Raw genomic sequence first — 144179 nt, 5'->3', positions numbered from 1 at the left:
AAAAATAATCCCCTCTGGATAAATCCAGCTTTCTGGAAAAGGGTTTAAACTTAACACTTCCATTTTAGTGGTGTTTTGCTTTCCAGAGGAGATAAAAGATAATGATTGACTGAATGGCATGAAATCTCCACGCTTATCCACGCCTCTGGAAAATATGCTGGGCTCCACTTCCTTCCCTTCCCACATTTTCACCCTGACATAATCTTTCCCATGTGTTAAAAAAAAAATCCTGAAGGTTTCTTTGTGTCTGGAGGGTAACCAAGCGCTCACATGCCCTGGTGATGTAAAAACCAATTTATGTCCAAGGGAGTTCTACTGGAATTTAGGAGCAAAACCCTGGCAGGCCTGATGAAACACCCCAGAAGTCACCAGAAATCCTGAAATCATCGCAAACCTGGGTTTTACCTGAGCTCCTCAGGCTCTCCTCTCAGGTGTGTCACCTGGGGCTCACCAAGCACCCAGGGGGCAGGAGCAGGTCCTGGCAGCCCAAAAAGTGTGAGGGACTCACCTCACCTTGCCATCCTTGTCACCTTCTCACCCTGTAGGCAGAGATGATGCAGAAAAGTCAGGGGAAGGCTGGGAAAAAAAGAATCTTGGTGAGACCACCAAAGTCAGCAGCATTTGGCGTCTTTTGGGGAAGAGCCTGGACTTGAGGCCTTGTTTGGTGTGATCCTGATGCCTAAAGGTTTTAGCTTTTATATTTTTCAAGTCCTGTGCTGCATTAGTGCATGACTCCAATCCAAGCTCCATATGGAGTGGTAGTTATTGTCCTCACATTTTGGTCAGACAACACAGTCCTTCCAGGCCTCAGAACCAAGGTCATCATCGCAGCCTCAGGTCCCAAAAGGTACAAATAAAAGGGAGTTGTGGGGGAAGCAAACTGGGGGTAGATCATTTCCTTACCCAAAGCTGGAATTGGAGGATTTGATGCCTTGTGAAGGCAGGCCTAGAACAGAGGCCAGACAGAATTATAGAATAGAGCAGGGATTTATTGAAAGGATCTCCTCCATGGATGCACCTTGGGCAGCACCAGAGCCCAGCCAGGGCTGCACCCAAATGAACCAAAATGGCCCCAAAATGCACGGCCGGGCACGGGCTCTGTCCCTGTGATCAGCTCTGCTCCATTTGCACCTTGCAGTTCATTGTCCCATTCCAGCTTTAGCCCAGGCAGTCCCACCCTGCTTGTTTTTCCCTCTCCAGCCCATGGTGTTTGTGCTCTTGGGCTGAGATTGGGATCATTTGTTCCCAAACTGGAGCAGGAATTGTTTTGTCTCTCTGCTCTGTGCACAGAGCTCACCATCCTATAATGTCAACCCAGACCCACACACTAAAGCAGCACATAACATGAAAAATATCAAAGCTAAAACCTGAGATTAACCCCTGAAATGCAAATGGACCAAACTTATAATTGTGTGAAAGCCTCTTGTCCATTGTCCATTTTTGGTGTAGCCTCTGGAAGGCCTCTGACTGCCCAAGCTGCACCTTTTGAAGGCCTTTAATAAACACCAACTTTATTCTTTTAAAACTCTGTCCACCCTCTATTCCAAGCAGCCCCTCCAAGGCCTCAGTGTCCCACCCCTGGCAGCCCCAGGATGATGCTGGGGCTGGGTTCTGTGTTATGCAGGAGGAGAAATGAGAGAAGCCAAGCATCAGGAGCGCTCCAGGACAGCTGAGGCTCCCACAGCCCCCAGCCCCTGCTGCCCTCAGCTCCTGAGAAAGCAGCCCCCAGCCTGGCTGGAAATGGAGCTGGTGACAAATGAGATCCTGGGACAGGAAATGTAAGGGCAGGGCTGGTGCCTCTGCGAGCTCCTTTGAACTGTGGAGACATTCAGTTCGCATTTCAGGCACCATTTATTTCACTGGGATGTGTGGTTTTGTCTTCATTTGCTTTTCCTCGCTGAGCATTGCCCTTGTAGTTAAACTATCAGTTTCTGGGGGATTTAGAATCAGAGGAAATGCAAGCATCTTTAAAAAATATATGCTAAAACTTGTGTATTTTTGCACTGGGCTCAGTATTGTAGCAATGCTCCTCTTTCTCTGCTCTCTGAAATGCAGGAGGAGGAAAGGCAAAGAGGAAACTGCCTCACATCCCTGGGAGTGGGATAAATCTATCACAACAAAGGGTCATGGTCACCACTTTCACTGCCTGAAGAAGAATTTCATTGCCTTTCCTGTGCAAGCCAGCGTTCCTCATGTCTGTATTGATGAAAAAACCTTGCCCTCAGGCTGCAGGAGCGCTGCTATTCCCCCTGGGGGAACATGGGATGCTGAAATGGTGTGGTTTAATCCTAATTTAGAGGATGTGAAATGCAAGAAGGAGTGTTCACAGCACAGGAAAACAATCCAGTGCTCTTTGTTTCTGTTTTCCCCAGACTCCTTGCTCAGAGCTGTACACGTGGGGCAGATTTCTGAACGTCTCTGTCTGCAGCCATCTTAGAAACCTCCATTTGTGACAAAACCCTTTAAAGGAAACAGCCGAGGCCACAGCGTGGGGGAAGGTTGGCACCACCCAGTGCGGCTCCATCCACTGAACCTTCCCAAAAATCTGAATCCAATTTCCAGGACGCTCATAGGCGACAATGTACCAGCAGCTTCACAAGCTTTTTTTATTTTTGTTTTCCATCAAGAAGCCGGGCTGGCTTTTGGGATTTTGGATGGGAATTAAAACAACCCAGCTCCCTCTTGCTGCTTGCTCATTGTTCAGGGGCTGCTCCCCATTTGCCCAGCCCATTGTTCCACTGCAAACTCCGCGAGCACAAACTCAAACCACACTGCAAGCAGCACATGGCTTTGTTTAAGCCACAGCAAAGCCCCAGCAGCACAGCACAGGGAGAGTGACCTGCCCTGTTCATTCTGCCTTTACACATTGCCCGCTCTTTTCCACTACCAGGACGTTGTGTGCCCTGTTTTTAATTTATTTACAAGGAAGATGCGTGTTATATGTGTTGATATGTGTTATATGTGTTGCTTCAATTAAAAAAAAATACAACAAAGTTATTAGAAATGGTGCGTCCTCAAAAACAATGCCAGCATAGTTGAGCATTTATAGAAATAGGTATTACCAGCACTGCACCCACAATTACGTGATGCAATCCCTGGTGTATTTTGTAACTGGATGTTACTGAGCCCTGCCAACACAGACGCTAAGTTTGTGTTTTTACTGTGGTTTCAACAGAGTGCTGTTTTTCTACAGCACCTTGGGCAGCACAGAGACCCAACAGGTGTACCGAGTAACATGAGAAGGGTACCCCTAAAATGCTAATAATGGAATTATTTAAATTATTATTTATTAGGAACATTAGGTCAGCCTTAATTATGGGTTTTTAATACTTTTTTTTATTTTATATTTTTTATATTTACATATTTTTCATGCTCCTCAGTGCTGACTCTGTCAGGGTTGTGATGCCTTGCAAAGGCTGCCCTAAAACAGAGACCAGGTAGAGTTAAAGAATAAATCAAGGATTTATTAAAAGGCCTCCATGGATGCACCTTGGGCAGCACCAGAGCCCAGCCAGGGCTGCACCCAAGATGAACCAAAATGGCCCCAAAATGCACGGCCGGGCACGGGCTCTGTCCCTGGGATCAGTTCTGCTCCATTTGCACCTTGCAGTTCATTGTCCCATTCCAGCTTTAGCCCAGGCAGTCCCACCCTGCTTGTTTTTCCCTCTCCAGCCCACGGTGTTTGTGCTCCTGGGCTGAGATTGGGATCATTTGTTCCCCAGCTAGAGCAGGAATTGTTTTGTCTCCCTGCTCTGCGCACAGAGCTCACCATGCCCTGATATGAAGCTCACACACTAAAGCAGCACAGAACCTGAAAAATATCAAAGCTAAAACCTGAGGCATCAGTTTCAGGGTGCTCTGAGGTTTTCCATGCACTGGTTAAGGAAGCATTGTCCTGCTGAGCACTCCCCTCATTCCAGCCTCCAAACGCAGGCTGTGGATGCCCTCTGCTGCTCCACCAGCGCCAGTTTAGGGGGTTTTTCCTGCCGTTTCTGGAGATGTCCTGCTGTTCCTGCAAAGATTAACCTGCTAGGTATCATTTTCATTCCTAATAAATGCATGCGTGTTGTCAACAGGCTTCTGCAAGGATTGTGCAGCTCAGAAATCTATTAACAGGCAGCAGAACAGAGTGCTGATCGCAGTTTAAGTTGTAGGTTTTCTGCTTTGAAAAGCAAAACTTTTGAAAAGGCAATGTGCTTGGTACTTCAGCAGTCCCTACAGTACCATGGAAAAGGAGAGGGGGGCATTATAATAAAAATACCACTTGTTAAAAGCTGTAATTCCACCAGCTTTTACACACACCACGCTGGTGTGGGAGCAGTGAGGAACCAGGTCAGTGCTCTGACAGTGAGGGGGAAACCACAGCAGCCAGGGGAGCAACTTGGTCTGGTCCAGCAATGGGGAGAGAGTGTTAAAAAGTTAATTTCTGTCTTTTCTGTGGATGAGCATGAGGAGAGCATCCCTGTGCAGCAGCAGCAGCAGCAGGGGGAGGCTGGCTCTCTGGGGTGACCCCACAGCTCTGTCACCCTTCCAGCAGCCAGCCAGAACTCAGGGCCAGGCATGCTGTTCCCATTAGAGGAAGTAATTGATGAAGAAATCAGATACTTGCCCAATGCGCTCCTATTTTTCTCCTTTTCCCTTCCCCCATTGTGTTTGAACAGCAGGAGAGATGAGACTTTTCCATTCAAAACTCCAGCACTTTTTACAGCTAGGACCCTTCCTGAGGATTGCTTCTTACCCTTTCCCATATGGAAAGCGGGTTTGAAAACATGGCTTTGGCTGGCTGTGCCCCCTCTGTCCCTGGCTTTCCCACCCTCACTGCTCTGGCTGCTCTGCCCCACACATTTTGGTGGGATAATTCCAATTTTTGCCCTTCTGCATCTGCCTGGCTCCTGACCAGCCCCACACCTGGCCTGCACCTTGTTTCCACCAGCTGGATGGGAAAGAGCTCCCTCAGGGGCCTGGTTTTTTCCCTTTTTTCCCCCAAACAAAGGATGTGTCTCCCCCTCCTCGGTGTGAGATCTCACTTCAGCTGGAGGCCTGAAGAGGCATTCTCTGTCAGTGCTTGGTGCTGGAAATACAGATTCCCTCCTGTTAGCAGGTACTAAATTAAAAGGCAATAACCAGGTGGAGAAAGCAGCATGGGGAGATGATTTCTCCCTCCAGGGGTAAAGAAATCTTCCGCCGCAGGGGAAAAAAAAAAGGGGGGGAGAAAAAAGTATAAAACAAATCTTACAAGCAAGCAGGATAAATAAACCTTCCCTCCCTCGTGCACACTACACACAGCTGTAACTTCAGTGCTTTCTGGAGGAGGTCAGGGAGTCCATCTGCTAATGGGTTTCCTGCCTGAGGGTATTTACAGGGAGAGCAGGTTGGGTGGACAACGGTGAGAAAAAATCAGGATGAGAGCAGAGAGTGACCAGAGCAGCTGAGATCAGCGTCCTTGAAGGTCACAAACACCTCTGGGACACTGCACCCTCCTGGAAGAGGCTTTTGGGCAAAGAAGGATGCCTAAGAAATGCATTTGACAAGTCAGAAGCGAGAAGTGCAGCTCGGAGCAGAAATCAGGGAGGCACAGAGGGAGGGAGAAGGGAGCAGCACACACTGGGTCATGCCTGTGCCATGGGGAGGAATTCAGCTCAGGAGACGGTTTTCAGGGAAATGAAAAGCAGATATGCAAGGAAACTGGGAAAATATGCTAAGATTATGGAAAGCAATAAGGAATTGATGGAGCTTTTATCGATAAAGACATGATAAAACTCAGTTTTATTATCACCCTTCATATTGCAAAGGGCTCAGAGTTAGAACTCTGAACTTTTTTCACATGGAAAAAGTGCACCAAGATTTTTGTCTGTCAAAGCACAGGAGCTGCACACTGTGACCATCACTGGCCCTTGATACTCACGTTATCAACCTCTTCAGCTGCCACTCACCTGAAATTACTCTGATCACTCCCCTCTGTCCTGTGCCCCTGCACCTCAAGGATCTTACCCAGAATAATTCTGCTTTTGAACCCCATTAAACTGCCAGCCAGTTGTGGAGCTTGCCTGCCTGAGTCTGCCTCCATGCAAACCTCTAGCTGGGCAAAATCCAGCTCTTGGCTTTGCTCCTGCAGCCCCAGCCCAGTGGGAAGCAGTGAAATCCTTGTTGTCCAAGGAGATGTCACTGTCACTCTCCACTTGGCACATACTTCCAGTCTTTTTCTGTCATTGTTTGCAAAATGGTTTGGTTTGGGTTTTTTTTTTTTTTCCCCTGGCAATAAACTCCTGCAGCTGGCAGTTTATTTGCCTTTCTCATGTTTCCCCCCATAGTACAGGCATTGTTCCTGCCTCCTTCTCAGGCCACTCTGTTTCTCATTAGTCTATGTTTGTCTCCTGCTCCCTACGTGACAACCAAGCTCCATTATTATTACACTTTCAGCTTTCATCATCAATTCTTTCCTGCTCTGCTGCTGCACAGAGGGACAGTGTGAAGACTGCATCACCAGCTCCACACCCTGGTTTTTGGTTTTGCTTTGGGGGTTTTTTTGGGTTCTGCCTTTTGCAGCTTTCCCAAAACCCTCCTGTCGAATTTTTGGGGTCCCCAGGATGAAGGAGGAATGATGAATCTGACTCCAGAAGGCTAATTTATTATATATTATATTATATTATATTATATTATATTATATTATATTATATTATATTATATTATATTATATTATATTATATTATATTATATTATATTATATTATATTATATTATATTATATTATATTATATTATATTATATTATATTATATTATATTATATTATATTATATTATATTATATTATATTATATTATATTATGCTATACTAAGCTGCACTAAAGAATACACAAAGGATACAGACAGAAGGCTACAAAGATACTAAATTAATCTCATGACTTGACAATCAATACAGCACAGCTTGACTTTGGTTGGTCATTAACTAAAAACAATTCACATGAAACAAATGAAACAATCACCTGTGGGCAAATAATCTTCAAACCACGTTCCAAAGCAGCAAAACACAGGAGAAGCAAATGACATACTATTGTTTTCCTTTTCCTCTGAAGCTTCTCAGCCTCCCAGGAGAAAAATCCTGGGCAAAGGGATTTTTCAGAAAATGTGGCAGAGGGTGACACCCTCTGACCCTAAGGATTCCCACACATCACCTCCCAAATGACAGGGACCAGGAGCAGTGTCTGAACCAAGGTGTTTGGTGTTTCTTCAGGGTCTCTGGCCCTGTGTGAGGGCACAGGAGGGTGCTGAGCTCTGGGAGCCTGCAGCAGTTTGGGTTCTGTGATTGTGTCGCATTTTCTGCAGAATGAAAGGGCCCCTAAACTTAGGGGTGTCTCAGGGGACAGGCGGCAAGTTGGAGTGGTGGAACCATGGGGAAAAAATAACTGAGACAACCTGTGTGGAAGTGAAAGGGCAAGTTTGGACTCAGATTAATGACTCTAGCACTGGACCCAGGGCTGGGCAAGCCCGCACTAGGCTCAAACAATCTCTGCTGTGCTGGTGATGCACAGAGCAGCTCCCAGGCGCTGCACCTGGGCTGCAAACTGGGTTCCCAGGCAAGGGAAGAGGCTGGTAACACTCAAGGTGGGCTGATTTTATCATGGCAGAGCCCTCCCTTACGGTCTGACTGCAGAATCTCCGCTCTGAAGCACGGGTAGGATGAAGGGCCTCACCTCTGATGGGCCATGATGGGCTCAGGTACACCTGAGCCTGACCTGGGGGACACCTGCAACCCCTCAGAAGCTGCCAAGGACTCAGGGAACATCCCTCATCCTCCATCCATCACCCAGGTGTCCCATGGCCAACGATACTCCAGTGTCTAGTGTGAAACTCCCCAGCCTGTGGGGATCCCTGGGTGTTGCCCCCCAAACCTGGATGAACACAAACTCAGGTTTGTGGTGGTGTTTTATTTATTTTTTTTATTATTGTGTATTTTTTAAAATTTTTTATTGTTTTTTTTAATTGTTTTTTTAATTTATTTGAGCAGAGCTTCTGGGAGAATTATTGTATTGTATTGTATTGTATTGTATTGTATTGTATTGTATTGTATTGTATTGCATTGTATTTTATTTTATTTTTTGAAATTTTTTATTATTGTGGTTTTTTAATTTTTTATTGGTTTTTATTGGTTTTTTTATTTATTTGAGCAGAGCTTCTGGGAGAATTTTTTATTTTATTTAATTTTAATTATTTTATTTTATTTTATTTTATTTTAATTTTTGAATTTTTTTATTGGGTTTTCTTTAATTTATTTGAGCAGAGCTTGTGCTCCCTGGATTCTCCCCTCCACCTCTCAAGGGATGCAGTCTGCAGCCACCAGGAGCACTAGAGGAATCAGATCAACAGGACTTCATCAGAATCCACACAGTGGTGATATTTTTTCTGCTTGGTCTGTTTCTCTGTCATTTTCCTTCTCTTCTACCCCCTCCCCTCCCCTTTTTCTTATCTCCCTCTCCCCTTCACATTTACTGCTAAATAATAATGCAAATAGTATTGACGTCAACATATGGTCTGGTTTGCACCTTATTTGGGGCAGAGGCATCTCTCTAATAATTTTAATAGCCAGATCTTAACAGTGAGGGGCCAGGTGAAATGCCCAGCAGAAGATTTATCAGTGCCCCAGCAGAGGAGAGGTCTTTTCCCTCTTTTATTTTTCAGGCCACCCTGAACCCAGAGGAGCCAAGAGCCCTTTCCCTGTGCTGATTCAGCCTGACAGGAATTTCACCCGAGCATCTTCTCCTCATCACCAAAATCACCCTGAAGAATGGGGCTCCAGGCAGGTGTCCACACTTGCTCTGCCACACAAATGTCTCAGGTTAAACAATATTGATGGATTTTGAGTGTTTTCCATTAGCACAGGCTGCTACTGGGCAATGGCATCAATTTTCACAGGAAAAAATAATTTTTTGGGGGGAGTATAAAGGTTATGTGCAATTTATTACATCTGTGTGGTCATTTATGTGCTTTAAAAAAAAAAGCAGTCTGCTGCAATCTCCCACAGCTGTTCTTGGTATCCCAGGCTCAAATGAGACTCTGACCCCTGAGACAAAATCTGTCCAAAGGACAGTGACTCTGCAGGTATTTTCCATGGAAAATCTCATTTGTGTAGTGAATAATTACATAATATTCTATAATATCATTATATAACACATATATATTTTTAATATAAAAATTTATATTTTATAATATAATAATTATATAATAATTATATAATATATATAATCATTTTGAATTTCTTCCCTGTCTATTCCTCTTCACAAAAGAAAGCAACTCCTGCTTGATTTGGAAATTGAAATCATTCAAATTTTAGAAAATTTAAATCCCTCATATTTCAGGATGTTTTTGAGATGGGGCAAAAAGATGTGAGAGGGATTAATTAGAAAAAAAAAAACCCACACAAACAAAACAAAAAAAAAAAAGAAAGAAAGAAAGAAAGCACGTGAAATAGATGGGGTTTGGTTTTTCTTTGTAAACACATGTCGCCATATTTACAGAGTCACAGAATCACCAAGGCTGGAAGAGACTTTCAGGACCACCCAATCCCCCTGTCGGCCCAGGACCACCATAACCACCCCAAAAACGCAAGTGCCGCATCTGCAGATAATGACCCCACTCTCGGGTCTCTGGTGTTGAGATGACCCCCAGGTGTCAGAAAGTCTCTTTTTCCCTGCCCAGCGACCGAAGAAGAAGCTGAGATGCGTCAGTTCTGCTTTCCAAGGTTGTTTATTGTATCTCATTTATAACATTCTTTCTCTGACTTGCCCAGGTCTGTCTGGCAGGTCGGATTGTGGCACACTGACCGCCCTCAGGGCAGTGTTATCTTTTTATACTAAAAACTACGTGTACTTTATTTACCATAACTTCCCAATACCTATCACCAATGTTAGACAGTGAGTTTCTACCCAAAACCAATCCAAAAGTGCCACCATCCCAGCAGAAGATGGAGGCCATGAAGAAACAGGAGGAAGGACAGGACAGGCCCAGATTCCTCCATCTTGCCTACCAAACCCTCATTCTAAAAACCTCAAAATTCTCCATTTTCACCCTGTGACAAAGTCACTAACATTCTACTCAAACCTCTGTGGCTTGTAAATCTTCACACAAAGTTGGTAATTGTTGTTTCCATGGGTTACAATCGAAGGCACGGGTGTCTATGACTCCGTGCCCAGGCCTCTGAGGCCCTGCCATGCTCTGAGGGCAGCCAGAGCCGTGTCCTGGGTTCCGACACCCCACCACCTCCCCAGGCACCTGATTCCAATGCCTGATCACTCTTTCACTAAAAACCAAATTCCCAATATCTACTCTGAACCTCTCATGCTGAACCTGAGCCTCACCTGACAAAAGAGGAATGTCCTCATGAAACTCTGCAGCTCTGGTCCCATGGGATGTCAGATCCTGAGAGAGCTAAAAATTCAAAGGGACGCCATGAACTTCAGCTGCCTAGAGGACAGGAAAACCCTCAGACTTCTAAATCAAATGCAAAAAGAGATATCCAGTGCTTGGTCCTTGACATACAGATTTCCTCTTGTTAGCAGGCACTAAATTAAAGGGCAAAACCCGGTGGAGAAAGCAGCCTGGGGAGATGATTTCCCCCTCCAGATGTAAAGACATCTTCTGCTGCACGAATAAAAAAAATTAAAAACTCTTACAACAAAGTTGATTAAATAAACCTTCCCTCAGTTCTGCACACAGCTGTAAGGTCAGTGTTTTCTGGAGAAGGTCCTGGAGTCCATCTGCCAATGGATAACACCACCACAGGCTGAGGAGCGAACCTCCCAAAGCACCAGCAGATGCTGGATGCACTTCAGCTCAGGTCCCTAAGCTCTTCGGTGGGAAAGAAATGGGAATAGTTGTGATTTAGGATCCATGAGGCTTGTGGAGTTCTGCTGTGGGAATGTGCTTACCAACTTCTTGAAATACAAATGTTTAGAGTGGTCATGAGAGGAATGGTGGATTTGTCTTTCCAAACAAGCTGTGGGTCTGCTGGTGGATAAAACCAGCACTGGGAGAGAAAAAAACAATGGGGAGGATTCCACTGATTGATGAATGGAAAAAGACATTTGCTTTTACAAATAAGCTTTAGGTTTGCTGATAAATAAAATTGGACACTGAAAGGTGAAAGAAACAATGAGGAAGAAAAGCCCCTAAATTCCATAAGAATCAAAAATTAAAAGGCAGTGTTGTGCATTAGAGAGAAATCTTTAGCATCAGGTGTTCTGGGAAGTCTGAACCTCTCAAATGCCTCAGAAATGGGGAAAGAGAGAAGGGAAATGTGGCTGGGAAATTGGGATAAAAAGGAGGCTGAGTCCTCCAAAAATGTAGAGAGACCCCAGGGGATGCCCCATGGCCTCTCACTTTATTGGAATAAAGTCAAAGGGCTCCTGTGTCTCCTTTTTGGACATAAACCTCTGCTGTTTGTGGATTAATTTTCCTAACAGTCTCAATTTTCCAACTATACATTCAGCTGAATTTGCAGTTACCACCTGGGCCCTCCTCCTCAAGGGTGCCTCCCATCACCCTAAAACATCCTCTAATATTTGGTGGCTTTTCTTTAACAGTATTGGTCTGCTGATAAATTTTTTTGACCAGAAGGTTAGAAAGGGCTGCTTGGTCTTCACCCAGGCTCTGCTCTGATCCACAATCCACTCACTAATTTTTAAAACTTTTTTCTTTCCAGGACCAACCAGAAGCACCATTTGCAGGTAAGAAGAAGAGGAGGTGACTGTGCCACTGTCATGAGCAGTCCTTCAGCCTGGTGGCCTGTGGGAATCCACAAAAATCAGAGGGTTTTGGGAAAGCTGCAAAAGGCAGGCCTCAGAGACAGCAGAACTGTGATGGGAGCCAAGCAGCAGCCATGAGATTGGTCAGCAGAAAAATTATTTAAACTGTAGAAAAGCAAGGGCAAATAGAGCAATGGTCTGTGTATTAATGCTTGTCTAGAATAACTCCCTAAGCTGCAGAAAAGTTTATCTAGCAAGATATTAGGAAGGTTGAAGCTTAATAATGGAGCTGTGTGCATTGTGTTTGAAGGCTCACAAGCAGGTATTGCATTTGAAATAAGCAAGCATTGCTCAACCAAAGGTTAAACAATGCTTATAGTGGTTGGATGGAACTACTGTCAATGTGCTTTTGCTTTGTGTGATTGGTCAAAAAACTTTAAAAGTAAGTTGTGACATTAATTCTGGGATGTGAGCTGCTGGCATCTTCCATTGCCATAGCCATGGACTGAGAGTGATGCTGGAAAATCAAACAGCTCAAGGCAGTTCCCCAGCAGTCCTGTCCTGTTTGGGATTTGTACAAAGACCCCCAGCCAGCAATAGTGGTCCAAGCACATCCCCAGTGGCCACCATGGGCAGTGAGCAACCCCCCCAAACTATGCTGGGCTTCCGTGGCTGGAGAAAAAACTTTCTTGTGGCGAGTCCTAGGTGGCCACAGTCATTTCTGTCTGGGGGCAGGCTCCTAATGAAATGCTCAGTGAGGAAAGAGCCACGCTGGCCACGCTGTGCCACGTGCAGCTTGGTCTTGGAAAGAGTTTATGGCTCAGAACCCAAAAATAGCTCCAGCTGAATGATTCCTTTGTACCTCGTGGAGTTAATAACTGCAAGTTAATAAAGGCTAACTCAATTTTCCTTCAAACAAGAGCGTCAGGTCTGGTTTTAATCAGGGCTGCAGTCTAGACCAGGAATATTGTCTAATTAGAACCCGGATGCAGACAGCGCCGGGGTCGCGCTCGCAGGTGAACTTGGAACCACAATTTCCTCTCCTCCTCTTTCCCCCCCCTGCTCCCCAGCTTTTAACCAGCCTGAGATGAAGGTCTCATTGTAAAAATCACAAACCCTTCAGCCATCCCATGCCAAAATTAAGACAGCAAGAATGGTTTACAGCTTTCTGATCACGGTCCTTTTCACTTGCCCGTGCAGCCAGAGAGGGGCTGCACCAGGGGCTGAGCTGAAAGTGCCAGGATTTTGGTCCTGAGCCAGTGACCAGCCTTGTTTTCACTGAGTTTCCCTGAATCAAACACTCAAAGGCCTTTTTAAGAAGGACAGAATTACCCAGGATGGAGAGAAGGGTTGCGTTAGCAATGTGGGTGTGCATATAAACCAAATAATTGGTTTATAAAAATGTGTTGCCTTCACTTGGGTGCAAATCCCTGCCCAGCACAATGCTTGGAACACAAACCTTCCTTTAACTTGAGTGGAGTTCAACTAAGTGCAGATTTAAACCCAAAAAGCATACTGGTTTTTAGCCCACCACCATTTCTGCTTCATGAAATCACCAGTGGAAGTAGAGGGTCAGCACCTGTCCACTCCTTCATGGTAACAAATGTGTGAAATCATCAATAATTTCCCCACCTTATTGCTCCTTTTATTATAAAATATACAATCAGATTATACATCTGCAATTACATATATCAAAAAGGGGAAACTTTTGTAAGTGTGAGAAAATGAAGGGGATCTTGTGTTTTGTTGAATATTTTTCTTGCAAATCAATTTACTGCTTTTCCAATGCTCATCACACAATCCTAAATTTTAAAAAAGAAAAGAAAAGAAAAATAAAGATCAAAAAGTGAGCTTTAAATAGAGCTAGCATTAAATTAAAAGCATGACTTAGAAGAACTCAGAAGAGATAATGTGTCCTGCTTGACCTGGTTCACTTGTCAGATCTTATACTTCATCAAAAGTGATTTTCATGCAGGCTTTACCTAGAATCCTTTCTGGCTTTTTTGGTTGATTTTTGTCATTTGGTTGTTTTTTGGGGTTTGTTTTTTTGTTTTTGTTTTGGTTTTGGTTTTGGTTTTGGTTTTTTTGTTTGATGGGTGGGGAGCGAATTGGCTTTTTGAAGGGGTTTTGTTAGGTTTTTTGCTTTGGGGCTGTTTGCTTCATTTTGTGGTGTTGCTGTGGTTGTTGTTGAATAAATACAATCCAGAATTCTTAGTCTGAGAAAAATACTAATTTTAACAACATCTTTTTTTTTTTTTTTTTTTTTTTTTTTTTTTTGCTTCCCTATATGCATATAACAATAGCTTCTTTCTCTCTAGCAGAACATAAAATAAAGCAAATACTTCTGTCAACGTGGTAGGACTAGAACCCAGAACTGGGATATATTTATGTTTTCCTCAATGCATCGCTGTCACTAGTGAACAAAAAGAAAAAGGTGAATCTGCTGATGAATCTGCCCAAAGTTTTCCTTCACCAGTTGCGCAAATAACACAGACAAAAACAAGAAAGCAAACCACACCTGTGACTGGAACCAGGTAAACATTCAGGGTATTCCAGAGTGAAGTGAAAAATATGATACCGAGTTTGCGTGTTGAATTATGTCTATTTTAGCCAAATATTCTCCTCTCATGGAGCCCTTGGGCTTTGAATCTGCTGGTGGAACTCACTGATGCAAAGGGGCAACCAGATTATGAAATTGGTGCAGCTGGTCATGCAATATAGTGATTTAAGCTCTGAGTTTATGTTTCTGTTTCTATGAAATTACACTTGTCCCTTTGAAATTCCTGAAATTTCATTGGGCATGGGTGTACATGAGGAAAAGAGGAAGAGGAAAAGGGGAAAGGGGGAAAGGGCAAAGGAGAAAGGAGAAAGGGAAAAGGGGGAAAGGAGAAAAGGGAGAAAAGGGAGAAAAGGAGAAAAGGAGAAAAGGAAAAGGAGAAGGAGAAGGAAAAGGAGAAGGAAAAGGAAAAGGAAAAGGAAAAGGAAAAGGAAAAGGAAAAGGAAAAGGAAAAGGAAAAGGAAAAGGAAAAGGAAAAGGAAAAGGAAAAGGAAAAGGAAAAGGAAAAGGAAAAGGAAAAGGAAAAGGAAAAGGAAAAGGAAAAGGAAAAGGAAAAGGAAAAGGACTCTTCTAGAGAAAAATTAGAGTGACAATCTTTCCAGTGCAAAGAATAATCCCTCTCCATTCAGATTTCAGCGCCTGTGTGTTGTTCAAACATGGCAACATTCATCCTCCACATCCTCATCCTCCTCCTGCCTTGGTCACTGGGCTGTGCTTTGTCACCTCCCCTGCACTCTGACACAAAATTCTCCCACCTGTGGCCACATCTATTTAACTCTTAAATTCACCGCATAAAGTTCTGCCCTTGAACTTGTCCCACTCATTTTTTTTTCTCATGGTTCCTTTGGTTTCTATAGTTTAAGCAAAGAGGCTTTATTTCTGCCAACATTAACACCACCCTAGTTTAATCAATACTGACACTGTACATTCATTTGGACTTAAAATTATTGCAGGCTCCTTTAAATTCCTCCTTAACCTCTGCTTTCCCTGTGTTTCTTCACAAAGGGAGCATTTGCCCAGGGAGATCTCAACTCTTTCCTTGCAAGTACTCACCTTTTGCAGGGATGGGAGCTCTGCACTGGGCAGCAGAGATTTAAACTGGGGTTAAATCTCCAGAATGTCCTCAGTTCGAGTTCTCCACTTCATCCCCTCACCTCTGAGTGCCTCACAGCTCCCAGTGCTTGAAACTTCAAATCCTTCTACAGCACCCAATTTCTGTCAAAGGAGAATTCACATCCAGACCCAGGCACTGGAAAAATTTCTCCGCTTCCCACAGGACTTGAACTACACTGCCTGTGAAAAATGTGTATTTTATGATGGGCTTTTCACAAATTTTAGGATGAATATTATATGTGTTATGTTAGAAAGTTATGCTGTATTAATTCTCTTAAGTAGTGTGCTAAATACAGTTTTAAGTTATAAGATAAGGTTAAAATAGAAACTATGCTATGTAGGATACTTTTTTAAAGAAAGGACTCACAGTGAGATGGCAGCCACAGGACACCTGAATCTTTCAGAGAAACAGAATTTATTGCCCCATTATCCAAAAAAACGAACTTCCCGCCTCGCTCAGCCCGAAGACAATGTCAGGATTAAGAGGAAGCAGCTGACACTGCCCAGACAGAATCCTGTGTTTGAATGGAATTTATGCATCATGGATGAGGTGTATGAATATGCAACAGGCTGTTGCTTTTAAGGGTTGATCCTCTGTTAATTTGGGGCCTTTTTTGGGCTTATTTTGCCAAGAAAGAGGCACCCAGACTGTCTGTAACTCTTTGTTTTTATTGTCTCGTATTGTCCTAATCCAAATTGTCCAAATTATTATTACTATAATTATATTGCTATTTTTGTAACCATTTTATTACTATTAAACTTTCAAAATTTTAAAAACAAGTGATTGGCATTTTTCACAACCCCTCCAACAATTATTTGGGCAACCTCATCTGTACACCCTTGTGGTGGTGTTCGCAGGGGTGCCAGGACGAGGGAAGAGATGAGAATCTTGATTCCATGTTTCAGAAGGCTGATTTATTATTTTATTATATATATATCATATTAAAAGAAAATGAAAATATTAAAACTATACTAAAATAATAGAAGAAAGGAGGCTAGCAAGGAATAGAAAGGAATAGAATGATAATAAAATCTTGTGACTGCTCACAGCCTCGACGCAGGTGACTGTCATTGGTCATCAAGTAAAAGCAATTCACATGCTGGGTAAACAATTCTCCAAATCACATTCCAGAGCAGCAAAACATGGAGAAGGTGAAGCTTCCCAGCTTCTCAGGAGAAAGATCCTGGCAAAAGGATTTTTCAGAAAATGTGTCTGTGACAAGGAGGCACCAAGCGGCTCCAGAATGCCACAACTGATTTGCACATTGCACGCCAATAAAACATCTCAACAAAGCTGTGCAGCCACAGCGGGGATGCCTGGCTGGAGCAGGGCAAACACCAGCTGGGGGTCACTTGTTCAGGCATCCCAAAATGTGCCTGTTGCCCTGATGAGCACAGCAGACCCTCCCCACCATCAAAGGCAGGGAAATGCATCCCCTGGCTTAGCAGGGGAGGCGTCCAGGAGGCAGGTAAGCCATTAATGCTCTTTCATTAAACAGGGATGAGCCCTCATCTGGAACAGCCTTTGCTGCTGAGCCAGCTGTGCTCCAAGAGGAGCTGGGAATGGAAGTGAAGCTGGCTGGATAGCTGGCTTGGACAACTGGGGAGGATATGGGAAAGGCTTGCTTAGCATATCAAAGTGAGGGAGCGGGATTGATCTCTAAAAATACACCCGTGGGTAAACCCGGGGCAGGAAGAACAGATCTCAGGATAAATAACAGCCCTGGCAAGGCAACAAAAGGGTGAAGAGCTCATGGGGCTGTACAGCCTCCTCCCAAGGGCAGCACAGGGACAGCTCCCATCTCTGCTCTGGGACAGGGAGAGGAGCAGGGCACGGCTGGGGCTGGGGATTTGGGATGGAGATCAGGAAAGGTTCTGCTCCCCCAGAGGGTAACTGCTGGCACTGCCCAGGATCCCCAGGGAATGGGCACGGCCCCGGGGCTGCCAGAGCTCCAGCAGAGCTTGGACAGTGCTCCAGGGATGCCCAGGGTGGGCTCTGGGCAGGGGTGGCACTGGGTGATCCTTGGGTCCCCTCCAGCTCAAGATATTCTATTCTATTCTATTCTATTCTATTCTATTCTATTCTATTCTATTCTATTCTATTCTATTCTATTCTATTCTATTCTATTCTATTCTATTCTATTCCATTCCATTCCATTCCATTCCATTCCATTCCATTCCATTCTATATTTTACTTCTATCATATTCCATTCCATTCCACTTAAATTCTGATGGCTCACACACTAGAACTGGCAGAGGCAGTGAAAGGCAGAAATTATTGACTTTTAAATAAGCATTTGACAAGTTATTCTTAATTAGACCATGATAATGATCTGGCCTTGACAGGGTAGTCCACCATATCTTCTATTTATTTTTTTTTACGTTGTTGACTCCCATTAACCATGTCATGTTATTTCTAAATCTTTCATTTATTCAGGATTTGTTCAGGCTAAATCTGTAGTGGTGGTTTTGCCTGACTGGTAGTATGGGACATTTTTTTATCACAGTTCTCCAAGTTCCTACATATCAATCATCAGCCTTACATCCCATATAAAACTGAGAAGGCTGAGCAGCAAATTCTGCAAGGCGAAAGTGTATGAAATAGCATTTTCCTTAAAAAGCAAAATAAAAATAATTATTTTTCATCTCAGCTTATTGAATACAGTACCACAAGTGTCTTTATGATTTAGGAAATCCTTAAGTTCATTTAAATGGCATTTTGCTACCAGAGTATTGCTTGACACAAACTTTCAATGTTCCAGTCTGAAAAAACTTAATTATTCATTTTGGAATTTTAAAATTTGCTCTTTGTGGAATTAATCATAAGCTCACAAAATCTTTGGGTCAAGAGAAAATTTGAAGTGTCAAATAATGATGCAAAACATTTCAGTCAATCTAATAATGATATTAGATTACACAAATGAAATACAAACACTTTTACATGACATAGAGCACTCAAAAAAAAAAAAAAGAAAAGAAAAGAACCCACACATGGAATTCATTAAATGGCAGATTTCTAAGTGTAACTATAAACAGGAAACCAAAAAACAAGATGGGCTTTTACTGCAAATTGTAGAAATTATTTATTGCGTCTATACCATACAACGTTTTGTGAATGATCATGGGTAAATATTTAAAAACGTTACTGGCAGATGGCAGAAAGACTGGGGCAGGAACAAACAAGGAGGCAAGAACAGGACATAACTGACTAATTAAGGCATAAAGACTCCTGATGCTGAATGAAGAATAGGAAAATCTTTATGGGCCCTTCTAATCCCAAATTCTGTGATTCTGGGGGGATTTTGGGGGGATTCTGTGGGGATTCTGTGTTACCACCATCCCCACCTGAGGCTCTATCCCATGGCTGGAAGGTGTCTGCTCCCCCCAAACCCAATTTTCACAGCAGGGAGCCAAACCCACTCCCCTGAGCAGCCCCTGAGCTCTCATTGTGCTCCAGGCACAGGAAAAAGGGACAGGACACAGGGAGAACCATTCTGGGACCTTCTGCCAAGCCAGCAGTCTGCTTCCGAGGGGACTTGTTTGTTTGACCATTTCCATTGATTTAGCTCAAAAAAGATACCTCCAAAAAATTTTCTATTCATAATCAGGGTAAGGAATTCATGGAAATAAACATTTTTGGATGAGTTTCTTGTTCATTCTTTTTTATCACTGGCCGGTGGTCTCTGCACAAATCCCAAACAGGACAGGGCTGTTGGGAACTGCCTCGAGCTGTTTGATTTTCCAGCATCACTCTCAGTCCATGGCTATGGCAATGGAAGGTGCCAGCAGCTCACATCCCAGGCAGCAGACACAGAACTCAATGTCACAACTCACTTTATGAGTTTTGTGACCAATCACACAAAGCAAAAGCACACTGACAGCATTTATATCTGTACAGTGTATATTCTATATTGCCAGTAGTTCTGTCCAACCACTATGAGCACAGGTACCTTTGGTTAAAAATTAATTTTAAAAAGAATTAATATGAATTATCTGAGAATTAGTGGTTTAAGATGACCCAACAGTGCAGCTGTTGGTACTTTTTGTCTAATTCAAGAAGATTCAGCTGCTTAGACCTTGGAATTGGTTAAAAAAAAAAGTCTGTTCCAACTTTCTGTTTGATGTGGTCCAAACAGAAGCTGCCTTGAAGAGCAAAGTTCTCCCTGAATCCACAGTAAAAATACAAAAGCCTCTGCAGCTTGTGGCATGGAGAAGGTTGAATGAACTGGAAATGGCCTTGACACAAAGTTTGAGCTCACATCTTTACATCTGCAGCTGAACCTGCTCACCTCCAAAAAAAAGAGTGAGTCTCCACAACCTTGGCACATCACTATTTAAACCAGATTTATTTAGATAAAGGCAAAGTTACCCAGGTAAAAATCAATGGAACTGAAAATAATATAACTAAAAATGAATATAATTCTTATATGTTCATATATATTTATTTATATTTATAAATATTTTATATATCTATATTTATTTATGTATAATTATATAAATTATAGATAATTTTTATAATTCTTAATAATCTTAATTAAGTATAATTTTATAGATAAATTACTTATATAATAGTATATATTTATAATTATTGTATATATTTATATATTATATGTTATATATTTATGTATAATTATATAAATTGTACATATAATTTAAATTTTATTTAATTTTTATATAATATAACTTAGATTTTATATATTCATATATATTATATATTTATAAATATTTCATATATTTATATATATTAATATAAATTAATATAACTACAAATTAAATGCTCTAAAGCAAAACTTCTTTTGTTCAGAAAACTGCAGAAATGCAGTTGCTTTGGTTTTACTAAGCCCATGCAAACAAGCTTGACCCTGGAGACATAACACTGGCTACTTTAGATTCAAGAAAATCCACGAATTAACAGGAAAAATCCATTTTCTGATGTCTAGGTTTGCCCTGAGATCAGCAAGCACCAAAATCATCTGGGCAGTGAGGTGTTAATTAGTGACCTCTTGAGAAATTTAAGAAACATTGATTTGTACCTAAGAGGGAGGCAGAAAGAGAAGAAACAGCAGATGAAGCTGTTGCCTTTCACTGTTACCGCTCTTTTAGCACTGGTGCTGCGGTGATTTAATTTCAAGTAGGCAGCTTCCAACAGGAGCTCCAGTTTGCCAAAGAACCAACAGTTTTTTATTTGCTTTGATGTGGAGGTGGCGTGAGAGCTCTCAGCTGCCTGAAGAGGCAAAAATAAAAATTGTTTAATAATTTAGAAATTAAATATTAAAATTAAATAAATCTAATACAATAAATATTAAAATTAAATACTTTAATTTTTAATTCTTTGATCATTAGATCAGATTTTATTAATTTTATTAATAAATCAGATTTTTATTAATTTTTTTGTTCCATTTTGTCTCTGGACCAAAATAAAGTCTAGAGGTTTATCTGGCACATGCCTGCAGTTTGCCAGAGTTCTTGGTTTCCTAATGTGGACAAAGCTAGCACAAAATTTCTCTGCTCCCACCCTCTGGGAGGAGCTTCTGTGCACTCAGTTTTCCATAAATCTTGTGTGGAATTTCTGTACTCCACAGTGTTTCACAATGATAAAGAAATTTATACGACATTTTGACAAGGGATGCTGCCATCAGTGCACCCTTTGGGGGGACACCTGCGTAATTTTGGGGTTCTCAGAGCTGGTGGTGGGTGCAGGGTCAGCCAGGGAAACTTTAACCAGCCTTTCTCTCCTCAATATTCTCTGGAGTCCTGGAAAAACTCACAGGGGAATGTAAGACACAGAGAGGGAAATTTATGCAAAATATGGCAGATGCAGTAAATTCTGAATTCCAGCCCCTTGTGTCAGCAAGGGCAAGGCTAGTCCACTGCAAAATAATATTTCCAGCTGCAAAATAAAATTATATAATTTTAATTAATATGAAATTATTTATTAAATAATAAAAAGTATTTATTTAGAAATAATAATATAGTAAATATATAAATAAATATAGCTTATAATATAATGCATAAATATAAATATATAAATGTTTTATATTGAAATATATAATATAAATATATAAATATACATAAATACATATTTAATAAATATGAATATATATGTATAAATCATACAAATATGAATACAGATATATAGATATTTTATATGGTTATATAAAATATTTATATATTTATATATAGGCATAATCCATCTCCTGCTGAACACACTGTCTGCCTCTCAGCCACCAGGAGTGGAATCAGAGCTGCAATTTGCAAAATTCTCCATAAAACATCCCTCAGAGCAAAACAGGGTCAGTGCCAGGCACAGACCTCAAGGAGGGAGGCTCCTTCACCCTGCTCCGTGATGGAAAATGCAGCCACATCTCCTGGGATCCTTCTGATCACCCTCTGGATAAATGGTCTGGATTTGCCACTCCCAAGGTGTGTTTTCCCATCCGGTCTGTCTTTTCCCTTGTCTTGGGTTGGAAATTCAAGATTTATTCATTCAAGATGATCCAATCGCACCATCCCACGGGGAGATGCCCCGCCCAGAGGAGGAGCCAAGCATTCCTGCCTGGATCCAATCTGAGCTTTGGGACACCCCAGCAGCCTCTGCCCCCTGCATTGCCAGAGGAGCAGCTTTCTGCTGCCCTGCATGGCCAGAGGGAGCCCAGGCCCATCTGCAGCAGCCCTGGAGCTGCAGAGGAAAACTCCCCCCTTGTGCAGGATCCCTGCTGCAGCAGAGCCACAGCTGGGGCTGCAGGAGGGCTGAGCCCCCGTAGGATGGGGCTGGGACACCCCCTGGCACTCAGGGGCAGGGACTGTGAGCACTCTGGCTGTGGGTTGTGTATTACGGCACTTTTTTTTAATTTATTGTTACTTTTCCCAGTAAACAACTCTTTTTCCTATTCCCGTATCTTTGCCTGAGAGCCCCTTAATTTCAAAATTACAATAATTCAGAGGGAGGATCTCAGGGTCTCTAGCTGGTCAGAGTGACCCTGAGATGTGTTAGAAAGTCTCTTTTTCCCAGCCTGGCTGTTGAAGTAGCAGTCAGAGCTCTTCATTTTCTGGTCTCAAGGTTGCTTGTTATTCCTTGTCTATAAAATTCTTTCTCCTGCCCTGCCCAGGACCACTCAGCAGGACAGTCAGAGGCACTCTGCCTGCCCCAGGGCAGTGTTATCTTTTTATACTAAAAACTACATGTGCAATATTTACAGTTACTGCCCAATACCTATCCCCTGTGTTAGACAGGGAGCTTCTACTCTAAACCAATCCCAAAGTGCCAACATCACCCAGAAGATGGAGGCCAAGAAGAAGAAGGAGAAGGAGAAAGGCTGGACATGCCCAGATCCCTCTATCTTGCCCCCGAACTCCCATTCTAAAAACCCAAAAAAATCGATTTTTAGTGATAAATTCACTATCACTCTAACTTTCATGGCTTGGAATCCTTCATATAAACTTGGTAATTGTTTTTTCCAAGGGCTAAATCAAAGGACCAGGGATCTTGGGCTCTGTGCCAGGGTCTCAGGGGTCCTTGCCAGGGTCTCAGGTTCTCCAGGGCAGCCAGAGGAATTCCCTGGGTTCCCACAAGGGGTGGGGTTTTGCATTTTCCATTTCATGGGAGGCTCCTGCCTTCCTCAGCTGTCACCTGTCTTTTCACACCAGGACATCCCTCCCGTCCCCACATCCTGGAGGACACCTGGCTGCCCCTGTCCCCACGTGCAGGTGACACAGAGCCATCCGTCCTGGCCCAGAGCTGAGCAATCCTGAGCCACTCAGCAGCTCTGGCACCGCAGGCAGGGTGTCAGGAGCCTGGCTTGGCAGGAGCTGCCTTTGATATGTCATCAACCTGCTGGGAAAGGAATCCTGCAGGGATTCAGAGCAGTTTGTGAATCCAGCTCTGTTAAACAAATAATGGTTTTTCCCGTGTTGTGCCCTGGAGGAATGTGATTTGGCAGATCCTAAATGTTTCTGGGTCCTTAGCAAAGCCCAGGGAAGGTGTCCCTGCAGCAGGCTGGGTGTGTTTGCAGGATCTGAGAGCAGGGGAAGGTGCAGGAGTGTGGGTTTGCAGGGGGGGTGGGTCAGGCTCTGAGACAGCTGCTCACTGCCACTGTCACATTTCCTGAAAAATCCCTTCGCCAGGATTTCTTCTCCTTGGGAAGCTGAGAAGCCTCAGAGAAAAATGAAAACAATAATTACCTGATTGCTTCTCCTGTGTTTGCTGCTTTGGAATGTGACTTGGATATTGTTTACCAATAGGTGCATGTTTGATTGGTTTCATGTGAATTGTTTTGACTTAATGACCAATCACCATCGGCTGTGACTGATGAGGAGTCAGCTACAAGGTGATTTTTATTAATCACCAGTTGGTTTTTTTAATTATTATTCAGTTTTTATTAATTCTTGTTAAGCCTTCTGTCCGTATCCTTCTCTTTCTTTAGTGTAGTTTTAGAATAGTATTCTTTTGTATAATATAATAACATACAATAATAAATTAGCCTTCTGAGAACAAGGAGTCAGATTCTCATCTCTTCACCTTGTCATAGGGACCTCACAAACTCAACAACTCACAGGGCTTTTCTTCCAGGGCTGGAGTGCCCATCCCTGGGGTGTCCCAGCAATTCCTGGAGGTGGCACTCAAAGCTCTGGGCTGGGGACAAGGCAGGGATGGGGCACAGCTGGGACTCCATGGCCTGGGAAGGCTTTTCCAACATCAGAGAAATGGTGCATCCCCACCTGCAGAGCCACAGATCCCCTCTTCTGCTCCACCAGCCCACAGAGACAGCTCCCACCAGGGAAAGGAGGAGGAGAACACCTTGTCCTTGTGCTGCACATGAGCACAGCTTGGGCACATCCACGAGGGGCTGAACCCCAGGGCAGCTGGAGGGTCCCAGTTCCTGCAGCTGGAGAATCCCAGTCCCTGCAGCTGGAAGGTCCCAGTTCCTGCAGCTGGAGAATTCCAGTTCCTGCAGCTGGAGGGTCCCAGTTCCTGCAACTGGAGAATCCCATTTCCCAGTTATTTGGGACACACAAGACAGATGATGGACCTTGGACCTCATTAGCACAAGAGATTTAATAAACAGGATGCCTTGGCAAGAGGAAACAGAACTTGGAGGATTAAACCAATACTTAGCTGAAGGTTAAATCAGGACTTAAATCAGGAATTAAATCAGAAAAGAAAATTACATCAAGACTTCTGACAAGCAAGAGGTGTTGTAAAATACGTAAGTTTTTTAATGTGATGATTAGACCAATTATTGCAGTAAAATATTACTAGCCTTCCTCAAATAGTACATAAACATGGGTTGCCCACAATAAATTTGAATTATTTTGACCATCTCACAGTCTGCCTGTCCCTGTCATCATCAGCAACACCAGTTCCTGCAGGTGAGGCCAGGCAGAGGAGCCCCATCCCTCTGCACCCCTGAAGCACACCTGTGCAAGGCACAAATAAATCCAGAGACACAACCCTGCAGAGGGACCCCATCTCCTTAGATTAAAGGGTTTATCTGAGAAAATAATTTTTTTTAAAAAAAAATTTTAAAAAGCTTGTTTGGCTGTTCTGGCGTCTCTGAATAAAATTCTTGGTGCTCTGGTGTTTCCTCCTCCTGTTCAAATTCCCATGGTAAATATTCCTGGTGAATTTAAAGTGCTTGGCAGTTTCCACTGCCACACTCCAGACCCTTTCTGCCACACAACAGCCTCCTTTAAAGTGAGACACAATCATCTGCCACGAGGATGTGAGGAGGAAAATAAACCCATTTCCCACGCCTTTAATTGTGATCAGGCTGGGGCTGTAGTAGAGCTGCCTGCCCCCCAAACATCTGCATTCCTTTATTAAATGTACTGCCTTCCCCAGACTGGCAACGCTCATCACAGCCATGACCTGAGCCTCTCCTGGGAGAGGGAGAAGAGCCTGGGGCTGGTGGCTGCCCCTGTGCCTCGCAGCAGCACCAGGGGAAATCACATCTGACAGCAGGCGAAGCTCAGACCCCAAGGAATAAATAAATAAACCTGCAGGAGGGGAGGCTTGTCAAGGATAAATCCACTCAGAGTTCAGGGGAGGTTGGGAGTGTTAGGAAAATTAACCCACAAACAGCAGAGGTTTATGCCCAAAAAGGAGACACAGGAGTCTTTTGACTTTATTCCAATAAAGGGAGAGGCCATGGGGCATCCCCTGGGGTCTCTCACATTTTTGGAGGACTCAGCCTCCTTTTTATCCCAGTTTCCCAGCCACATTTCCCTTCTCTCTTTCCCCATTTCTGAGGCATTTGAGAGGTTCAGACTTCCCAGAACACCTGATCCCAAAGATTCCCCTCTCATGTACAACCCTCTCTTTTCATTTTTAATTCTTATGGAATTTAGGGGCTTTTCTTCCTCATTGTTTCTTTCACCTTTCAATGTCCAATTTCATTTCTCAGCACACCTAAAGCTTGTTTGTAAAGGCAAATCTCTTTTTCCATTCGTCGATCAGTGGAATCCTTCCCATGGTTTCTTTCCTCTCAGTGCCAGCAGACCCACAGCTTGTTTGGAAAGACAAATCCCCCATTCCACTCAGGTGGAAGAGAAGGGGAGGGAAGAGCAGGAGGAAGAGGAGGGAGAATCCCTTGCTGTGCCCCACAGCTGATGCTGGTGTGTAACGGGTGTGTAACGGGTGTGTAACGGGTGAGCAGCCACGGAGGAGGCCAGGCAGCCTTGTGAAGGCTGAGCTGGAACAGAGACCAGACAGAGCTGAAGAATAAAGGAGGGTTTTATTGAGAGGCCTCAATGGATGCACTTTGGGATGAACAACCCAAAACGGCCACAAAAAAAATGGACAACAGGTCACAGGGTCTTACACTTCTTTTTTGCCAATATTTTTTAATGGAGTTCATTGTCCAAGTCCAGCTTTAGCCCATGCAGTCCCACCCTGCTTGTTTTTCCCTCTCCAGCCCACGGTGTTTGTGCTCCTGGGCTGAGATTGGGATCATTTGTTCCCCAGCTAGAGGAGGAATTGTTTTGTCTCCCTGCTCTGTGCACAGAGCTCACCAGCCCCCAATATGAATCTCAGAATTACACACTAAAGGAGCACAGAACCTGAAAAATACAAAAGCTGAAACCCTAGGCATCAAGGAGTGGCGTGGCAAGGGCAGAAGCAGAAGCCAGCAGAGGGAAGGGTGTCACCAGGCCTGTGTGGCAGCAGGGGACAAGGCCACGGGCAGGGATGCTCCAGGATCAGGGCAGGTGCCAATCTTCCTGGGTGACAGCCAGGAGGGGACATCACAGGGCTGAGATGGGCAGAGGGAACAGAAATGAAGCTTTCCCAGCAAACTCAGGGCCAGGGGCTCCTGTTCCTGCTGGAGGGACCCTTGGAAGGTGGCACACAGTGCTGGGGTCACCACAGCTCCCACCTGGTGTCCCCACTGTCCCCCACACTCTGCTGTGACCCCTCCATGCCAGCCCCAAAGCCCACTGGAGAGATCCCCACTGGCTTTCCCGGTATTTCAGTCAGATTCCTGTGTTTTAAATGTGGCCAGAAGTGGTTGGGATAAATTAGGCAAAGCAGCACAAACAGCATCTCAAATGGTTTGCGCACCAGCTGAGGAGATGAGCATCCTTTTCTCCAATTTTGATAAAGACAACGATACAGTGAAATTTTGCTGCTTGAATGAGCCCTGAACTGTGACTTAGGCTTGTCAAGCAACAGCTGGTGCTGTCCTTAATACATCAGCATTTGACATCTCCTCAAAAAAATTTTTAGCGTTGGAGAGAATATGAGCCAAACGCTTCTAGCACAAAATTTCCTGGGACTCAATGGTATTTGGAGTTGGTTCTACTGGGTTTTGTAAACCTGCAATAAAAAAAACCACACATTTACACTCAAAGATTAACAGAATAAACTGAATTTTATATCTATATAGAGATAGACAGAATAGCATATATCTACATATAGAAAGATATGTGCATATAGATATAGAAATACGTCTATATATCTACATATAGAAAGACAGAATGGCATTTCTGGATGGGTTGAATGACAACAAAAATTATAAACATTTCTCCTTTGTTTCAACAAAGTAAATAAATACATAACTCATTCAGCAGAACAAGGAGTTAATCACAACCCAGCAAAGCTCTGGGTATGTTCTGTTTATGGGGAGGGTTCATTCTCCATAATTTTCATCTTTCAATTATTACCTGCATTTCCTTCAAAATTCCCAGGCATTTCTCCCAGTGTGTCCTGGGGAACAATGAGATTTTACTAAGTCAGGATAATTCAGGCATTATTACAATAATTCAGGCCTCTTAAAGGACCACCAAGAAAAACCCAACAAACCTCTATTAACCCAACAAACCTCTGCAACTTCAGAGTTTGGAAGGATAGAAGAGAAATTTGTGAGGTCCCAGTGTCAAGACTAGATCCTGCACGTCTTGCACATAAAGTGAGAGAGTTCCCCCTAAAATTTGTTCTGTAGAACAAAGGAGAACAAAAAGAAAATGTTGTAAAATATTGCGGCCTAGAAATGTCTTCAGAGGAACAGAACCAAGCATATTCAGGCAACACTGGAGAATGATGCTCCGGCTACTTCCACACAAATTGCCACCAGGGATTTATGTAATTCACTAAGCAGATTTTCAGGAGAACTGGAGATTTCCTGATCACTTTAATGACATGGACAATCTGCCTTTGGAGAGGTTTACACTGTCATTTCCCCTCTGCTGCTGACCCATTAATTTTCCCAAGCCTGCAGCAAGATTATATGTGTAATTCTGCACCTTTTTTTATTTTCCCTGCAGAGATATTTGCAAAATTCCAGAATTTTGCAAAATTCCAGGCACTCCATGGCCTACCCTGGGGACAGCAATCCCAAGGGACCTTGGCAGACCATGACTTTCACTCTAACTGTGTTTGTGCAAACCATTTCAACCCTTAAAAATCCCCAGGTGAAATTCTGCAACAGCCCTGACACAAAAGGGATTTTAAGAATTTTTTTTTCCCCTTGTGCTGCACCTCGAGCCAATTGGAACAGATCTGAAAAGGAAGAACATTAATGCTGAGGATGATCTTATTTGGGAACAGGTTTAGGGATTTCCACCAAGTTAATTTTGCTGATCAGGGGCAGGATTTGTCACGACCCCACTCTCCATTTCACAGGCTGTGTTTGCAGAGTGGTTGAATGTGGGGTTTTTTCAAGAGGCGAAGTTAAAAATGTCCCTTTCTCTCAAGGCTTCACATCTGTGCAGTTATGGAACAACTGGAACAGAGCATTTCAGTCTCTTGAAGAGCCTTGATTGATATTTTGTGACAGAAAGCTGCAGCTGGGAGTGAAAAACCTGCTCATTGTTGGTAAGACAAAATGCTGAAAATTCCTTTTCACTGGAAAGACCAGCTTTAGCTTGAAGAAAACAATGGGAAACAGGAGCTGAAAAAACTCACATTTGGTTTTTAGTGTGTGTGGTTTTGGTTTGGTGCTATTTTATGGGTTTGTGGTTTTTTGGTTTTGGGTTTCTTTTGTTTGGTTTTGTTGGTTGGTTGGTTGGTTGGTTGGTTGGTTGGTTGGTTGGTTGGTTGGTTGGTTGGTTGGTTGGTTGGTTGTTTTTTGGGGTTTTTTGTGTTTTTCTTTTTGTTTTGGTTTGGTTTGGTTTTGGATGCTTATGGTTTTTTGGGTGTTTTTTTTTTTTGCTTGTTTTCTGGGGTTTTTTTTCGTGATAATGAATTCTCTCCACTGCAGACATGTAGAAATGGCTCCAGGACACCTGAGAGGCAGCTCAATGGTGTAAGGGACATCATGGGGCCAAACAAAAAGTGTTGCTTCATTCAGCTGGGAAACCTCCTTTTCCAGCTTCCATCCCAAGTGAAAATTCCTCCATATTCCCAAGCAGTTATATCACAAACCTTCAATTATTTGCAATTACCAGTTCAGATATTGAGGCAGGTAACACAGAGCATGCTGATGCACCAGAACCAAGAAACTCTCCCAGAAAAAGCACTTGGACAGAGCTGCAAAATGTTCAGGAAGGCTGTTCCAAAATTTATAGGAACTGAAACTCTTTATAGTAATAAATTATAATTATGTATATTTATAATAACAAATTATAATAATAATGTGAGTCATGAGCAAATTTACACTACTGACTCAGGAGAAACAAGTTGCAATTTCTGATTTATGATAAGTTATCAGCTTGAAGGGGAAAAAAAGGTGCAAATACATACATACATATATACATATATATATAAATATATAAATATATATATATATATACACATATATACATATATATATATAATTGGTCAATTTCTTCTGATTTCCTACAGGTTTTGCCCTATAACATCAAATTTTGTATTGATTTACTGTATTGTTACAGTGAACAAACTAAGGGGTGACGTGGGAACCATTAAATCAGATTTCAGGCCTGTCACCCACCAGTTAAATGCCATGTCACAAGGCTCCCTGGAGGTGGAGGACACCTCAAAGGGTGTTCAGTAATGGTGAAGAACAGACCCACCCTGAAAATGCCCCCTGAGCTCCTGGGGAAAGTTTCTGAAATGAGAGGTGGCACCCAGCTTTTTGGAAACCCTTGATTTAAAAGGAAAACAGCAGAAATACCAAAGCTCCTGTGACAAGAATCAGTGTTTCAAGGATGAGAGTGAAATGCCACCATTTGAAAACACTGAAGGAAGAAATAAATCTATTTCTCCTGGCTCCCTGGAGCTCAGTGCTGCTTGCCAGCTGGTAGTTCATGGTTTGTCTCCCTTCCTTTACAGAGACAATGGCTCTGATTATTCCTTGTGCATTTTTAATTAATGCTAAGCCAAAACTCCACCACTTCAGCTCGAGCAACAGTGCTTGATGTGCTGCCTGAAAATCCAGTTTCCTGCCGATGTGAAATTGCCAAATATTGGGGTGAGGGGCAATTACACAACATTTTAACTACTGCACATGAAATGTATGAAGAACAAATGCTTCCATTTGTTCAATTCAGCTTTATCACAGTCTGTGAAATTTATCCTGTTTGAGTTAAAGGAAGTGAGACTTTTCCTTTCAGCTCTGAGTGGGAGTGGATGGGTCCCTGAATTTGGAGCATTGAACTGGTTTTAAAAAGATGCTGTAAGGTATTTGTGTGAGTGAACACATACACATTGGAAAGCCCGAGGTGTTCTCATGCAGAAATGGAATTGTGCATGTGGAAAAACCTTGTATTTTATAAACCAGTCTGTTAGTGCCACTGCATCTTATTTCTGTAGCACACAAATAATTTTAGCTTGAATTTTCCTGTTCAAGGACCAAGGCAGTGGAATGTGTCTGTTGTTCCAAAACATGCCTTTGATAAGGATTTTTTGGCTCACATTTACTGGAAATGTAAGAATGCACAATTTTGTGTTTTTCAGCCATAGGTGCTTGCTTTTACACATGGCACCAGGAGACACAAACTACAACCAAGATGATTTTTTGGTGTATTTTCCACCAAAGCATCATTAATTCTTTACAAATATATATATATATATATAAAGGCTCATCCTTCCAGTCCTGTGACCAGCAGTCTATTTCCTGTCTAATTCAATTAGTGTATTTATCCTTTCTAAATCCTTCTGTCATTTGAGTAGAACTGTGATGCCACAGGGGCAGAGGAGAATATTATGTGTGTTCCTTTCCCCAGGACATCCCAGTCATGGCATGGTTTAGAAAAGCTGATAAACTGAAAGAACTTTTTATCCTTGGTATTTTTGGAGTTTTTGGTTTTGGTTTGGGGTTGTTTTTGTGGGGGTTGTTTTTTTGATTTTTTTTTTTTTGTTGTGGTTTTTTTTGTTTGTTTGTTTGGTTGGTTGGGGTTTTTTGGGGTTTTTTTTTGGTTTTTTGGTTTTTTTTTTGATTGGTTGGTTTGGTTTGGGGTTTTTTTTTTTTTTTTTTGTTGGGTTTTTTTAACCTCAGAAGTTTTCCTTTTACGTTATCAGGTACTAATTATTGTCTCTTGTTCAGGAGGGGCTGGGAGGGACACACACACACAAACCCTGAAAATCTGCACCCAAAAATCTGTCCTGGCTCGTGCTGGAGATTTGCACTGCTGAGCATCTCAAGCACTCAGCCAGCAGACATCCACCCTGAAAACCAGGGAAAAGCAAAGGGAGCACAGCTGGGCTGGAAAAGGGGATGAGGAATGAGGGACAGGATCACGGGGATATTCCCTCATTCCCCATCTCACTCTTGTAGAACCTCTCACAAGAAAGGTGTTGATTTGCCCAGTTAAGCCATGCAAGGAAATTTATTATCAGGTCAGATTTATCCTGGCAGCACCATCAGACACCAGCCGGGAGGAGAAATTACCCCTGTGGGAGGAAGAGGCTGCCCTGTGCCTCAAGAACCTCAGGGTTTGGGAAGGGCAGCTCAGCAGGGTGAGGACCTCACACCAGGGACTCACAGTGAATTTGTCAGGCTGCCTCTGAACAGTGCCAGGTTCTATTTCCCCAGCCCCAGGCAGGACAACTGGCTTGGTTTGGAAAGGCAGGAGTCTGCTAAGGAAGGCAGGAGCCTCCCCTGAAATGGAGAATGTAAACCCTCCCCCTGAATTGCTATAAATTTTAAATTAAGGGGCTCTCCGGCAAAAAAATATAGGAGTAGGAATAACAGGTCTTTACTAGGGAAAAAATTTGAAAGGATAAAATGAACAATGCAGTGCACTAGAACAACACTGACAGAGTCAGAACCCAACCTGACACCCTGTGGCTCAGGGTGTTGGTGGCAGTCCCATTGGAAATGTGGCTCAGCCCTCCTGCAGTGCCAGGGGTGGTTCTGCTGGAGCAGGGGGATCTGTAGAGAAGGATGTATTCTTCCTCTGAAGATCCAGTGGGAGAAGAGACAGCTGCTGTTCCTCTGGGGAATCCCGTGCAGAAAGCCGTGCTGGTGTCTCAAAAACCTCTGGATTATATCTGGGTAGCAATGCTTGGCTCCTCCCTCTGGATTATATCTGGGCAGCAATGCTTGGCTCCTCCCCCTGGATTATATCTGGGTAGCAATGCTTGGCTCCTCCCCCTGGATTATATCTGGGTAGCAATGCTTGGCTCCTCCCCCTGGATTATATCTGGGTAGCAATGCTTGGCTCCACCCCCTGGATTATATCTGGGTGTCAATGCTTGGCTCCTCCCCCTGGATTATAATTGGGCAGCAATGCTTGGCTCCTCCCCCTGGATTGTATCCGGGCAGCAATGCTTGGCTCCTCCCTCTGGGCGGAGCATCTCCCAATGGGATGCTGCAGTTCTTATCAGCCATCCAGTGACATTCAATAACTGTTATCAGCAGGTGTCTCCCCAGATGTGGAAGAGATAAGGAAAACTGCCCACTGAACAGGGGACAAATGGCAAATGGCAAACAGAACACAATTTGCTTGGCAATCCAGGACAACAGCCCAGCTCTCCAAAGCACGAGGAACATCTCCTGTGTGGCCCTGGCACCATGGCACCCTGGTGCCCAGCATTATCCAGCTCTGTGTGCAGGACAGGGAATGTGGAAAATGAGAATTTGTGATTGGCTTTTCACAAATATTAAAATGAATATTATGTGTGTTGCGTTAGAAAGTGATGCTGTATTAATTCTCTTAAGTAGTGTGTCAAGTCTAGTTTTAGATTATAAGATAAGGTTAAAATAGAAACTGTGCTATGTAAGGTACTTTTTTCCTAAGGAAAGGACTCACAGTGAGACAGCAGCCACAGGACACCTGAATCTTTCAGAGAAAGAGAATTTATTGCTCCATTATCAGGAGAAATGAACTTTTCCTGCCTTGCTCAGCCCTGAAGATGTCATCAGGATTAAGAGAAAGCAGCTGACACTGCCCAGAGGGAATCCTGTGTTTGAATGGAATTTATGCATCATGGATGAGGTGTATGAATATGCAACAGGCTGTTGCTTTTAAGGGTTAATTCTCTGTTAACGTGGGTCCTTTTTAGGGCTTATTTAGCCCAGAAAGAGGCACCCAGACCATCCGTAACTCTTTGTTTCTATTGTCTCATATTGTCCTAATTCAAATTGTCCAAAACATTATTACCCTAATTGTATTACTACTTGCATAACCATTTTATTACTGTAAAACTTTTTCAGTTTTTTAAAAACAAGTGATTGGCATTTTTCACAGGGGACCAACCTGGGCAGGGTTTAATTTTCACCTTCTCCTGCCAGCCCCACTCAAACATTCCTGCTTTTGCTTGCTCCCTTCATGGAAAAGATAAAAGTTTGGCAGCAGCTGGCCACAGGCAGCCTTGGCAAGTCCTCAAAAGCTTGTCTATTACACCTGGTTATGTGTCAAAGATTTTTTTTTTTTCCCTCTGAAGTGCCTTCCTAGATGAAGTAATCTCTGAGGGCTCCACATCTAGTCTGTGTGTCACCTGTACTAATAAACAGAATACATGTGGACATCTCTCAGGGTGTTTAAAGACCTCTGCAGCACCATTTGCAAAGGCTTCAAACAATAAATTAATCCTGTAATCTAAAATTTGAAAAGCCCTTTGCTTGCAAATGTGGTTTTGATTGATTTTCCATCACGCTGTAGTTCCCATTATTTGTAACATAAAAGCACTACAGCGATGAGAACAGTGCTGTGACTTGCAAGAAATCAGGGCCAAATTATAGCTAATTTGGAATTCCCAAACTTTGCCCCTAACAGAAGAACAGATGAGTGGGGTGGCAGTATCCTAAACTCTCAGAAGCAGCAGTGAAAATCATAGCACAGTATCCTTTTCACTGCTTGCTGGCACCTTCCACCTCTCTGTTTATTTATATTTGTTTGTTTACATTTGTTTGTTTATATTCACCTGTTATTTCTATTTTCCATCTGTCATTCTCCATTCAGGTAGAAGTCCCGAGGGAGACTGATGGGATTTGCTAGAAAATAAATTTACCTGGAATTACAGCACATAATGCTCCTAATCCATCTCCTGGCACAGAGCTGAGCCACGGGGTAAAGCCTCTGTGAGCAGATGTCTGGTGTTTTCCCATCAGATCCTGGGATAAACCTCCAGCTTAAACACAGGAAAGCACCAGGATGCTGCTGCCCTGCAGCCACCATTTAATCTGTGCAGTGGATAGAAACACACCTCAGGTGGCCCTGAAGATTCCAGAGTGGGAAAAGGAGTTTGTGGGGGCAAAAAGGAGGGGGTGTGACTTGGGAAATAAAAAGAAAACACATCCTGAGAAAGAAACTGGTGCTCTTTTGTCAGGACACAGAGTAAATACAGAATGAAGGAAAATTTTGCCTTCTGAAAGAATATGCAAAGAGCTTGGTTTGAGGGGTTTTTTTAACCTTTATTTAATTTCAAAGTGTCCATTACAGATTCTCTCTTCAGGACTTGGTAAGCTGGATGAAGCCTCTATTTTGGCTTTTTGCTACAGGAATAAAGTCCAAACACGAATATCTCTAACTCACAATGGATTATTTTTGTTCTCACCTTCATTCCCAAGGCATCTTCAAGACGATTACCAGTGAATAACTGGCTAAAACAATCTGTTACCTACTTTTCTTTTCATCAGGTGGTAGAAAAATCTGCACAGACTACATACGACAATGCCAGGAGAAGAAAACACCTCTTGTTTCACTGAGACACTGCTAAATGTAGATTTTACCAAACTGCTGGTTCCTGAGTTCATAGGGCTCATTTCCACTGTTTCTCAGGGGCTCCTTCTCATCTCCCATGTCACTGTCCTTCATCTGTGCAAAATAGGCAGGAGGAGCTTTGCACTCGTAGTGCCTGTCCAGGGATTTCAGGTGGATGAGCATGTGCAGAGCATAGGCCAGGACCAGCAGCAGGATCAGGGACATCACCAAGCCCATCAGGATTGCTGGGGAGAAGAAGGATGCACAGTCCCTGGCGTAGGCAAAATGTCCTTCTTGGATGTTAAAACCTTGAATCTACAGAGAGGACAAGAGGGAACATGTTAAATAAAGTACGGGTGTTTCATTAATTTGTTTTTCATTACCTTGTGTTTCATTAATTTGCTCCTGATGGCAGGGAGGATTTCTGACTTGAGACCCGCACAAATTTGTGTCTCCCACTGATAGCTGGAGCTAATGCTCAGAGTTTATCCAGGTCAGTCTCCTCAAACTGCCAGCTCTTCTAATCCCCTCCACTCTGCTGCCCAAAGGATTTGCAGCTGTGTTTCAAACAGAACCTTCCACCAAGACTCACTCCTGGTGTCTCAGCAATATTTAACTGCAGGCATGCTACCTTTCATATTAACTGTGCATCTCCAGCATCACTTGCTGAGAGTCCCCAGAGTTTTTGCTTCAGACTTTTTGCACAAAATCCAACATGACAAACCAGGAAATATTCTCAAATTATTTTCCTATGCCCTACGACAAGATTTTCGCACCGGTCCCACATGGGTGGCACATGGCAGCAAAACTACAGAAACTACAGCGAGCTGCACCCAGCTATGGAAAACACCAACAGATGAATAAAACCTGGCTTCAGTTCTAATATGGATTTTAGCACTCTGCTTCACTAAATCAGTCCATGGACATTTTTCACACAGTGACAAAAGGTTTTACCATTCCTTTTTCAGCTCCTCATGCCCCTGACTCAGGTATATAAAGGGACTCTAGTCCTGCCATCTTAGGCTCCCTCATTGTCAAGCGCAGAAGAATTGGCGCTTTCAGAAGATTATTAATCTCATCCTAAAATAAGGGCTTAAGATGGGTCAGGGGAATTATCCAGTGGCTTTACAGGCAGGCTGGGGTGACTATAATCAGGGCACAAGGTTAAAATTCCTATAGGCACCAAAAGTGAAGTGAGATGAATCTCGTGCCTGGGTGTGTGATGCTGTTATTGGAGCTGAGTGTGAGAGCTCAGCTCAGAACGATGTAATGACAAGAAATCAAATTCACTCACCACTAGAGGGAACACAAGCAGAAAGACTACAAAAACCAGCCTTTAATTTCCTTGGACAGGAAAAGTCTTAGTTTCTATTTTGTGCTCCATGTGATGCCTTGGGATTTTAGCTTTTATAATTTTCATGTATTTGCCATCCTGCAGTTCTTTAGTGTGTAACTCCAAACTCTACATTCAGTGTCAGCTGCTGCTTTCCCATTTTGGGCAGACACAAAAATTCCTCTCCAGGCCTGGCAACCAAGGGCACCTCACTGCCCCAGGGCCCAGAAATGCAAACAAAAGTGAGTTGGGTGGGCAAACTTGGGGTAAATGACTCCATTAGCTGAAATTTGAATCGTTAGATTAGCCCAAATATGCAAACGGACCAAACATAAAAGTTTGAAAACCTGTGACCCGTGGTCCATTCCCGAGTGTAGCCCCTGAGGGAGCTTTGTCTGCCCAAAATGTACATGAAGGCCCTTCAATAAATATAGCAGCTTTTTATTCCTTTAATTCTGTCTGGTCTCTGGTTTTAGGTAGCCCCAAAAAGGCATAAAAGGTAAAAATATTTTGTGGGTCTGACACCAGCCTGTCAGGCCGGGCCCTGGAGCTGAGCTGGGCCTGTGTCCAGAGGCCACGGGGACACAAATGGAGGCCACAGGATCCATTTGCGGGTGTAGCCCCTGAGGGAGGGTTCTGTCTGCCCAAAATGTACCTGAAGACCCTTCAATAAATATAACCACTTTTTATTTTCTTAATTTTGTCTGGCCTCTCTTTTTAGGTAGCCCAAAAAACATCACAAGGTGAGGCACAAGTGTGTAAACTACACATGGAAGGTGATAGCCTTTCCCGAGAAGTCCAAAACCTCCCCTCAACCCATCCATGGCATCCACCTGTCTGAAATCCATGGCCATGGAAGATTGCAATGCAAGATGTTTTAAATTACCAACTGTATGGCAGACCAACTTTGTCAGGTGGGCAGTTTGCCTTATCTCTCTCTTTGAGTGACCACATTCACACCTCCCTCGGGAGGGGACATTGCTGATAACCGACTATTGAATGTCCCTGCATGGCTGATAAGAACTATATTAACTATAACCCATTGTGAGATGCTCCGCCCAGAGGGAGGAGCCAAGCATTGCTAGCCAGATATAATCCAGAGGTTTTAGGTTTTTGAGACACCAGCACGGCTTTCTCCATGGGATTCCCCAGAGGAACAGCAGCTGTCTCTTCTCCCACTGGATCTTCAGAGGAAGAATACATCCTTCTCTACAGATCCCCCTGCTCCAACAGAACCACCCCTGACACTGCAGGAGGGCTGAGCCACATTTCCAATGGGACTGCCACCAACACCCTGAGCCACAGGGTGTCAGGTTGGGTTCTGACTTTGTCAGTGTTGTTCTAGTGTACAGCATTGTTCATTTTATCCTTTTTTTTTATTTTCCTTCCCTATTAAAGAACAGTTATTTCCTGCTCTCATATTTTTGCCTGAGAGCCCCTTAATTTAAAATTTATAGCAATTGGGAGGGGTGGGGAGGGTTTACATTTTCCATTTCAGGGGAGGCTCCTGCCTTCCTTAGCAGACTCCTGCCTTTCCAAACGAAGACAATGGCATCACCTGGAAGTCGATGAAGGTGACCTCCCAGAGGTGTGAGAGGTCGTGCTCGGAGCCGGGCACCAGCAGAGCATCGTGTCTCTGCAGGCTGCTGACGCGCTGGCAGCGGAACGAGTGCGCGGCGGGCGCGCGGATCCCCGAGGCATTGAACGTCGCCTGCACCGAGTGGTTGTACAGCAGCTGCAGCCTCTGCAGGCTGAACCAGCTCTGCACCGACAGCTGGTAGTAGCTGGTGGTCAACAGGAGCCTGGGGAGGCCGTGTTGGAGTGGGGAGAAAGGAGAAAATCAGTCAGAGGGTTGCCGACACTAAATTCGCGCGGTGAGCGACTGCGTCAGAGTCATCGGCGTGATCAGTTTGTATCAGAATTATTGGAATTATGTGTGGTCTTGCTCCTTCCTTGGAGCCTGGAAAGGGAGAGGGTGGCAGAGCCCTGGAACAGCTGCCCAGGAAGGGCCTGGAGTGTCTGGAGACATCCCAGCCTCAGCTTCTCTGCCACTGTTCCAGGGGACCCTGCTTGGGCAGGGAATTGTACCAGATCATCTCCAGAGGTCCCTTCAGCCCCAAATGCCCCCAAATTACCCTGGATTCCAGCCCCAAATACCCAAAATACCCTGGTTTCCAGCCCCAAATACCCCTAAATACCCTGGGTTCCAGCCCCAAATATCCTGGGATTCTGTGGTTTGAGGTTGTTCCCTGTAGCAGCTCAAGGAGTCTGGTTTCTCCCACAAAGCAAGAAGAATATGACAGGATTTTGGCTAAATACTTGGAAAAATATGAATGTGACACTGGTATTGTACCCCCCGCCACCAAGTGTATGGAAAGTCAGTTCTCTTGAAATGCTGTTCTATCACCAAGAAGCAAACATGAAGTGGCTTGATACCCAGACCATAGTGAACTATCAAAGTTCAGCTAAAATCTCAGACACAGGAAGATTCTACACAAAAGAGATGACCCAAACTTTTCCACTAGTAGAAAACTCAATGTAGGAGAAACAAAAAATGCCTTAATAAAACAAGTCAAGTGACAGACATGCTGAATGCAGGTGTTTCAGTTATACAAGTTTTTCTCACATTATTTTTGCTTAAACAAACTCTCTTTAGTTCCCCACACAACTGCACAATAATGTATTTGTGTTATGTTATTATCTGGTAAGGATTTTATTATATAAACTTACCTGATAACAAGTCCCTTTAGATTGCCAATGTCACCAAACTTCAGGGAAAGCCTAGGTCAAAAAGCAAGTAACATCAGGCTAGGAAAAAAATTCAGAGACCTTCAGAGAAAAAAGCACCACAAAAGATTAAGCTCAGTTATACATGGAATTTTTTGCTCAGTCTACTCTTAAAGTCAGTGGGGAAAAAAAAAACCTGAAAGGATTAAATCTTCCTCTAATGAAATGTACTCATTCACCTGCTGATTGGAATGAGGCCCAGACGACCCAGAAAGAATAGAAATCCATGTTTAAGTTCCAACAAAACTCAATCCCACTAGCTTCCCACCCTAGCTGACCATAGGCTCAGTGGATCTGCTCTCCTCCCCCAGCCACCACATCTCAGTCAAGCATCACCCCTGCCTGTCATTAGAAAGTGCAAACAGACACCTTGTCCCCATCCTTTTAAATAACAGAACATGAAAGGAAGCAGAGGTGAGAGCTCAGATTTCCTTCCTCACAAAATACCCCGGCTGTGAGGCAGCTCTGCACCTCCTCGGGCACCTGAAGTTCAATAAGGTGAAAGGCCCTCCCAGGTTAATTAATGCAATACATGATTAGGCTGAATAAATTCTTCTCGCTTAAAAGTAATATTTTGCCTCTTAAAACCTGCATGGAGATTCTCGTTGTTCAAGTAAGCCAGAAAGAAAACATAGTGAAAGCGCACAGGTTCTGAAAGGCCTCAAAAATTAAAGTTGAAGATTAATTGAGAGAACAAAAACAAAACAAAACAAACAAAAATCCAACAAAAATATTTAAAAATTAAAAAATAATTTAAAAAAAGTAAAAAACAGCCCCACAATTTCCTAGGGGATCTAGACTTCTTGAGTTACACAGGTCCCCTAAAACAGGGCACTGAATCGAGACCATCCCTTGTTTTATTATAAATGTAAGTCAGAGATAGTTGAGGATTAGACACAGGTAAATGTGTCATTCAACTAAAAATCAAACAAAAATGCAGCTTGGATTATTACATCTGATACCATTCCCTGTGTTCTGAAACCCTTAATTTTGCCTTAGTTTATTTTCTGTTAGAAAATAAACTCTGTTTATTTCTGTTAAAATATTTACTAATCAGACTAAGATTATTTTCAAATTGTAGGCCAGAGGAGGGGGGGGGGGAATGTTTGTTATCACATTTTTTTTTATCTTTAACATAAGTTCATTCCATTCTCTACCTCTCTGTGTCAAAAGAGTGCTGGATAAGTTCCCGTGCTGATGATGTGATATTCAAACTGCCTTGTTGAACATTGTGATGCTGGGTTCTTTCTCAATTTCACTTTTAGCTTTCTGTTAACCTCACCAAAACGTCTGTGCACCTTGTGCTGTAAAATCACAAAGAGGTAACACCTACTTTGTACAGCACAAGGTGCACAGACATTTTTGGTAACCACAGACAAAGAGGTTACCAGAAAGTTAAAAGTGAAATTGAAAAAGAACCTTGTGCAGCACTGCTGGTGATGCCTTGGGATTTTAGCTTTTATAATTTTCATGTATTTGCCATCCTGCAGTTCTTTAGTGTGTAACTCCAAACTCCACATTCAGTGTCAGCTGCTGCTGTCCCATTTTGGGCAGGCACAATTCCTCTCCAGGCCTGGCAGCCAAGGGCACCTCACTGCCCCAGGGCCCAGAAATGCAAACAAAAGTGAGTTGGGTGGGCAAATTTGGGGTAAATGACTTCATTAGTTGAAGCTGGAATTTTAGATTAACCTCCAATATACAAATGGACCAAACTTATAAAAGTGTGAAAATCTCACGGTCCATTTTGGGTGTAGCCCCTGAGGGGCTGTGTCTGCCCAAAATGCACATGAAGTCCCCTCAATAAATATAACCACTTTTAATAGCCTTCATTCTGTCTGCCCCTATTTTTACGTACTCCCAAAAACTCATCACTGGCACACACCCCTTGAAGGGATAATTAGTCATGCACAGCACCTACGCCCCACATTCAGCACAGGATCCCCTCTCCAACCCCACGAGCAGCTGTGTAAAACAGCTGGAGGTGAGACAGACCAACAGCTCCAGCCCCATGGGCACTGAGAGCAGACCTGGCTGCCCCAGGAGGGGCTGCAGCACTGCAAAAACTGAATATTGAGTGTCCACAACAGGCTGGGTTTAAACTACACAATCTCTGCTGCCCACAGTGGCAGGACATCATCAGAAAAACCTGGGCCTCTTGATGCCCTGGATCGGCTGCCTAGAACAGGGGCTGGATAAGATTAAAAGAATAAAGTGGGTATTTATTAAAGGCCTTCAATAGTTACACCTTGGGCAGTCAGAAGCCTCCCATGGGCTGCACCCTAGATGGATAATGGTCGTGAGTTTTTCACACAATTATAAGTTTGGTCCATTTGCATGTCAGGGGTGAATTCTTCAATTCCATCTTCAGGTAACGAAGTCCTTTAGCCCCAGTTTGCTCCCCCTCAATTCACTTTCATTTATACTTTCAGGGCCTGAGGCTGTAGGGTGTTGTCCTGCATTACCAAGCAAATTTTGTTCTGTTTACCATCTGTATGGCAGCTGTCTTCTGTTCAGTGGCAGCTTTCCTTATCTCTTCCACATCTGGGGAGATACCTGCTGATAACCGACTATTGAATGTCCCTGCATGGCTGATAAGAACTACAGCATCCCACTGGGAGATGCTCCGCCCAGAGGGAGGAGCCAAGCATTCCTACCCAGATATAATCCAGAGGGAGGAGCCAAGCATTGCTGCCCAGATATAATCCAGAGGGAGGAGCCAAGCATTGCCACCCTGATATAATCCAGAGGGAGGAGCCAAGCATTCCTACCCAGATATAACCCAGAGGGAGGAGCCAAGCATTGACACCCAGATATAATCCAGAGGGAGGAGCCAAGCATTCCTACCCAGATATAATCCAGAGGGAGGAGCCAAGCATTGCTGCCCAGATATAATCCAGGGGGAGGAGCCAAGCATTGCTGCCCAGATATAATCCAGAGGGAGGAGCCAAGCATTGCTGCCCAGATATAATCCAGAGGTTTTTGAGACACCAGCACGGCTTTCTGCACGGGATTCCCCAGAGGAACAGCAGCTGTCTCTCCTCCCACTGGATCTTCAGAGGAAGAATACATCCTTCTCTACAGATCCCCCTGCTCCAGCAGAACCACCCCTGGCACTGCAGGAGGGCTGAGCCACATTTCCAATGGGACTGCCACCAACACCCTGAGCCACAGGGTGTCAGGTTGGGTTCTGACTCTGTCAGTGTTGTTCTAGTGCACTGCATTGTTCATTTTATCTTTTTCTTCCCTGTTAAAGTACTGTTATTCCTGCTCTCATATTTTTGCCTGAGAGCCCCTTAATTTAAAATTTATAGAAATTCAAGGTGAGGGGGTTTACATTTTCCATTTCAGGGGAGGCTCCTGCCTTCCTTAGCAGACACCTGTCTGTTCACACCAAGACAGGTGTCCTTGAGTGTTCCAGACAACTTTTATGGAAAATCCTTTCCATAGGATTTTTCCTCAGAGGCCTCAACAACGAAATGTAAACAATTATTATCTGCTGCTGTGGAATGCAACAGGTGCATCTGTGATTGGCCCATGTTGGATGTTTGTAATTAATGGCCAATCACAGTCAGCTGGCTCAGACAGAGAGTCCAAGCCACAAATCTTTATTATCATTCTTTGCTATTCTATTCTTAGCTAGCCTTCTGATGAAATCCTTTCTTCTATTCTTTTAGTATAGTTTTAATGTAATATATATCATAAAATAATAAATCAAGCCTTCTGAAACATGGAGTCAGATCCTCCTCTCTTCTCTCATCCTGGGACGCCTGTGAACACGGTCACACTTCAGTTTCAAAGGGATTGTGTTCTGACCAAAACGTGAAGACAGCAACTAACACTCTATATGGAGATTAGAGTTATACCCTAAAGCAGCACAGGATTTGAAAAATATAACAACTAAAACCTTAAGGCTCCACTCCCATATTCACTGCCCAGAGTAGCTGCCTGCCCCCAGCTCCCCCAGCAGAGCAGAATTCCCCTTACATGGCGCTGTCCTCGCTGCAGTTCGAGTCCCCAACATCCACGGTGGCGTGGGCTCCAAAGGTCCTGTCTGTCAGATCCAGCTGGGAGTGGTTCTCCATCCTGATCAGGATCCTCCTGGCCCAGAACAGGATGCAGGGGGTGCCGTTGATGGTGACGTTCAGGGGGCTGTGGGGGAGCCCAGGGTGGCTCCAGGGTGCTCCTTGCTGTGGGAATCCACAAAATCAGAGGGTTTTGGGAAAGCTGCAAAAGGCAGGCCTCAGAGACAGCAGAACTGTGATGGGAGCCAAGCAGCAGCCATGGGATTGGTCAGCAGAAAAATTATTTAAACTGTAGAAAAGCAAGGGCAAATAGAGCAATGGTCTGTGTATTAATGCTTGTCTAGAATAACTCCCTAAGCTGCAGAAAAGTTTATCTAGCAAGATATTAGGAAGTTTGAAGCTTAATAATGGAGCTGTGTGCATTGTGTTTGAAGGCTCACAAGCAGGTATTGTGGTTTTGAGGTTTGAAATAAGCCAGCACTGTTTAACCAAAGGTACCTGTGCTCACAGTGGTTGGACAGAACTACTGGCAATATAGAATATACACTATACAGATATAAATACTGTCAGTGTGCTTTTGCTTTGTGTGATTGGTCACAAAACTCATAAAGTGAGTTGTGACATTGAGTTCTGTGTCTGCTGCCTGGGATGTGAGCTGCTGGCACCTTCCATTGCCATAGCCATGGACTGAGAGTGATGCTGGAAAATCAAACAGCTCAAGGCAGTTCCACAGCAGCCCTGTTCTGTTTGTGGCCTGTGATTGGCTTTTGACAAATATTAAAATGAATATTGTATGTGTTATTTTGGTATTAATTCTCTTAAGTAGTGTGTTAAATATAGTTTGAGGTTATAACAAAATGTTAAAATAGAAACTATGCTATGTAGGATACTTTTTTAAAGAAAGAACTCACAGTGAGATGGCAGCCACAGGACACCTGAATCTTTCAGAGAAACAGAATTTATTGCTCCATTATCAAAATAAATTAATTTCTTCCTGCCTCACTCAACCCTGAAGATGCTGTCAGGATTCAGAGGAAGAAGCTGACACTGCCCAGACAGAATCCTGTGTTTGAATGGAATTTATGCATCGTCGATGAGGTGTCTGAATATGCAACAGGCTGTTGCTTTTAAGGGTTAATCCTTTGTTCACGTGGGTCCTTTTTCAGGCTTATTTTGCCCAGAAAAGGTACCCAGACCATCCGTAACTCTTTGTTTTTATTATCTCCTATTGTCCTAATAGTCCAAAACATTATTACTCTAATTTTATTACTGTATTTAGAACCATTTTATTACTATTAAACGTTTAAACTTTTAAAAACAAGTGATTGGCATTTTTCACAATGAGTCACCAGAAATCAGAGCCAGCCCTGAGGAAGCAGAGGCATTGGCTGTTTCCCCTTCCCACCATGGGGATGGCACCTCACAGAGCACCCAGCCCCAGCCCAGAAGGTGCAGATTCTCTACAGCGCCTCTAAGAATTGCTTCAGCCCACTGGAAAGGACCCAGGCTGTGCCAAGGACACAGCCCACCGTGCTGGAAGCACTCTGAGCAGCTGCCCAGGTGAGAGAAATATCTGAATTTAACCTACCTGCAGGCAGCTTGGCTCACCGTGGCTTGAAAACAGGGAAACACCTGCTGCAGAATGGGATGGATCAGGCAGGGACCCCTGCCTTTACAAAATCAGGACTGAAACCCAGGGACTGCAGCTTCCGTGTCCTCTGCACACACCATAAAATTGCCACCCCTTGTGAGCCTAATTTCATAGCCAAATTTCAATTTTCAAAAAGACAATTTGGCTGTGAGGCAAGACAATTTGACTCAGGGGTGAGAAAGAACTGCAAAAATTAAAAGCCATTCTCAAGTTTCACCCCCAGATTTCCAGTGACCACCTCTGTCCTATCCAAATAAGATAACACACACAACGTGCATTTTTACCATTTCATATGACTGCAAGTTCACATTAAAACAGAAAAGGTTTCCTGAGTCCCAGTCATAAACAGCATCTCACCAGGCTCCAGAAGGGACACAGTTAAGCCCCAAAGTTTTGTCTTGGCTTAAAGGGAGATGTTTTTGCGTGTGTGCTGTTTAGATCAGCAAATCATAACTCTCAGCTCAGACCCTGAAAGATCCCTTTTGATACTGGACCTTACATATGGCACAAGGATGTTTCAGGATGAAAATTAACAAGCACTGACAGCAACAAGCTGAAAGCAAAGCATGATGATGGCCAGGAAATGTGCTGAGTGGCTATGAGTGTGTTTATATAAATAGCAGGGCTGTCTCCTCAGAAGCCCATATGAGAGAGATTTTTCCAACATGTCCCCAACATTGGAATGCATCACTTTTGGTAAGGAACCCTTTTATGCTCAGTTTTTGACAAGACCTACAGCCTGGTCTCAGGTAAAAAGCTCCCACTAAAAATCTCAAGTTTTGCTCCAGCTTCAGCTCAAGTTTCAGCACCAGCTGAAATGAGAACAAGAAATCCCATTGCACAGAAGGTGGATTTAAGGAATTTGTCCCAAAACATGGCCAGCCAGCACCAGCAACAGCACCCGAGGTGTCACTGCAGAAAAGCAGAGAATATTTGTGCAAGTGGTGAGACAGAACTGTACCACAATGTTTTACACAGTTCTGCTGGGTGTTTCTTGTGAACAAAGTAAATCCCATTTAATTCAGAATTGTAGTTAAATTGGAAGACCTAAATGTGCTGTGAAAAGACTTCACAGATCCAGCCCTCCAGGCATTACCTGTGCAATTGCCTCTTGATTGAGATTAAACTTTGGCTTCACACGACCATTGTAATGCTGACCTGCAGAAGAAGTGTTATTTCATTATTAGCATATTATAAACACCCATTTATAAACACATTTATAAAAACACACATCTATAAAAACACACATTTATAAAAAACACACATCTACAAAATTTTCCACGTTCCTATGCAAACAATAATTATCCCTGCACAAAATGTGTATGTCAGAATTACTGCTTTTGCCATGGAAAATACTTGACTGGCAGCAAAGACTGCCTTCACTACATGTATTTTCTAATTTACCTTTCTTGTTCACCAAAGTTCCTCTTGTTTTCACTGGACACCTTGCCACCCTCACCGGGAGGAACTCCAGTGCCCCAAAATTACAGGATTCAGTCTAAATCTGTATTTATTCATCTCAAACACATTAAAACCTGCTTTTTTTCCTCTGTGCAGCAAATTCATCAAAAGGTGATGAACAGGCTGGCAAAAGTGTGATAACTGTGCTGGGAACTTTCTCCCTGCACTGCCAGGGACAGGGAGCTGTGACAAATTCCCTGACATCCCAACTCCTCCTTGCCAGGAGGGTGAAGTTTCACAAGCACAGGTCATTTCATGGGCACTCTCACAGCCCCATCCTTCAAGCACTTAACTCTGTTTTCATTTGGTTAAAAAAAAATGGTGAAAGATTTTTCCTTCCACGTTCTCGCTGCACCTCAGAGTTGGACAGTGAATTGTTATTTTAACAGGAAAATCCTTTAAAGGGTATTTTTAAAGAGGGTTATGCTTCAACAAAACATGTGACAGAAGAGTCTCCGACATCTGGGGATAAAATCTACCATAACAGAACCAGAATTTTGTGGGGATTCAGCCCCACAAAAGCCTTACCAGCTCTCTGGAGAGAATCTTGATCTGAAAACTCATGTGAACTAGGAGAGAGCAGAAAAACATTTATGGTGCAGCATCTGAATTCAAAGTCTGCAGCGAGTTTATGGGGAAATCTGTGGCTGCTTCACTCCACAGAACATTCCAAAGGCAGCTCGGGTCCTTGGCTGGTGGAGGCCACAGGAACAGGGCAAAATGTCCCAAAGCTGCTGCAGCCTGGCTAAAAACGTCCCATTTTCAGGGGTCATTCAGCTGGACCAGCCCTGACAGGCACTCCCACGTCCTCACCACACTGTCCCCCTATGGAGGGGCTGGACAAAGCCGAGTTAATAGCAGAAATAACAATTGATGATTTTTGAGTGTATCCATAGCAAGGAAGAAGACAAGGCCGTCAGCATGGAAACAGATTAGAAAAGATACATGAAAAGTTTTGTAGGCTGACTACGTGCATAAGTACATGTGTATATGTTATTAAATTTCTGTATTTATTTTTGCATTATTTTGTATTACCTTATTAAATTTCTGTGATTTTTGCCAATTATACTGACATTAATTGCTTTGCACCATTGAATATAAGCAGTTATTGTGATGTAGTTAATGACTTAAGATCACGCTTTGTTAAGAGTATATAAGCTGGAGAACACGCAGAATAAAAAACTTTTTTCTTCTTGGACCCTGACCATGTGTGTGTATCACATCCAACCTAATGGTGACATCTCATCCCATGGGATGTCAGTTTTGGGGTGTGTTGGGAAGGACGGAAATTTGACAAGGAAGTCGCACAGATATGTGTGCCTAGCAGAAAGATTTTTAAATGTAGAGTCTGATGAAGAATAGAGATGGAAGCCAGTTTTGATATGGAAGAAAAGAATTGCTGAGCCAGTCTCACTGGATAACCAAGGAGGCAAAGGGTGTGTTAGTTAGAAGGGGTTTTATGGCTTAGAGCAAAGGATAAACCCACCCCAAACAAGAAGATGATTTCACCAAGCAGAAAGAGAGCACAGGCAAACAAGGCAGCAAATGTGGCAAGTGGGAAAAAGGTCCCAGAATTTCCCACTGCAAGAGAACTGAAAAACAACTTCCAGCTTAAACTGTAATGTACTGACTTTGGTGATTGGAGAACAGCAACATGAATATGGCAATTACAGTAGTTATGAGGGGCTACAGATAATAGTTAAGGTATGGATTGGTTCTGCTGTGTTAAGATGCTCAGCAAAGAAAAGTCTATAATGCATTGTAACAAAAAGAAAAGTCTATAATGCATTGTAACCAAAAGAAAAGTACATAATGCATTGTAACCAAAAGAAAAGTACATAATGCACTGTAACCAAAAGAAAAGTCTATAAGGCACTGTAACCAAACCCAAAGGGTGTCCAGGCTGCCTGCAGCTGGAGCTGACAGCTGTGGGCACAGCTCTGTCACCCACAGCCCTGGGCTGCTGTGACACCTTGGATGGAACAAACTGCATTTTGTATACAATAAACTGCATTTTGGAGAGCCCCTGCAGTCCCACATCCCTCATTCAGGCTCTCACAATTCCAGGCAATAACAAATCCCACAGGAGTCACTGCAAGGCTGGGCTCAGGTGAGGCACATCTCAAGTGACAACCACCAGGCTCGTGCATTTTACAGCATTTGATTTTCTTCTGAGGCCTAAGTCCTCAGCTGGTGTCAGCAGAATCAATGTGGGAACCCACAGAATCAGAGGGGTTGGGAAAGCTGCAAAAGGCAGGCCTCAGAGACATCAGAACTGTGATGGGAGCCAAGTAGCAGCCGTGAGATTGGTCAGCAGAAAAATTATTTAAACTGTAGAAAAGCAAGGGCAAATAGAGCAATGGTCTGGGCATTAATGCTTGTCTAGAATAACTCCCTAAGCTGCAGAAAAGTTTATCTAGCAAGATATTAGGAAAGTTGAAGCTTAATAATGGAGCTGTGTGCACTGTGTTTGAAGGCTCACAAGCAGGTATTGCATTTGAAACTGACAGAACTACTGTCAATATAGAATATACACTGTACAACCACATGAGCCCAATCCCAGATGCACCTGTTGCATCCCACAGCAGCAGATAACCATTGTTTGCATTTTGTTCCTGAGGCCTCTCAGCTTCTCAGGAGGAAAAATCCAGAGGAAAGGATTTTCCATTAAAGATGTCTGTGACATCCAGGTGAGCGCGAGCCCACAGATCCTGCACACACTGCCCTTGGTGTCCTGCCTCACCTTCCAAATGGAAACACACTTCCATCTTCCTCCCTCACCCCATTTATTACCATTTTTCCAAACCACCACAGCAGGAAAAAAAAAAAAAAACAAAAACGTGGAAACATTTACACCAAAATATTAGGAATTAGAGCAGTTTTCAGTGTTTATGTGCAAACTTCACCACGGGTGAATTGTTGGGATGGCAAAGTCAGTCAGAGCTTGGCTCTCCAGGGTGAGTATATATATATATATATATATATATATATATAGTTATGCTTAGCTATACTTGTAGCTCCTCTCCACAATTAAATTAAACACTATTTGGATATATGCATAATTAAGCACTCATATCCATTTACTCCAGCTTGGAAATCACCACCTGGACTACAACATTGGTGTTGGAAGAAGAATTGTTGTAAAACTCTGCAATTCCTTCCGTTGCCTGACAGGTTTTCATGCTGTTTATGGAGGAGGAAATGTTAATTCTGTTTTTTTGTGACTGTCCATTAAGAAAAAGGAATCCTGGCTCCTCCACAGCCGCTGTGGGAGAGATGTCACATCTCTGCTTTCAGCATGAAGGCACTCCAACAGAGATGAATGTGCACAGCTGGTGAAATATTCATGCTTGCATGGGGAATGCAGAGCAGAGAGTGACCCAGGAGCCACCAGGGACCTGTGAACATGCTCAGCCCTGAGAGGAATGGTGGAATTGTCTTCACAGACAAGCTGTGGGTCTGCTGGTAGATAAAACCAGCCCTGGGAGAGAAAAGAAACCATGGGGAGAATCCCACTGATGGATGAATGGAAAAAGAGATTTGCCTTTACAAATAAACTTTAGGTTGGCTGAGAAAGGAAATCGGACATTGAAAGGTGAAAGAAACAATGGGGAAGGAAAACCCCTGAATTCCATAAGAATTAAAAATGAAAAGGGAGGGTTGTGCATTAGAGGGAAATCTTTGGGATCAGGTGTTCTGGGAAGTCTGAACCTCTCAAGTGCCTCAGAAATGGGGAAAGAGAGAAGGGAAAGGTGGCTGGGAAATTGGGATACAGAGGAGGCTGAGCCCTCCAAAAATGTGAGAGACCCCAGGGGATGCCCAATGGCCTCTCCCTTTATTGGAATAAAGTCAAAGGACTGCTGTGTCTCCTTTTTGGGCATAAACCTCTGCTGTTTGTGGGTTAATTTTCCTGACAGCCCCATGCCAGGCACAGTGAGGGAGGTGCCTCCTGCTAATTACTCTGTTAATTAGCAGTCCTGCAGGAAGCAAGCAGGGCCGTCACTCCCCATGGCACAGCCAGGCTGGCACACAGGGACAATCCCTTCCTGGTTTTGGGGATGCCAAAACAGCAGCTTTTCCACCCAAAAAGGCCATCCCCCAAAAAGGGGAATCCGCAGGCAGCAGAGCCCTGCGGCCCTCAGCTGGAGGGTGTCCCCGTGGAAATAAAAGCATTGAAAGTGAGGAAAGAGAAAACAGCTACACACTAAAAAAATATCAATTCCCTTTTGATTATAAAAATGGTAATTACGTGTGTAAGAGAAAATAAACTAGCCAGCACTAGAGCATTCTCCACAGCAAATAATTTCCAGCACTTTGGGTTATAGACCCTTTCATCAGCCTCTCTTGCTATGAAATTTCAGATTCACTTGATCACAAGTGGAGCATGTTTTGATGAGCCACATTTTCCCTTGCCCACTGGTAAACAGCTCTCCCAGGTGCACCCAGGCACGTGTGCTGTACCTTGAATTTACCACACCCAGCATGTTAGGAGCCCACATGAAATCGGATTAGCCCTAATACAAAGCACTGGAATGACTAGTCACTATGTAAAACCCAATTAAAGGGGATTATAAGTAGAAAGAGGTGCAAATTTCCTCTTATCAGATGACATTATCCATCTACATGAGATAACTAAGTCCGGATTGTTTGTCTGCAAAACTGCAGGTCTTGAGGACTAAGCGGCATTTCCTCCACTCAAATAACCACATGGATAATCCTGGCACTCAGTTCTTATCACCCATTAGGTGATAAACTACACCTAATGGGAAAATGCACTCTGCATCTACAGAAAAGTGCTGTGTAGCAAATTACAGAAATTTCAAATTTTCTGTGTTTCCATTACTTCAGGGCCATCTCCCTAAGACTGGCAACCTCCAGCTGCAGAATTCCTCACTGGCTGCTGAACTGGTTACAGCTAATTAATAAAAATCACATGTGACCTCTCAAACGCACTGAAAACTAAATTATGAAAGGTGAGGAGCACCTGGGGGCAATGCACTGTTTGTGGTCCTAGGGACACTCAACATAAGGAATTGCAGTGAAGTTATTAATGCCATAAATGTGTAAGTTTGGAGGGACCAGATTCAAGGAAAGAGCTGTCTCCTTCTAAGAAACATCCTGACCAAAATCATCACTGGCTTTTAAATGCCTCTGTGTAAATTCCATCAATAAGAAATATCTACAAACACCACAACTCCTCTGGTTTTTTTAATGATTTGACACATTTGGCACAGGGAGACAGATTTCCATAAATGTTTCAGAAAGCACTGATTACTGGGGCTGATTTGCAATTTAATGGGTGTCCAACAAGGTCTGGATCAGAGCAAGATAGATAGATAGATGATAGATAGATAGATAGATAGATAGATAGATAGATAGATAGATAGATAGATAGATAGATAGATAGATAGAAGCTTGATAGATCACATCAAGCCTCCATTTTTAACACAAGAGAAACTGAGCTCAGAAAACTTCCAGCAAATTTACGCTGTGCAGACACAATCCCACTCCCAATGAGGCAAAATTCCCATTTGATTCACTGGCATCAGGATCATGACTTCATCTGTTAATATTTATTGCAATACAGTTCAGGAAATGCTCCACTGCTCGTTATCTGTTGGATTTTGGTCTGATTCAAAGACAAAGAAGTGAAATTATTTAAGAAGAGCAGCAAGAAATCAGAGAGCTGGCAGAGCAGAGCAGCAAGCAAGCTATTTAATGAAAACATATTGTAGCATTTATCAGTAACTGGCTACCAGATCTCCTAATACAAGCTTAGGCAAATCACCACATGTCCTTCCTGCCTCAAATTTTGCACAGATTTCACTGGCAGCTGCGACCCTCACCAGCATGTTAGCTCTGTGTTTTTGTCTCTTTTATTTTATTTGGTGGCTTTGGGCATCATTCAGCTCACACAGCTCGGGCTGTTCTCACTTTCTCAGTGCTTGGCTCCACAAAGTCCCCTCTTCCCCGTGCTATGATCTGGGCTCACTGTTTGTGTTTCGTCAGAGAGTGAAACAGCACCACTAATAATAAACCCAGACCTCCAGTAATTTCTTAAGTTTAATACTCACTTGTAATATTGCATTCACACTTCAGATATTCCACGCAAGCAGAATATTTCCGTGCCTGTGCTTCTTGGAGTAGTTTTCACACCCTTGCTGTCATGCTATTTATAACTCCCTTTTCCCAGGGAATATCAGTGTGGGAGTCAATAAAACATAAATTAAACTTAGGGCGGATGCACAGAAAACGCCCAATTTTAAACAACGTTCACAAAATCGTTGCAAAGTTACATCTCCAACACATCGCCTGCTTAAAAATAATTAATATATTAATAAAATATATTTTATTAAATTATATATATGTAATTATAATATATGTTTATAATATATATATTTATGATATATATTTATTTATAATAAAATATATTTTTAAATTAGAAATAATAACACTCTGCAATAGCCCGGGGTGTTTCCAAACCTGGAGGGGAAAGCAGAGCCACGTCCTGGCGTTGTCAACGAAGGGCAGAATTGTTAAAACCCTGCGCCCCGGGTACCGACCTGTTCGCGGCGGGGTTTCGCTCCTCGGAGCGGCCGAGCGCGGTGCTGGCCAGGACCAGCAGGAGCTGCAGGAGCCGCAGGGCAGCGATCCGGTCCATGGGGCGGCCGGGAGCCGCTGCCCGCCCGGCACAGCAGCGCCGGCTCCGGGGGCGGGACAGCGCCGGGGCGGCGGCTGCGGGCGGGGCCGCTGCTGCATCTCCATCCCCGCGGCATCCCGGCTCCATCCCGGCTCCATCCCCGCGGCATCCCGGCTCCATTCCCGGCTCCATCCCGGCTCCATCCCCGGCTCCATCCCGGCTCCATCCCCGGCTCCATCCCCGGCTCCATCCCCGCTCCATCCCCGGCTCCATCCCCGGCTCCATCCCGGCTCCATCCCCGGCTCCATCCCCGGCTCCATCCCCGGCTCCATCCCGGCTCCATCCCCGGCTCCATCCCGGCTCCAACCCCGCGACATCCCGGCTCCATCCCCGGCTCCATCCCGGCTCCATCCCCGGCTCCATCCCGGCTCCATCCCGGCTCCATCCCCGGCTCCATCCCGGCTCCATCCCCGGCTCCATCCCCGGCTCCATCCCCGGCTCCATCCCGGCTCCATCCCGGCTCCATCCCCGCGACATCCCGGCTCCATCCCCGGCTCCATCCCGGCTCCATCCCGGCTCCATCCCGGCTCCATCCCGGCTCCATCCCCGGCTCCATCCCCGCGACATCCCGGCTCCATCCCCGGCTCCAGCCCCGGCTCCATCCCGGCTCCATCCCCGGCTCCAACCCCGGCTCCATCCCCGGCTCCATCCCGGCTCCATCCCGGCTCCAGCCCCGGCTCCATCCCGGCTCCATCCCCGCGACATCCCGGCTCCATCCCCGGCTCCATCCCGGCTCCATCCCGGCTCCATCCCCGCTGCATCCCGGCTCCATCCTGGCTCCATCCCCGGCTCCATCCCGGCTCCATCCCCGCGGCATCCCGGCTCCATCCCCGGCTCCATCCCCGGCTCCATCCCCGGCTCCATCCCCGGCTCCATCCCCGGCTCCAGCCCGGCTCCATCCCCGCGGCATCCCGGCTCCATCCCCGGCTCCATCCTGGCTCCATCCCCGGCTCCAGCCCCGGCTCCATCCCCGCTCCATCCCCGGCTCCATCCCCGGCTCCATCCCCGGCTCCATCCCCGGCTCCATCCCCGGCTCCATCCCGGCTCCATCCCGGCTCCATCCCGGCTCCATCCCGGCTCCATCCCCGGCTCCATCCCCGGCTCCATCCCGGCTCCATCCCCGCGGCATCCCGGCTCCATCCCCGCTGCATCCCGGCTCCATCCTGGCTCCATCCCCGGCTCCATCCCGGCTCCATCCCCGCGGCATCCCGGCTCCATCCCCGGCTCCATCCCCGGCTCCATCCCCGGCTCCATCCCCGGCTCCAGCCCGGCTCCAGCCCGGCTCCATCCCCGCGGCATCCCGGCTCCATCCCCGGCTCCATCCTGGCTCCATCCCCGGCTCCAGCCCCGGCTCCATCCCGGCTCCATCCCCGGCTCCATCCCCGGCTCCATCCCGGCTCCATCCCGGCTCCATCCCGGCTCCATCCCCGGCTCCAACCCCGGCTCCAGCCCCACTCCATCCCGGCTCCATCCTGGCTCCATCCCGGCTCCATCCCGGCTCCATCCCCGGCTCCATCCCCGGCTCCATCCCGGCTCCATCCCCGCGGCATCCCGGCTCCATCCCCGCTGCATCCCGGCTCCATCCCGGCTCCATCCCGGCTCCATCCCGGCTCCATCCCGGCTCCATCCCGGCTCCATCCCCGCTGCATCCCGGCTCCATCCTGGCTCCATCCCCGGCTCCATCCCGGCTCCATCCCCGCTGCATCCCGGCTCCATCCCGGCTCCATCCCCGCGGCATCCCGGCTCCATCCCCGCTGCATCCCGGCTCCATCCTGGCTCCATCCCCGGCTCCATCCCGGCTCCATCCCCGCTGCATCCCGGCTCCATCCCGGCTCCATCCCCGCTGCATCCCGGCTCCATCCTGGCTCCATCCCCGGCTTCATCCCCGGCTCCATCCCGGCTCCATCCCCGCTGCATCCCGGCTCCATCCCCTCTCCATCCCCGGCTCCATCCCTCACTCCATCCCCGCTTCCATCCCGGGCTCCATCTCCTGCCTCACCCTTGCTCCATCCCTGCTCCATCCCCCTGCTCCATTCCCAAAAACATCCCCGCTCCATCCCAGCTCCGTCACGGCTCCATCCCCAGCACCATTCCCGCTCCATCTTCATTCCATCTCCACACCATACCCAATCCATGCCCACTCCATCCCTGGCTCCATTCCTGCTCCCATCCCCACTCCATCCCCGCTCCATTCCCAGTTCCATCCTCGGTCGCATCCTAGCTCCATCCCTACCTCATCCCCACTCCATCCTTGCTCCATCCACCTCTCCACCCCTGGCTCAATCCCCGCTCCATCACCGCTCCATCCCTGCTCAATCCCCGCTCCATCCTCGGTTCCATTCTTGGCCTCATCTCTGCTCCACTCCCACTCCATTCCTGGCTCCATGCCCATTCCATCCCTGGCTCCATCCCCACTCCATCCCCTCTCCATCCCCTCTCCTTCCTTTACCCATCCCCGTTTTATCCCCGCTCCATTCCCACTCCCGCTGCACTGACATTGCCCTCTGTGTGCCCCCGCACCTCCCAGGTATCTCCTGAAGCAATCATCACTCAGTCTGGGGAAACTGCCCCCGGGTGAGAGAGAGAGCTGCTTGCTCAGGGGGAAGAGGGAACAGGATCAGACGGGCTCCAAAATCACACTGAGGGTCACTTCCCATCTGCACTTAACCCTAACCCTAAAGGGAGGCGAGGGTGATGTTTACGAGCAGCTCTGGAATTTCTCCTTCTGTTCACAGAAAGAATTGCCTGTGTTCTTGAGTCTTATAATATCTTATGTCACCTAAAGATAATAGAGATGAGATAGATGTTAATGTTAAATGATAGATGATATGTTAAATATCTCCACCTAACTGATGCGAAAGCAAGGCACTGCAAGCTTTGGAGCCCAAATATTTGGAAGCAGTTTCCTTTCTTCAGCACTAATTAATTTCATGCATGTCCAGCTTCCTGGACCAATTGTTTTGGTGCTTTGAATTCTAAGATTACTGAGTGGTTTGGCTTGGGAAGGATCTTAAAAATCACCCAGTGCCATGGCAGGGACACCTCCCACGGTCCCAGTGTCCAGCCTGGCCTCGGGCAGTGCCAGGGGTGCAGGGGCAGCCCCAGCTGCTCTGGGCACCCTGTGCCAGGGCCTGCCCACCCTGCCAGGGAACAATTCCTCATTGCCAAGATCCCAGCCAGCCCTGCCCTCGGGCAGTGGGAAGCTCAAGGCCAGGCCACAGCTGTGAAGTGCCCACCGAATTGCAGTTTGGTGTTTCAGATCAATGTCGGGGTCTCTGGCTGGTCACAGTGACCCTGAGATGTGTTAGAAAGTCTCTTTTTCCCAGCCCAGTCCTCAAAGAAGGAGTCAGAGCTCTTCATTTCTCAGTCTCAAGGTTGTTTGTTGTTCCTTATCTATAAAATTCTTTCTCCTGCCCTGCCCAGGTCCATCCAGCAGGACAGTCAGACGCACTCTGCCTGCCCCAGGGCAGTGTTATCTTTTTATACCAAAAACTACATGTGCAATATTTACAGTTACTTCCCAATACCTATCCCCTGTGTTAGACAGGGAGCTTCTACTCTAAACCAATCCCAACATCACCCAGAAGATGGAGGCCAAGAAGAAGAAGGAGAAAGGCTGGACATGCCCAGATCCCTCCATCTTGCCCCCTGAACCCCCATTCTAAAAACCCCAAAAATCTGCTTTTCCACCCTGTGATAAATTCACTGTCATTCTACTTAAACTTTCGTGGGTTGCAGCTCTTCATCTGAGGTTGGTAACTTGCTCCACGGGTCATAATCAAACCCAGAGGGGCATTTTGGGCTCTGTGCCAGGGTCTCTGAGCCCCCTGGCAGGGTCTGGGCTGCTCAGGACAGACAGAGAGATGTCCTGGCTCCTGACAGATCAAAACACCAAAGCCCCCACACATCCCTGTGACTGCAGGGGGTTGGCTCTGTCTGGGTCATCCTCAAGAGATTTGTGGATCACACACACTGGTACCCCTAAGAATGGCTTGGGATGGAAGGGACCTTAGAGGTGATCTAGTTCCAAAATCCGTAAGAGCTGAATGAGGGGTGTGGGACTGCAGGGGCTCTCCAAAATGCAGTTGATTGTAAACAAAATGCAGTTTGTTCCATCCAAGGTGTCACAGCAGCCCAGGGCTGTGGGTGACAGAGCTGTGCCCACAGCTGTCAGCTCCAGCTGCAGGCAGCCTGGAAACCCTTTGGGTTTGGTTACAGTGCATTATAGACTTTTCTTTTGGTTACAGTGCATTATATACTTTTGGTTACAAATGCATTATGTACTTTTCTTTTGGTTACAATGCATTATAGACTTTTCTTTGCTGAGCATCTTAGTACAGTAGAACCAATCCATACCTTAACTATTATCTGTAGCCCATCATAACTCCTGTAATTACCATATTCATGTTGCTGTTCTCCAATCACCAAAGTCAGTACATTACAGTTTAAGCTGGAAGTTGTTTTTCAGTTCTCTTGCAGTGGGAAATTCTGAGACCTTTTTCCCACTTGCCACATTTGCTGCCTTGTTTGCCTGTGCTCTCTTTCTGCTTGGTGAAATCATCTTCTTGTTTGGGGTGGGTTTATCCTTTGCTCTAAGCCATAAAACCCCTTCTAACTAACACACCCTTTGCCTCCTTGGTTATCCAGTGAGACTGGCTCAGCAATTCTTCTCTTCCATATCAAAACTGGCTTCCATCTCTATTCTTCATCAGACTCTACATTTAAAAATCTTTCTGCTAGGCACACATATCTGTGAGACTTTCTTGTCAAACTTTCATCCTTCCCAACAAAATTCCTCAAATATCAGGCAGGACACAGCCATAGACCAACCTGCAGACATCAGACACCCAGCCCTGCCCTGTACCTGCTGATGGCACCACCAGGGAAGCTTCACTTGGCTGATTAGGAGCTCCTGCCTGTGGCATTTCAGATATTGGAGAATGACTGGGGCTTTAGCATTGTAATCATTAAAAAGGATTTGCCATCTTAATTCATTTCTCCTTCTGGGATGCAGAGGGTATCTGAGAAATCCCCCAACAGCTTGTCCTCAGTTGAGCGGCTTCTATCCAATTTAAGGAGGAGTAAAGATGCTTATGTGACAATCCCAGATTGAAAAATGAGATGAGGGAATGTAGGATTTATCAAACACCACTTGAAGATAGCCCTAAATTTTCTGAGAAGCACCAGCAATGCATGATGCTGAAATTACAGCAATTAAACCAGAATGGACACAGGGCTCATTTTAAAAAATTTAAGCAGCCCAGGGAATGGACAGAAGCATCACACACGTTTCTAAACACTGTGAGGTCACCAATGTCACTGCCCAATGCCTCAGCACTGCTGGCTCCTAAATAAATGGGGGGAAAGGCACAGAGAGGCTTTCTGGTGGTGCCTGGAGATCTGATCCACGTGCATCCACTCCCCAGGCATTCCTCATCCACTTGGGAGTAAAAGCTAAGAAATGAAAACTCTGAAATACAAACCAGCAGGGGCCAAAAGGAGAAAAAAGAAAAAAAAATGTTCATTCAGGGCAGAGAAAGTGAAAGAAAGTGGCATAAACAATACACGGCCAGCCACAGGTAAATTCAGCACAGGTTCACCCCAGATGAAGATCTGAATGCACCTTTGGCTGCATTTCCACCCACTGTGTTTCCATTTATCAATTTACCAATACCTGCTTTCTTGGACCACCATTTCACACCAGAAAAAATATTTCAAATTGGCTCAGAAAAAATGGGGGGATTGCAGAGAACCCAGAAAACACCTAACACCAAACTGCCAGCATAGGTTAAACCAGAATAAATCAGTTAATAAATAACAAGTGACTCTTGTTATATATTAATGCTCAGGGTAGTAATAATAAATCAATAATCAGCAATCAACTGGAGTATTTGTGAAGCAAAGAGCAAGAGTAAAAGCCTTTTCTCACCCCTTGACTCTTGCTGATAGTAACAACAAATCAATATTTTCTTTTTTAATGCTGCTTTTGTTATGAAGTTCAAGCATAATGAAATACACTTGGTACCTGAAAATAAATTAGATCCTCATTCTGGTGAAGAATGATGACAAAATCAGCATCTCTGGGTTACTGGGGTTTGTAAAATTCTGAATAGAGCTTTGCACACAGCAGTCCTGACAAGGGCATGGTTGGGGGAGCTCTTGTGATTCCTTTTCTGAATTGCTGTCACACTTTTGCCTGGTTTTTGCTGAAATACCTATACGCCTTAAAACACAATGCACAGGATTCCATTATTAAGCTTCAACCTTCCTAATATCTTGCTAGATAAACTTTTCTGCAGCTTAGGGAGTTATTCTAGACAAGCATTAATACACAGACCATTGCTCTATTTGCCCTTGCTTTTCTACAGTTTAAATAATTTTTCTGCTGACCAATCTCATGGCTGCTGCTTAGCTCCCATCACAGTTCTGCTGTCTCTGGGGCCTTCTGCAGCTTTCCCAAACCCCTCTGATTTTGTGGATTCCCACAGAAATCAACCAGGTAAAGCTTCATCCTTGAACTTTTTGTGGCCACAAATGAACCACCTGTAGGGCAAAGTCAGTGGGAAGTCAGCAGAATCCCAGAATCCCAGGATCACAGAGGGTGGAAAATGCCTCTCAGATGCTTTAGTCTCAGCTGTGCCCCATCCCCACCTTGTCCCCAGCCCAGAGCTCCGAGTGCCACCTCCAGGTGCCACCTGCAGGGCTGGGCACTCCAACCCCCCTGGGCAATTCCAGTTCCTGAGCGCCCTTTCCATGGGGAAATTCCTGCTGCGCCCACCCTGGCTCAGCCCAAGGCTGTTCCCCCTTGTCCTGCTGTTTGCAGCCTGCAAGACGGGCTGTGCTGGGCTGAAAATGGTCAGTGCTGGGCTGAGAAGCGTCCAGCATTGCAAGAAAACTGCTGTTAGTCATCCTCCCCCCCCCAGTTTGGAGGTGTGGTGCTGGTTGTGGTTACTCCTGATGCAGAACTCCCCCTCCGAGGATCAGCAAGGTGCCACTTGTCTGCTCCCCATCTCCCACCAAGCCCAGACATTCCCTCCTCCTTCTAAAGGAGGCACTGCGGCTCTTATTGTGCTTTAAACAATTATTTTTTTTGTGTTTTTTTTTCTTTAAATCTGCCTCGCAGGAAGTGTGATTGCATTCAGTGGAAGTCAGCGCAAGGCTCACAGCTCTCTGTCAGGGCTGTGAAGCAGTCAGACAGTGACAGGGCCACCCCTGGCGTGTCACCGCTGTCCAGCCACCCCTGTCACACAGAGTGACCAGATGGACACCCACGGAGAGCCCGGGGCGACAGCTGTGCTGCAGGAGTTGTGCACAGGCTGCGTTGGCACGGCACAAAGATGGATAATTCATCCCTGCGGCTGCGTCTCCTCAGGCACACTCACACAGCAGAAATCTTTTCCAGCTGCTTGCAGTTACCTCCCAGTGCCATTTCGGGTCACCACAAAGCTTCCCAAATTAACCAAAGTGTGAGGTGTCAGCCACTTCAAACATCCCCTTTTTAATCTAACAGATCATCGCTGCTCTGATTCACAGTGCACTGACAATGCAAGGAAGCAAGGAGAGAAAACCGGCCTTAAAATTCACAAAAATCTTGTCTCAGTTCCAGCACCATCCTCCCTCTGGGAAGCTAACCAGGCCAAAAAGCATCCTTTTGGGGTAGGATGCAAAAATTAATCCTTTCACAACTCTTTTCTGCATCCCTGGATGCAGAGATCCCCTGGATCCCTGGCCATGGCCAGGGCCAGGCTGGACATTGGGGCTGGGAGCAGACTGGAAGGTGTCCCTGTCACCCTGATACTTTCTAAACAATCCCTTTGCCAGGATTTGTCTCCTGAGAAGCTGAGAATCCTCAGAGAAGTAATGTAAACAATAATTATCTGATTGTTTGGAATGTGGTTTGGAGGTTGTTTACCAACACGTCCATCCTTGGTGGGTTCCATTTGAATTGTTTTTAATTAATGACCAATCCCAGTCCAGCTGTGTAAGACTCTCTGAGTCTGTCACAGGTTTTTATTATTCGTTCTTGTCTAGCCTTCTGATGTCTCCTTTCTCCTTCTTTAGCATAGTTTTAGAATAGAATGGAATAGAATAGAATAGAATAGAATAGAATAGAATAGAATAGAATAGAATAGAATAGAATAGAATAGAATAGAATAATTATTATATTATATTATTGTATATTATATTAAAATATAATATATTATAATATAATACACTATACTGTACTATACTATACTATACTATTCTATTATATACTATTCTATTAGAGAAATACATATGTTTATATATGATTATATATTACACAATTTATTCATATATAAATATATATAATCGATCTATAATTTATATATATTATATATTATATATATATTTATATATAGAATTTATATTATACATATTTATATATATATATAAATATAATACATATATACAATCCATATAAATTATTATATTTTATTACATTACATTACATTACATTACATTACATTACATTACATTACATTACATTATATTACATTATATTATATTATATTATATTATATTATATTATATTATATTATATTATATTATATTATATTATATTATATTATATTATATTATATTATATTATATTATATTATATTATATTATATTATATTATATTATATTATATTATATTATATTATATTATATTATATTATATTATATATCAGCCTTCTGAGAACTTGGAGTCAATTCTCATCCCTCACCTCATCCTGGGGACCTCACAACAGCACAACAATTAATAAGCACATGTCCCTGCCATGGCAGGGGGTGGGATTTAAGATTCTATCCAACCCAAAATAGTCTGGGATTCCGGGATTACCTTTTCTTGTCCCCCACAAAAAAAACCCACAAAAATCCCAGTGCGTGTCACAACCCAGCTGTGCAGCACCACGGGATGCCAGGCACCAGAGATCAGATTAGAGCGGCAGTTTCAGGATAAGTGGTGGGATTTTGGGTGGATTTGTCTGCTTGGCCAACCGAGACATTTAATTTTAGCAGCGCTTATCTGGCAGCTCCCTCCAAAGCTGCCCCGAGGGCTTGCCCACGAGGGGAGATCTGAGAAAAGGAAAGAGTCTCAGACTCCCTGCGGGTCCCAGAAAACCAGAATAATTCGGGTTGGACACTAATGGCCATCTTGTTCCCACCCCGTGTGCCTCCAGGGACACACCGTGAGGCCACCTGTGCCTGCACACCTCTCACCCATCAGCCTGAATATTGACTTTATTCTTATTTGTTGTCTCAAATCAGACATGTGCTCTTAACTGTTGTTTACTTCAGTTAGTAACCTGTTCTTATCTGAACCCATTTTTTGGTACAATTCCCTTCCAGGAATGAGGGAGAGGCTGTGCGGTGTTTAGCTGCAATCTGGGGTTAAAACATGACATATTGGATTTAAAAAACAAACAAAAAACATACAAACAAACAAACAAACCAACCAACCAACCAAAAACCAACCAAAAAACCCACCAAAAAAAAAAAAACCCTGTAATTTTGAAGAATGTGGTGAAACAAAGAAAATTTGTCTTAACAGAACTGTCCCAAAGTTCTGGTGTAGTTTAAAAGGAAAGAGCAAATCCCATAGCAGCTCCATGGCAAACCATCTCTTTCCCAGATCTTCACCTTTTAATGAATATTTGTCCAAAAAATAGCAGTTTATCATGGTATATTTATATTATATTCACCAATTGTCTTCCTAGTCAGCTTTTAAGTATTCCTAGCTTTGTAAAGCAAAGCTGCAGCATTTTCACAAAGACAAAATGGTTTTGAAATTACCAAACTACAACTGGAGCTGCATCTTCAAGAGCTGTCTTTTATAACAGTAATGTTTTGTCCTCAAAGTGTTGATGGGGTTTATGGTTCTGTTTGGGATTGCTTGGGGTTTCTTCTGCAGGGGGAGGTTGGCTTTTTATAATATTTAGAATTTTTTTATTAGTTATTATATAAAGACTGAATGTAAAACCAGGACTGTGTAAACACAAACACATAAATACAAAATAAGTATTTTCCACTTCAGCCACGAGCAAAGGCTGTGTTAAAAATGATGTGTTTATATCTAATTACTGCCTCTTCAGAGTCATTCCCAAAAGGGGAAGGGAACGTTCATGATTTGGATGGATGCATCTTGGCAGCGTGGACTGAAGCAGCTTTCAGAAATCAGAAATACGAGCTTGTTTCTGCTACAGGACTTCACTCTGTGCAGATCTGCTCAGGAGCAGTGCAGAAATTAAAAAATCACAATGCCTCTGGATCCCTGGAAGTGCCCAAGGCTAGGTGAGATGGGGCTTGGAGCAGCCTGGGATGGTGGAAAGTGTCCCTGCCCATGGCAGGGCTTGTGGAAACCCATGGCACCACAGGAATATTTCCTTTTATTTATATGTAATTATGTCTCTGTCTGCTCTGGGGTGCCCTGACCCCCAGGGCAGCACTGACTCTGACCCTCATCCATGCAGAAAGTTTCCCAGACTTCAAGACGGACTGGAACCCACAAAAGTGGGAAACAGATTATAGAGAGCAGTGTAGGTGTGTCTCTGGGTGAGAAATTGAGGGTTTGGGGTTTTTAGTGTGTTGTGGATGGAAGCAAGGTGGAGGGCACAGGGTGTCATCCTGTGTTTCTTCTTCATGCTTCTTCTTCCTTCTTCTCCATGGGTTTGGGTGGCATTTTTTAATTGGGCAGAAAAGTCTGCATTGTGGGCTCTGTGGGATCAGTTATTGGGTTAAAAGGGAAAATAATCCAGGTGTCAGTTCTTAATTGAATGGTTTAGTCTTAAAAGACCTTGGAACAAGAGACTGTTGGCCATTTTGTGCCTTCCAATGAAAAGCTGCAGAACTCAGAGCAGTGAGACTGTTTTACTGATCAGAAATAATAAACACCTGAGTCTGAACATGAATTACTGTCTCAAGTGCCTTCAGACCCAGAGAAAACCACAACTGAAATCCCCACAAGGGCTGGCACTGGATGGGATTTAGGGTCCCTCCCAACCCAAACCACTCCAGGACTCCATGAAAAGCTGCAAGGAAGAACCACAGAGCCAGTGAGGTTGGGAAAGACCCATGAAACCAGTCAGCCCAACCATCTCCTGTGGGAATCCATAAAACTAGAGGGTTTTGGGAAAGCTGCAAAAGGTAGGCTTTAGAGACAGCAGAACTGTGATTGGAGTTAAGTAGTAGTTATGAGACAGGTTAGCAGAAAATTATGTAAAAAGTAGAAAAGTAAAGACAAATAGAACAATGGTTTGTGTATAAACGCTTGTTTAGAATAAGTCTTTAAGTTGTAGAAAAGTGTATTTAGTGAGACATTAGGAAGTTTTAAGCTTAATGATGCAGCTCTGTGTATTGTGTTTTAAGGCTTACAAGCAGGTATCGTATTTGAAATGAGTAAGTATTGTTTTAACCGAAGGCATGTGTGTTTGTAGTAGTTGGAATAGAACAACTGTCAATATATTTGTGCTTTGCTTTGTGCTCACAGACCCCGTGAGGGTGGAAAGGACCCATGAAACCATCAGACCAACCATGTCCCAGCATGGCAAAGGCCACCCCGCCCATGTCCCCAACCCTGCTTTTGAATCCCCCCAGCGATGGGGACCTGTTGGGGTACCTGTTGCTGATTTCCCAACTTCTGGGACTCAGGCTGGGCCCTCCAAGGGGTGGTTTTGTGTCAGGAAAGAGAGAAACACTGGATTTTTTTGATCTTTAGGTTCTTGTTTATTTTTATCTTACCTAGAGTTTTGCATGCTGTCCACACTCAGCACACTGGAAAAGAGCCACAAAATGGCTAACAATCTCTTAGTCCAAGGTCTTTTAAGACTAAACCATTCAATTAAGAACTGACACCTGGATTATTTTCCCTTTTAACCCAATAACTGATCCCACAGAGCCCACAATGCAGACTTTCCTGCCCAATTACAAAATGCCACCCAAACCCATGGGGAAGGAGGAAGAAGAAGCATGAAGAAGAAACCCAGGATGACACCCTGTGCCCTCCACCTTGCTGCCATCCACAACACACTAAAAACCCCAAACCCTCAATTTCTCACCCAGAGACACACCCACACTGCTTTCTATAATCTGTTTCCCACTTTTGTGGGTTCCAGTCCGTCTTGAAGTCTGGGAAACTTTCTGCATGGATGAGGGTCAGAGTCAGTGCTGCCCTGGGGGTCAGGGCACCCCAGAGCAGACACAGAAATATTCCCTGTGGTACCCTGGGTTTGCACAGGGACCCTACCCTGTCCAGGCTGGACAGCCATTTCCAGGAAGGAATTCTCCCAGTATCCAACCTGAACTTCTCCTGCTGCAACTTTATCCCATTTTCTCTCACCCTGCTGCTTCCTCCCTGGGGGAAGAGCAGAATCCCAGCTCAGCATAGGCTCATTCCAGGCAGAAATCCTGTTTAAGCCCCCCAAGCCCTGGGGACAGTCCCTGCCCAGCCCAGACCCTCGGCAGGACTCAAACCTGAAACCTCTGTGTGAGAAAAACCAATCACTTGTTTTTAAAATTGAAAAAGTGTAATAGTAATAAAATGGTTATAAAAATACTAATATAATTAGTGTAATAAAAATTTGGACAATTTGGATTAGGACAATGCGAGACAATAAAAAGAAAGAATTACGGACAGTCCAGGTACCTCTTTCTGGGCAAAATAAGCCTGAGAAAGGACCCATGTGAACAAAGGATTAACCCTTAAAAGCCATAGCCTGTTGCATATTCATACACCTCATCCACGATGCATAAATCCCATTCAAACACAGGATTCTGTCTGGGCAGTGTCAGCTTCTACCTCCGAATCCTGATGGTGTCTCCAGGGCTGAGCGAGGCAGGAAAAGGTAATTTCTTCTGAAAATGGAGCAATAAATTCAGTTCCTCTGAAAGATTCAGGTGTCATGTGGCTGCCATCTCACTGTGAGTCCTTTCTTTTGAAAAAGTATCTTATAGTATAGTTTCTATTTTAACATTTTGTTATAACCTAAAACTATATTTAACACACTACTCAAGAGAATTATTCCAGCATAACTTTCTACCATAACACATATAACATTCAATAAATGTGTTGAATATTTATTCAATACATTTTAATATTTGCCAAAAGCCAATCATAAAACACGCATTTTTCACAAACTTTATGCCATCCTCTCTCAGCCTGTTGCTTCCCCCCCTGGGGGAAGAGCGGGATCCCAGCTCAGCACAGGCTCATTCCAGGCAGAAATCCTGCTTCAAACCTCACCAGGCCCTGGGGACAGTCCCTGCCCAGCCCAGACTGGAACCCACGACCTCTGGGACTCCAGCCCTCCATTCCAGGGACGCCCAAAGGCCTCTGTGGAAACAAGGCCCATGCAAAAAAAAAAAAAAAAAAAAAAAAAAAAAAAAAAAAAAAAAAAAAAAAAAAAAACCCAAAAAAAAACCCCCAAACCCTGCGGTTTTACCTGTCAGTGATAACAATCAGGTGATCTTTTATGGGCAGTTCTGCACACCAGTAGTAACCAGGAGCTCCTCTGAGTGGGTTGGGCACTTGGGTTTGGCAGCAAAGGTAAGCAGGCAGTGCCAGGCCGGACGTCACCTGTGAAAAATGCGCATTTTATGATTGGCTTTTGGAAATTATTAAAATTAATATTATCTGTGTTATGTTAGAAAGTTGTGCTGTATTAATTCTCTTGAGTAGTGTGTTAAATATATTTTTAAGTTATAAAAAATGTTAAAATAGAAACTGTGCTGTGTAAGATACTTTTTTTTCTAAAGAAAGGACTCGCAGTGAGATGGCAGCCACAGGACACCTGAATCTTTCAGAGAAAGGGAATTTATTGCTCCATTATCAGGAGAAACTAACTTATTCCTGCCTTGCTCAGCCCTGAAGATGCTGTCAGGATTCAGAGGTACAACCTGGCACTGGCCAGACAGAATCCTGAGTTTGAATGGGATTTTTGCATCATGGATGAGGTGTATGAATATAAAACAGGTTATTATTTTTAAGAGTTAATCCTCTGTTAACGGGGATCCTTTTTTGCACTTATTTTGCCCAGAAAAAGGTATCCAGACATCCGTAACTCTTTGTTTCTATTGTCTCGTATTGTCCTAATCCTAATTCTCCAAATTATGATTATTCTAATTGTATTGCTATTTTTATAACCATTTTATTACTATTAAACTTCTAAAAATTTAAAAAACAAGTGATTGGCATTTTTCATATTGCCTCAGCTCTGTGGCCAGGTGAGGGTGAAAAGAGCTGGAGCACACGTGTGCGTGTGCATTAATGGCTGTGACATTGATTGGCATGTGTAGAAAGCTTTTTAGAAACGGGTGTAAACCCTTTGGAAAGAAAAAACACATTGTGTAACAAACTGTATATGATCTACAAAAGCGAGCACCTCGGTGTGAGTAACAGGATGAGAGACACCCCTCACGCAAGCAGTACGGTAATAAATCCACGCTGATTTTCCGTGTCTAGCTCTGGTTCCACAATTTTCTTTCCCGATTTTCTGTGAGGCCTGAGGGAACTGGCCGCACCAGGACTCGAACCCGCAGTCCCCAGAGGGAGGGGTCCTCACTGCACAGCCCTGGCAAGACTCGAACCCGCGGCCTTTCGGCTCTCTGCGGGCCGCCCCTCGCGGCGCCGGTGGGTATTTGTGTCAGGCGCAGCGCGGGCAGCCCGCGCGGGTCCTGCCGGGCGCGGCTATAGGCGGCGGGCGCGGAACCTCCTCCCTCTTTTCTCGCTCGGCAGTCGCGCGGAGAAGATGGGTGAGAATCGCTCTGCTGTGGGGCCGGGGCCGGGAGCGGGGCTGGGAGCGGGGCTGCGGGGTCCCCCGCGCTGCCCGCGGTGCTCGGCAGGCGCTGCCCGCCCCTCCGCAGCCGGCCGTGTGCGCTGCGGGCAGCGCTGCGGGCCGTGAGGCCGCGTCCGCCATCACCCGCCGCATGCCCGCCATAGGCCTCAGGCCGCCTTCCCCTCATGGCTCCCTCCCCGCCTCACGTCGGCCCCGTCTCGCCCTGCAGGGAAGTGCCGAGGCCTCCGCACCGCTCGGAAGCTGCGCAGCCACCGCCGGGACCAGAAGTGGCACGACAAGCAGTACAAGAAGGCGCACCTGGGCACGGCGCTGAAGGCCAATCCCTTCGGGGGCGCTTCCCACGCCAAAGGCATCGTCCTGGAGAAAGTGTGGGTGATCCTCCCACATGGAATGGGCGGCCCAGAGCCCCTGGGATGCTGCTCACGCGGAGGATGGGGAAAAACGGGGATTCGGGGTGTTTTTTTCCAGAAAGGGTGGAGGCGGGGGGAATAAAGATCTTGGGCCAGAATTAGTTTTTTAAAAAGAATGGGAGGGGTTGACACAGCTTACAGCAGAATGAGAAACGTGTGGGGTTTTATGAAAAATTAGGGAAAACCAAGATTTGTGGTAAGACTTAAAGAAAATAAATCTATTTAAAAAGTTAAAAGGGAATTTTAGTTCAAAATCGGAATTTTTTTTGCATAGTTGATAATCAGGATTTTTGGGCACAAATGGAAAGGAAATAATGCTCATGTATCATAGATCCTACCTACTTCCTCCTTCTTTTGCTACTTTTAAAGAATTTACAAATTTCATTGGGATGCTGCCACAGCTCTGGTTTTGAGGCAGTGTTTTTTGGTTTCAGTTCTGGGATTTCTCTTTGTGGTTTTTTCTTTTTTTTTAGAATTTTATCGAATTAATCTGGAGATCATCTCAGTTTCTGTTTGGCATAGGAAGTAGTATTTTATGGATTCAGGCTTAAATCTAGATTAATATATATTAATTATTAACTCAGTACTTCTAAACTATCTCACAGGTGTTGAGTACAATTTACAGTGAACACGAGGTAGAAAGGTTGATTTAATTAATGCCCCTCGTGGTCCCCCACACTGATTTCTTGGCTGGCTGGTTTCCTTTGCAGGGGTGTCGAGGCCAAGCAGCCCAACTCTGCCATCAGGAAATGTGTCAGGGTCCAGCTCATTAAGAACGGCAAAAAAATCACAGCTTTTGTCCCCAACGATGGCTGCCTGAACTTCATCGAGGTAATTGCCCAGCACCCTAAAACCTTGTGAGGAGAAGTGTGAAAATCAGATTCGTTGCCCTAGCACTGATCCAGTCTGGCGACGGGCTGGGTTTGGTGGGTTTGGTTGGCACCCTGAGCGTTGCAGGCTGTGCTGGGGCAGGTGCAGCTCACTCAGGGGGTGTGCGGGGCTGGCTCTGGCGCTCACTGTCCCCTTCTGTCCCTGTCCTGTCCCAGGAGAACGACGAGGTGCTGGTGGCCGGCTTCGGGCGCAAGGGCCACGCCGTGGGGGACATCCCCGGCGTGCGCTTCAAGGTGGTCAAGGTGGCCAACGTGTCCCTGCTGGCCCTCTACAAGGGCAAGAAGGAGAGACCCAGGTCGTAAACGCTCACCGGGCTGACAGGAACACAAATAAAATCTTATTAAGGTTTTAAAGGAGTTCTCTGCTTCTTATTTGGGGTTGATGCAGGAGATGGGGCAGGCACAGAGATCTTTCATTTAAGAAATTTAATTTCTGCCTGGATCTGGCCAAGGAAAAAGCCCAAATCCTAATGTTCTTTTGGGGATACTAACCAGGAATCAAAATACCCCTCAGGGCATCACAAACTGCAGGAATTTTAATGCATAATTGTGAAAAAGCCTTTCTCACGTGAAAAATCATTACTGGAGTGCTGGGAATGGTGTCTGTGGCAGCACTTGCAGCCTCAGGTGTGAGCACAGGCACAGAACTCACTGGGTTTGGGCCCTCAAGGGGTGATTGAACCATGGACCCAACCCAGAGAGTTTCACCTCTTGAGTACAAATTAACTCAAATTAACTGTGCTTATTTTGGGGCAGGTCTGTCCAATTTGAAGACACCCGTTGTAGTATAGCAGCACTGTGCTCCGACTCGTGTGTCTGAATTTTTACCTGCTTAGCCAGATAAATGCATAATTCAGCAGTTCCTTAATGCAGTCAAACCTCAAAATATTTAAAGTCAGAGTGAACGATTCCCTTGTTACAACTGTGTGGTGATGGAAAGGCTCTGATTCAAATAATTCATTTATTTATATAGGAATTCATGTGAGAACTCAGCAATTGATATGAAAATGGAAAAGGAATCTAAAATACGTTCAGAATTCCCCAGAGGTTTGGGTAGTCCAGCTCCTGGAGGGAGGCGGAAGGGAAGGGGACCGTCCCCATGGCGGTTCTGGATCTGCGAATTGCAGAGGGGGAATATTCATCGGGCGCTGTCGTGAGGCCGTGGCGCCACCAGGTGTCGCGACAGGAGCGGGGAGGGGACAGCTGAAACGGAAACGCTCGAGACAAGAACTTGAGTGCGCTGTGGAGAGGCTGGAGAGCAGATCCGGGCTGGGCTGAGCAGCCCTGCGGGGCACAGCTGGGACCCCAGAGCCCCGAGCCCGGCCCAGCCCAGCGGGGGCAGCAGGGCCGGGGCCATTCTGCCCCTCTGCCCCTCAGGCAGAGCCCACCTGCAGAGCTGCCCCAGCCCCGGGCCGGCCCAGCAAGGAGCCGCAGGTGCCGCAGCCGGGCCAGAGGAGGCTCCGGCACGGGCACGGGGATGGAGCGGCTCTGCCGGCAGCAAAGGCCGCCACGGCTGCCATCGCTCACCGGGGCACCAGAAGCTTCGGCCCGAGCTCGGGGCGGCCTCGCGGGGCCCGGAGGGGCCGCGGCAAAGATGGACACGGACAATTGCCGAGGGCCGCGGGGACGGCGGCCGGGGAATGGCTCCCGGTGCCGGAGGGCAGGGCCGGCCGGGATCTTGGCAATGAGGAATTGTTCCCTGGCAGGGTGGGCAGGCCCTGGCACAGGGTGCCCAGAGCGGCTGGGGCTGCCCCTGCATCCCCGGCACTGCCCGAGGCCAGGCTTGGAGCAGCCTGGGGCAGTGGGAGGTGTCCCTGCCATGGCAGGGTGACACTGCATGGGCTCCAGTCCCTTCCCACTCCAGCCATCCTGTGATTCTGAGGTTGTGCCTGTGCCCAGGAATAGTTTGTGTTACCTGGACCCTGCAGGAAGAACTCACAGAAAGATGAGCTCAGCAAAACGTCACCAAATCACTACTAGAGGGGTTTAGAGCCTAAAAAATACGTGTTACACAACCCAACATCCTCCCAGGCAGAGGAGAATCCACAGCTGGCCACGTTTTCCACCTCATCACCAAAACTAATTAATATTTTCACTTATTAAAGCAGCTGGCCAGCCATCTGACACCAGCAACACCTGACTGAACAATACCGCTGGTACAGGAGATGCTGTTTTGTAGCACACTTGAGGAAGGTGTTAAGAGGGTGCTCCGTAAATCCATTCTCTGTTCAAACACAGCAGTGAAATCCTCTCTGCCTTAAGGTGAATTTGTCTTCGGGAGGTGACAGCTGCAGCAACCTCTCAAGTGGGGAACTGAAAGCTTCCTCAGCGGTGCAGGGTTTTTAAGATTTTCCTGAAATCCAAGAGATAAAAACCTGTGTGACACCTCCCTAATCCTGAGCACTCAATACAGGGTTACTTTTGCAACTCTCAGCTTCAGGCTTTTTTTTTTTTTTTATTCTAGGTGGTAAGAATTTATTCCTAAAAAATGCACTGAATTCCTTGAAAGACTTTTTAAAAGCCCACATGTTGCTAAAAATAGGTATAAATACCCATACACACGCTGTTCTCTACAAGAGAGTATTTTTGAGGAAATAATTGTAACGTCACCATTCAGAGGGAAGAGCAATCGTCCTTCCTTTGTGCTGGCACTGAATTTATTATACGTGTGCAATATAAATACAGATGTCCAAATAGACTCATGAAACCATCATCATAGCAAAGAGGGGGGGGGGGGAAGTTTTTGAGAAAGTTTCACTGAAATTCATGGAGTTGCAGCAAGAATTGATACTGATTACTTGGCTGTATTTAGCTGCAATTAAGTAGCTCCACATTTCCTGCCTGGAAAGGAATGTTCCTGTTAGTGAGCAAAGCCAGGCAACCTCAAATCTCCTGGCAGGGGGTTAAATTCTTACCTGGTCACGCTGACATAAATGAGGGATTATGTATGTGGCTACCAACTGCACTCCCCAGAAAAACACATTTTTTGGCCTAGGTGAACACATGAAATTAATTCCTCTTGATGATTCTGGCAACCCAGGCAGGTATGAGACTGTTCTCTCTTACAGAAGTCTCCAGAAGTGAAGAACCTCCCTTGATGTGTCTTCCCAATTCAGCAAAGATGAACAACTGAGCAAATTTACAAATCTAAGCTGGAAATTTTCTCCTTGGTAGGATGCAAGAGTTCAGACAATGCACGTAGACAAAACCCTAGCGCAGTCTAAGGATCTTCAATAGTTTAACTAAATAATGAATCATGACATAAAACATAATCACAAAGCAGTACCACAATTCGCTTGATTTTAAAAAAATTATATATATATATAATTTTCAGGCATAAAAATTCAGTTAAGATATCCTAAGTCATTAAGGCATAAATGTAAACAGGAAATTGGTTGCTCACCTCTCACCCCAGGCATTAAAAAGGAGATATCCAAATGGGCTTTTTTATCTCCTTGGTCCCAAATATTTATGTTAGCCTGTATTTGTTTCTCTGTCTAACCTCCGTGTATTTCTACTAACTGAGCTGAATTTTAGTTTTCCAGGCAAATTTCAGGGAAACATTGATACTGATGAGACACGGCACTTGTCACCTCGTCGTTTGAGCCCAGTGTAATGCCCTGGTCAAATAATCCTTTCTTCATCATTCAAATGGTGAATTAGGGTAGAAAGCAATAGGTGTTGAGACTTGTTCAGTGTAAAATACAAATATTTATTTTCCTTTACATATAAATTCCACATTTTGAAGGCTGAGTGCTTCTACTGTTCCAGGGTATCACAAGTGAAGATGACAGAGGAGGGGTGAACATTTAACAGCTCTTAAACCTGCTGTTACCTCTTTTTGTTGGCTCTTCCTCCTGTCTAAGTCTCAGATTTAAAAATGGGCTGTGGATGCAATTATCAAGCATGTGTTACCAAAAGTGTTAAAAAAAAATCAATGTAGCTGCAGGCCATATTTTGTAAATCTTACATGGGGAAAATGGCTTTTCAGGTTGATATGACACAGAACAAAATAAACTGTGTGCTTTCATTATTAATTCCAAATGTCTGGCAAACAAATTCTGCGCCCATGGAATTTGAAGGACTGCACTCTGTATTCCCTGTCCACCAATGGCAAGTAATGGAAATTATAAACATAATTTGAAAAAAGAGAATCTGGAAATGTGAAATCCCAGCTCTGACGTGGCACGCCCTAGACTCTGCGTGCAAGTGACAATTGCTGAATGTGCAGGGTGGAATCTGTGCTCCAGTATCAGCTGCTCAGACTCTGTTTGACACTGCAAACAAAATGGGAGTGGGAGAGAAGCCAGGACGGGTGGTCAGGGAGCTCCTCATCATCTGGCTCCCCGTGGCAGCACCACCAGGCAACCCCCAAAGCCCAACAGCTGTCAGGGCAGGGAGCAAACCTGTGAACCACCACAGCTACAAGGAGGAACACTGCTTGGGAAGAACAGCAGCAGCTCCCAGGGGCACGGAGAGCTTGCGCGGCAGCAGCAGAGCAGGGCAGAGCCAGCTGTTCCCACAGGGCTGCTCGAGGCTCCCGAGCTGCAGAGCTGGGCCTGCTCGCTCCGTGCAGGCTCCAAGGGCTCTGTGTGTGACAGCCCTGACCCCCTTTGCTCCCTGAGGGGTGATGTGTGGGGACATTCCCGGGATGAGGGTGTTCTGTGTGCTGGGGAACACGGGCTGGAGAAGGTGCCTCCCAGTCCCAGCCCACAGCCTGGCTCCACACACTCACACCACGTCCCGCAAGCATTTTTCTATATTGATTTTTCTGCCCCACAGATGGTGCAGATTTTCTAGAGGTAAGTTCAGTGGATCCAGCGGCTCTGGCTCTGGCTTGTGCATCTGTGTGCAGCCTCAGCAGGACATGAGTGACTTCAAGGGAGCTCAGGTCTGGGTGGTGCTGGGGAGGTGCTCCCACAGCTGCAGCCAATTCCCACATCCTCAGTGGTGAGCTCTGGCCACAAAAACAGCCATGAGCAACCATTTCCACTCTGGCATGGCTGAGCAGCCAGGGAGGACCCTTCCATTTCACCCCCAGGGAAGTCTGCAGCAGCTTTATCACAGCCTAACCACTCCCAGTCCTTCAGCTCAGGGCCCTGGAGAGGGGAGAGCAAACACAGAAAAAGGAGTTAATTCAAAATCTTTGCAGCAGTTATGCCAGAGCCCAATCCTGTGCTGGGGGAACCAATATGAAACACTTCCCCACACCTGAGAGAGACCCCAGGAGCTCAGGGACACTCTGGACTCATGAAGGGTGTCAGCAATGGGCTAAGCACCCCTCAAATTTTCACTGCAAATCAAGTGAGGCAACAACACGGGCAGGTAAGCAAAACACTGAAAGGTGAGTCCTAAATTAAGCAAGAGCTTCAAAGGAGGAGGAGATGGTTCTGCCATTTATCCATCTAACCTTTGGAACAGGAGGGTGGGAGAGGAAAGGATGATTTCCTTTTCTCTTACCTTTCAGCCACAGCTGTGCTCTGCTGAGGTGCCACTTTTGCGTAACTCAAAGGCAGATTCAGGCCCACAACTGGGCCTACAGTACTGAGCCACAGTGTGATGTAATTTGTGTGTCTAGGGGCAAAAAAAAAAACAACACAAAAAGCACCATAATTATATTATCCCAGCTTTTTCTGAACTACAGACAGACTAAACAGTCACAAATCAGATGGGGCTGTTCCTTCACTTTTCCTATCACAAATGTATTTTAACTTTCAGGCCTGAAGTGACAACACAGAAATCTTATTCTGCTGGCACTAAGGAAGTAGCTTTGTCCATTTCCACCCTGCAGCTGACTGACCTTACCTGCATTGCAGAAAGCCCAGCAGAGCCCCTCACCTGTGCTGCTCCTGTGAGCCTCTCAGCACAGCAGAGATGAATTCATTGGTTCGACAGGGGTGCAGCACAAAGAAAGGCTGCCCGAGGATGGGGTGCTCCTAAGAGGGAACAGAATTTGCTTTGTCATGGAAGGGAAAAACACAAAACTCATCACGTGCATCTGGAAAAGACCAGGCAGGGTGCAACCAGCCCCGGTGCAACTTCTCTCACTTCAGAATCTCAGCTCACACTGCTCTTCCTAGCACAGTCATGACAAATTAAAATACACTGTATATATTCCACATCAATAATATACATTCTCCTCTGTTGAAAGGGAAATAAGATCAGCAACCAGGCTAGGCCACTATTTTAGTTAAAACGTAATGGTTTGCAGAAGTAACTCAAGTTACTGTATCAGCATTAACTGGCTGCAGAGAGGCAAAGCTATTGTGCAAACCACAGTCTGTGCAAATGCAACACAGAAACCCCATTTCCCTCAGGAAAAAAAGGTCTGCAACCACCCTGAGCCCTGGCATCTTCTCAGGCTGGTGCTGGGAAACACACATGGTTCTGCTTGGAGAGACAGCAAGAAGGAGAAGGAAGTGCCCTCAAGGTGGCTTCAACTTCCACTTGGTGCTGAAAATGTTCTCATGAGCATCAAGCCCTTTATGTCTAAGAGAACTTTAAAGAACTCCCAGAAGCTTAAGAATATACAAAAAAAGGGTGTTCAGAAAGCTTTGTTTCACACTGCAAACAGATAACTAGCATAAGAATGCTACCATCTGCTGTTGTCAAAAGTGAATTGATGCAGTTTTTCTTTGAGAAAGAGTAATATTTTGAATTAAAACCCCCTTTTCATATTCTGCTCAAATTAACTTAGGCCTCCAAATAATCCCAGAAAATACATGGATTGTACAAATGGTACACCTTAAAGACAGCAAAAAAAGTATATAGCTAATAATATTTACAAAGCTATTACACAAAGTAAAAACCGTAAATTGTACAAAAAAATTCAGCAAGCTTCGCAAACTCTCAGAAAGAAGAGAGAAGTTAAACCTGGGTTTAAGTGACTCAGCTCCCTTAAAAAGGCATGAAGATAATTCCCCAAGCTGAATATTCAGCCTAAAGTTACTCTCAACCGTCCTGACCCCCAGTTTTTGATTTTGCCCTGCACTCTTTGCTACAGCAAACCACCAGTGAGTGACACATGCAGGCCAGACTTGACCTTTTCAAATAGTTTATTACCTTTACATTCTACATCTTTCTTCTTTTAGTCCTTCCTCTTCTTGCATGACAAGAGTGACACTGAAAACATTCCCAAACGCAGGAATTTCATGCTACTCAAGACAGGCGTGTGACACACACTCCCAGGAAAATCACAGAAGTACAAGGAAAAAGAAATCCTGAGCCAAGAGCCATTAAGGAGCAGCCTTTATTTAAAAAGGGAGAAGGCTGAGGTGGTATGAGAAGCTTGTGTAGCATCAGGGAAAACACTGTGAGAGCATCAGCTCTGATTCAGTCAATGCTCCCTCCCCAGTCCTGCAGACAATGGCATCATCCTGCGAGGCTCTGCTGTGCACTCAAGGTGAAACCACTGACACAGCAGCTCTGAGCAGGCAGCCTGGGGAAGCTGCCAGTAAAAATGCAGGGGTTATCAAAGCCCTGCATGATTTCAGCACTGGTAATGGGCTACAGAGCCTCTCAGTGCCAGGCCCCCAGCCTGCCCTGGGAGAGGGTCAGGTGCCTGTGGTGGGATGAACCCCAAGTCCTTCTCAAACACTGTCAGAAGGGTGAAAACAAATCAAAGTTTGTGCTGCATCAGCTTCGTTAGCATTAGCTCACTGCTTGCTGCACTCACCTGGCAGAACGACGACACTCCACATGCACTGAAATATAAACCTGAGCAAAATATGAGGGCAGCAATTCCACCCTTCATCGAGGCTGGTTCTGTGCCAGCTACACCAAAAATACACAGTCCTACTGGGACTTCATGAAGAAAAAAACATCAAAACAGTACAAACAATATGTAACAATCATCCATTTCTTGTTTACAATTAATCTTTTTCCAGTCAGTCAGTGTGAGAATTTCAAGTCAATTCCCACAAGCACTGCAAGAACCCATTTGCAGGTTGCCCACAACTCTTCTGGGCAGTAATACTCTGACACACAGTTTATTTGAAATCAACAGCATTATTTCCTTGGATCTGTCTATGATTTTGGATCTATCCAGCTATGAGGCTGATTTACAGCAGTGCCTGTTCAGCACCACATGCTGGAATCCATCACACATCTGCATATCCCTCTGAGTCTGACCCAGCTGGGATGGGGAAGGAATACTTTCACAGCCAGGCACCAGCTCTGCTGAATTGGGAAGCTCAAAATGTGGCTTCATTTATTTTCTGTGGAAAGACCTCTCTCCTAGGTGATGCAGGAAAGATGTGTGAGGATGTTCTGTGCCTGCTGCTGTAGCTGCTGCCTCAGCCTCTCCCATTAAAAAAATCTGGGAGATAGAGATGGATGCAAGACACAAAATGTTCCATGGGATAGACTGAAAATTAATAACAGAGTTCTGGAATGGTTTGGGTTGGGAGGTGTCACAGACATATTTTATGAAACATCCTTTTGACAGGATTTTTCTCCTGAGAACTGAGAAGCCTCAGAGGAAAAGAAAAACAATAATTATCTGCTGCTGTGGAATGCAACAGGTGCATCTTTGATTGGTCCGTGTGAGTTGTTTTTACTTGATGACCAATCACAGTCCAGCTGTGTTGGGACTCTGGTCAGTCACAAGATTTTATTATCATTCCTTTTCTTTCTTTGCTAGGCTTCTGATGAAATCCCTTTCTTCTATTCTCTCAGTATAGTTTTGGTATATCATTTTCTTTTAATATAATATATATCATAAAATAATAAATCATCCTTCTGAAACACAGAGTCAAGATTCTCATCTCTTCCCTCATCCTGGGACCCCTGTGAATGCCACCACAGGGAGGGGCCTTAAATCTCATGCCATCCCAGCCCTGCCATGGCAGGGACACCTTCCCCTGTCCCAGTGTCCAGCCTGGCCTCGGGCAGTGCCAGGGATGCAGGGGCAGCCCCAGCTGCTCTGGGAATCCCATCCCAGGGCCTGCCCACCCTGCCAGGGAACAATTCCCAATTCCCAATATCCCATCCAGCCCTGCCCTCTGGCACTGGGAAGCTGTTCCCCCTTGTCCTGACCCTGCTTTGCTCAGGAATGCCAGCCTAGGCTCTGTGCAGGTCCAGGGCTGAGCAGGGAAGTATCTCAGCACTGATCTGAGCAGTGGCAAAGACCGGGCAGTTCCCAAGCACAAGTATAATTAAGACTAAACCTCCGTCAGATTGGATTAAGTCATTTTATCAAGCAGTCTCCATGTCGGATTTAAACCAAAAATAAACATTACTTCAGATAAGGGGTAATTGTCTGTAGATTTCTGTACTGTGCTCTGTTCTCCTCCCCAGCCAGCAGGAATTTTGTTGTCAGTACATCTCTTGTAACAGCACCATTTATTTTCTCTGTCATAACTGGAGCTCTTCCAGGGGTAATGGCTTCTATTTTCTCCAGTGCTACATTAAACTGCCTTCAAGCATCCATCACAACATTTATGGTCTCTCCACTGATGATAGTTCAGGGGATTTGTGCCTGAAACTGCCTCTTCCCCAACCTGGTTTGCATGATGTTGCTTTGCAAAAATAAATTCACACAGGGGTGTCAAAAAGTTAATGCAGGATCCTACCAGCAAACACCACAGCCAGTGCCAATTTATTCCAGACATTTTCCCAGCAGTTTCCAGGTCAGAAAAAGAAGGCAGAATTAATAAAACATGCCCCCCATAATCTCTTCCATTTAGGAAAAGGAAACAGTGATGCAATTAATAAAGAGGATATAACTTTTTCCCTTTCTTCCAATTCCTGACCACATTTACTGAAACAAACGGCTGAGTTTAAGTAAAAATTCTTCACTCAAGATTATATAAGTCATTTATGTTCTTGAATTCATGGTCTATCTTCTTCTTTATTCCTTATTTTCATATGCATCAATAGTAACTTACTTGTTGATATAATCCAAGCCCACACATTCAGAAAGAGGGCAGGAAGATTTCTCTCTTCAGACTGACCCTGAGTCCCACAGCCAGAACATCAACTGCACACATGGAACTTCAAACCTGTGCAACTTGAGGTCAAAGGGATTTTCCTCTAATAATGGAATTACTACAATGGAAAATCTATTACCATGGAATCACTATGCTGCAAGCACCATGTTAAGGAACTGTAATGACACAGGGAAGTTTTACAATCCTGACAGAAGGTGTAAATCACACTAATAAAGCTGTCGGTAGCAGAATATTTGCACAGGGCTTCCCCATCCTACTGACTTAGGGTTATGCTGGATTTTGGGAAGGAATTGTTCCCTGGCAGGGTGGGCAGGCCCTGGCACAGGGTGCCCAGAGCAGCTGGGGCTGCCCCTGCGTGCCTGGAAGTTGGCTGGACAGGGCTTGGAGGAGCCTGGGACAGTGGGAAGTGTCTCTCCCCATGGCAGGGGTGGAATAGCATGAACTTTCAGGTCCCTCCCAACCCAAACCAAGTCTGGGATTCTGTGACCTGGGACAGATAAAATATATTTATGGTCACTGACTTCAACTCTCAACCAGAAGTCAACTCATCCTGCAGGCATAACTGAGGCAAGTTTCCCCAGCTTTGCAACGAAACAAAACACAGAAACCCCACCAAACCCAGGAGCTGGAGGTGGAACAACCTGTCCTGCCTCTGCCACTGCTGAGGAATGACCTGGCAAGTGCCACTGGCACTGCTCTCCTGCTTTGCTCAGACAATCAAAGCAGATCTGCACCGGCATCGAGCAGGGGCAAGCGTGAAGGGACCCTGACAACACAGAGAAGTGCAAACCAGCCCCGAGAAGCAGATTTCTGTGGTCACTGAGCCTGTCTTTGTGAGGGAGGCTGGTTGGATTTACACCCCAGCTCTCTGCAGGCTGCAGCTGCAGCTGCCCCATGATTTAATGTCCCCGTTCCTGTGTGCTCCCAAAGACCCACAACCAAGCTCAGCGATGATTTTTTATTCACACCTTCACCACTTCCAACACCACGCAGCCAATCTAGCTGGATCCTGTCCTTCTTTCATCAAATACCAAGTCCAAGCTGAAAAGGCAATTAAATGGCTACGTTTCCCTGAGGAAAGCAGAGATGGTTTGGCAGATCCTGCAACACAGAAATACAAGGACACTGAACACAGCCAGAATTTCTCTGAGATGAACCACGCCTACCACTTTGCATCTGCTGCTTCAAATCCATCACTGATCCCAGCAAAGGTGCCTTCCAAACCAAACCACTCTGTGACTCTGTAATTCATATTTTATGCCCCAATTCTGCCTGATTCGGGAGTATTTACAGTTTTGAAGAGGTGGTGATTATTTTTTTAATTTTATAACTTTATTATTTTATTAAATGTAATTATTTTTTATTTTAATTGATTTATTAAATAGCTAACAGAAGATGCCTGAAAGGCAGGAGAGGTAATGCAGGGCAAGCAAAACACTAATCAAGAATAGCCAACAATGCTGGTCCATAATTACTTATTTTATATACGTATAATAAGGTTTGAATTATTAATCTAAAGAACAGGAGGAATCAAAGCAGTAGGTGACACTCAGGCATGTTTCTAAAGCTTAACAAGCTTCATTTAAGGCTTTAAAGCTTCTCACAAGCACGTAACTTATGCATTTAGGATTTTTCAAGAAAACTTTATACTTAAAATTTGGCAGGTCCATAGCTACATTGTCAAGAAATGGCATCTCAGCCATTTTCCTAAGAAAATAAACAGATGATTCTTCTTCCATGCTTGCCAAAAGTAGATTAATTCAGTTGTCACCATTTTAGTTATGTAGCATATAGTCTTAATTAATTACTATTTAAAATCTGTTCTTAAGTTATGAGATTCGTCTAAGGTGCAAAACTGAGCGATCCAACAAGCTGTGGAAGTATGGAAAAGACACTGGAGACAGATTTCCTACCCTGATTAAAAAATTATAAGGGGAAAAAAAACCACAAGAAAACCCACAAAAAAATTATAAGGGGGAAAAGAAACCAAAAAACCCCAAACCCATGCTGGCATTTGACAAAAGTGGCCTGAAAGGGTTCATCCCATAACCCCAGAGATTCCAGAGGATGCCCCAGCAGTGTTTCCTGGGACAGCACAAGCCTGGGCTCCCTCTGTGGTTCACTCCCCCTGCATTGCTCCAGCAGATCTGCACCCCAGGCACTGCAGGACTCACTCCTGCCAGGTAATTTTGCATCCATTTATGGACAAGTGGCCTCATGAATTTGTCTAAATGCTTTTGAACTGCTGACACCATCTGCTGCCACCACTCCAGAGCACAGGTGCTTAGGTACAACCTGCTTCCTGTTAGCACAGATACCTAACTCCCATTTCAGCGGCACTTAAAAAGCTTTTTTGCATTAATAAAGTAAAAAAATATATAGTTTACAATGCCCTGTGGCAACTCCAGTGGCCTTTCAAATGGATCTGAGTGTGCCACATATGATCCTCACTTCTTTCATACTGTGCAGTCAATGGTGGTGTGTAATTTAGGATTTTTCCATAAGGGGGGAATGTTCAGTAGGCAGATTCATTCCAGAAGTGAACAGCCAGCAGTCAAGTGGGGAGAAGGCAGATCAGAATCCACCTCAGCTTACAAGGAGAAATGCCAGACCAGGCAGGGAAGGTGTTCTTACCACATACTCCAAAAATCCCTGCTTGGAAAGCCCTCTGGAAGCAGAACCACTGCTAGATAAATTACCTTTAAATGCAATGCACAGCACTGAAACAGGTTTTTCCAAAGAAGCAAAAAATAATCAAGGGAATCAATACTATTACACTGTAATTTGTTCGATTAATTATGAATCTGCATGGAAAATATTACTGAATTTTCATTTCAGAGTAACTCAAGTAACAATAGTACTGAGACTTGAAAGTGTGTCCTGAATTATGCCCAAGAAACTGGCAGGGAACTCCATACTGCTTTCATCTCTGCATGTAAATTATTATAGAATACTGGAATGGTTTGTGTTGGAAGGAACTCAGGGCCCATCCAGTGCCATCCCTGCCATGTCAGGAACACCTTCCACTGCCCCAGGCTGCTCCAAGCCTGGCCTCGGGCAGTGCCGGGGATGCAGGGGCAGCCCCAGCTGCTCTGGGCACCCTGTGCCAGGGCCTGCCCACCCTGCCAGGGCACAATTCCTCATTGCCAAGATCCCGGCCGGCCCTGCCCTCCGGCACCGGGAGCCATTCCCCGGCCGCCGTCCCCGCGGCCCTCGGCAATTGTCCGTGTCCATCTTTGCCGCGGCCCCTCCGGGCCCCGCGAGGCCGCCCCGAGCTCGGGCCAAGGCTTCTGGTGCCCGGGTGAGCGATGGCAGCCGTGGCGGCCTTTGCTGCCGGCAGAGCTGCTCCATCCCCGTGCCCGTGCCGGAGCCTCCTCTGGCCCGGCTGCGGCAGCTGCGGCTCCTTGCTGGGCCGGCCCGGGGCTGGGGCAGCTCTGCAGGTGGGCTCTGCCTGAGGGGCAGAGGGGCAGAATGGCCCCGGCCCTGCTGCCCCCGCTGGGCTGGGCCGGGCACGGGGCTCTGGGCTCTGGGCTCCGGGCTCTGGGCTCAGCATGGGGCTTTGGGGTCCCAGCCCTGCCCCACAGCACCCCCAGGGCTCCTCCAGGGCTGCTCCCTCTGCTCAGCCCAGCCTGCGCTGGTGCTTGGGAATACCCTGACCTGGGCCCTGCTGACCCCATGGTGCCACCACTCGTCCCTGGTCTCCACCTGGACATGGACTCGCTGACCCCAACTGCCCAAGTGAGACCACTCAGCCCCATCCCTCACTCACCCAGGGGTTCATCCACCAAACCCATGGCTATCCAACTCAGAGACAAGGATGTCATGTCAGACACTGCCAAATGCCTCTCACAAGTCGTGACAGATGCCACCAGCTGTACCTCTGTCAGCTGTTTATCCATTAAACTTCTGTATTTACATTTAGTATTAGTTCATTATTTGGTCTTCTCCCTCTATTAAATTAGTTGGACTAGATTATTGTCCTTGAAGTCTTATGGGGAAAAGCATGACTAAACTGTAGTGCAGCTGAACATTAATAATCAGTGGCTCAATTAATAATCAGTTTTAAAATAAAACCTCCTTGGTAGCCTGTACAATACTATAGCTTGGTTTAAACCCCAGGAGTTCAACACATTGTAGAAGATTTTAGTGGGAAATAAATACCGACCCAGCATTTCCATCATTGTATCTTCCCCTGTCAAATAGCTTTCCAGTCTGTACTGGTAAGACTCCCTTTTCTCAGGAAGTTGTACTAATAATTTTCCAAAAATATTAGCAGGGGATCCATAGCAACTGTTGATGCAACTCAAATTCGTTAGGAGCGATCCTAGCAACCTTCTGTTAAGAAATACTGTATACAGCCACCCCCACTTAGCAAAATCCCACAATATGGCAAGAAAGATTTGTGTGTCTAAGAATAGATACCTTACCACATTTTTCAAAATGACTGAGCCGTAATGATTTAAATCCTCCCTATCACATTTTCAGCAAGATGTGCCTCTACAACACTGTATCAATGTGTTCTGTTCAGAGTTTTGACTCTTTCTCCTCTTTTAAATCACACTATTAACATCCCTGACATTTTAGAAATAATGTTTATTGATTTTCCTGTTAACACTGCTATAAATTAAGTGATGTAATGGACAGGATTATTGAGGTACTATAAAGAATGTATCCTCCAGATTCCTAACTCCTGGCTGAAAAAGACTCTGGATTAACTCAGAATAGGTGCAGTTCTGTGCTGTGATTTCTGTAGTTTAGGTTTGGTTGAATACTATTGATATGACAAAAAGGACATACTAAAACTACCTGCTAAGTATCAAATGACAGAAGAAAACCACCTCATTTAGATGAAACTGAGAAATGAATGGTTGAGAAAAAACAGACGCAAAATTCCTGACTACTCACTACTCAGAAATGTAGGATTTCGCCAGTATCAGAGTGGTCTGAGCTACTTTCTCTGCAGCAACAGTAAATGGCTAAACCAGGAAAATGCTGATTTATTGCTGGCAAATCCAGAACCAAGGTGCCACACATGAAATGTGTCCCCTCCCATGCCTGGGAGCACTTTGGTAGCAGAAGTAATTGCATCTGAACAGGGGTGGTTATAAAAGGAGTCATGTATGGACACATGTGCTCCACAGCTTCCAGAGCTCTTTGGAATCCTGACTCACAGATTAATTTTTTCAGACTATTTCTGCAGGACCTTCAAGTCACCAAGTTTTGCTCCTGTTTTATGGGGTAGTTTTTCAGCCCCTGAGCCTCCTGTAATAATGCAATTCGATTTCTACCCTTGGATGTTTGGTTTTACATTCCATCACCACTAAGCATTGATTAAGCCTTAGCACATATTCTTGATTGTGTTTACGACTTTGTTTCCTCAGGGGAAGGTCAGCCTTTATGACAACATCACTCTGTTAAAAGCAAAGCTGTTGGTGATGCTACTGACTGTGATCAGCTTCATTCATCAGCTTACAAAATTCTCTTGCTAGTTTGCTTCCACACAGGAAAACATTAAAGGAAGGCACGGATTAGCAGAAGTAACAAAAATCAAAAATGGACTTGGGCACCTGTGTTCATAGAATTAATTACATCAATACTCAGTTTCATCATAGTCTTAAAAACATATCTGTCAGAGTGTTGTCTCTCCCCCTGTTGAAGTCCTTCTGCTTTGTCTACACTTTTATAAATATCCATCAGGGCAAAAAAATTGCAAAGAATCAGTAGTGCCTTCACCCATTTTTTTTTTTCAATCCCTTATTCCACTATAATTAAATTTCAGAAGGTGCTTGAGAAATCAGTGGGCCTCATTTTACATCCTAGTAGGTGACTGTATCCATCAATCCAGCACTCTGTGGAAAAAATACCTGGATGTGAAGGCTACACCAGTGTCCTGGATCTTGATGGAGGCACTTCCAAACAGGTGTGGAGCCCTCAGCCACAGCAGGGTGAAAATTCTTGCCCTGACAATGCCTATCCCACACTCATCCTAACAATAAAAGCTTTTCAGTCTTGCACTTCCAACTCCACAGAGAACACCCAATCAGGGCCACACAGCCAGAGGTTGTGGCTATAACCACAGAGTCACCCTCTGCTGCTTCACATCTCCCACCCACCTTCTGAGGTTTCCAAAATGATATAAGGTCCAGTGCAGCCTCTACAAATTAACTCAGTGTTAGTTATCTGCTGTGGTGTTTTTAAATTCCTGGTTCTTACACCACACACTACTATGTGACAAAGTATGATCACCTTCATATTGGGGAAGATTTGTCCCCGTTTGTCTCATTTCTGTTTTCCACTTTCTGTTCTTTTTTTTTTTTTTTTTTTTTTTTTTTTTTTTTTTTTTTTAACTTCTTTCCTGTTCTTGTGGAATTTTATTCTCTCAATTTGCCTCACCATTTAGCATTTGACCATGGCACTTTTGGGCTGCTGCCTTCTTAACTGGCCCATTACACCTGCTATTTATTTTCTTCATTACACACAGAGGGCCCAATAAGTTTGAGCTGTTTAGACAGTACTACTATGTATTTGTGTATGCTATCTTATAAATAACTAACATAAATATTATACATCATACATATAATATATGTTTATATGGTATTTAAATTACTAATAGACATAAATAACACTAAAAAGCACCCACGAAGTTACAAGTAAACAATTCAGGAGATGGGGCTGCAGTATCTGTAATTCCACTTCTGAATCCTCCTAAAAAGAAGCTGAAAATCACAGTTGGCAACATTTCTGGAAGGCAACAGTAATCCATAAATACTCCTTAATTTTCCTGTCATTGCAGAATTAAGCCACTTCCAGCTCACACACATCTTACCAGGTGTGCTAAATTGATGTCATTATAAGTCATCAGGAAATACCCACAGAGACCTGTAGCAACATTTGGAAGTTTTGTTAAACAGCTGTGTGTTCTAATTGATTTGTATTATTTAAAACAGCTAAAGCAAGTTATCGCCGGATGTAGAGAAGGGATGACTGAAGACCCCAGGGAGATTTAACTCACAAGAAAGCCAATCACAGGAACTTCATCTGAGCATTTTAAGATTATTACTAGAGGAAGTGCAATTAAATCATCACCATTTATCAATTATCATTATAAAATACTATGCAACCGTATCATGTTAATTTATTTATGAGAAGGTAACTAGTTGACTTCTGCTTTTTGCAGTAATCTAGTCAGGAAAAATATTTCAGGATGCTTTCTCTGGAAATGAGCATAGCTTTCCACCATTATCAAAAGTAACTACAAAAGTCCAAATTTTACCTAAAATCTGCACATGTCAAATATCTCCACTCTTTGCAGCTTGTCTCAGTTCCGAGATGTATGTCATTATAGATGTATTCTATCACAGGGAGTATACACCAAAATGTAGTTGTATCAGAAATGTGCACAGGTCTGACACCCTCATTTCATAAAATATATGGGGGGAAAAAAGTCCCAAAAAGTCAGTAAGCCTTTCTTTTCCTGGCCTGCCAATCACAGTGCACATCAGCTAGCTCTAGTTAAAAGTTAAGTAACATACATGTTACCCTTGGCAAACTCAATTTTTCTTCCCAGTGGTGGAGTGCTTGTGGCATCTAAAATTTGTATCTCTTTTGGATTAAAATCCTAAACCATTTTTTATTCTGCTACTCATGTGCACTGAGTTCTCAAGCCTGATTTGATGAGTTTGCCCAGTGACTTGCATTATAGGATCTGTGTCCCTGCAGGCAAAGCCTAACCCACATAACAAAATGGGTCAGCAGAGAAGCAGCAAGGCAAGACAAAACTGTATTTCAGTTCAGAACCCTGATTCATTTGACAGAGAAAAGCAGTTTTTTTTCTTGTAGACCTGACTCTTGCTTTGATCTGAGGCTTGCAGGCTAGTTTTCATTATCTTCCATAATCTCCTTATTTCACAGAAAGTCACATTTTGCAGCTGTTATCTCCGCTAATTTCTCCAAAATGTTCCTCCTGTGTTTGTCAGTGCACTCACAGCTGACTGTACCACCTCTGGAGAGTGTCCCAGAACCAGACTCATCACTCCACACATTCTGCCACCCAAAACTCGTGTTTCTGCAGGAATTTGTGTGTAAGTATCCCACACACACCTCCAGTTATTAGATGCAGGACAGTTTTTACTTTACTGTCCCTTAAGAAGCAAAAATAATCCCCGTGTGGGAGTGACCTGAATTTCCTTTTGGCTTCCACAACTCTGATTTCACACATCCCAAACATCCCATTTATACTTTATTCTCAATAGTGCTGCATTATTACATTAAGTTATTAAAACCCAGTTTCCTCATCTTCATTCACAGACAAACCAGGTAATTAATGCTTCATGTGAAAAGTGTGTAGTATAGGAAGCTGCCAGCTCACAACTGGAATTCACACATGCACAGCAATCACCAGAACACCCATAGCTTGGCAGCTTCTCAGGAAGCTGCTATAAGATAAATAATAGTCTGTGGCTGCAAAAAACAAGAATTCTGCTTGTGTTCCCATGGCTGAGCACTACAAACAGGCATCCTGTAATTAAACTGTGTTATTTGAATTAAGGGAGCACCTCTAGGACGTGGTGGATGTCACATCTTTGTCATGCTGCTGTGGCAGGAGACCTGAGTGCCTGGAAACAGCTGAAATAAAAAAATCAAGCAAGGGAAGGGGAAGGAGAAAAGACACATTAGTATCTTGGTCCGATGGGGAAAAAATTCACAGCTGGAGAGTCTCAATTCTTTGTCAGGTTTGTTCATGAAACCTGGAGCAAAGGGAAGACATCAGAACAACCAGCTCAGCTCTGAGCTATTAGACAGCACCAGCTTATTTTAGGATAGGAAACCAATTTTCTCTTGTTCAATCCTGAAGACTGCAAGTCTATTTAAAACTGAAAATTACACACAGTCTTTTTTGGTAATTTGATTACCAGACAATCCGAGAAATGTTACACTGATATGTTTTATTTACATAAACAAGTCTGCTTTTGTATTTACCCAAATTCACAATTACTCAGAAACTGCCTGAATTTTTGAGGACTGGCTTTGCAGAAGTATTTTAAATGTGAGATACTGTCAAAGCAAGCCTTAAATGGTGAATACTTATATATCCTTCAAAATCCAGGACTGAAACTATGGCTGGTAAATAGTTCAGCACGACATGATATAGACATATACATTTTTTTATTATTTTATTTTTTTCCCTTCTGTTCAAGGGAGGATTAAGACCACTGAGGATCAAGGCATATATTTCATTCCCCCACTTCATGAAGGACCAGAGGATTCTCACCTGCTGTGTAATAGTGTCCCAGGGCCCCTCCTGCAGACGAGCCTGGTAGGATGCATGAACACTCCCCCATATTTCATCCAGAGTTAAAGGCCTTCCATCTGAAGGAACAAACAACCACCTTTAGCCAAAGCTCTTGGGCATGCTGTGTCTTTAATACAGAACAGCAAAATTAAAACTGAAATCCGTTCAAATCCTGGCTGAACGTGCACACAGAACCACCCTAAATTCCCTGTTTGGTTTTCTTCTCTGTCACCTGAGAGTAACAACTCACTGTGCTGATTGTAAGGTGTGAAGTGTAACTGGCTTTGTAAAACAAAGCTTTGGTAAGGTGGATTTAAAACCACAAAATAACATAATGAAGAATCATCTACTGTCAATATATGCAACTCATAGTGAGAGAGTGAAGAAAATCTAAGGAACAAAATTCTGCAGATAAAATTTTTGTGTGTCCACAATGTTTTCTTGAGCTGCATTTATATAGCTTTACGTCATCAGGTTTTTAGCTGTGATGCCAGAATTATGCCAAGATATTAGTGTCAAGCACTTAGAAAATAAGCATGTCTATTTTAATGAATATTTGTTTATGGCAAACAGAGTATTTGATAGACTTTCAATAAGTAGCTTCATCTTGGCATTTGTCAGGTGTCAGAAACCATCATCCTCAGATAATCAGTTTTATTCTACTGACATTTGCATGTTTGTAAAATGAAAAAGATTTATTCACACAATTAATACTTGAATGCCATGTTTAGACACAAGTTCAAACCAGCTGCCTACAGCCTCTGTTTTATTTTCTGCACATATATATAAAAAACCCAGGAAGTTCCGAAGCACCATATAGTAGAATCACATGGCAAATGAAGTCTCTAAGGGGGTAACAGCATATTAATCAGCTTTTCCACACTATTTTCATGAAGGTAAGACTTGTTAGACCATCACATCCACTGCCTTGTGATGACAGACACCAGAGTTGTGCTGGGGACAGTCTAACATTCACAAAGAAATTTGCTACAACAGCATAAATTTATTTCAGAAGGGTGTATTTACACTCAGATCACCTGTGTGCAGGTGATATGAAATGCCATGCATATCTGCAATTTTGTTCTCAGCAGAGAAAGCCCAAGTGTAAAATCTGCAATAACACGTGTTCTAGTGCAACACCTGATTTGCCACTCTAGACGTGCTCTGTACACCTTTCTCTGAGAATTTTTATAGTAACACTGAGCAGATTCGCGTACACATGCAATGGATTGCTCTGACTCTGTTAGTCCCATTTTTATAAATTACCAGAATTTACTGAAATATTAACAATTTTATAGGTAAAAACAAGTTTTGTCTTTACCACATGGCAAATTCATTCTATTCACAAGCTCCCGGCCGTGCTCTAAACACACATCTGTATTCTTTGGGCTCTCTTACCCCCTTCTTCCCCCTTCTCACACGTTTAGCAGCCCTGCTACACATTCTTACAACCACGGAGACCTCAGACATCCAGCTGGTCTGACAGAGCAGGCAGTAATCGTTGCTGCTGGCAACAAGGGCCACGGTGGCACCTGCTGAGCCAAGCAGCCTCTTGCCTTCCCTGTGCCTCTTTTCTTCCCTGGGATGGAGCTGAGCTGGGAAGTTCAGCCAGAACCTGAAGGAAACAGCAGCACCAAGCCAAGAGAAGGGGCAGGAGAAGAAGGTGAAAGCTCCAGATTCACACACCCATGCATTTATTTAGTCACCATCCAGCCACAAGGACACAGCTTGCTGTGTGTCCCAAGGCTTACCCCAAGTTCAGCTGGGATAGTTTTATTATTTACACTGTTTAGGCGACAACAAACTTTTCTGAGACAAGCATCTTGACTGCCCAGCTGGGGTTAACTCAATCACATCCTCGCAAGTAAGAAATAGTTAAAGGCAGAATACTGAGTGCCCTCTCACAGCAGCAAGGTGAGGCTGTCAGACCACACAGGAGCTGCATTCTCAGCTGGATCTTAATTTCTGCAAAGAGCAGAAATTCTTTAGGCAGACAGAATTCCATATTTATTTTCAGAGAAAATTTTCAGGCCTCCCAAGTCACTGTATTCTATTTTCTTCATGTGTAGTGAGGACTTTTAGTAATTTCAGAGATTCCCAATTAAAAGCTTTTAACAATTTCTAAGATTTTCAGTTAAAGGTTATTTTAGGCTTTGGGTGAAATGGTGCACAAATTGTTGAGGCTTCATTCTGATGTATTTTATAAAGAAACAATATTAAAAACCACTACCAAATGAGAAAAAAAAAAAACTCCTACAGCTGAAGAGAATATATGATCACAGAAATTATTCAATTTCAGTTATGTCCAAAGCCACAATAAAACCAGTCCTTACAGGATATAGTCTTTAGAGCAGCTGTGTTTCTGAGAAAGGACACGGTGGTTACATGTTTTTGAGCTCAGGAAGTAAATCTGTATTCTGGAAAGCACTGCAGTCAGGCTCAATGTGGTTGTGAATACAGAAAGTCATGCCTTCAGGGTTGGAGGAAGTTGCCCTATCTCAGAAGCTCCCTCTCTCTAACCACTGATTAGCATGGTTTTTATTGGCAGGGATTTAGCTGCCACTGAGCTGACAGAGTGTTTTGAGCAGGTCAGCCTGAAAACCTCATTCCTTTTCTCTTCTCTAGAGGAGTGAGGGTGCAGTCCTTGTTGACTCCCATTAGTCCTGCTCTTTCTTTTCAGCGTTTAGCCAGCTTTCCTGCTGCTTCCTCTGCCTTTGCAGGAAAAAGGAGAACTGTGAGACAAGCCATTATTTTCCCTACACACAAGGGGCGATTCCTGCCTGTGCTCACCTGTGCTGCTGATACCTCACTGTGGGCTTTTTAATGTATGGCAAGAGGGTTCTGAATGCCTGGCTTCAGACGGGGATGGTTCAGGAAAAGACTGAAGCTCCTTGACATCTTAAAGAGTAGGAAAAGAGGAAAATACTCTGCTGATTAAAGAAAGCTTACTGGACCTAGCTCAGCCCATCTGGCTGATGCCAGCATTGAAGGGGAAGGATAATTGCCTACACCATCTGTCTCCAAGAGGGCTAATTGCTGACATCAGATATCAGCAGGGGTTCATGCATTTCTTCAACTACCTATTTGGTAGTCTCAGAAGCCAGGGGAAGAAAGAGGGGCTCCGTTTCTGGATGGTATGGCAGGCACACAGCTGATTTTGGAGAAATTAGCCTCTGCCCTGAGCTCCTGACACTTGACTGTGACTTCAGCAGGTCTGAAATTAGGAATAAATACCACGTGGCAAGTATCATGAGGCAGTGAAAAATGTTTCTTATGTACATACACACTGCCTAAAAATATCTTCTTGTACCCTATAATGTTCTCAAACACCTTTCCAGACAGTCTCATCATGCTTAATCACTATTTTCAACTGAAGTATTTGTCCTTGCACAGAACAACATCTTCCCTGAGATTATAAGAAAGTTTAGATGTCTCTCAAAATGTTTTATTTGTGTTGCAATCAAAATTTCAAACCTTACCTTGCACCACCTTACGTAGCAAACTTTATTTCACAAACAACAAAAAAAGTCAAAAGACGAGTTAAAAGAAAGTAAGTTATTTAATCCAATTTAGACAGCAAGAGCAAGGATATAATGCAACTTTTTTTCCCTTCTGCAGAAGAAGTGATCTGTAATGCCTGAACATCAGTTCTAGCAGAGAGGAGTGAGAACTGGATGTCTTCATTGGCACAAGCTCCTGAGGATGCCAACCAAGCTGGAGATCACAGGAAAATCCCCCCAGCAACTCCACAGGGAGCCTTTTTCCTAGGAGGGGCTGAGAGACCAGGTAGATGGAAGCTGCACTCGCATGCAGCAGGAGAAAGGCAGGATTTCATTGATTCCAGCATTCTAGAGAAGTTTGTAAAGCGTCTGCTGGAGCGCAGATTTGGACAGGCTGGCATCAGCTGCTGCTATACAAAGGGAGGAGGTGAATGCTGCAAAAGCCTCAGCCAGGCTGAACAGAGCAATCATTGTCTCCCAGGTGTGATGGGCACCTGCAGACACTGCCAGGGAGGAAGCAGAGCTCTGAATTCCAGCTCTGTGCCCTGTGCTGGGGAAGGCAAGACAGGGCAGGGCTGTGGAACCACTGGAAGGATTACAGAAGCCAGCTCTAATTAGCACGGGGATCAGTATGGGCAGGATCCCAAGAGAACCAGGAGCAGCTCACAGGAGACTTGTGAGGAACCCTTCCTCTTACTGAGCCTACAAACAATGGTAGGAATTCAGACTGGGAAATTGAGGTGAGTCTTGGGGAGATTGTTCCTTGGTTAGTGCTGGTGAGCAATGCAGTGAGCATTGCTGACTGTCTGACAAATGAAGTGAGGAGCCCATCACATGGACTATTACCTCAAGAGAAAAAAAACTCAGGGCATTTCCCAGAGTTTTCCTCACAGCAGGTTTGGGACAAGACAAAGGATACTCTGCTCAGGTATCTCAAGTGATTGTGTGCCAGCTGTACATTTCCAAAAATCCCACTTTGGGACCTTCAGACAGCACAGCACAGGCAGACCAACAATGTGCAGGGAAGACAGAATCCTTCATTTTCAAAAGTAAGCTGCCCATAATTAAAATCAGAGAATACCAGCTGGTAACACTGTAGGAAACACACTTACTGCCAGCATTTAGTATCCTACTCCCTTCAAGAGTCAGATATTGTTATAATTTAAAAGAGAATGCAAAATGCTGAAGAGAACCCAGGTGACCTTCGGAAGCATCTAAAAAAAGCCCTTGTTTTCCATTGTGAAAGGTTCCCAAGAAGTGTTTTAAAGGATAATTGTACTTGTAGGAGCAATTACAGTTCTATACTGCAAGGGGAGCTGTTGGCACATAATACCATGATTGTGCATTAGATCATCCACTGGCTCCTGTAATATCCACTTCCAGCTATAAGGAGTCATGTTTCAACACCTCCGATTCCCTGGTGCTGACAAGCTAAACAACTTGTTTTGTCTCTGTGAGCTCTTCTCTGGTGATTAACTGCTTATGGTGAATACTAATTACATGGAAGTACAGTACAGTAGAGATACTGTCCTACTTCCTCTACCTGCACCATCTCCGTCCTCTTCTGTAGAGACATTGCACTATAAATTCAGCAAAAATCAAGAAGATGACATTTTTCAGGACCACAAATAGGCTAACCCGTCTCTCACAGCAAAACTACCTTCATCTTCCTGTCTGCACAATAAGTTCAAAGGCAAAAGCACTGCACGTTTGTAAATGCCTGTAATAATGCTGGAAATAAATTTGCAATAGGATGTGTGCAAAGGGGTTTTGGTGGTGGTAAAGGCAGAGCAATGTCCCCAGTTCCCCATGTCCCACTCTGAAAATTTACCCCAAATTATCCATTCCTGAAACTGCACCTCAGACTAAAATCTTTCCACCAGGGAGCCGAAGAGAATCTGCTCTTCAATTTTGAATCTGAAGTGCTTTTCGAAACGCTAACACTGCAAAATTAGAAACCATTAAACAATATAAGGCAGAGAGTGATTAAATCTACCAAACACATTCAAAGCAGCTTAAGCTACTTTTTAATTAAAAAGGAAAAGATATCACTGGCAACATTCAGACATCTTTATCTAGATAAAGTTAAGATATTATTCAAAACACAGAAGATGCTGATCACAGAATCATTTAGGTTGGAAAAGAGCTCTAAAATGGTCGAGTCCAAGGCTTAACCCAACACAGCCATGCTCATCACTCAACATTGTCCCCAGGAGCCACAAGCTGGTCCTGCTGGCCACACCACTGCAGGCACAAGCCAGGTGCCCCTGGAGCACAGGTACACAGGCTTGGGGCACAGAGCACAGCCAGGGCTGCAGTGTGATCACTCTGTGCCTGCTGATTAAAGAAGTGACACCAACAGTGGCCTCCCTGGGAGGCTGAGTGTCTCTCCTTCCTGCCCTGACAGGATGGGGGCTGAAATCACAGTGGCTACAGCCACAGAGCTGTGGGTAGCAAGATAAACATACCAGGGAGGGGACAGGATCAGACTGTTTCAAGTGCCAGCTTCAATACAAAACAAAAAGTCAATACCTTATTGGTATTATTTTATTTTCCCCTAAACAGCAAATTTAAACAGAAAACAGCATACATTTTAAAATACACATTTAGACCCCAGCCTTGTGGCTCAAGCACTGTGGTTATGTCCACTGATTGCCCAGCCCAGTTTAAACCTGCAGCACTAAGTTTTTGTAGTCATTTCAAGAAAAGAACAAGAAAAATGACCGGCAGTTTCAGTCAACCACAGGCAAGATGCCAGGAGCCAAAGATCAACCTCCCTCGGGCTGAGATGATATCATCTCCTCCATGGTCCTGGAGCCCTGAGTCCAGAGCACTGAAAAACCCTCTGGTGAGCAGCCTCACCTCTTGGTTTCTTATTACATCTCTTCCTCAACTTAAGACAAGGTTCCCAACACCCAGTGCACGCAGCACGTGGGGTGTGTGCTGGCCTTACCCAAGAAGCAGGCTCTGAAATACAGCACAGGCACCTGGTAGCTGCTGGAGTAGAGGACGTGGTACTCGTAGCGAACCACTTCTTCCGTGCCGCACACGCCGGCGGCCTGGCACTCATCCGAGGGCTCCTGCAACGACACAGGAGGCCACAGCAGCACGTCAGCCCCTGCTGCTGTGCCCGGGGAAATTGTCATGGGCTCGGTAAACGTGCGCAACAGAAATGACGGCGGCCACCGCTTCCACTGCACCGCTCGTGAAAACCCGCAGGGGAATTTCTCAACGCTAGCAAGAAAATCAGAGAGGTCTGAAACCTACAGACATCTTACACACTCCCTTCCACAAACTCTCTGCAAGCCATTCCAGAATTGAGATCATTCTAAGCTGCTCTCTCTAAAATCTTCATGGCACAGGAACTGGCACAATAAGGGGACTACAGCTGTACCTGTCCTCATTACATTCAGTATAGACCATTTTAGAAGTGTATCCTTAAATAATCCGGTTTTGCTTGCCAAAAGACAAATCAAATGTATCCACCAAAAATCCTCTGATCTACTTTCTTTAAAGGCTTTTTGCCAGGAGTTGCTTTTACTAATGATATAAAATGTATCATATAATGTAATTATAATAATAACATAAAATGTAATAATAAAACCAAGAACTTTTTTTTCCCCCCCGTTAGTGTATATTCCAGCTGTAAAGTACTAAAGTTTGTGGTAGATTTGAAACAAATCAAAATAGATGAAACTAATTGCATTGAGATATACCACAGCTGCAGCACGAATTTCACAACATTTCAAATTAATATTCCAACAGTGCTAAGCACACAGTTGTTTGGACTTTTCTAAAAGCTGTCATAACTCAATGTCTCTGAAAATGTAACCATTAAATTAATAATGCCATTAAGATTAAACATAAGAACAAACCTTCCAAGAAGACATTCTGGGTGTGGACTTGTTCAGTGCTCAAACCCCCAAATTTACATGCATGAACTAAGCAACAATAATGCCCCACAGGTTGGGTGTGCATTTCATGACTTGGCTATTGCCAAGCAACCCTGAATATTGGCTAATGGTATCTGTCCAAGCAAAACAGAAAAAGACTGAGCAGCAAAGAAGAAGAATGATCAGCATCCTCTGATCATTATGCTCATACAACACACCAGAAATTTAAAGATATTTTGCATTTTTATCCCACATCCTTTATCCAGTCAGCAATGGGTGAATTGATATATGAAAAAAATATAAAAACTGATAAACTTTAACAGTAACTACACTCAAGATACTTTCAGGCTTTTTTCCTGATGTAACTTTCCCCAGATTTCATGTATCGGGCACCCAGATGCTGCTGAGGCAGAGGCACAGGAGTCCACAAGGGAAAGCCCAGATCTTGGGGAGCTGCACACCAAGGAACTGCCCAAACATTTCTGGACACAAAGCGAGAAGGTCACAGATGGCCACGGAGCAGAGGTTCCCTGGTAAATCCCAGATGCCTGCAGGGAAACGGCTGATTTTGCTTATGGGGAAACAAGTGCCTAAAGCACTAAATGGGAATGTTTGAAAACATGCTCTTCTGGGTTAACCGAGTTCTAAAAACTGTATGTGAAGAAGTCAACCTGCCGGAAGGACAGCGCTGATTGCTGTTCCTGATGCCACAGGCCACACAAAGACAGGTATGACATTCCCAGTTCCCACATTCATGAGTGACAGACCAAGAAGGGATGTTCCTTCCCACCTCACACAAGTCATACCCAGTGGTTATATGTACAACACAGCTTAAAAAAAAAAATTGTTCCCTATATAACACTGACCCTTCTTTAAAATTGATTAATGCTTCAGTAAGAATAGCAAAAGAGACCATCAGCAGCCTGTGGGAAAAGGAAACAAAAAAACCAAACCCAGGTACAGTCAGGGTGGGGAAGAGAAGGAGTCTGTGCTCAGAGCTGAGCCTACATGGTGCTTCTCAGGCATTAATGTTTCATCAGATACCACGGCCTTGCCTCCTGCTTAGTCACCAGCTTTCCCTGCCCTAAAAGATACTTCTGGAAATGGCAACCCTACCTGTTCCTGTGTTAAATACCACTGTTCTACAAAAAAGACTGTCTGCATACGCTGCATTCTGTACATAATGGTAAAATGACTAATTTGTGACTATTTTAGATCTGCACACAAAAGCAAATAGCTGAATCCTTCTCAGGGCTACTCTAATCCCCCTTCCTCTCAGGAAACAGCAATTTCACGTTTTCTGATTTAAAAAGACACATCACTGATGTGCAGTCGTGCTCTTTACAGTCTCTGCAAGTACAGCCCACAGTATTTTTGCAGGCAAAGTACATTTTGTAGCCTGCAAGTTTCGATGGTATCTCTGTAGCTGATGAGATGAACTTTGCTGATGAGATGAATAAAACGAGTACAGTCATTTTAGGTGATCTTAGAAACAGCTAAAAATCTACAAATGGGTCACTAGAACCAAGGAACCTCAGACAGTTTTATATCAGCCCACAAGACCTTATTTTCACTCTTTAACCAGCTACTGATAAAGCCATAAATACAAAACACAGGTGTAACTTATTTTTAAACAGCAAAGCTGACACTTTATTTTTAAATACATCATGACAGCCTATTTTAACTCTTTCTCTGAATAATTGTTCTCATTTTTTTCCTATTTATATTGTTGTTCTGACTCTTTTTGAGCTGATGCTGAATTGTAGTTGCTGCACTGGACAACACTGAAATCAAATTTAAATTTGGATGGTATTGTAACTGCTGCAAAACATTCAATGTACAAACACCACAAAACAAAAGAAAAAACAAACATCAGCCTTAAAAAATGTCATATACAACACTAACCAAAAAAGGCATTGTAACCAAACTGAAAAAATTATTAAAAATTATTTGAAATTAAAAATTATATGAAGAAACTTGTTTCTCAATTTTTTTGTTTCTGATTTTGAAATTTACTTGCATGCCTGCCATGCTTCAAGTTAAAACTGTGAATCCAGGACTGACTGGCTGTTTCCTAAATAAACTGGGAAGCTGTCATCAGGAAGCATCTGCTCCTCTATTGCTCTCAGGTAAAATCACTCCTGTGCTATCATAATGGACTATTGAGCAGATGTTTAAAAGCAATGTATGTATTAGAAAGAAGATAAGCAGCAACTATCTAATTAATTACATTAGTTCCATCATAAATGAATTACCACTGATTTTAATTGATATAAAATTGTCCTCAACCTTTAAGTATCCCCAAAACAAATTAAGTTGATTTGTTCCTTTTAAAATGCTAAATTATTTAAATCAATAGGTAACAAACATTGCCAGGTGTCATTCTGAAGGCAAAATAACATATTTGTCCTATTTCTATTCCTCCTGATGAGGAAGGCAAGTTTAAAACCTGGGGTAACCAGTTAATTTGACAGCAGGAGAGAGTAAATTGTGGTTTTGGGTAGTTTAGGGCAGCAGGGAGGTGTGGGTTAAGGTGCCTTTGGAGGGAGACCATGAAGGAAAGGCAAGGCAGGCAGGCTAAGCTGGGAAGGTGACAGAATCACTTAAAAAATGTATTTCCCTCCTGCCACCAAACATTTTCTTATCTCCACCTCACCTTCAGAGGCCCACTGAGCCAGACCTTCTTGCTCAGGCCTGAATTCCCTTGGAAATTACGAAGCAGGCCCCCTTTTGGGGGAAAAGATAGGAGAAGTGGCGCAAATAAACATTTCTCCTGGACGTCCAGACACTGTTGCCTTTTCCCAGTTCCCACATTCCACATCCCCTTTCTTGCTGCCGTAGCCTCTGATTGCTCCTGCCTTGTCCAGGCTCCTGGGAGATGCTCCTGCAGGAACACAGCAGGACTGGGAAGAGGTGACACAGGCACAGGTACTGGTAATGCTGCTTTGAGAGTGAGGAGGGGAAAAAGGAGATGCAACCCAGATTAACAGGCAAATTTGCCTTCATTGCTTGGAATGCATTTAGATCTAATTTCATTTCAGCCTCTGAAGTAGAAAGAGTATCATTCTCCCTCTCTCTTCAGGGGTGCAGAGCCACCACTGAAACACAACAACTTTCAGGAGCAGGTCTTTCAACACTCCTCCCCTGGCAAACAGGGGGATTTGAACATGGAAACTGAACGGGAGGACAGTGTTCATCAGAGAGAATTAAAGCAGGCTGATGAGCAGGGCGTGGCCACGTGGTGAGATGTTATCTCTGTTCTCCTCCCGGCTGTTCTCCCAAGCATCCAAACTTCCAGATCCAGTTCTTGCTGCTGACCCTGCAGGTCCAGTGTCTGCAGGTTTTGGTCCCTCCTGTGCAGGATTCTAAACTCAAACGAGACCTCCAGACCTTGTGGTGCCTTTGCCACCACTGGTCACTGGCCATGCAGTGTGGGGTCACAGTGGTCAGCAAGGTGACCCTGCCTGGGGAGGGGACACTGAGTGCATTTACTTACTGTCACTGTTTTTCATCACTACTAAATGCTCACACCGTGTTCAAATTCACAGGCTCTAATCAAAAGTAGCCCACTCTACCACAGCCTGTAAAAATGCAGGTATCTCCCTGAAGAATTTCAGTGTAATATGGATGTTGTACAAAACCCTTTACCACCAGCTGCACCATTTTTATGACCACTGATAAACTGCTCTCTTAAGTGAAGAGCACATGGGGAATCCAACCACCTCCAGGTGCTTTCTATTGCTGACATCACTAGTGACAGATGAGGAAAACACAAGGAAAGCAGAAGTGGTATGAAGCATAACGAAGTTATCTTATGGATTTATCTTCCGTGTGCAGCTAGAAAATCCTCCCCACTGTCTAAGGCTTCTTACAATTTAGTCATCCAAGTGAAGAACCTGGTTAAATACTCAATAACAGAGAAAGAAAGTGGCTTTTAAATCATTTGGTGATGCCTAAAATACTGTGTGCAAGGAGCTTTCTTTGCAAGACACAGCTGCCCTGAAAAGCCACTATGTCACCAGTAGAGTCAAGGTAAACAGGTAGTGGATCCCTGAAATACGTCATTTTCCAAAGGGAAACCTTTTGACTGAACTCAGCACCCTGGCCATGACATCCAGTCATTTTCAAAATAACTTTTTCCCACAAAAATTCCCCCCCTCAACCCCACCCCAACCCCAACCCTTCTGTTATTCACGGAATACCAAAACACCAAAACCAAGACTTCCATCCCAAAAAGATATGGCACATAACACTGCAGTGGTTCCTCATGCATGAACAATAATTTCTAACAGCTGGAAATTAGATTTGTCTTTTGATTGCCTCAAAAGCACTATCACAAGTGAAAGGAAAGCCTTTTCAAGCAAAAGAAGCAACGGACCGTGAAAACGGAACAGTTGTGAATTTTGTCTTCATATAAAGGTGGGGAGCTGTTACAAAATCACTCCTCATTCTTCCTGACTTGTCATATATAAAATGTAGAATCTGGCGGCTTTTCTCCTCCCACAGAAGAAACATTTTCTCTTGTTTTCATGTAGAGAGTACAAGGCTGGAACAGAGGCATGGTGTGTTCGGAAACCTCTTCTGGTGGGAATGACAAGAAATCTGAGAAGTGAGGGAAAGAAATCCAAGGAGACAGAGGGACACAGCTTATCTGCTGAGGGAAGATGGACCAACCCAAACTAACTACAACTCCTGAAGGGCAGCTCTCCCTGAAGCTATGGACACACCTTACAGAGGATCAGAGCAGCCCCACCTGGAACCACCTCCACTGCCCCCCACCAATGTTCTATGCCAGTGTTATTCCTCAGGCTGAGGAATTCACAGCAGTCTTCTTTCCATGGAACTATGGTGGGATGGATAAGGAGCAGTGAGTGGGAGATGGTGGTGCCTGTCCCCACTCATCTTTGCCACCTGCCTTCCAGGAACAATCACAGCATCCCAGGATCACTGGGGGTGGAAAATCCATCTCAGACACTGAGTCCCAGCTCCAAGTGCCACCTCCAGGTGCCACCTGCAGGGCTGGGCACTCCAAGCCCCCCTGGGCAGTGCCAAGGCAGCTCCTGAGCCCCCTTTCCATGGGGAAATTCCTGCTGTGCCCACCCTGAGCTGCCCTGGCCCAGCCTGAGGCCGTTCCCTCTGCTCCTGTCCCTGTTCCCTAGGCAGGAGCTGTGCAGAGCCACAAGGTCCCCCCTGAGCCTCCTTTTGAAGGATTTTCCCATCATTTTTGTCATTATCTTCCATTTGCACAAATTGGAGTAAGCTGCTGCTTTGAGGTTAAGTACTATTCCACAAGATTATTGCTTCTTCGGAACTGAAGTGCTTCCAGGACGGGGCTCTGTGCTTTACAACAGGCAAAAAAAGGGGAAAAAAGTGCTACACTAGAAGACAACAGTAGCGGTTCAGCTGTATTTTAGGTCAGCTTTATTTTTTTAGAACAAGGATTATTATTTCTGCTTTGTGAATCACAGCAGCAACCCAGTTTTGGCCACGCTTAATTCAACAGGGAGACTGACAGCAAATGCCTACAAACCTTTACTTTTTAGAAGACAAACTCAAATCCTCATTAATTTCTCAGATGGGAAACTGTATGAAAACGATGCCAAGACTGACAGACAGTGTTTAACAGTAATTCTGGTGAAAAAGTTACAGACAGAAATGCTCAAATTATCACAAAATCTGGCGCTGTAAAAACAAGGCATTTGAAATTAAGGGTTGCAATTAGAAATGGCTGCACTGTGCCCACCCAGGACTCTCAAAGGAAGCAGCTCTGACACCAGGACAGTGACTTACTGCTAGAAATAAAACAATTGGATGCTGACCACTTGAAAAAGGAAATGGCATCTGATTAAGTTAATATCTGACAAAATGATACATCTTGAAAGTTACTTGAGATGCTAACCTAAGCTTGGCCATGGACTCTATTAGATAAGCACAACCATTAGAAACAATAATCATAAACAATGTGGCTTAATTAGAACTGGCTTATTTGGATGTGAGAGATCCAATCCTATTACCTACATGTTAGGGCTAAAGCACATGTGTTATTCTCTTCAAGAAAACAGAAAGATAATAATAAATTAAAATGATCTATTTCACATTTAAAATAGCGTGAATTCAAAAATTTTAGCTATCACTAAAAATAATTACAAAATTACTAAAAATAGTTGTGAAGTTACTCCTAAAATCTCCAAAAGAAAACCTGAATTTGTTCCTACACTTAGACAAAAAATGACAGCACTTTAAGATCCAGTGATTGTATTTGGAAACATCCAAGTATAATAACTACATTTTTTAACAGAAGAGGGGCAGACCTTACCAAGTTAAGTATGTTCAGCTTTTGCTCACTCTTAAAACCTATTTATTGTATTCATAAATGATACAATAAGGATGCATTTAACTTCAACTCTGTAATCACTGCTACAAAGAAAATACAAAACTCTGAACTCAGACTGGAGCAGGTCAAAAGCCCTAAAGTTCATTTTCAAACACAATATTCTGTAAGAATATTCTAAATAGTAACAAACACTAAGTTATCAAATGTCACTGATCACAAACACACCAATTGTATATACTGGAGACATTCACAGTGGCTTCTGGAGGTACTTCCTTTATTAATCTGATCTCAAAGGAAAACTGCCATGGAGTCTTACATGGTCTTTTCAATTTCCAGAAATGTGGTACATAATAAGTCTTGATGCAAACTTAACCACTTTGAATTTGCTTTACACTTCTTTAAAGCCAAGTAGAAAATCTGCATGAATTATTGACAATGTTTTTGTCTGGAATGACACTGACTCTTCCAACAGTCTCCATTCAAACTGTGTTTTATTTGACAAGAAAGCCCAGTACAGAATTAAGAATACCCAAATATTTCCACTGCTGCATGTGGTGGGAAACAGGGGGTAGACAGCACCCACAAGCACAATGACCAGACAACACCACTGTGGCAGAAGGGTTAAAAAACACCAAGAAATGGTGCATAACTGCACTTGGCCAAGCTCATGGATTCTTACCAAATAAATCAGCATAATGGCTGAATTGTTAAATAAATTAATCTCATTTCAAGGAATTTTTCTTGTAGTTGAATCGCTCAGAACTAGGTGGAGGGACCTCAAGAAACTGTTCTGTATACAACTGTTCAATAAACATATCAAATTTTCCCTTCAAACTTTATAAATAACCTACATAAAATACTTCAAGCAATTAGCAAGTTGTTCCAAAAAAATGTTCAAACTCATTATCCCACAGGATGGGAAACAAGAAGCAAGGAAAGAGCCACTAATTGTACACATGTGCAGAGAAGGAGCCAGAATGTGGCTCTGACTGTTGGGACATTTTATCTGCTCTCATTTCCCTCAAAAGCCGCTCTATAATTTATTCCTTCCATTTGATTACGGTATCTCAGGGATTATTCCATATATTTATCCCTATTTGCAACTAACTGAAATCATAGCCAAGACAATGAAGTACAGACTTGGTTAAATTCCTCTTGCTTCTCCAAATTGAGATATTCCAAGTGTCCTGAAGGCATTCAATTCCAAAACAGGAAGCCAGAGAGGAGAGCACTCAGTAATTCTAATCATGTGCAGATCTCTTGGAAAGTATTTTCCTAAACATTTGCTGCAAGAACCTTTAATTGTACTGCATGCTGCTGCCTGTACCCCAAACAGGGTCCCACAGCAAGATATTTACTACTTAAATTGTCTCTGGTAATGTAAAGGAATCAACTGGAGACAACAAGGACCATGCATCCCTAAATATTAAACTTCAGCCAAGTGCAAAACCAGGGAATTTGGGGAAGAAAAGGCAACTAAAAATATGTTAATATATTTTTAACATCCCATACAATGGCTTAATTCATAAAGCACAGGCTACAAATGGTAGTGTTACACTAAAATCAAAGACAAGTTAATTGATTTTTTTTCTAACTTCAGTTTATAGGTTTCTGCATCTCAACTGCAATCCCTGAATGAATACTTTTAGAAAAAAGGCTTGGTGTCCATATGATATTTCAAACAGTACTGCTGGAGTCCCTACTCCATCATGTTTCAGGTAACAGAGGAGTTTCTGACTTAGCTGAGAGTGGAAGTAACACATCAGTGGATCAGGAATTAATGACTGCAGAAACCAGCTACCACAGGGTCTTTCATAAACTGAATTCCAGGGGACTCCACCCAATTTACAGAAAAAAGGCTAATGATGCCTTTTTATATCAATTTGCTTGTTTTTGTAAACGTCTACACACCCATGCACAGCGTGAGTGCAGGTATGTGGAACTCTTCCTTACAGCAGACTTTTTTCCCAGAGGAAAGAAGCTCTGGATTTTGCCTTTGGATTTTGTAGAATTATGGAACCATTTAGGCTGGCAAAGACCTCTAAAACCATCGAGTCCAAATGCTGATAGGCATTCACACAAAACTGACCTCTCTCAATAAAAAGCCACCATGGGCACTCATATTTACAAGATCCTGGTACAATTAAGAGCTTTGAAGCAGGAAAGTGCAAGACACTGCCTGTTACCTAAACAGAATAAAAGCACAGGTAAAGAAATAGCAAAATATAAATAAAAAAAGTTTTAAAAAACACATTTAAAAAACCAAACAAAAAAAAAAAACCCACAAAAACAAACTGCAGGAAATTATGTTTCTAGTGGTTTTGGATGCAATGTTGGTATTATTTCTTCACCTAAATTTCCTGAATTAACAAACAAAAATATTTTTATGTGGATTACCAAAGTTCTAAGATGATTATAGGATAGCTGCTTACATAAAATAAATCTGACTCAAAGATCACAATTACATACAAGTAAAAATACATGAAGATAGGTGCATACATGATATTAAGTTTATCTGACTGCTGGGTCTTGCTCAATCTCTCCAAAACAACCAACTGCAAGACACCAAGTCAGGTGGGAATCTCATCTGCCATCAGACTGGCAGAGATTATTGAAATTTTAATGTCTTGAATGGAAAATCAAGAGCATGCTCTGCTTTCTAGGATCAGACAGGAATTTTACAAGTTCAAGAAGAGGCAGTCAGGATTTTGTAACAGATCTTTGTGTGGTGGAGAGGGAAATATGTTCTGGCGTGTCATGGTGACCACAGAACCACAGAACAGGCATTTCATGGGTCCTCCTGAACTCAGCATCTGTTCAGAAAACTGCCCATGATAAGCTTTCTAAATCTATTTTAGATTTTTTAAAATATTTGAGAAATAAGGGAGATCATGAGTCAAAGCAGAAAAAATTAAATGGGAAAGGACTAGAATTTGGAAGAGGCTGAAATTTATTTAAATCAGAGATATAAAAACTTCCTAAAATTTTCACCCTGAACTACTGAAAACAATATATATAGGTATATACCTATATATAGGTAACACTGCAGATCTGAGTGAATAACCACCTCACAAACGATACCAAGAGCATGAAAAGAAAACCCCTACAGAGAACAAAAAAGAGGTATGGCAAGCAAAAAAAACCTACTTCTTGAAGCTTAACTTTAAAGAAGAAAGTAAGAACTGCCAAAATTCAAGTGGTACTTACAAATGGCAAAAGGGATTAGAACAATTTCTGAAGGAAAGAACAATTCATCATACAGAGCTATGTAGAAAATGGATTAAAACTTAACATTGGTTTGTCAAAGAAAGAGCAAGCCAAAGGAACCTGATACCTTCCCCTGATAAGATAACTGAATTAGTGGACAAGGAAATGCAGGAGATTCAATCTGGCTGGATGCAGTAAAATATTTGATATCAGGCCAAATGGGAAGCAGCTCTTTAAAGTGCAGAAGATGGGGATTATGTTCAAAATGTAATACACAAGCAAGTGGGAAAAGGGAGAGAATAACATGAAAAGCTAAAGAGAGAATTATTGACCAGGAGACAGTCGACTAACAAAGCACCTCCACAGCTGGGCTGTAAAGTAATCTTAGTTACAATATTCCTCCTGCGCACAAAAGCAGGAGATTGTTGACAAATTCTGCTGATGACACAAAGCTGGGCAGCACAGTCGATAGAGCAGGAGATGGAAACCGTGGCAGGAAATGGAGTTTATAACACCAGCCCTGCCACGCCGAGCTTGCCCACGAGCTGATCTCAGCCCCGCTCTCCCCTGTCACACCACTGCTGACAGGGCCAACAAATCACAAGACGAATGCCCCTCATTCCCTGCTGCCACCCACCAGGGATCCCACACGCACTGCACAGCGCTCACTGCCTGATTCACACCCAGAGCACAGAGCCAGAAATGCTGAGATTCGCCCAAACGCCGCCGTTTCCACCCCGTGACGAGCCCCGGGATTTTAACATTTGTCTTTTTCTTTAATCAATACAGAAGTTAAATATGAGCACTTTTCACAGGACAAAAACCTTGTGGTCTGAGATGGTAAATATTAAAATAGAAAATGTCAGAATTTCCAAATTAAAGTGTGCCACACAAATCTGAACTGGCTCGCTCGGAATCAGCTGGACGTTCAGTTTGATAATCCTGGTAGTGTGCATTAGGGCATTAGTGGGAAAAGATTTTAAAAATACAGCTCTGCTGGGCAATGCACCAGATTATTAAACTTCCTAAAAAAAAAACTTTCAGAAAAGTTTAAAACCTTGTCACATTTTCATCTGATCCGAGATGAACTAATTCATTTGTCTAACCAGAAAATGAAGTTCCTGAAAAAAATATGAGTTTGTAGAAAACTGATTTTCTACACAAAAATTCTCTTGACACCTTCACCTGTAGTCCAGTATCCACACAGCACTTAGCAAAAGAAAAGTGAATGTTCATTAAAACTGCAGTCATAACTCTGAAAAAAGAGAAAAATAATGCCACTTCACAGTCACAGAAAATCCATGTAACATTAAGCCAGACAGAAATTTAACCCCAGTTTTCTTGTTTTCATTATCAACCAATTTTAGGATGGCAGAGGAATGCAGACCACTACACTGATTATACACAGTTCTGATGTGACCAAAGTTTGTTCTAACTTTCAAGGATAGTTGACCATCTGTATCACAAATATCAAACAGCTCAGTCCTGAGGTTTTTTGTCCTCAAAAGCAGTCTTTAGTGATATGACTTTTAAGCTGCACCGTGTTTGCTTATCTTGTAGCTCCACCCTTACAAGAAGTTAGGCAAAATTTTCAGCAATAAACCCAAGAAGACCCAGACACAACAGGAAAGGCAAAGTCTTAAATAGATTTTTTTGCTGTTTAACACAGGGATAGCTGAAAGGAAAGTAAACGTTAATTCAAGGTAAAGTTCTTCCCTTAATGGTTTCATTGAATATTTTAAGAAGGTTTTCCAATACAAAGTGACAATACAGAGCTCACTGAATATTCTACATCAAGATTACTTTTACTAAGTTATTTCATTCTGTTTGCTTCTACCCCCTACAAGCAAGAGCTACTCTGTGAAAACAGAGACAAAATAGTGAAAAGCTTTGATCAAATGTACATTTCAAAATCACAACAGAACAGGGAGTATAATTTAGTTATCCTGATCCCTACTGCCAAAATGCTGAGTATTTCCAAACATTACAAAAACCCCTACACAAAAAAACCCCACACCTAATTTGTGACTTCACAGCTCACTATTTCAGTAAAATAACTTCAAAATTGATTCTGTTTAGGAACATCAGCAACTTTTAAAACAAGTGATGGCAGTAAGGTACTCAACAAATATTTCAGATATCTTTGTTTTCAAATCCAAACATTCCAAAATTTAAATCAGATATTGATGGGTAATAATTCAGTAGTAAAATACCGATATATTTTAAAAGTCCTTTTAGTTTAATTTTATAATTGAAAATGGTAAAAAAGATGCTGGATGCTCCACCACAGGTGAGGAGTACCTCTAATTACAGGACAACATCACCGTGCCTCAGACAGCCTTGGAACACACCCCAGCACCTTCACAGCTTTACCAGCTGTAAAAACTGTGCCTTGAAACAATCTAACAAATCACTTTTTGAAGAATAACAACTCTCTGTGCTAAACATTTATTTAAAAACAAAATCACTGCCAATAGTTCTGTGAACTATTAGACATATTTTCAAAACATGGAGACCCTCACATCAGAAAGAATTCCATTTCCAGCAACCTTGACGAACAGAATGAAATTATACCCAAATTAGCAAACACCAAAATTTATTCATTTCTTCAGGTGGTAAAAAACTTTTAGAGATACAACCCAGGAAAACACTATAACTGTGTCTGTAGAATTAATAATATTACCATGCCAGTAAGTAACTTCCAGTGCAAACCCAGGTCTCTAGAGAAGCAACAGTAAATGCAAAATTTGTTTTTATCTTTAAGCTGAAAATGTAATTTCAACACTAGGAGGGTTAATACTTTTGAAAATTTAAAAACAGCATTAATCACAGAAACAGGTGCCAAAAGCATACTTAGAACACATCTGAACATACTCTTTTCCCACATTTTCCTCTGTGGAAGAAAATACCACTTCTTTATATAGTCTTTGGAGGAAAGACAAACACAGGAAAGAAAGGAGAAATATGATTTTTACAACAAAAACTAAAAATGCATATATTTCCTTAAAATCATGAAGGATGATGAGTGGGTTACATAGCTTTTCAAAACTGGCTGACCGGCTATGATGTATTTGCTTTGCTCCATGGTTCAAGAGAACTTCTGTGTCTTTCATCCCTTTAATTTTAGGTGCTTTCAAAATAGCTATTTTTTTTTCATTTATCTCTTAAGCACACAGGCATTAAAGGAATTGTTGTAAGTAATTAAGTATTAAGTAATAGACATAGAACCAAGCCAAATTTGGAATGGGCAAAGGAAAAAATCAGATGCTAGATAGAAACATGTAACTTTGCTAACCTAAAATAGAAAAAAAATAGTAGTATTGAATTCTTAGTTATGGAGATAAGCCTGAAGAAAAAGCATATGCCATGTTGGGAAGTGAAAAAAAGTTATTACAGATTTTAATTTGGTTTTAAGGTGTAAGGTTAGAATCTGATTGCCAATGTTTAGCACAACTTAATGCCCATTCTATTTTATATTTACATTTCCCTCCACCTAAGTGTTTTGCCTCCAATATTTTGCACAATAACTTCTTTAGTCCCATGAACTTGTTCCTTTGAACAAAAGCAGCGCAATCTCATCTGAACCTGTGCAGAAAAGAAGCAATTATGCTGCCTGCTCTGAGCCCTGCCATTTCAATGAGGAAACATGACAGTGTTCATATCATTGCTATTGGTTGCCAGTCACGACTGGGAACTGTCTGAGTCACTCAGACAAAATCAACCTAAAAAGAGCATATTAATATTAGATTTTATCACATTAAATTATAATTCTGTCATCAGGGTTAGCTTCTTTTTTTTTTCAGTATAAACCACAACCAAGGCACTCTGTACAGATGGTGCCAGGGTGTTTTCCTACCACCTGAGAGACTTCAGGGGCTCATGTGGACCCCTCCAGCTGGCAGGACTCCTCCAGTGCTCCAGAAAATCCCAAACTTATCTCAAGTTCTACATCCCTGCTGCTTTCCTGTTACACATCCTCCTTGGAGAAGACAGTCTGTCAGTTTTAACACCAAATGACTGAAAAATGAAAACAAATTCCACCCAGGAAAGGAAAATACTATGTTATCGGTAACAGAGCTGGAAATAAGATTACCAAGGAAAAGGTAAAAATCTAAAGCTATGAATAATCTAAAATTGTGTGTCATTAATAATCGCATTTTTAAAGACCAGAGTGTTTCTCTGCTCCAAGACAAAGGTGAAATAATTGACTAACCTTGCAGCATTTCTCTTCTTTAATCCATCAGGACATAAAAGAAGAAACTCCTAGCTGAACTTCACATGAAAACAGAACTTGGGAGACAGCTTTTAAAAAGAATAAAATCTGAGGGATTTTGAGGATCACACACTCTCAGAATCAGATCCCAGGCTTTCAGGACCCTTTATCTAGGCCAAAAGTGAAAATCTCTCTCACAGAGCTATGTAAAGATGAGGGTCCTGTTTCACACAGGGAAAATATTCGCTCTTGTGCAATCTCTGCTTTGATTTCCTTGCTCTCCAAACAGCCCTGCAGAATCTGATTTTACATATAAACAAAGGCATTAACTCTAAATGTGCATCCTGCACTGCAGCCACAGATTACACAAATGAACAAAGATCTATAAAATAGGAGGCTAAGGGACCTCCTTATGTGATGAAGTTCAGTATCTCGTTACCACAGGTATCAAACATCACAGAATGCCTTTTTCTAGATTTATATACTTTTATCTGCAAACTAAATGATTTCAGGATACTATTGCTTGTTTTGGAAAGCTATTTTAGCATCCCACATCTCTGATTCTACTGCATGTTTATCCAAGTTCAGTTTATAACTGTAAATTCTCATGGCAACATGATAGTTTGGTTTAAGGAGCTTTTTTTTCATTCCTTGGCATTTCAAACCTTTTTTGCCCAAACTATTAACACAGATAAACCATATTTCCTTTCAGGCTTTCTTTTTTTAACACTAAGCAAGAATTCTTCTAGTCTTTTCTCTTTTCCCAATCTGATTTTTCCAATCAACATAAAAACCCCATTATATTTCAATTCTCTTTATTTGTTGTTTCAGTAGCTGTAATTAAACATACAACATGACAGACAAGTCCTCAACATCCTTGTTTAATACCAATTCCATCAGAGAGCAACTGCCAGACAGAACCTAAACCTGTCTTTATTTCATGCCCATGAGCAGCTCACAGTAATCCCATGCTCAACTAAAACACCCATGTATTTCTCCTCCTCAGTCATCTCCAACTAATGAGCCTCAAGCTTCTGAAGCAGCATTACCTTACCCCTGCTCCCCAAGCACGTGACCTTAAACTTTGCACCACTGAATTTCATCCTGGCTCTGTTGTGCCAGTCCTAGATGTCCTCTGGCTCTCTCCACAGGGATTTCTTACCTTCTGCTGTATTGACAATGCCTCCAGATATTCTGACATCAGCAAATTTCATTAACCCTCTCCAACTCCCTGTCCTGAAATTGCAACTTAAAACATGAGATTTGTCCGAGGGTGAATTTTTGTGGTATTATCACAGAGCTCTGCTTTCCTGAGGTCCATTGATAAAAAGTTTTACTAAACTCTACAATAATGAGGAGCACTGAATTGTCTTTGTCCAGTCACTCAGTTATTTTGCCAGATCATGGTTCAATACATCCTCTTCCTTCTTAACATCATCTTGCCTTCCATCCTATTTCCATATTCAACCTTTACTTAAATCTCCTTTAGGGATTTCTTCAAAAACTCTGAATACCACTGATGCCAGACTAACGAATATATAGCTTTTTGCATTTTGAAACTGAAAAAACCCAAAAACCCAACAGATTCCTGACACCTGATAGAAATTCTAGGGTAGAAATTATCTCCTACTTTCTTCTGCATGATCTCCTTTCAAAAATTGTTTCCCCCTTGATTGAAGCATCTACTATCTACAGTAGTTACTCATCAGACCCATCCTCACCAGACATCCTGCCTCATCTGAAATAATCTTTACTGGAAATAAGAATTTATTTCCATTTGCCTGGTGAACAAAGTAAAATATAATTTTGTCTGCAATCTTTTCCCTGGGCTTATTTCTCCTTTTTTACCACTGCTATATGCAGAGTAAAATAACCTTCTGGTATTTGTCTCAGCATCTTTTCAGACCTATTTTCCATATGTAAAGCAGGTTCTCTTTCTGAAAATTCTTGACTCTAAATAAGCCAAAACTATATTTTTGTGCCATTCCTAAGTGTTGGGGATTTTTTCCTAATGATCTTGGTACAATGGCTGCTTCTCAGACTGTCCTGCACATTTCATTGAAGAAAGGTGAAGCATGCCTCAGTCAAAACCATTAAACCTCTTCCAGAATTTAAAATTTGCCCTTTGGAAATTAAGAAACATAAACACTCAAGTTGTCCATCTATTTATTTCAAACAGAATCAATTAATGATATGTCCTTTTGAGCCTGTTTTCTCAGGCCAGATGTTCTGTAATTCTTACTACATGCTAAAACCAATTCTGAAGGAGTTTCAGGTTTTGCTCATTAAGAAACACAATTCTGAGCTGTTACATACCACAGACCCTTACAATTTTTAGAAATAATAACCAGAATAGTAATTGATTTTAATAATGCCATAGTTATCAACAAGCCACTTGCAACACATTAGTGCGAAAAAATAATTCTACAAGTCTGACTTCAAATCCAATTAGTGACCTACTCAAAACTTGTTTCAAGTGTTTTTTTAAACTAAAAAGTTGTAGAACCCCTCAAACTTATAGTCACACAACAAGTATCCCTAAGCTATTTTTTGAGAGAAGTGTTGAAGAAGCTTTCGGTATTTTTCTTATTATTTAAGAACAAATATTTCATTTCAGGACTAACTGAAAACAGCTGTATCTACTCTACAGAGAAAATAAATTTTTTAGTATCAGGTTTCTTGTAGTGGTAGGGGAAAATTTAAGTAAAATACAATTCAAAAAATGGACAGGGATAAAAAAAAAAAAAAGGCAGGGAAAACCCACCCTTGTGCTCTCCTGCTGCTGAAAATTAAACTATTTGCAATCGCATTTACGGCATTATGAAGCTACCAAAAAAAAAATCTGTAAAATACTAGAATGGGCTCATCCCCTTCCTTACCAAAGTATTACATCAGCTCACTTCCCTCCTACTCTAAACACTTCTTTCTATTCATCCATTCACTCCCTCCCTCTATGACTACAAATTATTAATAAGTTCAACTCAAAGTGTCAAGTGTTCAGTTCTTAATATTTATTATTTTAAAAACTTTGAAGCACTTGATTCCGATTTGATTTGCTTCAGCACTTTGTTGTATTACTCATGCATGTCCATTAAATGTTGTTCAACCACTAAAGAAAACTGATAATGCTTTTAAATTACGTATTTTTTACATCTTTGAGGAGGGCTGTCCTTTATGAAGGGCCTCACATATGTAAGGGAACAGCTCACCACAGCAAGATTCCCAGACACGACTGAAAAAAGAGATGATGGAACACCTGCTACAGCTGTTTACACATGGCAACAAGGCCTGTGATCCAGAGCTGCCAGGTAATAGAGAATTCTCAGGAACAGTTTAAAATACAAATGGACAAAATCTGAAAGTACCAGCTAATTGAAATAGTGTGAGAACACCTTCCAGAAAACTAAGTGTACCAGAACAGGGATTACAATTTAAGGTAACGAAGTACATTAACAGAGAAAGATCACCAACCACCCCACTCAAGTTATTTCTCTACTTCTTCTTTTTCACCAAGATTTCTGTCACAGTATTATCTCAGCAGTTTTCAGAAAGACGTTTTTTAAAAAGGACATTAAAGTCTAGTTATTTTTAGAGGTATTTCTAGAGATGGGTTTCAAGTAAAATTCTATAATGAGACCCTACTGTGGCAGCAGAGACAAAGAAAATCAGTAGAGCTGGCAGATGAGGTAAAAAGCCTGGCACAGGAAATAAAGTCCAATACCACAAATCTGGTTAACAGTGGAGAAAGAAATACCTTGGCACGGTATTCTCACTGTTCAGAAGGATTCAAACCTGCCATTCACAGGGACAAATGTTGTATCAGCTACAGTTAAGCTGGGCTCCCCCAAAGAATGCAATGTTTTAATATCCATGTACTTTGCGTATTGTTCCAGGAATACGACGGTGCCTTTACTCACATTCCATCAAATGCACTCTCTGTCTTCCCAAAGCACAGGCACTTGAGGAAAGGGTGGGGGGGGAATCAATGGCAAAAAAGCAGTCTCTTTTTTTATACAAGCATAGTTCGTTAATCAATTCATATTTATTGTTTTGTATTGCCTCAAATTCAGATGACAAAATATTTTCAAATTGCTTATCAAGTTGCTTGCTAAGTACTGTAAGCCCAGAATTACCTGGAATTACTTTGAAATGTTTAGTGTGGCTGATTTTTCTATCCTTCAGATCTGCATCAAGTGTTAGGCCCAAGGAAGGAGAGGGCTCTTGCAAAGGCCTTGGTCCTGTGGATTCTCTGGCACACAGTAAATTACCTCAGGCACAGAACTTTCATGGCCTGTCCTCCACTCAGCCACTTGCCTCCATAAAACTTGCAGGAGCTTAATTATCTTTAAAACCCTTTACTTTGCTCAAATGTGATGCTAACCAGCATCACTCCACAGAAAGAAGAATTTCTGGCAAGGGGCAAGGGCAGAGAGTGAAGCACACATCACAGAAAAACAGATCAAAACAGGTTTTCTAACACAATCCAAAGGAAAGTGTTATACCTTGCTAACCATGGCGTAGCAGACCTTTTGCAGTCTCATCTTTCCAATGTTTAACATTTTTCTCAGAATTCAAATTTGTGCAGTTATGGTTCACACAAAAACTACATCTGAACTTATACAGCAAATGTGTTTCTATCCTTCTAAAATATAGGACAGAAACTGGGGAATATGGACTTTAAGCATCTAACAATGGGCAGCAATTAGAAATATTTTAAAATTACAAACTTATGAGATAGTCTGCCATTTACATTTGTATTTAAATGGACAGTAGTAACCATAGCAGTGGTAATATTGTTTTTTTCTGAGTGCTAAACATTTCTAGCTTATACCAGACCATGGGATCAAAATTTTGATTCTATATTTTCTTCAATTTTTAACTACACTTCAGCATCTTAAACACTGGACTAATTAAATATACATTTACATGTATTAGAACACACGCTGTGACTCTGCTGAAAGACAGGAATCCTGCAAAGGAGATGTTTAAATATATTCCATGCATCCTGCTAGGTTTCAGGATTTCACACAGGAAATTTTTCTAGCTCTTGTGCTCTTCCTTGTAAACCTGTGCAGCTTAACTTTGCCTTAGCTTCTAAATCTTGGACAACACCGTCAAAACCAGAGATTCTCATTCAGATTGGCTCTGCTGTCTTTAAGTGCCTATGTGGCTTGATTTTCCCAAGCATCTGTGCTCAGAAGCTTCTGCTGAAGAGAGGCAAAGGACTCAGTGCTGCCAAGGTCCAGGTCAGCTCAGCTTCCACAACTACTGGAAACTGTATGGCCCAGGTAACAAAATTTAATTCTTCTGACACATCTCCCTTCCAAAAAGATTATTACCTACCAGCATCCCAAAGTATGGATTTTACTGAGTATGTAGGAGGGGGAAAAAAAGTTACACAAGCACTAACTGAAATACTAACAAAGCTGGAAGATGGAATTCAGTTTGCTTAAGCTAGACACTTAAATCATTAAATCACATTCATCATTAAATCATTAAATCATATTCAGGGCTAAAGTTCCAAGCTAGCTGATGAAGAAATAACTGGTTTTGAAGGTCACCATGACCATCTATCCACATCTGCAGTGGCTGCTGCCTGAACTCAAGCAGATAATATCTTAATTGACAGATACTCAAAAGCACAAAACAACCTCAAGAGTACACTGTGGTGACAAACAGAATCTTAATCCCCAGAGCATTCCCAAAGGAATTGAGTCAATTCCAGGCACAACCACTGGCTCCCACATACCTGTCTATGAGAGCTAAGCTTTCATCCTAAAAGCCCTGAGGCCCTCAAGAGCAGACCTGTTGGCTGGTGTTTGAGAACTGCACCTGCAGCACGTGGAAATACAGCAGTGCCAGACCCCACACACAATACAGGCAGCACCAAGCCCTTCCAGAAATTAAAAAAAAAAGCTGAAAAAGACAAAGGCACATCATACAGCACCTGAAAATTTACATATAGTGCAATTCTTGTTTCCAAGGTCATCTCAACATACCCCAATACTGCTCACAATTTCTGAAATCAACATCAAGATTTACATAAATGTATATCATTACATAATATTTGACTGAAATAGGCAGAATGCTGGGAATTCCTGTAATACTTCCAGGAAAACTATTAATAAATTAATCTACCTGGTCAACACTGCAGGATTGAAGAGACTAATTTAATCTGGGACAGATTAAGGTATGACTGGTGATGGATAACCCTTCTTGCTACAAACACATCACCTAAGACTACTGTTGTATGAACACAGTGGCTTTAGATGCACAGGGATGACCAAGAGTTGGACATTTCTGAGTGGTTTGTGCTCAGAAATTATACATGAATTCCTTTATTTCACGGTCTGGCAATAAGAAACGTGTTTTCACTTGCTTTAGTTCCTCACACCATTCCTTCCTCTCAGAGTGACACCTTCCACTCAGTTGCTACCTCACCTTCCTGAAAATTAACCAGTCCAGATGCAACAAAGAAAATAACCCCCAAGATCCCAGGAAAATAAGGAGAACCAAGGCTGTAATGTTAGCTAACACAAGCCAGGAAATTTAAAGCGGAAATTGAAATTTCAGCCTGAGATAGACGTTTTGGCACAGATATTGCATGATTTTCCTTTGAGTATTGTCAGTCAAGATCCTCGCTCCTGGGACTACACCTTCACAGCACATTCCAAATATACACAACATGCGGAGAGGCTTTGAGAGTTGATGGTATTTGCATTTGGACTGACATCTCCTTGTAATATGTTTGACACTGAGCACTTCTGCAACAAAGAACCGAGCCGCTTTCAACCCAAGTCCTTTCCAAAGAATAACGGGCAACTACACAAGAATGAATAAGTGAACAGTTTGCTACAGCAGTGAATGCCTCCGAAAACAGCAAGTTTGCAGGCACCAGATGGAAGAGAACATTATTGCAATTCCTGCATCCCATCGTGTAACAGCCAACAGAGCCGTTAACGCTTTCGGGTGATTTCTGAGCTTTTTAATGTGCTTTCCTTTGAAGGTGGGGGGTTTTTCTGTGCCCTGTCAGTCCGCAAGCTAGGTTCAGCTGTCTGGGAAAGAAATTTTATTGGCAAGCTATCAAATAGGGAAAAACACAAAATACAGATGGAAACACTAATGATCATATTACAAAAATCACTAGATGGACACAAAGCTTATGTATAAAGTACGACCTACAGCACAAGTCTTTTGTCTCTCAGCTTCCTCTCTCCCATACCAGACACGTCTGCCTTTCCACAACTTCATTGATCACTAATCCCAGAAAAATGTCTATCTCATGATCTTAGTGAGTTCTTACACTTTATTGTTTTCCTCTTCAAACAGCAAACTTAAATCTTATTTAGTGTACGACATTATATCTTCCTCAGAAGTCAGAGAAAAATGGTGGTAAGAGATGTTTGAGTCAACACAAATAACTCATTTTCATTGCTACCACCACAGATCATCGTGAGAAAGCCACCCATTAAGCAAAATACTCCCAGTTACATCCATTCAGGTCAAGAAGAGTATTTTCCACTGCCAAGCATTAATGTCCCCTGTGCTCAGGATGTGCTCTCAGTATCTTGCACTCAGGAGAAGTGAATGTCTCATTTAAGAAGTCAGCAAGCATGTCCAAGTGCTGCCTGAACTAGTCCCTGGCAAACCAGGGCAGAAAGATTACACAACACTAACAAACCTAACTCAAGTGAAAAAAAAAACAACCCTGCTCTGTATTAAAGATCTATTGTCTTGCTCATTTAGGAAAACACCTGTATCATGGAAGTTGACAGAACCAAATTAATTTCTGCCATATACTAGAACAGAAATTTTGGAATTGGGGCGTTCATAATCACGTTAGTACCAAATTTTAGCACTCTGCATTGGCAGCATTATGTTGAGTACCAGTGCAGTACGAAAAAAGTCTTATGTTATTTACACACTTTATATATAGACATGTTTTTAAAGTATATATATTAAGTCTTGACTCCTACAAGGTAAAAAAGAAGCGTCTTCTCTCTGTGTGTTGGTCTATATGGGGAAAAATAAAGATATTTTTATGATTCATGAAAAATAATTTGTAACTCTAGAACACATTTTCCTGCACAAGTTCCTAAGTTTCAGTGAATGCCAATGCTCTTTAGTTATATCTAGAAAGGACCCGACCTCAAAATCACACACTGATTACACAATGTAAGTCCATAATGTTCTCAAGAAACACCACATTCTGACCTCAAGAAAAAAGCTGAATTGCTTTATTTACAGTATTAACACAAACCCGCAGTGGCTGCTTCTTAATTAATAAGGCTAACCAAAAGATGTAGAGTAAAGAAATCTTATCACGCAGGGGGGAAAAGAAAATACGAGACTGCATCTTTTTCAAGAGCAGAAAACTGCAACCATTCTTTGTAACAAAGGGGAGAAAAGCATTTTTTCATGTATCTCGAGAGTTGAGAGACAATGAGAGTGAGATGGTGTTGGGAAGGAAACAAAACTCACAGTTGGACCTCACAGCCAAAAAGGACAAAACCATGAATTTTCCACAAAGCAGCAACATATGGAAGTTTGGCCATTTAGCCTGGTTCTCAGGAAGCCACTCTGAGGCCCTAAATCTGCAATGCTCACTCTGAGCCAACACGACCTGTGTGCTGCAGGCAAGCAATCCAAACACACTGAAAGATAATCATATGACACTGCTAAAAACACAGGCGCTTGGCCAAAATAAAAACATTGTTCCAATACAGATGAGCATCATCATCCCCAGAAAATTAGAGCATAACATTGAACCAGTACAATTTAATTTAAGAGAAACAAAAGCAGGCATATATGCATGACTGGAAACATGAAGTGTTTTGAGGTTCACCATTAAAAGTAAAATGCTAACAATTGACCAGATTGTGATTTTGTTTCTATTGTGGTAAAACAGTATTGACAAACACTACAGTGCCGTGCCTCCCCTTTGTGAATTAATGTCGTTAAGTATTTGAAAATGCGTATTTATCTACAAAATTTACCCACACCTGGCATGGTCATGTTGTTAAAAACGTACTGGAGATTTCCTTTCAGGAATGCAAGAATGTTAACGTCAATCTTTCTGTGATATTAAACATCACATCCCAATGCATGTGCTTGGAGCAAAATCCTTCTGCAATGTGTGTATTTCAGTGATTAAAAAACTGTGAGCAACTATGACCAATATGAATCATGTTCCACTGCATCCTAAAGTGTCTTGATATCAAAACTGCAAAAAAGTTGGGGAATTTAGATCCCCACCAAAGCCTTCATTCCTGTTATCCCCAGGCACACAGCGCTGCTTAGGAACTGTGACAGTGGTACTGTGTTACAACACACATTAGCTCGATATATTAAATAAAAGGAAGCCAAACTGTGGCCAAATGTGCCAACTTAAGCACTGTTGGTATGGCCACCAGTTCAGTATCTCCTCCATTCATGGCATTTTGAACATTTTTTGCAGAGAAAAAAGGAGGGAGAGAGAGGAGGTGAACAGTACAAGAAAGGAAAAAAGTCTTTTTTTCAAAACTGTCTCTCCTATTAAGACCACAGCAGTAATATTTTTTAAATTGGAAACAGAAAAACAGATTTTAATTTCTCACAAGCCTTTCCACTGATAAAACTGCAGAAGCTGGGATCTCTTGATGTTTTGCCCAGCTATCAAGGCATGCCAAGCATCAAAACATTTGATGGAAGAGTCACCAAGATTTGTAAAAAATCATATTAATCCAGCAAGTTGAGAGGGTAGGCACACAGTCCACGTAGGTGAGTGACTGTGTGGCCTACATATCTCTGATACTGCTGCTGTATATGAAATTACACACAGTTCTAAGGTAAATTAACCTAATTTACTGTGTGAAGACAACCACAGTTCAAGTCTGCTCTGGCATAAATTTTAAAAACTATTTTTTACAACCTCATAATAATAAATTACTGTACAAAGAAACCCCAGCAAAATGTACATTTATGACATTAAATCAAACCAGAACTATTTCATTAACTTTTAACTTGAAGAATTAAAAAAGTGTAAATACCTTACTCTGATTTTGATCTAAAAGCACTGTAAAGGTTTTTCAAAACACCTTTCCACACATCATGAGAAAATGCACTAAATGGAAACAAAACAACAATACCCCTTCTTGATATCTAAAACACAGGATCACCAGGACAAAAGGGTGAGCTGATAAATAGTTCTGTCTCTGGCACAGCTACTCCCTCAAAGTTCAGATTCTGGGAAAATCCCCTTCACTCCCCACAGCCTCAGAGCGTGTTCCACAGGAAATGAAGGTTTATTTACTGCAGAAGACAGACATTGTGCTGGAATGACATCATGCCTTCAACCAGGCTGACTCCAACTCAACTGTCACATTCAGTTACCAAACCTTAATTAGAGCATCTTTTCCTGTGTCTGATGTAGCATTTTTTTCTAATATTAAGTGACAGCTCTGAATACCAAGATGGCAGATAAAAAGCTGAAATCACTCCATGCTAACATCTAAACAGAAAATGAATCACTTTTGGGGGTCATACAAAGTCCTCCTTCAGCTCTCCAAAAAGCATCATAATTAGCTTATATACTTGCTTTTGATACATTTCCTAAGATTTGTGGAAAGTTATTAGTGGGTAAAACAGAACAGCAATCAGAGAATGTGCAAGATAGAGAATTCAGATCAGGGTCCCACCACCCTCAACGACAGTCAAGCCAACAGCATGTCATCAAAGCTGTTGGAAACTAAATGTAACTACTGCTAACGAGATTTGCCAGGATCCCAACGCGACATGCAGAAAATGATGCACAAAGGTCTGTGTGTGGGAGACAAAAACCTCCCGTGCCTCCAGAACTTTACAGGAGCATTTAAACTTCCTCCATGAAGACTCAGGCATCCCAGCACAGAAGGAGCCCCAAAGCAGGACTGGGACTCAGGTGGTTTCTGTCTGAGGAATTCTGCTTTTTCTGAAGGCTCTCCAGCTCGAGGAAGGGGTGCAATGCCTCCACCAAAGCCCTGATATTTCTAAACAATGCCTTTATTTTGCCAAGCCTTTCCATACAGAGAACAGTTAATAAAATCCACACTGGAACATTTTCCTGTGGTTTAATAAAGGCTAATTCCACTTTCAGATTAATAGATTTTTAAGCAAAATCACGAGGATCTTCACTGTGTTTTTGTAACACACTTTAGAACTCTTCTGCATAAGTGGTTTCTTGATTTATTTCTTACAGGTCTCCATTTGGGTTTCATTTCTGTGATATTTGAAAACAGTGCTGGTACACGAGCAACTTCATTGCTCTTGAGCCTGACACATTTACTACAAACTGATGGTTTGGGTGTGCAATACTTGATTTTCTTCCTCTTTACTAAGGTACTTCCATTATTTCCTGCAGTGAATGCTGGATTCTATTAAATGTATTTACATTTTTCTCCTTAAGCACTGTTTGCTGGGTTTTCACTTAACCATCCAACAAATACTGTGGTTATGCAAATGTTTACACTGTGTTAATCTTATTTATTTTTGCACAGAAAAAACAAAAAGGACCTGTTCCTAATTGCAAAAATACTGGATTTGTTTAGAGAAAAAATTATCAATAATTGCTAAAAATTGTAGTTTTCTATTTTCTACAATTTTAAAAGCACAGCTGAACAGCAAATCATGGAATCAGGACCTTTAAGAAAGATGTCAGACTCATTTCCACATCCCCCATCAGGCAGAACCTCACCAACACTCAAGAACAGCTGCCAGTGAAGGTGGAGCCCAAAATGCAGCAAATGCACAACTTCATCAGTTTTTGCTGGGGCTCAGTGCTCGTTTTCCAAAGGCAGTATCAGGTGTGAACAGACCTTCAGCGCTCCCAACCTGCCCACTCCTTTATAAAGTGGCGGTGGCTCCAGCTCCAGGAATGGTTCCATGCTGACTCACTACTTCTGCAATACCCAGAGGAGCTGAGACAAACCACACACTGAGAATTATTACTCCAAGTTATTGCTTCCCTTGGGCTATTTGAATAACAAACAAAGGGAATGCATAAAGTGAATCCAGATTTTCCCATTTTACTCGTTTAGAGTATAAGCTCTTTGAGGCAGGAGAACTACCTTCACTTTGAATCTTGTACAGTATTTTTCACCTTATCAACAATTCATGCAATAATGGATGTCACTGTTCTGTCCTTGCTAGAAAAGAAGACACAGTCCCATGTTCACTGATAAAGACCCTGACAGATGTCCTGGGAGGACAGATTTGATTTGGATCAAGAAAGAATACATACTGAAGATTGTTGTTGAATTAGCCAGAACGCTTTATGGTGGTTACACAAGATTTATGCTGTCTGTGGAAAAGTACAGATGACACTCAGCTGGCATAAAGTCAGAACAGCTCAGAAAGGCAACGACTGATTCAATAAAAATTTAACCAGAACAAAATGGCAACTTAAAAATTTTTCAAATGGCGCCCATGTGTTCCTATCTGTCCCCTGCTTTGCATCTCAGGCTATTTTTATTCTTTTGGAAGAGACTCTAAAAGGTTTATGACTCTTCAGCTCATATCCAAGGGACTGAATCTCATCTCACTGGTCTGAAGAGCATCCTTCACCAACTTGGCCTGAAGTTTATTATCAGTCACAATGCCATTAGTAGTTTCTGTTTACCAATCAGAATGTTGAAATAAACATCTCGATTAAACTAAAACCACAAAAAACAGAGGATGGCATTCCAGAAGAGCAGTGTGAATCCTTTTCCAGGAGGAAGGAAAAATGGAAAAATAGGGTCTGCCTAACACAGGATCCCCAGGCACCTCATTAAGATAAACAGCTTGACAACTGAGACACTGCCAAGTACAAAAAGACAAACTTCCTTAAACTGTCTTTAAGTTGCTACTTCACAAAACACAACCCTCAGCTAAGTATGAGCTCCACCATCAGAGTGAAATCTCAGCTCCAGTGAAGTCACCAGCACAAATTCCCAGTGCTGTGAGGAGCCCAGAGCCACCTTTTGTTGTAGGGGGCTCACATGACAACATGCAGGCATCTACAGCCATGTAGCTTAACCTTGATCACCCCCGAGGAAAAACACTCACTTTTAGACTCATCCTCTCTTAGAGGAGACACCTAAAATAGGTCAACTGATTTATACCCAAAAATGCTTTTTTACCTCCTCAGGCTGAAACAAAGATTTAAGTGACAAGCTCTATATTGCAGATATCTAAAATAAGCAGAAAGAAACCCACATAGAATTTTATTCTTGGTTTTCAGATGAAAACACAACTTGTATAAAAGGAACCAGCACATAATACAGACTGCTCTGTGGAAAAGACCAGAATACAAAGTTATTCATCACTCCTTCACCAGGAAGGCTCCTGATATTTAGACACCAATCAAGGAGATGGAAGGCTGGAAACATTAACCCTCCATGCTAATCAATGAAGTGACACAAACTCCAAGTAAAATGGTCAGGTTTCCAGTAGATCCCATAAGATTTGCACATTTTTGAAACTGTGATAACTGATAATTGATTTTCTATTTGAATGAAGTTACTTCAGGCTATTTGTGTATTTTCTTTATCATATCATTAGGTTTCAATGATAATTTTGCCCCCCTGCAGTTTTAACAGCTAAATGTACCCCACTACAACAGGATATATTTATGATTTATTCTACATCACCTCCTCCCTGATGTGTCTTGGGTTCAATCCCGTACACAGGAGTTAAATCCTCACTATGAATAACCTTCCCATAACTTCACTTCAAAAACCTGTCTTCTGATTTTCCTCCAAAATTTCACCTTGTCTGCCAAAACAGATGTTCTGTTTCTAACCTTTGAACTGGATTTCCAGGATGAGGGGAGGAAAATCTTCTGGCCTCTTATGCCCTTGCATATTCCACAGCACATTCTTTTTTTATTTGTGTCAACACTGATTGTTCCTAACAATGAATGTTGATTACTCAGATCTTAATTTCCTTATTTTTCCTTTCTTACTGTTCCTGGTTAATTATATTATTATATGCCCATGCATCGTATCTACCACACCTTGGAGGAGATCAGATTAGTCAGATGGAAATATTCCAATAAGATACAAATAACAGAGACACAATATAGAGAAATCATAACAGTAACTCTGGAACTGAAAATTGTGAAATATGCAACTATCAGTGAATGGCTGATTTTCTTTACAAAATAAATTTTATTTCCTATTTAGAGCTTTTTAAAGCTCCAAATATATAAAAATAAATTTTTTTAATTAAAAAAAAGAGTAAATATTGAATGCACAGAGGCAGAAGAAACCTTTCCATTCTCCACCAAGATCACAACTTTTGCTTTTCATCAGAATGTATTTCAATAACTTACTCAAACAGATTGCAGTAATTCCATTACACCATGTGATTTATGGGTACAACATATATTAAAACTAAAAAAAAAAAAAAAACCAAAACCTAACACCTATTTAAATAACAGATTGTTATTAAGAGTGGAATTGGTCTCTAACACTCAATATCTGTGAAAAAGAACATGCATCTTACACAGGAACTACTGTGCCTAAGAAAATGTAACCTCTCTACAGTCACCATTTTCATATTTCTTAGTGTTAAACACACAGCTTTACTGTACATATCCAAAGCAAATTTCATTTTCCTATTTGATAGATTAAATAACCTTAACAGTCTGGTAACCCTCCAGCTCAATGTAGAATGTAAATTTTACATCATATCTATTAGGCATTGAATATTTTGGAGAAGAAAGTAAATTATTTTTCTTATGGTCTTATAACCTCCATAATTTTCTGAGACCTTCCTCTTGTTTCACTCTTCATCTTTACTGCTCCTACACGACAGGTACAAAGGCTCCTTCTCCAAGAGGGTCCTTCCAACATGCACATTACTGTGGCTCAAAACAAAGAAATCTTTCCAAATATCTCTAGGACTGCTCACTTCAGCATCTTGATAAATCACAAAACTTGGCCTGGAATCTTATTTCAGTGTATTATTTATTATAATTTTTCAGTGTATTTAACATGTCAGTGTGTTAGAGACTCTGAAGTCTCTTTTGCTTTATGATATTTTCTGTAACTGACACCAGAAAAGGACTCAATAGCTTTTTACAGGTGTTCTTTTACAATGCACTCTATAACGAAGACTTGCTTCATTATTTAAGGGGAAAAAAAAAGGTCACAATAATCAAAAGCAATTTTCAATACAAACAGTAATCTGTTGTTACAAGTCAGGACTGAAGTATACAAACACTGTTGTTAATGACAATTAAATAACAACCCCTGATGCACTGATACCCACCTTCTTTCTACAAAATACGAGAATACAATTTAAAGAAAAGCTTGAAAAATGCCTCAGCTATTCGTTAAATGACTTGGATATCTATCCCTCTTTAAAATGCAGCTGAAATCTGTGAGTGAGCTCAAAAATCAGTAGAAATTACTGTATCACAGTCTAATAGCACAATTGTTTTAAGTGCCATTTCCTTCAGAAACCAGGCCAAAAGAATACTCATTTCAAACCAGAAAAGTCTTAAATGTACCAGAGTCTCAGTGGGGAAAAAAATGCAATCAGAGTCCTGATGAAAAAAGGAAAGGAACTGCAGAAAAAGGCAACTGCAAAGTTTACCACATCCACCTATTCAACAGCTTATAGCATACACAATACATTGCTTTCAGTCTATTATAATCCAAGATTTATTTTCTTTTTTATGGTAACAACACAACAAGGGAGGGAATCCCTGTCATTTATATCCTGATTAGTCAATAATCTGGAGCTCTAATGAAAACTCAAGCAAGCAAATAATTATTCAGATCAGTGCAACCAGAGTTTTCATTTTCTGGAAGAAAGACACTTATTCTCCTTCAGGAACACCTCATTGCCCCCCACCAGTTCCAAGAAATTGCTCAGTCTTTAAGTCTGAGGCTACTTTTTATACTCAATGGCTACTTTTCTACAGTTCCACAGCAGAAAAGTAGCCGTTGAGTATAAAAGTCTTATTCAATAAATATCACTTCAAGTGAGCATTAACCTCAAAGTTTCCTTTATTCTTTTAACTAACATTTACCTCTAAGATAAATAAATGTTGATGATTAACCTTTTTCCAAACAAACACACACACAAAAAAAAAGTTTCTTTAATGTTATTGAATAAAAATGCCAAGAAATACTATCATATGAGGAGAACACCTACACAAAGGATGCTGGAATCTTTTTCATTTCTTCCCAATTTTCATCACCAATACTCAATGAGGTGTATTAATTAGTTTTTCTATAACTGTACGACAACTAATTAAAAGCCACTGGTAACTTCAGATCTGAAGTCTTGCTGGAAGGACTTAGTAGCATAGTGGTTTTTATTTTTATTACTTATTTTATAAACACATAAATTCAAAAATGTGTACTTACTTCTACATGTGCAAATAATATTTGTTCAGCGTTATCATTGTTTTTCTCCTTGAGGTCTGGTGGGATGTGTCTGTTTCTTACTTGGAAATGTGTCTTACTAAGATAACCATCACCAAGGTCCTGCGTTCAGAAAAAGAGAAAGAAAAAAGACATTTTCTGTAACCAAAATGGTAAATGCCTTCACTGTTCCAGAAAATAAACAGAGCATGGTATTTAGGCACAGGCTCCAAGTCTTTTTATAGGCACTGATGACTGCAGTGCTCCTCAGCACCTTCTCACGGATGGTTTACACCAGCTCTTGGTGTTGAAGGAAGTCAAAGACCTCAACAGCAAAAACAAAGTTTAATACAGCTATTAATGGAATAAGACAACTGCACCCTGGGGATCAGGATAAGTGCCAAGGAACGGGAAGGCAGTGCACCAAGGTGATGAAGAGATGAGGAGCTATTAACGATTTTGACCTATTTCAATGCATTCGTGCCAGGATTAACGTCCCAACTCTTGCGAGGCTGGTTTGGTTTTGCTCTGTTTCCCCCTCTAACTTTACAAAGTTCTGAAAGCAAAAGAAAACAAAACCACTTCAGAACTTATGTATGCAGAGTCACAACTTGTTTCCTCCCTTGATCACCTCTGAGGTGAAATGTAAGAGAAAACAGATGAAGCTGTGCCTTCTCCCAGTTCCCATTTTATCATTTTGCTTCCCAGGCCACACAGCCCACAATTGTTAAGTGCCCTTGAACAATCCCAGAGTGGCAGAAGAAAGGTTTAGGAGTTTTCCTGCATTACTGGCCTGTCTACCTGCACATTTTATTTTTCCTAATTAGGAACAAGAGGAGAGAAAACGCTTAATAATAGGTACACTCTGAAAGGAAGAAAGCAAGTACAGAACACAAAGAACAGTAGTTGCACGTTGAGGATTTACTCCTCAAAGGAAACAAATAAATTGGGAGTTTATTAGCTGTTTCATTACGTTTTATTTTAGACAAACAGCATATGCACAACATCTGATGGAAAAGGATTCTATTCAAAACAGTCTCACTACAAAATTAATTAACATAGCACTAAATTTTTAGACAAGACTGCAAATTTAACTATGATTTAACTCTTTGGTTAATTTGTCATTGCTGACATAGTTTATGCCATTTATTTTTACCTTCAAACCACCACAGGTTTTATACTGACACACTAGTTCTCTCTTTCCAAAGATACTGTAGATTAAACATACCTCCAAAACCTATTATGAGCTACTTGTTTACTTTGTTCTGATCAAGTTTCACACATTAAAAAAAGGGTAATGCACTCTACGTGTACTTTTCCCATTGAAGCATGAATAACAGTATAGCCAATTACATTGCTCACTTCTTCTACTTTATGCCTTATTTTCTCAACAAATCTCATTAAGAGCACAAACCCACCAAAAGTTCCTGCAAGCCTTGGCTGCAGAGCCAAGTGCAGCCTGTGCAGGGAGGAACCCAGTGTGCAGAGAATGGTGAAAGAAAAGCTAAGCCTAAACTGGTGATGGAAAATCCACTCCTCTCACTCTCAACTCCCTCTCAAGCGTCTCCTCATGGAGCTTCCCACCAGTGCCAGCAGGAGGAAAGATCCCTGCACAGGTGTTTGTCCCACCAAGAGCAGCAGAGGAAGGGCTGCAGCCACCCACAGAGGGGGAAATGCCCCACGGCACAGTGAGCTGTGCCAGAGCAGGGCTGCACTGAGCCTCCTCCTCCTCCTCCCTGAGCCGCTTCTTCCCCCCAGGAGAGCGCAGCCAAACTTCACAGCCCTTGCACTCTGTGAGTGCCACGAGGAAACTGGATGGATGGATGGATGGATGGATGGATGGATGGATGGATGGATGGATGGATGGGTGGGTGGGTGGGTGGGTGGGTGGGTGGATGGATGGATGGATGGATGGATGGATGGATGGATGGATGGATGGATGGATGGATGGATGGATGGATGGATGGATGGATGGATGGATGATGGATGATGGATGATGGATGGATGGATGGATGGATGGATGGATGGATGGATGGATGGATGGATGGATGGATGGATGGATGGATGGATGGATGGATGGATGGATGGATGGATGGATGGATGGATGGATGGATGGATGGAGACCTGGAGCCAGCAGTCTCTGTGGCAGCATCCCTCCTGCTGCACTCAGTGGTGTTCTGCACTCTTCTATACCCCTGTAAATTACGACTGGAGCCAGAACCCTGATCCCACTAAATGTGCTAAGGGAGTCCCTTCCTCCTGCAGCTGTACCAAAAGCGAAAGGGAACTAATGCAGCTTTTGGTATGATTACCTGGATTAACCTCACCAAATATGAAACAAACACAAAGCAGAGAGCAAATAGGGCCTTGTTTTCCTCAGCTAAATCTCGACTTCCACAGCAAGATTTAACCATTCATCCTTAACAGCAGCACCCAAGCTCAGCTCCACCAGCTCCTGCAGGAGAGGTGCTCTTGGCTTTTTTACAGCTTTCTTCCAGTGGAAAAAAAAAAACCCAAACCAAGAAAACACATTATAAAAATAACATCATTTGGAACATTTCACTTACAGCTATAAATACAGGGTTCTGCCTGGGCCATGTGAGCTTTTGCACCAAGAGCCAGCTCCACGAGAACAATGAGTATTTCATCATCTAAATTTAATCTCCACAGAAAACACGGGAACACAGCTCTACCAGCCTGGCTCACTTGTGTGGTCTCACTGCTATCAATGGGTCTATTCACGTGAGTCAGGAATGAGGAATGGGATCCAAGTGCATTACATCAGCAAAATTAAGAGTGCCCCAAACTTCCCACAACACATATACTGGTTTAAAAAAAAAAAAAAAAGGGGCAAAAAAGACAATGAGACATCTTGTTGAGGAAAAACTTTCTTCTCAGACTCCACACTGTAAATGGATGGTCTCCATGGCCAGGTTTTTATCACACACTGAAATCACAGAGTCACCAACTTGGCCCATGAGAAAAAGAAAACAACCCTCTTAGAATTTTTTTTAATATGAGAACAAAAATCTATCTCATTCTGCTATTTCCAGCAAAGCTTCTTATTTCACAGAAAGTTCAGACTTTGACCCATGTATTAAATTCCCAGTAGAGGCTCAGAGCATCTTTCTTTGTTGAATAAATCCTCACAAATATAGCCTTGAACTGAAATCTAAAGTTTCAAATGGTTTTCTGTAAGAAAGGGTGCATTGTAACACTTGGCTAATATTTGCACTCTTATAAAAACTCCTCAATAGAACAAATCTAAGTCCAAGGTCCTCCCTCTTCTCCCTCTTACTGAAATTCTGATTGTCTGTGATGGAAGGGTTACAAATATTAATGTACAACTACACACGTAAAAATGATGGCATACATTGGAAAAAGCATGACTTTTCTCCAAAAAAATTCTTGAAAACATGGGAAAACACTGAAGCCATTAAACTCTAAAAAGCAAAACAAAACAAAACCTAGAGTAGCAGATTTTCTACAACAGAAAGATAGAATACACAAATAATAGAACATGAAAACCTACATGTTGAAGAAAGCAAGCAGGTATCAATGCATCTTCATATACTGTAACAATAAATTTTTATATACTGTATCAATATATATTTATACGCTATAATACATATACTGGACAATTTGTGTACCTATACACATATTAGTTTGACATTAGCCTGAGCAAAATAACAAAAGTCATACAGAACTCAGTAAATGAAAAAATATGTATAGCAAAAGCATTCTTCTTAAAGAAAACAGAATTTGTCAGTGTAATTTCAGAAGACATGTCTGGTTGATAAACATACAAGTTGGAACAACGCATGCTCAGAATTTCCTAAGATATCTGTGGATTCCACAAGTGGAAATTTAAAATAATTAAAACAATTCCACACTGATCTTACACATGCCATAGGATGAAAATTTATTAATTCACAGATCTCAAAGTGTAACTTAAAAAATGGGTAAATCATCATAAAAGAAGTGATTCTAATGGGGTCCTTTGGGATTAGTCTTAGCCCTGTGCTATTTAAAATTTTGATTAATGACCTAGAAACAATATGTAGTTATTATTGCAGAGGTTTGAAAGTTATGGAGAAGCAGCAAATAATGAGAATTGATCATTAATACTGGCAGGTATTTCTGGTTGCTGTATGCAACTGACAGGTATTGTAATGAAAGCACTAAGCCAAGGATCTAGAACAAAGACCACGTGCTATTTCAGCCTGAAGGGTTAAAGTGAACCTTGGCTATAAAACCACACACAGTTGCCCAGAGTAGGAGGGACCGAATTTCACAGTGACACCACATTCATTGTCTGGTTCTGCCCAGAGCTGAAAAAGGGGCAGGATTCAGAGATCCACAGCCCTGTTCAATACCTGCACTGGCCCAAGCCCTCACCTCAACACACCCGGGCAGTTAAAGGATGTTTCAGGTTGTGGTGGCTCAAAAAGCCCACCAAGATTCTCTAGAAGCCAACACTCAGATTGCTTTACCTTGCTAGTTCTCCACTCCCAGCCGTCTCCTATCTGTTGTGAATGCTTAACAAACTCTTCACAGAACTGCCTGAATCTCTTCTCCTCCAAAAAGAAGTCTTCTTCACCTGCCATGCCACAGGATACCTGCAGAGCAAACCAAAGGTCAGTGCTGGCAGATCACCAAGAAATTTCACTAATTTACAGAAGCTGAATAGCAAAATAACAAGGCATAGGGAAAAAACAAACAAAAAAAACAAAAAAAACCAAAAAAAAACAAACTATAGCTTTAAATAAGACAAAGACTTTTCTTCAATTCCATCAGGGAATCATGGCTCAGCAGAACAGCTGAGGCTGGAAGAGACCTTTGGTCCATTCCCCCTGGTCTCAGCAGTGTCAACTGCAGCAGGCTGCTCAGGTTTGTTTCCATCTGGGTTTTGGTTATCTCCAAGGATGCAGAAGCCACAGCCTCTCTGGGGAACCTGTTTCACTGCTCAATTACCACAGCAGGGAATATTTTTGTCTTCTATTTACCTCGAAGCATTTACCTATCAGTTTGTGCTTGTTGCCTCTTGTGTTGCCTCGACTGAAGAAGGTCTGGCTCCATCTTCTTTATTCCCTCCCACCACGTATTTATGGGCATTCAGAAGATCCCACTGACCCCTTCTCTTCTCCAGGCTCATTCCTCCCAGCTCGCTCAGCCTTGCCTCACCAAACACCCTTAATCATCTCTGGGGCTCTTTGCTGGACTGGTTCCAGTATTGTGGTGTCTTCCCTGTACTGGGCAGCCCAGAGCTGCACTTTTTAACATGTATTTCCTTAGCAGTGCAGTGCAGCCCAAAAATGTGGCTTCAAAACTTCCCTGTCCCTCAAAGGGTTTTCTCACAGGGTTTTGAAGATGAAATTTTTCTCTTTGGTCATTTTTGCTTGCCCGCCCCCCCCCCCCCCCCTTGCCCATTTCAATGAGGATGTGTCTCAAACAGAGTTGGTTTAATGTGTTCGTGGACATCAGGCAGCACCACAAACCACTGAATCACAGAATGGTTTGGATGGAAAGAACCATCAAATCATCTTGTTCCATGGGCAGGGACACCTTTCACTGTCCCAGCTGCTCCCAGCCCCAGTGTCCAGCCTGGCCTTGGGCACTGCCAGGGATCCAGGGGCAGCCACAGCTGCTCTGGGCACCCTGTGCCAGGGCCTGCCCACCCTCACAGGGAAGGATTTCTTCCCATTGTTTACTCCAAACATATTTTTTTCCAATTTTAAAGCCATTCCCCTTGTCCCGTCAGTGGCTGTCACAACAACAACCTGTAACTATTACAACCAGATCACACCTCTCCTTAACAAGGAATACAAGTGACACAGCATGTCACACAATGCTCATTATTTTTCAGTATCTGACCCTGAGCCACATCATCATCCTGCCTGCCCACGACAAAAGTTATTTATTAGCACTTGAAACACATTAGTCTCAGCAGCAGTTAACCCAAGGCTCCGTGCAGGTGCTTCTGCAACTCCCCAAGTGCCCCAGCCCTGATGAAGGGATGCAAACCGCCCTCATTGAAAAACGTACAGAGCACACAGCTCCCTCACAGGGTTGAAAATGTGTGCTTCTGGAAAATCCCAGCTGTGAAGAATCACCGAATCCCACATCCCTGAGGCTGGAATGTCCCTCTGGAGCTCCCAGCCCAGCCCTGGCCAGGCAGGGGCACAGGAAGGTGCCCAGCTGGGGCTGGGATGGCTCCACACAGGGACACTCCCGGCCCTCCCTGGGCAGCTGTTCCAGGGCTCTGCTGTCCCTCCATGCACACAAGTTCTCCCTCCTGCTGCCCTGCCCCTCGCTGCCCTTTCTTCGATGGCTGCTGCTGCTGCTGCTGCTGGCACTGGCAGCGCCGAGCAGAGCCCGGCCCGTGCTCTGGCAGCCCCTGCACATGTTAGGCTGCATTGCTGGCATCCCTGGCAGCGCTCCCTTCTCCACACTCCGTGAAGGAGCCCCGAGCCACCCGCACGGGCCCGTCCCGCTCGGACACGGGCCAGGCCGGCTGCTTGGAGGCCAGGCGAGCCCCGCACAGATTTTTTTCCTTTTCCTCCTTTCCACGGTCTTCCCGGCCCCGGGCGGACAGGGCCGGGGACAGCGGGAGGGACCAGCCCCGCTCGCCGCCCCTCACGTACCGTGCGCTCCTCCTCCTTTTTCCTTTTCCTCCTCTTTTTCCTCCTTCTCCTCCTCCTCCTCCTCCTCCTCCCGCCGCTCCCGGCGAGCGCCGGCCCCGCCCCCGCCGCGCATGCGCGGCCCCGCCGCTCCGGGGGGTGGCGGGGGCCGAGTGCGCGTGCGTGCGGGTCGGTGGGGGCGGGAATGCGGGAGTGAAGGGATGAGGGGGACGAGGGAATGAAGGAATAAAGGACTGAGGGGCATAAAGGAGTGAGGGAATGGGATGAAGGCATGAGGGAATGGGGGGATGAGGAAATGGGGAATGAGAGGGAGGAGGGAAGGAAGAAGTGAGAGAATGAGAGGGATGAAGGAATGAGGTGATGAGGGAATAAAGGAGTGAGGGGGATAAAGGAGTGAGGGAGTGGAATGAAGGAATGACAATGTGAGGGATGAGGGAATGAGAGAGATGAGGGAATGGGGGATGAGGGAATGAAGGAGTGAGGGGGATAAAGGAATGAGGGGATAAAGGAGTGAGGGAATGGAATGAGGGAATGTGAGGGATGAGGGAATGGGGGAATGGTAGCGATGAGGGAATGAAGGAGCAAGGGGGATGATAGGGACTATGGAGTGGCGGGACGCCGAGAACGAAAGGGATACGAGGGGATAAAAGGAATGAGAGGAATGAAGGAAAAGAGATGGGTGAGGGAATGAGGGGCTCTAGGGGGTGAAGGCTGAGGGGGCTGCAGGGTAGGGGGGGACAAGTAGAGTGAGGGTGGCGGAGACAAGGGGCAGCAGGGCTGGAGGGGATGAAGGGCTGGATGGGCAGCGGGAATTGAGGGATGAGGGGCTGGGAGCCATGAGGGAGGGACGGGGCGGAGGCGCCTGAGGGGTGTGGAGGCCGTGAGGGAGCCTGGGGACTGCCGCCCGGTTAGCGGTGCGGGTGCCCAGCCAGCCCTCCGTGCAGCCAGCCCAGGTTGTTTTAACACCAAGATCTCAGCTATAGCAGGCCTAGTCACCTTCCTGTCCCCACTGTATAAATATATAATGTTACTCCTTGAGGAGGAGGTGGTGTGGAGTTAACATGGCAGGGGGGTCACCTGAGCACTTCCTAGGCCATTCCTATGCTATTTCCAGGAGGTGCCAGTATGTATTCCAGCGTTCCTTCCATTACCCAGCTGTGCTGTTTCTGTAATTGCCTGTAGGTCTGAGGATTTGGGAGGAGCATTGAAGCCGTTCTGCTATGCAAATGCTGTTGGAATTATTTTTAAATTAAAGAGTCTATTCAAACATATTTTCCAGTGGTAAAGTCTTGCCTGGCACAGCTAGGCAGTCCAAGGTAGTGTGCGCAGAATGCACTACAAGAGTATAGACATAAAATATTTGTTTTACCTGCTGTTTTAACAGTTCTAGGATTGCTGTGTGTACAGTAAACCACAGCTACCCCGCCAGTCTGGAGACCACACTACTCAGGGAAAGCTTCTGTATGCAAATGGTGGGTTGTGGTGTGACATTTTCCCAACTGTGCACTTACAAATTTCCTTGTAATTTGCTGGGTGTGGAGAGCTCAGGAGGGCCATAGCTTTTGTCCTTTTTTTCCTTTTCTTTTTTGTTTTTTCTTTTCCTTTTTCCTTTTCCTTTTTCCTTTTCCTTTTTCCTTTTCCTTTTTCCTTTTCCTTTTTCCTTTTTCCTTTTTCCTTTTTCCTTTTCCTTTTTCCTTTTCCTTTTTCCTTTTCCTTTTTCCTTTTCCTTTTCCTTTTCCCTTTTTTTCTTTCTTTTTCTCTTTTTTCTCTTTCTTTTTCTTTTTCTTTTCCTTTTCCTTTTTCCTTTCCTTTTTCCTTTTTCTTCCTTTTCTTTTCACATATTCCTGAACTAAAGCGTCTCTCTTTGTTCTTAAAATTCCTGTTAGCAGCCAAGTCCTTCAAATAAATACCAGAGTTCATGTGCAAAGATTATTTTCACCACTTGTGATCAATGAAATGTTCCATTTAAGCTTGCAGTTTTCAACGTTAGGTGGTTATATAAATGAAGTTTTACTTCATTATTCTGGAAAATTATTGTTTGTATTATGTGTATTAGTTGCATTAATTGTATTATTTGAGCAGATTATGGTGCCCTCATGGAATGGTATTTTCACTGCATACATAATTTTCAAAATCAGCTCCATAGTTCAGGTGATGCCATTATAGGCTATGATGCTATAGCCCTCATTTAATCATCAGAATTAATTGTTTATATCATTCTTTACTGTTTCTTTTAAATTTTTTTTTTTTTTAATCTGTTGAGTAAACCACCGTGTTGTCACCCACCCCTGAGTTTTAGGGGAGGATTTTTCACTGTAGAGTGTTCTCTCTAGGCCATTTTTGCTAACAGTAAATGCATGTGGTAATGAAAAAACATCATGTAATGTGCATTTCCTTGGAAGCTGCAGCTCCTGATTTCTAATTTTAGCTTTGTTACTGTCTCTCTGGATTATCTTAGGGAAGAATCATTGGGTTTGAGACATGGCTCGTATGAAAAGTGGCTGAGCGGGCCCTGATTTTGCACCGAAGTTGGCAAAGGAGTTGCCACGGTTGACACAATAAAGCTGAGCAGAGTGAAATTCTGTTCTTGCAGCACCTGGTATCAGCTTGGTCATCTCCAGTCCCGTTGCCAGGGCACTGCAGTGGATTTCAGTGTGTGCCTCTTTGTCAAGGGAAATGCATCTGCTGCGGCTCCGAAATTACTGGACAAGAAGTCCCAAAGTGGGGGGGGTCTCTCCTCTCTCTTCCTCCTTTTGCCTGAAAAGTGCCTCAGGTTTCCATCTCATCTCTGCCAGGCAAGAGCATTAACGGCCCTGTTCCTTGTGTCACTGCTTTAAATGCATTGAAATGTCATTAGACCATTTAGTTTTCTTCTAAATATATTATTATGCATTTAGAATATATGTATTTTTCATATATCATCATTGATGATTATGATGATGAATGAGCAAAATCATTGATACAAATACCAAATTTTTATCAAATATCAAAATGAAAAAAAAATTTCAGAGTAAATTACAGTGGTTGTAGGGACCTAGTTGGTTGGGAATTTTAGAACTGAACTAAATAAAGATTGTGGAGAATAATCCTTTATCAGCCAGACTGAATGACCTCTGAAAGGTCTTTTTCATCTCTTCATCCTGCTCTTTTGTGCCAGGAAATGCAGCTCCAGCCCAAACTCCTTGATCAGTCGAGCAGTTCATGCAGCACTCCACTCTCCAAAGGAGAGAAGGTGACATTACAGCTCCCAGACTGGCAGAATTAACACCGTGAACATTTCATTCCATGAATCTTCCTCAGTGTGCTCCATCTCCTGACATAGTAATTCCTCACAGTAATTCTAATGCTACTTCTTACACTTTGTTCTTTGATTACTCCTAATTTCTGATGCTGAGTGATGTTGCTAGGACAAAAAGAGATAATAATTTGTTATTGCCAGTGCCTGGCAGTACCCGTGTTTGCAAAGTTTTGTAACAAAGGACTATTGCCAGGTGGGAAAAATCAGAAATAATGGGGTAGCCAAAGCAAAATGCTTCTGAGAATGTCTTGGACAGCATGCTCAAACCATTTCACCCATGCTATAACACCAAGTTTCTTCATTTTCTGTACTAATATGTAAGAAGACTTAAGGTATTCTGAATTTTTCTGCTATGTTTTTTCAGGTGACTTAGTAGTCAAAATCCTGTCCCCTGATAGAACTTGGTAAGTGGACAGTTACTTTTTCAAAACTGTTAACAAACTCTGTTTTTCAGTAATCACTGTAATACCACTCTTCTTTTGTGAGGTACACAAGTGGTGTTATTTTTCCTTTTGCTGGCAGAAAAGGAGGAATGAAGTGACCTGGCGAAGACTGTGGTAACTACTGGGCTGCTGAATGGAGATGAATTTTGTCAACTTGTATTCTGTGCCTTCGACTGTGTGAGCTCTTGGGCCCTGAGACTGCGCTGAAAGTTCAAAAGGAAATAAACTGAGAGGTACACAAACAGCATTCATTTTTCATGAAGGTTTTCATTCCACTCCAGTGGCAAATGTTTTCCAATCAGCACTGAAGGAAGTACAGTCACAATGCACGAGTTGTTGCCACCTTCTGTTTTTAGCAATTTTTCCTACCTTTTTCATTTTACATAAAAGTTGAATAAATCTTTCAGAGTTCAGATTATTTTTTCATTTGTATTGTATTTTCAAGTCACTTCATGTTTTCTTTATTTTTTTTGTCTCTTATTAGCCCAATATATATCAAACTCAGCTTGAGACAGGCTATCTAGGAAATACTGACAACCATTCATACAAAAGGTAGCAACAGTTGAAGGTCTTAAAAGTGTTGCTCATGAGCAGGGAAATTTAATTTGGGGGGTGTTGCAGCTAATGAGAAGGACTGCTTGATGCAGAAAGATATTTTTCTAATTAGCTCACAAGTTCTTGATCAAAACAGCATTAAAATATCCATGGGCATCGGAGCAAAGGTCATTATTATAAGAAATTACAATAAGAGGATATACTTGGAACTGTAGTAAATACATATAATTCTAATAAATAAGCAAGTTAGTGTTTCTCTTTTGTTTTATTAAACCAGCAAACTACAATACCCGTGTCAAGTTAGCTAAAAAGTCAGAGAGAAGTTCAAAGTGCAGTGTGAGAAATATTTTTGTAGGTAGATCACAACTAGGATTACTTTTATGCAAATAACATAAATTTTAAACGTATAGCACGGTTTAATGAAATAGTTTATTTAATTAAATATAAATTAAACGTATTGATAAGCTCCAGAGCAAATTACTCTTCCGGTAGAGGTCTAAAGAATTCTTTTACTTAAGGAGGCTGATCCAATTGAAGATTGAGAGGGAAATTCTACAGAGGTGAAAGGGGTTTTTTTTGGTTTTTTTTGTTTTTTTTTTTTTTGTAAAATGAAGTAGTTCAACAACAGAAGTTATCCAGAAGCCAAGCAAGAAGTAACAGAAGTTTAAAAGTATTTCTGTATATTTTTGTTACAGAATTTATGTATAGTACATGCAGTACAGGTTGTGTCCCAGCAGGTTGGACTTAACACTTGTCCTTGATGTCACAGCACAGCATGCACACAACACCCTGCACGCCAGGGATGTAGGGATCTGTACGTTTGACCCCAGGATTTCTGAGGATCACCACAGGCACCCTTCCAAGAGTTAGATTTAGTTTCATTTCCCTTTCTTCCCTGTTTTTCCCCTTGCCTCTGACAGCAAAGCGACAAGCCCCAGAGCTTAATCTCAGAGTCCAACCGAGGCCCTTCCCAGTAAGATTGTTACCCACGGAGTGTTATCACTCCTTGTTATTTTAGTAACAGCTAATTTCTCTTATTAGAGACCGTGAAATCCTGCTCTGACTGCTCAGATCCCAGGAGGAAATGCCAGCTCCTTACCTTAGCAGTGGAGCAGCACAACTGCAGCGTGCTTTTGGCACACTGGAGTCACAGCCAGAGCTGTGGAAATGCCTCCTGATGGCAGCTGGGTGAAAACTGTGGGGGCGGTATCTGTGGGTTTGGGGGTCTGGGCAGGGGTACAAGGGGCCTGGGGGGAGGTTTGGGGGTGTCTGGGGGGGCTAAAGGGGAATATCATGGGTATAACAAAGGTCTGGGATGTTAAGAGAGCTGCTGGGAGGATTATCACGGGTTGGGGGAGGTCTGGGGGGCTGTGGTGGTTTTGGGGTAGCTGTAGGGGGATTTCATGGGTTTCTGGGGGCTGGGGGTGCTCTGGGATGTTATGGATTTGGGGCACTGTAGAGGGATATAGAGGGATTATGGGGGTGTTTGGGGAGGTTTGGGCAGGCCAAAGGGGGTGATGGGGTTTATCATGGATTTGTGGTGGTCTGGCAGGGTCTGGGGGAGCTATCGGGGAGTTATGGGGGCTCTGGTAGTTCTATAGGGTATTTTGGGAGTGCAGAGGAGTTGTGGGGCTCTGGGGTGTTATAGATTTGGAGGGGCTCTAGAGAGGTCTGGGGGTGCCATAGGGGGCTCTGGGGGTTCTAGAGGGACAAGAGGGTTAATGGGGAGGTAAAATGGATTGGGGGGCTCTGGGGGAGTTGGGAGGAGGTTCTGGGGAGTTATCATGGATCTGGGGAGCTCAGGAGGAGCTTGTGGAGCTATGAGGGCATATCATGAATTTGGGCACCTCTGGGGGTCCCGGGGGCTACAGGGCAGATATAGATTTGGGACGATTTGGGGAGCTACAGGGGGGATTATCATGGGTTGAGGTGGTTCTTTGGGAGCTGTGAAGGGGTTATGATGTGGCTCTGGGCTTGTGTACCTTAGAAAACATCCAATGGGCTATGGATATGGACCTACAGTAATGAAATTAAATTGCTTTGTGTTGTCAGAGAGCATGCTGGTAACACCAGTGTGAGTTTATGAACAGCAGATTGGAGCTTTCTTAGAAGTTTACTTGGGGAAAAAATGTTATTAAATATCTCTTAAGCACAAGTGCATAGTGTGGTGATGGTCTCTCTGTGAACATTTCAAAGCCACTTGTAAAAATATGAGTTAAACGGGTGCAGAAACAAAGTAACCTGAAACAAGGGATTATGCAGTTCTCCTTCAGGCCTCCCCTCCCCGAGGAATTCTTATCGTTTTACTGCTCTGTAGCATTCCTAATAGAACAGTTGTGGCACTGGAGAAAATCCCTGCTTTAATGTCCTCACCAACAGAAGATCATGCCCTCTAACTATACGTTTTTAATACCTCTTTCTCCCATTTGTTAATGATAAGAGTTTTCTTTACATCACAGAAAAGACCTGCTGCCTAAAATGAAGAGGTTAGCATAAATATCTAAATATTTATGCTAACTTCTAAAATATCACCTCTATGCTAAATTTCACCAAATACTCTATTAAATAAGTTTATTTATAACATTCATGCTTTTGTTTATCATTATTTGGACAAGGCCAAGGACATTTTTTCCTTTTCTTGAATTACAGAGTCCAGGAATTTACCAGAACCTCCAAAAGTCTTAACAGCAGTTAAATTAGAGGTATCGTCAAATCTAGTTTTGTTTGGGTTTGGTGGTTCTTTTCCCCATAACATCTGCGCGTTTTTTCAGGTGAAGTTTGAAACCTGCAGCATGCTGCATAATCACTGCATATCTCGAGCAAGATGATCCTTTGAGTGTTGCTGGAACACTTTCCTGACCCTGAAACTGCTGACAATTTCCACTGCAGAAGTGTGTGCAGAAATGGGATTTGTTGGGCTCCAACCCTCCAAACCGTGTCAGTAGAATTCCGACACCAGGTTCTTGCGGTTTCAATACTCTTGTCCCTCCCCACCAATACTTACCTCAGAATTTTTTACTTTTAGTCCATGATTCCCAAAAGCACTGGCCCCACTTGACCAAATTTACCCTGGCACAAGGGTTCACTCAAGTATTTACCGACAACACAGTTATACGGCATGGGAGGATTCCAGGCAGGGCAGGGGGTAGAGGTTATCCAAACCACTTCCAATCTCCAGCCCCAGCCATTGTGCAGCACTTTCACCGGGTAAATAATACAGCAGGAGTCAAGGGAAGTCAGGAAGAGAAGAGCCTGAGAGCAGTCTGTCGCCGAAATTTGAATGATTTATTTAATAACACTGTGAAATAGCACGCTTCAGCTTCAGCAGCTCATCAGCGCCAGCTCCCCTGATCCGTGCGGGGCGCTGACAGCTCCTTACCATAACAATGGGATCCACCGGCCAAACTCACCTGAAGGCTCTGCAGAAGTCAGGGAGGCTTTCAGTCAGAATTCATCCAGCCCAACAATCACTCTGCATTATCCGGGCTAGTGCTGGGGCTGCCGCACCTGAGGAATGACAAACCCGGGTAAGTCCTGTAAGATTCAGACTGAAACACGCTAAAGAGACAGATTCCTCTCCGCGGGAATTTCCACAGAAACAGCTAAATTCGAGAAACCAAGCCAAAATAACATGTAAAATTAAACGGTGGGTCCCTCGTGTACGATATGTACATTTGTACGTGATTTTTAGAGGCCACAGAGGTGGTTGCTCTGGGTGTAAGACTAGTGGAATGTGCCCCCGAGCACCAATTTCAAAGGAGACCCACCCAGCAGCAGCATCGCTTTCCCAGCCATGGTTCTTTTGTCTTCCCTCCTGACAGTTTACCCAAATCCAGGTCATTTTCTAGCTAATCCCTTTTATCCCAACTCTTGGTAACTTTTCCTGTCCCCTCACCTGCCCAGTCAAACCACGTGGCTTTAGGGATAGGCGTATTTCGTTCATGTGAAAATAACGTACCCGTGTATGTTTGCAACAACACCTACAAATGTTGTCTGTCTGGTAAATTATCTTGCCTTTTCCAGGAAAATATTTACACACTGAGGTGGCTAAAAGCACCTTGGGAGATGACAGCTCGTTGTGGGTTTCCAGAAGCCGAGGAGCAGCTTCTCTATCCTGTTTTATCAGCTGGGAAATTGCTGGGGGATAATGGTGAGGCTGGTGTCACCCATTTTCGGCTCTCACCTTCTTCCATCTCAGCCCCTGCTCTCTCCACTGCCTTTCGCAGGTCACTGGCTCCTTGCTGCTATTTCCACCTACCCGAGGAATGAGGATGAGGAGGATAATGGAAGAGGTGTTTTGAAGATCAATTCAATAGTACTTAAGGCCCTTTCAGATGCTCAAGTGAGAGCACAGGTGTATAGAAAATCAAAGTATAATTACTATGAAAATGTACAGTATTGTTCAGAGTAAAAGGGAAGGGAAGGCAGTATGATGAGATAATCAGACCGCTGTAACTGAAGGATTTTGAGACATGATATTAAGTAAGTGAAAAGAAACATTATTAATTGAGCTTAGGGAGGGTATTTCTAGCAAGAAATGTTCATTTCCTTCATTTTTTTTTTCCTAACCTTTGAGTTTGGGCAAACCTCTAAGACCAACAAGTACAACCTTTAGGCTAGCCCCACATGTTCACCACTAAACCGTGTTCCGAGGTGCCACAATGTTGGTGTCTGAAGGAGATATGGCAGTGTGGTGGGGAATGGGAAGCTGTAAAATGGTGTTTTAAGGGCTCAAGCCTGTAACCATATTCACCATACCAGTAAATACAACATTAACAAGTCTAGATTTAGGTCCATACTGTTTTGTTATTACTGGTTATATTATCAGATAAAGGCTTACCAGGGATAATGTAAGTTTGTTATAATTGTGAGTCTTTTCTTAAGAACCGTGTCATCAAAAAGCACCTGAAGATTTACCAGGTTTGCATTTATTAGAGATGAAAGGTCCAAAGTGACCACATTGCCCTCAATTCCCTTGGTTCCTTCTGAGGAGCCAGTGTTACTTCAGCAACCAGTATTCCTTTTCAGAGGACATGATGGGGAGAACTTCCAGCTGAATCCAGAAAAGGCTAAAGGGGAGGCATTTATAAATCTCACGTTGCCACAATCACATCAACTCTAACTGTTCTGTACGTGATGTAAAGTCAGACACAAACGAGGTACAACACTCAGAGAGTGGGACTCCTGTTACCCTATATTTCATTTATTGAACTCTGTCTGCTTGTTTGGATTCCACAGTATCATGAACATTCCAGCAGCAGCCCTCTTGTTGGGGTTTCTATTTATAGCATTCTCTCTCTTCACTGGATGCCCCTCCATCTTACTTCCATAGAGGCATTAATTAGGGTCTTAAAGCAGAATTCATATATCTTTAATAATTTAATCTATATACAAAATGTAGTCAATATTCTTGCAAAAGAAAATGTCTCTTTTTTATGTATAACTCTTTGCTATACTGTGAAAGAGGGTGCATTTCTAAACATTCCTCTTTCACATTTTCTCCTGTTTTTCTCTTATGTATTTGGGGGCTAACAGGCACCATCTCCACAAATTCCAGATTTCACACATGCACATATTTAGCCATAAGGCAATTCTGAACTTTCAAAATTAAGCATACAGCTATTCCCTGTAGGATACAAGATTTCTTTTGCATTCTAAATAATTTCTGCCTTCATAGCAGAACTACTTAGCTCTGTGTAGACTCAGGCTTTGGCACTGAATTGGAGAGACAGGTTTGAAGGAGGGACTCTTGGATGGATAAGGACCTGGCTGGATGGCTGCATCCAAAAAGTTGCAGGAAATCACTCAGCATCCAAGTGGGAACCAGTAACCAGTGGCACAGTAAATTAATATCAGCACCTAAAAGGGAGTTGGAGAAGGAATTTGGGTGAGGACCTGGAAGGACAGGACACAGGGAATGGCTTCCCACTGCCAGAGGGCAGGGTTAGATGGGATATTGGGAAAGAATTGTTCCCGATATTGGGAACAATTGGGAATTAGGAATTGTTCTGTGAGGGTGGGCAGGCCCTGGCACAGGGTGCCCAGAGCAGCTGGGGCTGCCCCTGCATCCCTGGCAGTGCCCAAGGCCAGGCTGGACACTGGGAGGTGTCCCTGCCATGGCAGGGGTGGCACCAGATGGGCTTAAGGTCCCTCTAACCCAAACCAACCTGTGATTCCATGATTCTACAACTCTAAAGGAAAAACCCTGAAATATTCAGCAGCCTTAATCCTGAGCAGGCTGCCAGTGCAGCCCTCAGTGCAGCTCTCAGCGTTCTGGCTGGTGCCGCTGGAAACAGCAGCAGTGGCACTACAGAGAAATATTTCTTCCTTCCCATCTCTTGCTGGGCATTAACTCAGGCACCAGTTAATAAACTCTCAGTTAATAAGTTCTCACTCTGCAGCACCCCACACCAACTGTGCTCCTCACCAGCCCCTGGCTGCCTCCCTGCTCACAAGAGGCTTGGTAAGCTTAGGAAGGAAAACTCCAAGTGAGAAGGGGTTTGAATAACAGAGCTGAATATTTCTTTCCTCTGACTATTCGAGCTGTTTTTTCATTGTGGAAACTTTACTCCAAAATTACCTTTTCGGTGTGTGGGAATCAGACATATAGCAATTTTGAGAATGTCTTGAGGGAACAAGGTGATTTGAGTGATGAGACTCATAAGCCTTGTAATTACCGTAATTATGAGACCATACCTCTACAGGTAAGAACTCATAAGCAAAAACATTAGCATGACCATTTAAGAAGCTCAGTAATTCATTCCAGGGCATGTGGTTACACTGCAATGCTTAACATAAACTTCATAACTCTGCTGGCACTTGGCCTTGCCTCTGGAGCATGGATCCATCCTCCAAGTGTGGGTCCTTTTGTCCCGTGCTGTTTATGTGCAGTCTCTTAAATACAAGTCTACAGCATCAGCACTTACAGCTGGCCAGACCTTACCCAGTATTTCAGACATTGTTTGAGCTTTAAAAAGAAACAATGGAAACACTGGAGTGTTCTGGCTCAGACAGATTTCACTCTGAGAAACCCATGTTCAAAAGCAACCCCAAAACCAGGACTTTTCTGTCCTACATGTGTTTTTCTCCAATCCTGCCCTGCTGCCTAACGGGATGGATGAGCAGAAAAGCTTGGCAGTGTGAAGAAATGCCTCATTCTTGGCCACTCTGCACTCTCTTTTTTTGTTTGTTTGCTTGTTTACTCAGCACTTCAGTGCCAGGTTAAATCTTCTGTCAGCGTGAGCAACGTCACAAACCCTCTCAGTGAGAGAAGGCTGGAAGGAAGAAGAAAGTCTCTCCCTGAGCAGACATGCCGAGGCAGAGAGTGCAAAAAACACTGGGCCATTAGACGGGATATTGTTAATATTCTTCAAAGTTTGTATCCATGAGCTATAGCATGAGCTGCCAGCCACAAAGTGATGGTATCATATGGAAATTGCAGACAATCCTTTTGATTGTATACAATATTTCTTGAAAGTGTGT

The 144179-nt window shown here is 43.2% G+C and overlaps 3 protein-coding genes across 5 annotated transcripts; 1 reads left to right on the top strand and 2 right to left on the bottom strand.

Annotated features, from left to right (window-relative positions):
* Nucleotides 1-34639: 34639 nt before the first annotated feature.
* LOC134431982 (V-type proton ATPase subunit S1-like protein) lies at nucleotides 34640-52876 on the bottom strand. Of its 2 annotated transcripts, XM_063180287.1 has the most exons (8): nucleotides 52767-52876; nucleotides 46732-46772; nucleotides 45839-45900; nucleotides 44003-44032; nucleotides 43054-43256; nucleotides 39013-39063; nucleotides 37841-38084; nucleotides 34640-35264 (listed from the first exon to the last, which is right to left on the bottom strand). In XM_063180287.1, the coding sequence occupies exons 1-8, from the start codon at nucleotides 52862-52864 to the stop codon at nucleotides 34962-34964; spliced, it is 1032 nt and encodes a 343-aa protein (XP_063036357.1). In that variant the 5' UTR covers nucleotides 52865-52876; the 3' UTR covers nucleotides 34640-34961. The 2 variants fall into 2 exon arrangements, with proteins under 2 accessions (XP_063036357.1, XP_063036358.1); XM_063180288.1 differs by lacking the exon at nucleotides 44003-44032.
* Nucleotides 52877-67574: 14698 nt separating this feature from the next.
* On the top strand, nucleotides 67575-69352 carry RPS23 (ribosomal protein S23). Its single transcript, XM_063180583.1, has 4 exons — nucleotides 67575-67654; nucleotides 67907-68066; nucleotides 68819-68939; nucleotides 69155-69352. The coding sequence occupies exons 1-4, from the start codon at nucleotides 67651-67653 to the stop codon at nucleotides 69299-69301; spliced, it is 432 nt and encodes a 143-aa protein (XP_063036653.1). The 5' UTR covers nucleotides 67575-67650; the 3' UTR covers nucleotides 69302-69352.
* Nucleotides 69353-70821: 1469 nt separating this feature from the next.
* On the bottom strand, nucleotides 70822-132496 carry ATG10 (autophagy related 10). 2 transcript variants are annotated; one of them, XM_063181517.1, is made up of 8 exons: nucleotides 132405-132496; nucleotides 130254-130379; nucleotides 125764-125883; nucleotides 94694-94820; nucleotides 88220-88317; nucleotides 74837-74934; nucleotides 74459-74572; nucleotides 70822-71351 (listed from the first exon to the last, which is right to left on the bottom strand). In XM_063181517.1, exons 2-8 carry the CDS (start codon nucleotides 130365-130367, stop codon nucleotides 71324-71326), a joined length of 699 nt encoding a protein of 232 aa, XP_063037587.1. In that variant the 5' UTR covers nucleotides 130368-130379; nucleotides 132405-132496; the 3' UTR covers nucleotides 70822-71323. The 2 variants fall into 2 exon arrangements, with proteins under 2 accessions (XP_063037587.1, XP_063037588.1); XM_063181518.1 differs by lacking the exon at nucleotides 70822-71351 and adding an exon at nucleotides 72687-74097.
* Nucleotides 132497-144179: the final 11683 nt, after the last annotated feature.

The sequence above is a fragment of the Melospiza melodia genome, chromosome Z (genome assembly GCF_035770615.1).
Source record: "Melospiza melodia melodia isolate bMelMel2 chromosome Z, bMelMel2.pri, whole genome shotgun sequence".
NCBI lineage: Eukaryota > Metazoa > Chordata > Aves > Passeriformes > Passerellidae > Melospiza > Melospiza melodia.
This window is presented reverse-complemented; position numbering and strand designations above follow the sequence as displayed.

Excerpts from the sequence above, each read along its gene's own strand:
- LOC134431982 (XM_063180287.1), bottom strand. The coding sequence starts at position 52,864 with ATGGACCGGATCGCTGCCCTGCGGCTCCTGCAGCTCCTGCTGGTCCTG. Across the intron at positions 39,064-43,053 it reads TGCAGCGAGGACAGCGCCAT|GCTTTCCCTGAAGTTTGGTG; the intron begins GTAAGGGGAATT and ends TTTTTGACCTAG. Across the intron at positions 38,085-39,012 it reads CTAAAGGGACTTGTTATCAG|GCTCCTGTTGACCACCAGCT; the intron begins GTAAGTTTATAT and ends CGGCCTCCCCAG.
- RPS23 (XM_063180583.1), top strand. Across the intron at positions 68,067-68,818 it reads GGCATCGTCCTGGAGAAAGT|GGGTGTCGAGGCCAAGCAGC; the intron begins GTGGGTGATCCT and ends TTTCCTTTGCAG. Across the intron at positions 68,940-69,154 it reads GCTGCCTGAACTTCATCGAG|GAGAACGACGAGGTGCTGGT; the intron begins GTAATTGCCCAG and ends GTCCTGTCCCAG.
- ATG10 (XM_063181517.1), bottom strand. The coding sequence starts at position 130,367 with ATGGCAGGTGAAGAAGACTTCTTTTTGGAGGAGAAGAGATTCAGGCAG. Across the intron at positions 88,318-94,693 it reads TTTCAGAGCCTGCTTCTTGG|ATGGAAGGCCTTTAACTCTG; the intron begins GTAAGGCCAGCA and ends TTGTTCCTTCAG. Across the intron at positions 71,352-74,458 it reads AGCACAGCTGTGGCTGAAAG|GAAAATCTTAAAAACCCTGC; the intron begins GTAAGAGAAAAG and ends CTTGGATTTCAG.